This window comes from Dendrobates tinctorius, unplaced genomic scaffold (assembly GCF_039654945.1).
Source record: "Dendrobates tinctorius isolate UK_male_01 unplaced genomic scaffold, ASM3965494v1 ptg000029l, whole genome shotgun sequence".
NCBI classification, from domain to species: Eukaryota; Metazoa; Chordata; class Amphibia; order Anura; family Dendrobatidae; genus Dendrobates; species Dendrobates tinctorius.
The window spans coordinates 25,902,290-26,046,468 of NW_027361697.1; the positions used below are offsets into that span (position 1 = coordinate 25,902,290).

The window sequence follows — 144,179 nt, forward strand, 5'->3', positions numbered from 1 at the left end:
AGGATTATCCGTTGCATCCGTATTTCTGCGGATCCGCCAAAATTTTGGCGTCCGCTGAGATCACCGAACGGACAATGCAACGTTTTTTTGTTGTCCGGATCCGTATTTTCCTCTTTTGCTACATGTTTAACCCTAAATCCAATCTGGCTGCTGGATAAAAAATTCTCTCTCTCTCCTCCACTCACCGCGACATCGCCCGAGATCTTGCCTCATCGCACGAGATCCCGCCTCCACTCACCGCGGCATCGTCCGAGATCTCGCCTCCTCAAACCGCTACATCGCCGGTAGTCATTTTTTCTTTTCAGCCGCGGTTCCTTTAAAATTCCGAAATCGGCGGATCCTGGCGCACCAACTGTCCGGTGGCTCCCGTTGGTGTTTCATCGCCCACGGATCCGTTATCCGCCATTTTAGCGGCTGCCAACGCACAGGAAAAACGTAAGTGTGAAACAGGCCTAACAAAAATACACAAGCCTGGTGTTTGTGCTCCGTAAAGGCTCCATGCACGCTATGAAAGACAAGGCTCCTGGAAACTGTTGAAAAATTATAGAAAACAAGTTCTCAAGATGTCTTACTTGGAGGAGACCCGTGAGTCATATGTATGTATAAAATATACATGTTTTATGTACCTTTTTTAACAAACGAAATGAAAACAATTATAATCAAAATTTAATCGGCATCTGATCTATAAACACGTGGGCATACCAGTCATTTGTAAACAGCCATATCGGAATATCTTGAAATCACATAAGAAAAACAGAACATTTGTATTCTCTAATATCTGCAAAATGTATAAATTGATAATCATGTTATATACCTGCATTAATTAAGACGGTTAATTGCTTGCCTACTGAACAATGAAATCTCCGTAAGTACACAGACTCTGTCCAAAAAAACACATTGCTTCTTATCAACAAAATACTCCACGAGTTTTGTACGCTGACAAAAACAAAATACCGGTCTTTGTTCTGTAAATAGCCTACATGTCTATATCCCGTTCGCAAAAGGTGTATTTGTATCCAGGTTTAATGCTTCCTTCACCTCTGATGGTAAAGCATCGAAAAGATGGTCTTCAACCACCAGGCCACTTTTCTTGAGAAGACGGCATTGAATGATTTGAGAAGGCAAGCGATCGAGGCAATTTCCCTTTAACTCTAGATGCACAAGTTGTACTAGATGTCCTATCTTCTCTGGTAGCGATGAGATACAGTTCTGACCCAAGCATAAAGTTCTTAGTTTGATGCATTTGAACAGTGTCTTTGGCAAGATGTCCACTTTATTCCCTGTGGCATACAAGTACTGAAGATTCTGCAGTAAGCCTATCTCTAGCGGAATTACCGAAATACAATTATAGCTCACATCCAGGTGCCGTAGTTTTTGCAAGTGAAAGAGAGCTACGGGGAGCGTCTCGAGTTTGTTGTTGGATAGATACAGAGATTCCAGATTTTTGACTTGTGATATAGACTGAGGAATGCTGACTATTTTATTGTGCCACAGCTTCAAGCAAGTCAGTCTTTTTAAGTGCTGAAAGCTTATCACCTCTTCTATGGTACGGATGCTGTTCAGCTTAAGGTCCAGCTCTTGCAGGTTGCTCAGACTGAATATAGCATGTGGGATTCTCTCTAATTCACAATTGTGGAGTTCCAGCTCTGCTACGTTCATCATCTTCTTAAGGCTATTTAGGACAACCAGCCTGGTGCCATCATTGTGAATTACAAGCTTGGTTAGATGAGGAGCCACATCAGTGATGTTTGATGGTATTTTGGTCAAATTGCTCTTCACGTAAAGAACCTTTAGATGTCGTAACTCTCTCAAAGACTCGAGTCCAATCATCTTATTGTTCTCAGAGTTTAAATTACCCATCAAATATAATTCCCGTAGAGTTTTCAGCAAATAGACCCAGGCAGGTATTTCAGCCACATCAGTAAATTTCACATGCAGGCACTTTAAGTTGTCTCTTAGAAAGCTAAAAGCAGTCTGTTCAACCTTGGCAGGACAGTGGTAGAGATGCAGCTCTTGAAGAGCAGTCATTTGAGAAATTTTGGCAGGGATTTTAGCCTCTGGAATAAGTTCAAGTCTTAAAACCTCAAGATCAGTAAGCTCAAACACAGCATCGGGGACTCCGGAAAGCATGAAGAGGTGTAGCTCCAATTTGTCCTGCGCATTTCTAGATATGTGCTGCCTAAGTTTCTCAAAGGTCCATTCATGGTTCAAACTGATCTCCCGCAGTTTATTTTCGCTGACCTCAGATAAGAAGACACCAAAGCGCTTGGAGTATAACTGGTCATATTGGTCTACCATATGTAAAAGAAATGCAAAATCATTTTTAACATCAGGAATGTCACTAAAACTACTCTCCTCTCTCACCTTCTCGAACGAATATTCCTTCAGAGGTCGTCTAAAAAGCCAAAACAAGGTGTAAATACAAACAAGGCCATAAACACAAATCAGGGCTATGTAGCTGATGAGGAGCTTCTTTAGCATAAAAGCCATGTTATGGGTGCACTCGAATGCAGTATATCCTGTAAGGTGCTCCACATTAGGGAAACAGACATGCTTGAAAGTAATGGAAGCTACAAAAGTCAAAGTGTAACAAAGAATGAAAATAAACTTTACCGTCTTGACCACTGTTTGAACAGCATAAAGCTTGTAAATTAAATCACTGTCTTCGACATGAGTACGAAATTTACGAACTTTTTCAAAAAGGGCTTTTGCTTGCTCCCCATCCTTTTTGTCTAAGATGGTCATTCCGGGAACTTCTCCTACTGGCTTGTCTGCTGAAAACTTCAAGCCCGATTTATTGATCATTGGAGTACTGGGGCTTGGACTTCCCTCTTCGCTGCTATTTGAGAAATGTTTTCGGAGGGATTGAGCACCGGTTAGTCTCTGTTTATTTTCTTCCGAGTCTTCACATGCCGTCTCGGACAGAGCTTTTGTTGTCCAAGGAGATTCAAAGCACTTGCCAAGGATGGAAACAAAATGTTCGATTTTTGAGCAGGTCTTTGGATACTTAAACCAGAAGTTGCTACTAACCATTAATATAATTGTATGTATAAGTGCAAGGTATGGAAAATATTTGGAGTACCATGGAAGTGCCACATGGTAGCACATTTGGTTGATGAATATATACTGTTGGTAGTCTAGGTTGGTTTTTCTTCCTCCGGGGTTGCTTGCCTCTTTATTAAGACTCTGAATAGAAGGAGCTGGATTAATTAAAATGTCTTTCTGTGTTCCCAAATGTGTCTCAAGTTTAACTTCAGGGGAGGAAGTCAGCCATTCTTTACTAGTCTCTGTAGTTGTAGTCTCTTCGAATTGAGAGGACCCTCGCGAGTTGCTCTGTCCATCCTTGCTTGCTGGAGCTGTTAAACAGACAGCGGATTCTAACTTTGGTAAGCAAACAACCTGATCTTTGGTTAGCTGCATGGTGCCGGCAAAGATGGCAACCATGAGCATAACCACTGCCAGATAATCCATGAACACGTCCCACCATGGCTTTAGAATTCGGTAAGTGGGCTGAATGTCATTAAGTGATGCAACTTCCGAAAGGGTGAACATTCCTAAAAAAGAAAAAACAAGCAACATTAATAAATTATTTTAACTTACTATTACCTTTCCACAATGGAGACATTGAGTTTGTAATATGAGCAAATAAACACCAAAGAAAATGCAGCGTTTATAGAGTACCAGCAAAGTGAATGAGATTTCTGAAATCTCGCGCACATTTTTATTTTTTGCCATGAAGATTTGAACAATCAAATCATTTTTTTTAAACCTGAACAGTATGTCAATTCTTATAGTGTTTTAGCAGTGTTTTTCATCCAAATGAATAATAAAAAATACAAGCAAAAGTTACAAAAATGGACCTAATTTACACTTTTTTCCCAAAAATTCTACTGCAAATACTAAATGTGTGCACAAACTTAGAGAAAAAATGTCTCATTCCCCACTTAACAATCACTTATTCTGCCCCCCACTAATCATTCACTCTCAAAGACTGCTCAAATCTGTCTACAGATCTGTCTTCAGTGAGGGATCAAATTACATCTGCTGCCTATGGAAGTTTATGGAGACGAGGGAGAATCTGGAAGGAAAAAGAGACAGCACACAAAAAGAGGCCATTACAGCTTGTAGTTACTGGAGACGACAGAGGGGAAAACTGCTAAGCAAAGCAAGATACAAGTCTTATAATGACCAGCAATAGTGTTCAATTCCTCATATTCACACAGGACAGCTTATTCTGAGCAATCTTCAGAAAATGCAGCCACACTTTAACGTTTCACTTATACGTAATGTTTTGCAACTTCAGTAAGTCATGTTCCAGGTCAGTTTTATGTCATGCATTACTGTATCCATCTATTCTGTATGCATAACATCCAGGTGGCAGCAGTGCTGTGTGTGTGCATATACAAACCTTGGTTCACTAGTCATCGGCCTGCCATAAAAGAGCGTAATACTAGCATAATAAACACTCTAACACATTAGAGCATTAATAACTCAGGACTGGGTCTTAAATCCCAGGGACCTTGACTATCGGGTGATATTGTTTGTTATGGAATATCTACAGATGCCTTGTGTGCGGTCCCACGTCCATGGATATGGAAACAAAGGAAAAAATATCCCTGTTCCAAGGTCAGAGCTTAGGGGTCACAGTTTAGTAGTGATTACTGTTACATGTTCTGCATATAATCCCAGTCTAGCTTCCTACTTTTGAGTTTTGTTTGTCCTTCATTATCACTGAGGCCTTATTTAGAGGTCAAGGGTTTATCATCAGAGGTTCATCGGAGAGTCATCATCAGAGTTAGGTTAAAGTTTCATCAGTTTTTTTTCACTGATGAGGTAGAAAAAGTTTCTCATAATTCTCCTATCCATCAGTCAGTGGAAAACGTACAGGAGTCGTACCTGAAAAACTGACATGTGAATGAGGCCTAAGTCTATCATCTCTTTGACCTTGGTAGTATTTGCTAATTTTTGAAACTTTTTTAAAAATTTAGAGCCGTTGGTGAGGGCTATGATAGCGCTTGTTCAGATGTCCGCATTTTTGATCAGTGCGCTGTCCGTGTGCTCTACGGACTGCACAGTGATCCAATAAAATCTTATGTGTCCATGCACACCAGCAAATTTTCCCAAGATACTGATGGTCCATATAACAATCGCAGAATCAACTAATCTGCCTGTTTTATAGACCAGACTAGTGCGGATGAGAACACAGAGACAATTTGTGTACAGGACTAGTCTGAGTTTTGGTATGGCGGTCTCAAGCAAGCTTTAGGGTTTATTCACATGTCAGTTTTTCTCGTAACAGTGTTAACCATGATTTTTCACAGATAGCACTCATCACTATGAAAGTCTATGGGACTGTTCACATGACTTTTCACATGTCTATGATTTTTTGCAGACTGAGTGGTTAACGTAAAATTGTGGAGACATGTCCGATCTTGATTCAAGTGTTGGATCAAAACTCACAATGCAAGTGTATAGGTCTGTGAAAAAAAAATGAACTTCACTTGCACGTCATTTATGTGCTGTCCTTTTTCACAGACTGCTAGATTTGAAAAGATAGAGAAACTTTTTGTTTGAGTTTTTCATCGGACAAAGACTGATGACGCGCCAAACAAACTCTTAGGCTCCGTTCTCACAATGAGCTTTTGGTGCGTTTTTTATGCTGTTTTGAAACCATTTCTGCCCCTATTATTTGAATTAGGTTACTTGCGTTTTTATTGCGTTTTTGACTCAGAAAAAACATGCAGCATCAAAAACACACCAAAAGCTCATCATGGGAACATAGCCGTAGGGTTTTGCCAGTCTTTACTTCTGAGTTTGGTCGGAATTTCATCAGTTGTTCTCCGATAAAAAAAAAACCATAATACTGATGTAGGTTTCTAAAGCTTTTCATTATAAACAGTCTGTGAAAAACAGACAGCACATGGATGGCATCTGAGTGCTGTCCGATTTTTTTCATGGACCCATAGATTTGCATTAGTAAGTCTGATACGTAACTCAGATTAAAATTGCAAATGTAAATAAGCCCAGTCTGCAAAAAAACACGGACAAGTGACCAGCCCCCAGACTACAATAGGTACGAGTTCCATCCATATCAGCTCTATAGACTGCATGAATTAAAGAGGTTTTCCAGGCTTGGGGCTCAAGTCTGCAGTCAACTTATCTCACTCACCCACAAAACTCTCCGCAATATTCCAACTTCGGATAACTCCTCTCTCTTTGGTCTACCACTCTACCAGTGTTCTGTGGTCGGACAATGACCTAAGATTGATATTCCCCATAATCCAAGCTATAAACTCCCATTCTGAAGACTATTCTGCAAAAGGTTCCAGGAATTCAATGCCATGGATAATTGGATAAAGTCGTTCACACCTGTTTTCGCCATCCATGTGCTGTTTTTTAAATGCCAGAGTTTATTGAAACCATTCACACATCCTTTATTTTTAATGGGCCTGTGTGTAAGTTCTGTGCGTCCAACTCTTGTAGGAGAAGGAGTCCCTGCTGTGTATCCGGGCCGGAACCAAGGGGGCCGTCACCAAGGTTCCTAGGAAGACACAATTGGGGGACGGACCGCAGAGACTTCTAGAAAGATTGGGGGAGGAGCTACTATAAAAGGGCCTGAGGACGCCAGCAGGAGTGAGTCGACGCAGCAGGAGAGAAGAGAGGAAGCTAGAGGGCGCCAGAGAGCAAGAGCCAGAACCAGAGTAAGGAGAGCAGAGCAGCGACGGGAGACTGAAGGGAGAATCACCGCTAACAGAAGGATGATGGCACCGAGCTGTCCAACGGAGTCACCGCCCAGCTCCGCCCTGCGGGTGTAGCCTGTCCGCTGCCACCAGCGGCCGCCACCGCCCGACTCCATCCCGCGGGCGCGTCCCGGACGCTCCCGTCCGCGGCAGCCAACGCCCGACTCCACCCCGCGTGTGCGGCCCGACCGATCCAGCCTGCGGCAGCCGATGCCTAACTCCACCCCATGGGTGCGGCCAGTCTGCTCCCACCCACGGCAGCTGCCACCCTACTCCAGCCCGTGGGTGCTGCCCGACCGATCCCACCAACGGCAGCCGCCGCCCGACTCAAGCCCGCTGGTGCGGCCCGACTGCTCCCGCCCGCGGCAGCCGCCGCCCAACTCCAGCCCGCGGGAGTATACTCATTGCTCGGGTTTTCCGGAGCATGCTTGGGTGTCCTCCGAGTATTTTGGTGTGCTCGGAGATTTAGATTTCGTCATCTGCATGATTTGCGACTTGCAGACAGACTGAATACATGTGAGGAATGCCGATTTGTTAGGGAATTCCCACATGTATTCAGCCTGTCTACAAGTCGCAAATCATGCAGCTGAGACAACAAAAACTAAATCTCAGATCACGCCAAAATACTCGGAGGACACCCGAGCAGGCTCGGCAAAACCCGAGCAACGAGTATACTAGCTCATCACTAATGCCAAACACAAGTCACAGGGGAGAGAAACAATCCATTATGGACAAGTCCTGCCCCTCTCCTTGTTCTCAGTTTTTGTTTCTTAATTCTGATCCTGAAATCGTAAAATTATTTGTATTATTTGTACTTTAGAGGAAATCTGTCACCATGTTGATGCTTACCAATCTGTGGCCAGCATAAAATAAAGACAGAACCCTGATTCCTATAGTGTGTCACTTACTGGGCTTCCTGCTGTAGTTTTGATAATATCTCTGCTCTGCTAGACTTCTCAGTGATGAGCTCTGTATAACGCTTCTGCACCATTTAATGACAGCTTTCTGTGTACGCTGTGCATAGGTAAAAAGCTGATAACTGATATTGTGGCTAGACAAAGCTCATGAATATCAGGCAGTATAATGCAAGAGCTTATCAAAGAAAGGACTTATGATTTATCAAAAGTTCAGCAAGAAGCCTAATACGTGACACCAGGGATGGACTGGAAGTGACATTCAGCCCAGGTATTTGAAAGCTCATAGGCTCATGTTGTTCCTCCTCCCTGATGCTTTGTCTCACCTGCTCCCTGAGGATGCTGATAGTGTTAACAGCGTAGCAGAAAATGCGGCCCACGACTGGACCAGCCCATCAGGCATTTGCCAGAATTGCCAGATGGCCAGTCCGGCCCTACGTGATACACCACTACAATCAACGGTCTCTTCCCCTACTTTATGCCGTTCTCAGATGGGACAGGAAATTCCTGGTGACAGATGCGCTTTGATTTGAAGAGTTGGGTCTATAATCATGTGTCTCGAAATGTATCTAATTTATCAAAACGTTTATATAATGCACATACACTATTATATCTGTGTCCATAGGCGTTTGGAAACACAAACTCCCATCCGAGGCCTTGTTTCTAGGCAAGGTGCTGTATGCAGTGTCCATGTTCAAATGGTGACCGATACTGATGTTATTATGAGCAGTGGACCTGAATGTTAGTGACAGCTGAGAGTTCCAGGAGGAAAGCAGATGCAAGAATTTCTCACACCACTTAACCAGATCTGTCCAGAAAACAGATGCGGTGCACCACGTATTAAATCTGGGTGATTATGTAACTTAACACATGATCTGTGGATGCAGAACCCAGAGCAGCTCAAATCGGCACAGATTTTTAGCTTCAAATATGGAAAAATTAGTGAAGTTGCAACAAAAATGCTGGATACTTTTGCTTATACAAATAAATACATTTCAAGTACCATCCTGTAGCTTCAAGTCGTTAAGTTCGTAATGTGCTTTTATTCCACGTAAAGAGAGATTTAACAGGTGGAACAGAAACCAGATACCCAAAAGAAACAGGAATCGTCTTCTGGAGGGTGGGAGCCTTGTAGTAGGGGCTTCCGCTGCCCGGTGAATGTTGGCAGAACCCTTCATTAGGCGTATGTTAAGTATCCATTCCCTTTAGTATGAGTCAGTATGGCAGCTAACGTTGGGGACAGTTGCATTAGGCTCCAGGGATTTTTTTTTTCAACGAGTAATTCAATCTTTCGCCTATTTTGTGACAACAAACAACGTGCAGATATGAAGTTGTGTTCTGTTGGGAAAAAGCATCATAAACGGTTGTTACAAGGAGCTCCTAAAATGAAACCAGAATTAATTAATAATAGTGTATTTATATGTAGACTTAGAAACTTCAGTCTCCATCAGAGTACTATTGATTCGCAGCCAGGTGATCATCTCTCCGGTCAGTGGTGAGAAGACGAGGCACAAATTTTGCTGAAACTCGTTTCATGCTCAATTCCTCCATTACAATTCGCTAATTGGAACTCCATGATATCACAGTCAACTCCACGAGTTCATTAATGGTCCATTGAGGATCTTCTAGTATGGCTTGACAAATTTTCTTCACATTTACATCAGTTTGAGTGGTCAGTTGTAATAACAATAAAAAAAATTACAAAATAGGCAAAATATTGACTAATTTCTTGAAAATAAAAAATCACTTGAACCAAACTCAAATTGTCCAACAATATTGGCTGGCAACATGAAGGGTTTCTATGTTTCTACGTTCACTAAGTAGCAGAAGCCCATACAAGTGCCCTAACCCAGAAGACAATTCTTATTTCTGTTGGGTACCCCATCATATGGTGGCAGGTACTGACCCAGCCATCCAGCCTTCTAGCTTTAACATCTTTCTGTTGCTTACATCGCAGCAGCAACATGTTCTGTAGCTCTGACAGCGATTGTCATCAAACATATTCGTTCTTGTATCAAATGGGGCTCACAATGCAATCTCCCTTTATCAAACACACACGAAGATCAATTTCACCAGAACCCAATTCCCAGTATCTTTCAACACGAGCACAAGAAAAGAACATGCACACTTTTGTCCTTTGTTGGATTTGGACCCAAGATCCTATGGCTGCAGGGCAAGAGTGCTAACCACTAAGCCACTGTGCTGAGGTAGTCTATATCTAAGACAAGAAAATCAGATTGTAAGCCACACCGGAGACAACGACTGATAATTACGGTAGTTGGTTGAAAAAAGATATAGGTCCATCAAATTCAACCTTTCTCCTTCAATCCTTTGTATAAATTGTGTAATATGTTGTTCTATAGAAGCAAAAAGGTGCATGTACTCAGAAGAGCAACCATGGAGAAAGGATTTCCCAGTGGCTGCCCAGATCGATGGTGTCTCCAGGGTATAAGGTAGGTGGAATAATTAAAATACTACAACAATATATTCGAACTGCAGAAGCAATTTACTAATAAGATTTAAAAGGTGTTGTCATCCTAAAGGGGGTGTTACACATAGCGATATCGCTAGCGATATCGCTATAACGTCACCGATTTTGTGACGTTATAGCGATATCGCTATGTGTGACACTTACCTCCGACCGGCTCCCCCGCTGTCCATCGCTGACCGCGCGAGAATGTCCAGCTCCATTTCTCGTCGGGCGCTTCCTGCTGGGCTTCCTGCTGGCGCCGACGAGTGACGTGTGGAGGCGGGCGGGAGGACGTCAGGATCGCTGTGTGTGAAAGGTGAGTATCGTGCACTGCGTCGCTGCTGCATCGCTGTGAGGTCTGCCTGTGTGACAGCTCACTAGCGATCATTTAGCGATGCACCAGCGATCCTGACCGGGTCGGATCGCTGGTCGGATCGCTGGTGCATCGCTAAATGTAAAGGGGCCTTTAGAAAAGCATGGTTCCTCAGCCTCCCGGCTTCTTGCTTTTACTCCTGAAGATTGACAAATCAGACTAGCAACTGTGAGAATCATGTGGGAATAGTGGATGAGGGCAGGTATATCTCGCCCAGATTCCTTTCCTATGTGGCCTAGTCTGGTCAGTATCGCACCTGCTTACTAATGGATAATGGGAGGTGGATATAAAAGGATGCCAGGTGGTTGTGTGAGTGTCTCAGCCTGGGAACACAGAGAGCCTGTCTGTGTGAGAGACACACACGTGAGTGGAAGCAGTGCCCACTGCAACTGTGGTTTGGCTGGACGGGAGAAGCCCGCCAGTTGGCAGTTAGGTTGTACTTTGTTTAGTTAGTGCCGGACAGGCAAGGATTTGTTTTATGTTTTATTTCCTTTTGCATTGCTTTCACCTTGAATAAACCTGACCCAGTGTCAGTTATACCCGAATCCAGCTCTGCGCCTGAGTTTCATACTGAACGCACGTGACCTTTGACCCCAGCAAAGGAGATCCCGGAGTGTTTTATCACATTGTGGTGGAGAACGCAGGCATCACGTTGCAAGCATGAGCATGGAGGACGTGGTGAAAGCGCTGGTACAGTCCACCGCCGTCCAGCAAGAAGCTAATCGGGTGATGATGGCCCAGCTGAAGGAGTTGGTGGACATGACAGCTACCGATCGTTCGCTTCTCCAGCAGGTGGCGCAGCGCCTGGCAAGCCTACATGAGGTTAACCTGGAAGCCGAGTCGAGAGTGATTCACGTGAGTCGGTACTGGCAGAAGATGACGACCGAAGATGACGTCGAGGCATACCTGACCACGTTTGAACGGACGGAGGTACGAGAAAAATGGCCGAAGGCACGATGGGCCGGCCTGATTGCCCCGTTTCTTTCCGGTGAGGCCCAAAAGGCTTATTATGACTTAGAGCCTGAAGCTGCGCAGGACTTTGACAAACTGAAAGCCGAGATCTTGGCCCGGCTGGGAGTGACGACCGCTGTCCGTGCACAGAGAGTGCATCAATGGACTTATCAGCCGGATAAACCACCGCGGTCACAGATGTTCGACCTGATCCACATGACGAAGAAGTGGCTACAACCCGAGGTGCTGACAGCGCCAGAGATAATCCAGAGAGTCGTCATGGACAAGTACCTGAGAGCTCTACCGCCAGCCCTGAGGAAGTGGGTAAGCCATGGAAATCCTACGACGGCAGATCAACTGGTGGATCTGGTTGAACGTTACTCCGTGGCGGAAGGACTCCGAGACGACGTTACCCCACCTCGTTCTTCATCATCTCCACGTGGAACCGGTAAGACTGTTCCAGGGAGTAGGGGAGATGGAAAAATCCCTAAGACAGTGGGGGAGGAAAACGGGACTGCCCGCACTGCGAGGCCGAGAGTAACGAACTATGGTCTAAGCAAGGGGCCCATTAGGTGTTTCCGCTGCCAAGAGATGGGACATATTGCTGCGAACTGTCCGGTCACTACTGAGCCCATGCAGTGCGACATCACAGACTCTAAAAACCGCATGTCTATGGTTGCACGGGTAGTGAGTGTGAATGCCGGTCAAAAGGATGTGGAAAAACACCTGTGTGATTTAACTGTTGATGGCAAAAATGTGGTGGCATTGTTAGACTCGGGAAGTGTGGTGACTCTGGTGAAGGCCAGTCTGGTGTCAGCCCCGACTGGACCATCAGACAAATTTTCTGTAACGTGTGTGCATGGAGGCACCTGTTCGTACCTCACCACGGTCATATGCATTACTACTTCCTATGGGTCTGTGCAACATAAAGTGGGACTCGTCCCGGCGTTATTGCATGATGTTATCCTGGGCCGGGATTTTCCCCACTTCTGGCAATTGTGGGAGAATCAGTTGATGCCCTCGGGTAATCGGGTACATGATTCTTCTCCCAGGGCGCGTGTGGGTCCAGAACCCCTGGAAGAGGTCTCCCCGAAAGACTCGGGGGAAGAGTCTGCGGGAGATGACCTGCAGTTCCCGTTTTCAGTCATGGCGGGTGATAATGAGGAGACCTGGGAAGAGGAGGAGGCTGACAGCCGTCCACCTCCCCGTTTGCCGGATTTAGAAGTTCAGAAAGATGACTTCCAAAGCGAGCAAATAAAGGATCCTACCCTTTCTCAGGCTAGGACAAATGTAAAAGTGATAAATGGGGTACCCGTAGAACCTGGCTCTAGGCTGGCATATCCTTACATGGTTCTGGAGAATGATTTACTCTATCAGATAGAGAAAAAGGGGGAAGATACGGTGCAACTATTAGTCGTGCCAAAACCCTACCGGCGGCAGGTGCTGGACCTGGCCCACGGACATGTGATGGGAGGTCACCTGGGAGTCCAGAAAACCACCGAAAGGATATTACACTGTTTTGTTTGGCCAGGCATGCATCATGATATTCGTGTATATTGCGAGTCTTGTCCTGACTGCCAAGCCTCTGCACCTAAGCCCCGGTTCTGTAGCCCTTTGGTACCCCTACCTATTATTGAAGTCCCGTTTGAGAGGATTGGGATGGATTTAGTTGGGCCCCTTCCACGGTCTGCACGTGGACACCAACATATCCTGGTCATCTTGGATTATGCCACTCGTTACCCGGAGGCCATCCCTTTGCGTAACACGGCCACCAAGACGATTGCCAAGGAACTGGTGCATGTGTTTAGTCGGGTCGGTATACCAAAACAGATACTCACCGACCAGGGGACCCCCTTTATGTCCAGGGTAATGAAGGAGCTCTGCCGATTGTTACAAATCGAACCGTTACGCACATCCGTGTATCACCTTCAAACAGACGGGTTGGTCGAACGGTTCAATAAAACTCTGAAGCAGATGCTGAGAAAGGTGATAGACAAGGATGGGAAGAACTGGGACTATTTACTTCCGTATTTGCTTTTTGCCATCAGGGAAGTACCCCAGTCTTCCACGGGATTCTCGCCTTTCGAGTTATTGTACGCCCGACGTCCTCGCGGACTGTTAGACGTTGCAAAAGAAACCTGGGAGGGTCAGGTCACTCCACTTAAAACAGTGATAGATCACGTCACACAAATGCAGGGCCGTATTGCGGCTGTTATGCCTATCGTCAAAGAACACATGATGCAGGCTCAAGGAGCCCAAAAAAGAATCTATGATAGGGGCGCCAAGATCCGTACGTTTGCACCCGGAGATAGGGTGTTGATCCTGGTCCCCACGGTGGACAGTAAGTTCCTGGCAAAGTGGCAGGGCCCCTTTGAGATCAAGGAAAGAGTTGGTGAAGTAAACTACAAAGTGTACCAGGCAGGTAAACGGAAACCTGAACAGATTTATCATGTAAATCTGATAAAGCCCTGGAAGGATCGGTCTGCCTTGTCAGCGGAGCTGGCCCGTCCTGTCTGCTCGCATACCGTATCGGAGGTACGGGTTGCAGAGACTCTCTCGGAGCGGCAAAAGACTGAGGTCAGGCAGTTTCTACTTCACAACCAAAAGTTTTTCTCAGAAAAACCCGGGCAGACTATGCTAATGAAACATGACATCTTAACGGAACCTGGGGTCACAGTTCACGTAAAGCCCTACCGAATCCCGGAAGCGCGCTGTGAAGCCGTTTCCCGAGAAGTGAAGGCAATGTTAGAGTTAGGAGTCATTGAGGAATCGCACAGTGCTTGGTCCAGCCCGATTGTGCTAATTCCTAAACCGGACGGCACCATCCGGTTCTGCAATGACTTCAGGAAACTGAATGCGGTCTCAAAATTTGATGCCTACCCCATGCCCCGGGTCGACGAGTTGATAGATCGGTTAGGAAAAGCCCGGTATATTATGACCCTAGACCTAACAAAGGGGTATTGGCAGATCCCTCTGGCGGAGGCTGCCAGAGAAAAGACGGCATTTGCTACGCCGGAAGGTTTATTTCAGTATGTGTATATGCCGTTTGGACTGCACGGAGCACCGGCGACCTTCCAGAGACTGATGGATCGAGTCCTGAGGCCACATAGGCAGTACGCTTCGGCCTATTTGGACGACATTGTCATTTACAGCTTGGACTGGGAGACTCATCTCCAAAAAGTACAAGCTGTGATTGACGACCTGTGGGAGACAGGTCTAACCGCGAACCCCAAGAAATGTCACATCGGGCTAGAAGAAGCCCGGTATTTGGGGTATGTAATTGGGAGGGGTGTTGTTAAACCCCAGGTTGATAAGATTCAGGCGGTTCAGGACTGGCCACAACCTGTCAACAAGAAGCAGGTGCAAGCCTTCCTGGGGATCGCCGGCTATTATCGCCGGTTCATACCCAATTTTGCAGCCATCGCTACCCCCCTGACGGATCTTACAAAAGGGAAAGACTCCGTCATGATTAAATGGAGTTTAGCGGCTGAAGAAGCCTTCCATAGCCTAAAACGGGCACTTTGCTCTCAGCCCGTACTGGTGACTCCGGACTTCCGCAGCGAGTTTGTGGTACAAACGGATGCCTCTGATACCGTTATCGGGGCCGTACTCTCACAAGTGAGGGACGGAGTGGAACACCCAGTCCTCTATCTCAGCAGGAAGCTGAATAAACACGAGCAAAGGTATGCAGTCGTAGAAAAAGAGTGCCTCGCCATTAAGTGGGCTCTAGAGGCCCTCAAATATTACCTGGTGGGCCGAAAGTTCAGGCTGATCACTGACCATGCCCCTCTCAAGTGGATGCACTTGAACAAGGAACGGAATAGTCGGGTGACCCGGTGGTTCCTTGCCCTGCAGGCCTACACTTTTACGGTGGAGCACCGCCCAGGAGTACAGATGGGAAACGCAGATGCCCTGTCCCGAGTGCACTGTTTGGCGGGTGTCATTGCTCGACCGGAGTGGTCTGAGCAGAGGGGGGGGATATGTGAGAATCATGTGGGAATAGTGGATGAGGGCAGGTATATCTCGCCCAGATTCCTTTCCTATGTGGCCTAGTCTGGTCAGTATCGCACCTGCTTACTAATGGATAATGGGAGGTGGATATAAAAGGATGCCAGGTGGTTGTGTGAGTGTCTCAGCCTGGGAACACAGAGAGCCTGTCTGTGTGAGAGACACACACATGAGTGGAAGCAGTGCCCACTGCAACTGTGGTTTGGCTGGATGGGAGAAGCCCGCCAGTTGGTAGTTAGGTTGTACTTTGTTTAGTTAGTGCCGGACAGGCAAGGATTTGTTTTATGTTTTATTTCCTTTTGCATTGCTTTCACCTTGAATAAACCTGACCCAGTGTCAGTTATACCCGAATCCAGCTCTGCGCCTGAGTTTCATACTGAACGCACGTGACCTTTGACCCCAGCAAAGGAGATCCCGGAGTGTTTTATCACACAACATAGTAGCACCACTGGGCCAAATTGTGCGCTTTCCCAAGCTACTAGCAGAAGCAGCTTTATCTCCACTGCATGGGACTGGGGTTACCCAATCTGTTGATCTGGTCAACTTCAGAATAGTACTAGCATGCTGTATAGCATAGTGCCTGCTCGAATAGGTCCCTCCTTGACTATGTAACCGGCCAGGCTGGAGCTGCAAAGTGATCGTTTACGAGCAAAGAGCTGTACATCATAACTGTCATGATCCAGTGTTGGATCTGGCGGTATTAAAAGCAAAGTGAACTTTTTTTACTTTGGTTAAGTTCTAAGGTGTTTTGACTGTCCCCAGTGGTGGTTGTGGTATTGCACTTTGGGTTTTTGTGCACTTAATTAGGTATCAGGTGTGACACCCTATAAAGGTGTGCTAGAGGTGTGCAATCACTGCCTGTGATATTGTGAGTTTGTGTTCACTCTGTTTTTGGAGAGCCTGGAGGAAGGATGGAGCTGGTGAGGAGTCCTGCGCAGCTTAGCCAGGGGGGACGTGTTGCAGCTATGGTGTCTGGACGAAGGGCTGGCATGGCGTGGTGGGGTCGCAGTGATGGAGTCAGCGGGAAGTGTCTGCATGGTTTGGTGGAGTGGCTACTATGGAGAGTGGCACTCACCATGTGGGACTTGGCCGCTGAGCTGGACTCAAGCATGCTTGACTTCGTGGCAGAAGCTGAACACTTCCTTGGGACTCTGGTACTAAGCAGCTGCAACTGGTGTTGGACTCTGCTCCAAGGCTGCACTAAGGTGAAGGGTCCTGTTATGGTGATGGATCCGGGTGGAGGAGAAGACGCACGCAGGTGGTGGGCTCTGTTGCTAGGAGCGCACGCAACAGAGCAAAGCTAAGTGGTGTCTCCCCTGTATTGTCTCTTTCCTCATGTGTGTTATTAGTGCAGTGGTGGGATTAGTCTCCGCACCGACCCATTCCCTAGTGAGGGTTTAGGGTCAGGGTGAGCAAGGGCGTTAAGGTACACGTGCGGCGACAGGTGCGGAGCCTGTTTAGGGAATGTAAGGAGTGCAGGGACACTGGCTCAGGGGAGCTTAGGAGGTCTCCATTTCCCCATTCCCTATCGCAGGGCCCACCATTGTTATAGTTTCCCAGGTTCCCCCTTTATTATTTGATTATTGTATGTATAACGTGTAATACCTAAATTCGCCAGGTGGAGGCGGCGTATCCACCTGCACGTTCTATTATTTAAATTCGCCCCACTGGAGGCGGTGTATCCAGGGTCACGTGTGTTATGGGTTCACCTTGCGACATCATCTGCGTCCTGACACACGTGACCATGACATTATCACAGGCCATTCAGTTTTTTTTCTGGTGAGCTTTGGCCATGTGGAGACCGCTGAGTAATTGCTGCCGGGCCTCACTGATGTGAGTGGGGAGCGGCATGGTGTGTTAGAGCCGCTGCAGCAGCAGTTATCAGGGTCTGGGGCCTCTGCTCAGATAACCAGAGAAACAAAAATGGCGCCTGCGGTCTGGCAAAAGCACCTAGAGTCGCTGCTGGGGAGCGGGACTTGCTCTCGCACGGGGAGGTACCCAGGCAGGTGGGAGGAATGGTGCCCCACGGAGCTGCCTGGTATTCCCCGAGGTGAAGGGGTACATCCCTGTGGTGAGCAGACTAGGTGTGTAGTCGCTGCTGGGGAGCGGGACTTGCTCTCGCACGGGGAGGTACCCAGGCAGGTGGGAGGAATGGTGCCCCACGGAGCTGCCTGGTATTCCCCGAGGTGAAGGGGTACGTCCCTGTAGTGAGCAGATTGGTGAATAGTCCGCGGGGCTCATGCCAAGTCTTCGATGCCGCCCCTCCTGGTCGTGTGGAGACGACCAGCGAGTATATATATTTTCCTCCATATTCCTGCGGCTATGGTACTAAAACCCCCTAGAGTCGCTGCTGGGGAGCAGGACTGGTTCATGCAGGCGGGCGCACCCAGGCAGGTGGGAGGAATGGTGCCCCACGGAGCTGCCTGGTATTCCCCGAGGTGAAGGGGTACGCCCCTGTGGTGAACTGACTGGTGTGAGAGTCCGCGGGGTTTTTACGCCAAATCTTCATACCATTGAAGAAGCCGCCCTCCTGGTCATGTGGAGGTGACCAGCGAGAGTATATTTCCTCCATTTCCCCGTCCCCTTTTCCTCCTGGTGTGTGCAGCAGGTGTGCTGCGGGGGAGTAGGGATAAATCTCTACCCTCGCCATTAACCAACCCTAGGAGGCTCAGTCCTCATGGTGAAAGGGTTGGAGGGTGGTGTCCCTTGGTGAATAGTGGGGGTGTGAGTGTGGTGACACAGGGGGACGCCTCTGTTGAGTCCAGAGTGAGTTCACCAAGTTATGACAAATGTATGTGTGCAATAAACGTTCAGGTCCGGACCTGTGTGTGAACGAGCATGTATGGGTGCCCACTAAAAAACATCTTGTGGAAATGTATTGTGGAGTCTGATCAGCTCTGAGCAAACATATACATACATAAACTCGTTCCCCAGGCCGGCGCTGTGGAGATGAGTGGTTCCTCCAAAAGGAACTTTATTGCCAATACCAGCGGTGTTTGTCATGAACCTGAAGTGTCAGGTAATGGTGGGGTGAACTCAGGATCTGGGCGTCCCCGCTGTAGGTGTTTCCCTAATGAGGGGTGGTCTTGAGGGTCCAGAGGCCCCTCATTAAGGAGGGGGTACTGTCATGATCCAGTGTTGGATCTGGCGGTATTAAAAGCACAAAGTGAACTTTTTTTACTTTGGTTAAGTTCAAAGGTGTTTTGACTGTCCCCGGTGGTGGTTGTGGTATTGCACTTTGGGTTTTTGTGCACTTAATTAGGTATCAGGTGTGACACCCTATAAAGGTGTGCTAGAGGTGTGCAATCACTGCCTGTGATATTGTGAGTTTGTGTTCACTCTGTTTTTGGAGAGCCTGGAGGAAGGATGGAGCTGGTGAGGAGTCCTGCGCAGCTTAGCCAGGGGGGACGTGTTGCAGCTATGGTGTCTGGACGAAGGGCTGGCATGGCGTGGTGGGGTCGCAGTGATGGAGTCAGCGGGAAGTGTCTGCATGGTCTGGTGGAGTGGCTACTATGGAGAGTGGCACTCACCATGTGGGACTTGGCCGCTGAGCTGGACTCAAGCATGCTTGACTTCGTGGCAGAAGCTGAACACTTCCTTGGGACTCTGGTACTAAGCAGCTGCAACTGGTGTTGGACTCTGCTCCAAGGCTGCACTAAGGTGAAGGGTCCTGTTATGGTGATGGATCCGGGTGGAGGAGAAGACGCACGCAGGTGGTGGGCTCTGTTGCTAGGAGCGCACGCAACAGAGCAAAGCTAAGTGGTGTTTCCCCTTTATTGTCTCTTTCCTCATGTGTGTTATTAGTGCGGTGGTGGGATTAGACTCCGCACCGACCCATTCCCTAGTGAGGGTTTAGGGTCAGGGTGAGCAAGGGCGTTAAGGTACGCGTGCGGCGACAGGTGCGGAGCCTGTTTAGGGAATGTAAGGAGTGCAGGGACACTGGCTCAGGGGAGCTTAGGAGGTCTCCATGTCCCCATTCCCTATCGCAGGGCCCACCATTGTTATAGTTTCCCAGGTTCCCCCTTTATTATTTGATTATTGTATGTATAACGTGTAATACCTAAATTCGCCAGGTGGAGGCGGCGTATCCACCTGCACGTTCTATTATTTAAATTCGCCCCACTGGAGGCGGTGTATCCAGGGTCACGTGTGTTATGGGTTCGCCTTGCGACATCATCTGCGTCCTGACACACGTGACCATGACATTAACATTTTAAATGAATCAGTTCTTGAGAATGGAGACGAATAAGTTGCTTAGTTTTACAAGTACTTTGCAATTTTTGCCCATTTAGAAACTCGAGACAACCCATTTAAAGTTAATCTGAAATGAAACTTCACTTCTAAAGTCCTAGAATTGGTAAATACCTACCATTTGCTATTCCTTCCTTCCCCATCTATCTTCCTAACAACCACTTTACGTGTAAATTTGCTATTTTCCCTTTCCTGCTATCTCTTAGTTCTCGATGATATGAAGTAGGCATCAATTTCTTTTTTTTTACTGAGATAAAGGTAAATTCTGCACCAAAGTTTTTTGTTTTTTTTATAATACTGCATCAGTTGAAATGCATTCCTCTTTAGATACTACCTAATGTGTTTCTCAATTTCTATACATGTGCCTTAAAGAGGTATTCCCATAAGCATTCATCACCCATTCTGAGAATAGGGCCCGTTGAAGGGTCCGTTGAAGCGCTCAGTTAGCGCGAAATGGCCGTTGTCAGCTTTTTCTGCATCTCCTTGTCACTCCCCCAGCCCGACATGTGAAATATAAGTCAATATACCAGTGATATTTCTTCAACTCGATGAGTGCGACCTTTCTTCTACGTTGAAATACATTGAAGAGCTTTACTAGACACATGACAGCAAATCTGTTTAATTCAATAAAAAAAATATGGAAGCGCTTGAACGTATCACTACCAAGATATTGTCTGTTACATAGGCAGACTCGCCATTTAAGGGAAACTGGGGGACAATATTTGTGGGATCTGTATAGTCAGACATTGCAATTTTGCAATTTTTTTTCTCTATTTGAAATAAATGTAATTAAGAAGTTACTCATTATTCTTAGTTGCTTGGGATTTGCTTTATTGTAGAGTTTAATCACGCTGTTCAATATATTTTCAACAGTTGTCAGGTTCAATTATGAAATAAACCTTTTCTTGATGATTTTGACCTCCTAAATTCAAATCTGACAATGACAATTTTTAGTTGGCTCTCGTTTGTATGATATCAAAGAGTTTTCCTTTTACTGCTACATATAATTAATGCATAAAAGTTTCAATACTTTGAAACATTATTACATTTGCAAATATAAAAATGCAAAATATTTTCTTATGCCAGTTTACTGATATTTACCGTACTTAGAGGAAACTTAGAAACAATAACTAAAGCATGTTTAAACACTTTTGCGAATTATAAACAGTTACAGAAATCTCACTACAATATTTGGTCCTCATTCAGTGACAGCTCCTTTTGCTTGTCTCTTGTACTCCTGCATCAGATCATATCTTACAATTGTCTAACAGTAATCTGCAAGCATTGAAGGATTCCATTTTCCTTAATATATTTTTTCCACAGGAGCAATATCTTGGTGAAATCTCTCACCATGCTCGTCGCTCACTGCCGGCAGTTTGGTGGAAAAGAGTCTAGATGTGAATGTAAGCAATGAATCTTTAAAGACATGTAACAGCCATGTTTTGGGAAGCTCTTCCCACCAACTCTTCATAGTTGTCTGCTCTTGACTTTCCCAAAAAACTAGTTACCACTAATGCGAATGCTCCCCATCCTTCCCCTGCAATAAATCGAGAAACTCATCTTGAAGAAGCTTACAAATCTGAGGTCCAAAAAAGAATCTGAAGACAAATACAGAGTCCTTCCTTTATCTTTTGCTTCACTCAACCTTGGGCATTTATCAATGAGATACTTGAATGTTTTCGCATTTTCATCTATTGCCTTTACAAAAATCTTCATTACGTCCAACTTGATATGCAATGGTAGTAACAAAATCATATGTGGGTCGAGTGCTGGATGCAGGACATTTTTACTCCCTGGCTGAAATGAATGTCGGAGAGGCCAGTCTATTTTATTGTAATGATTTTCTCTTGCATGACTATCCCGACACAGAAAGCAGTGGTACTTTCTGAATCCACCATGGAGACTAAGTAATAGGGCAACCCCCTTTAAGTCACCATAGAAGGGCCACGTATGTTGGTCATAGTTCAGGCACATCAACAGCTGTTTCATGTTGTCATGTTTTTTTCATGTGGACTGCAAAACCAACTTTAATTGAAGGTAGCACATTGCCATTAAGCAGTAAGATGAATTTTAGGCTTGTTTTGGATGAATCGATGAAGAGCCTTTATTACTCTGGATTATGACTTATCCTCAAAGCTTCTATTAAACTATTGATGTTGTTGCATGCCACAAGATCGCCCTCCATGAAGAAGTATTGTATAAGATCTTTATCACGGTTATGTAAGAAAGAAATCCTAACATCACCCGCTCGGAGATTCCACTGCTGTAGCCTGGAAACTAAGAGCTGAGCCTTAAGCCCCCCTTACATTTAGCGATGCACCAGCGATCCCGACAACGATACGACCCGGTCAGGATCGCTGGTGCATCGCTAAAGGGTCGCTAGTGAGCTGCCAAACAGGCAGATCTCACAGCGATGTAGCGACGCAGCAGCGGTCGTTACTTACTTTTCAGACGGCGATGAAGACGTCCTCCCGCCTGCGTCCACACATCGCTCGTCGGCGCCAGCAGGAACCACAGCAGGAAGCAGCCGACGGAAAAATGGACCTGGACAATCTCGCGCGATCAGCGATAGCCAGTGGGGGAGCAGGCCGGAGGTAAGTATCACACATAGCGATATCGCTAGCAATATCGCTGCTGCGTCACAAAATCGGTGACGCTTTAGCGATATTGCTAGCGATATCGCTATGTGTAAAGCCCCCTTTACTCTTGGGCAGATCCAAATCTCTAACAAAATCGTTTGGTTATCTTTATGCTATAAGGTGTGGTTCAGTCGAGGTTGCTGACAGTCACTTGACTCGACTGTAAAAGTTTCTGGTGCTTTTGAAACTGGCAGTTCTTCTTTATGTGGTAATGTGCATAATGCAGATGGTACAGTATGTTTGGATACTGTAAAGTCCACTTCTTCCTTGAAACGACTTTCCTAAATGGAGGCATCATGCAGAAAATAGCAATTGGTAGTGTGTTGGGCTGGCTCTCTCCAGATTATTAAGACTGCAGAAAGCATAGATTTACTCCTCCCATGCGACCACTGGGTAAGATGTGATGCACATCTATTGCAGCATATGTGAGGAGCCCAACTATTGTCCTGATTTCCTATTCTGCAGCTAAAATACAGGTTCTAGGCTTTCCTTAACATGATTGTCAAGTTTTGCCCTTGTGACGCAAAAGTGACTTATCTGCAGATGGAGCAAAAACTTCTGCTTTGTTATCTGAAAACAACATATAGAAACATCTCAATATGCTAATAAACTAAGCTAAGAAATCCTAAAACTGTATACCTTACACAGAGAGCATTTATAAAAGTAGGAGATACAGTTGTAACAAGATTTCATCATCGGAGCTGAACTGACTTTTTTGATTGATCACTCTAAGATGATAGAATACTGAAGGCTCATTAGACTAAATAGATGATGTAATGGACCAGCTACTAACAATGCAATAATGATAATGAAATAATAAAGATGCCTTTTTTTCGATCAGTGTCATAAGTAATTAGAACCTCCTCTGGATCTTAAAAATTAGAGCCAATCAGCAAATTTAAGCAGCATATTTGTTTTCAGCACCACAAAATTAGTTAAATTCAACTGTTTTCATCTCTGAACCAATTTGGCGGTAGAACAGTGTATCCACTACTTTGCTATTCCCTCAGTATGGCTTACGCACATCATAAATGGCAGTGCCACATTTGGGATCTGTTAGCCTACCTCTATATAAGCTCCTGTTATAGCGTTACGGTAGACTCAAAATTATACTTTTTTTTACATGGTGGCCATTCATCTGAATGGTTTTAATGTAATATTACATTTTGTCCTGTGGCTGCTGCAGGGGAAAGCCTGGCTGGTGAGCTGAGTTTCCTCTGTTGACCTTGTGGCGGCATCTTGGAAGGTGAAACATCTTTCCATACAAGGGTGAAACCAAATGTGACAGATCTGTTGCAGAATTTTCCAATACTGTTTCATTAGCATGGGGCAAATTACCTTGTCTAAATCAATGTTTAGTTGCTATGCAACTTCGATTTGTCTTTTCCTCGTCCGATGCAGTCCACTTTACATACAATTAATGACAATCAAATTGTACCCGAACCCTGAGCGGCTTCTCAATGTACAAAGTCCCAATTCATAGCAATGTGCAGTGCCGCTGTCATTTCTTATAACACATATTAATCCCTGCTTGTAATGGACTTAAATTAGCGGACCACCACAGGTCAAATATAAAATGCAAGAGATCTTGACGCTCTAATCTTCTTCTGCTAAGCTGAGATTAGCGTAAGGCAATAAAACTGGAGAACAGAAAAAGAAACCGTTAATAGTTTTCGATGTTCCTACAGGCAAAATAACATATGGATACCAACCAATTACTCAAGAGTTGATGAAAAGACCATTAAACATTAACATTTCTGTTCAATTTGTACAAATGAATCATGAGAAAGACCAAGAAAAGTTGTAGGTGAAGCCCTGCGCCCCAGCAGTCTTGTTCTACTGAACCAAACAATCTCTATATCATTTTATTGTGATGTAAGATCAGTTCTGGAGAACTGCACAGACCTTGGTTTTGCAACCTAAAAATGGATGTTAAAATTTGTCTGCATTACAGCCGAATTAAATGTGCCCAATTAAGGAGCTTCATCTTTCAGGGCTGTCACCCGGCTTTCCCAGAAGTAGCGCTAATTAGAAATGACTGAACAGATTCTTTCATCCCAGGACAACCCAGCAGATGCTGAGTCTAGGAGGACAATAAATCAAGATAAGCATGGACTCCAAGAATCAGACATTCCTGGCACATCCTGCAAATTTGTCTATTTGTCTGTGGTGAGATACAATGGGGCAGAGTTGATCATTTTGTCCGACATTTAGACGGTGCAAACTTAAGGGGACTTTACACATAGCGATATCACTAGCAATATCGCTAAAGCGTCACCGATTTTGTGACGCAGAAGCGATATTGCTAGCGTTATCGCTACATGTGATACTTACCTCCGACTGGCTCCCCCGCTGGTTATCGCTGATCGCGCGAGATCGGCCTGGTCCATTTCTCACCGTCGGCTTCCTGCTGGCGCCAACGAGCGAGCCATAAACGCAGGTGGAAGACGTCACCCTCGCCGCGTCTGAAAGATAAGAGCGACCGCCGAGCATCGCTGCGTTGCTAGTGAGATCTGCCTGTTTGGTAGCTCACTAGCGACCATTTAGCGATGCACCAGCGATCCCGACCGGGTTATATCGTGGTCGGGATCGCTGGTGCATCGCTAAATGCAAAGGGGCCTTTAGGCTGCATTTACATTACCCGATTGCGGTCATTAAATGAACGCGGATCGGCTACATTTATTTAAGCTGATTGGCAGTCGTTTATTAGCCTGTTGCACGATTGCATTTCGCAGGGATATGACTGTTCTGTGTGTAGAGACTGTCATTGTTCTTGGCTCACATGTCCTATCTCCACAAGATGAGCTGCTAAGAAAGATAATTTATAAGCAAATTCAAAAATCATTTCACCAGATGAGTGTTTTTGTAACCAGCTTACACTGCCCGATTATTGGGAAAGGAGCTAGGAATATTTGTTCCCAGTAATCGGTCATGGTACTATGGTATTAGCACCCTAGGACTAGAAAATCTTAAACGTGCCAACCTGATCACAGTAGCTCTTGCTGGTTGAAAAATCTGGCTCAAATTTTGGCAACATTTTCACCGCTAATTGGTCGGTATTGTTTACTCCACTATTATCCACTGTGAAATTTTAAGCAGTCGTTCATTCCACTGAATCTTGCCCCCTTGTCTACACACTGTGATAAAGTGTCAAGCATGTCGTAAATATACATTTTTCTTGGTACAAATGCTTGTAAAACGTGTCTGAAAAGACTTGCAACTTAAATTTTGGCACAATTACACCATACATCTGATAGTACATCTGCCCCTATGTTTCCATTAAACTTCAGTATAAAATTGTGTTAAAGTAAATGTTGAGACTTAAATATTTCATAGGCTTTTCAGACATCTTAGGCAGGCCTGTTTATTCCGAGGCATATCCAGGCTAATTAATCCCAAAGAGAAGAGCGGCTGTTGATGTATACCGACACATGCCACCTGCACCCATATTACTAACACATTAAGATGAATTCACACCATGTACTCCTCAGTACGTCAGGGGTCCATCTAAATACCTAAAATGTTAGGAACGGCGGAACGCACTAAAAAATAAATAAAGTGCGTTCACCGCTCTGGGTCCATCCTGCAGTAGGTGTTTACACCGCTGCTAGGTAATGACAGAGGAGCAATATGGCGGTATAATGCGCACGGGTTCAACTTCACCCGAAGTGCGCAGAGCGGGCTCTGTTCACACACAGAGGCGCCGCAACATAAACATACAAAAACACTGAGCCTGTTAGTGTCACAGGCCTCAGGTAAATGCACACACAGTATCTGGTCACAGGAGAAGGACCTAAGACAGAGGAGCTGCGTCCGTCTAGACCTACCGTGTGTGCGGCATCGCTACTGCAAGCGCCAAGAAGGGCTGCAGCGCGGCGTAGGACACTGCCGCTCGACGATAAAGCCAGAAAACAGCAGTGTGCACAGTGGCCTAAAGCTTGCCACTGACTGGCGCTGACTGCTGAACTAATTCCCTATCCACATATGTAATATCAGGGAAGGGGTTTTATAATGAGTCAGTCACCAGAGTCATACATCCATCACCATTCACACATAGCAAGTATAGTCTATACTAGCGCATGGCGGAATGGCCATGCGCGCTTTTTATAGCCGTGCGGGACCTTCCAGATCTCCGAATTGGACCAATGAGATCTGGAACAGGACCTGGGCACATGACTCCCGATCTCCAATGGGAGATCGTCTCGTGAGCATGCCCAGTAAGAGCATAGAGGGACTGCCGCAAAGTAATCTTCTCTGCAGTAGAAAGACAGCAGGAGACCACAGAATGTGAGGCTCTGGATTCCTGCAGAGCAGACGCAGAAACCTGACGCCTAACATAAAAGATGATAATCAGACGTTCTCCAGATATAGCTGTTGACATCAATGAGGCATACTAAATTTAAAGTATGAAACTTTGAACTCCATTCGACCATCTTTCCGTCGATGGTGCTACTAATCGGCAGTAAGTTGATAGCTTGTTTAGACATGCTAACTGCACTTCACAGCTGCGCAGTATGCACGGTCATTAATTGTTCTGTGTGCACAGCCTTTCACTATTCTAGACAGCACATGCCCTGTTTACGCGGGATAATGTGCTGTTTAGAATTATTTTTAAAAAAGATTAAAAATCATTTAACCCGCCAAATAAAGGTTTTGCTCATTCATATGGTGATTGGAGGCCTATTATTAAACAATGAGTGTTCCTGGGAGAGCTCATTCTTCCAGTGTAACTGCACCCTTTGATTCATCAAATCGATTACACCAGAATTTTGGCGTAAATTGCTTTGAAAAGTTGTAACATTTTTGTGAAAAGTGGAGTTGTGCAAACATTTTGCAATACTGGGGATATTCAGGCCAGTTTCGCCAAGCTCCACCAAAATGGGTGAAGTTGCTGGAGGAGGACATGGCGTGACACCACAACTCGTCTAATTCACGATGAGCTATGGTATTCCTTACATGTGAAATCTATTCCAGTTCCTGATTTGGGTAAAATATGTGGCAAGGCGCATGGAGGCGCATACCACTTGTCAGACACCTCTTAATGAATCAGGCGTCCAGTCTCTGACATGAGTAAGGTTTAAGGCCAGGCGCACGGAGGCACACGTCACTAGTCAGACATCTCTCAGGAGCATTTGACTCTAGTTCACCTCTTCATTAAGACCTTCATGGACATTGCCATTCTTGATGAATCATGGCCTAAATCTCGGATTTCAATTAGATAATGAAGCAATGGTTATGTCTGGAGAATACCATTTTTCGATTCACCCATCAGACAGTTGAACAAGAACATAATCCTTAAATACTTCCAGGTTACCAGGTCACTGGAAACTTCTCTGCTATCTAATGAAAAAGCATTTAGAACCAATACATATAAACTACAGTACATGAGATATTACCATGTCCTACAGCAGTTCCTCATCATCCTGCGATACACGAGATGATTTCTCATTGCTGAACATTTATTTTTCAAGCTTTCCCTGTGCCAAGCGCAAGAATCACATAGACTGATGTAATGCTATATCTTGCCTTTCACTACATAAATTGATGGATTCAGATATATATTGCTATATGATATCACTAAATGAGGTGCAGAGTTATGTTTGAATTAATCTAATCTTCAAGAAACAATTTTGGCAAAATTGAAATAATTAAATAGACAAACCACAAGACCCTTAAAGGGTTATTCTCGTATCTATCAACAAGTGAGATGCTTGTGATAAATGAGGGTGCAAATTGTGGGACTCTCAGTCCTGTGAATGAAAGGATGGCGCAATAATTGAACAACGTATCCTCTTCAGAATTTTTCCCTGCACCGCAGCACTTCCATCTACAATCTGTGCAGGTAACCACAGCATGTCCCTTTTCATTTGAACGCAACTTTGTAGAGTTAGAGGCCAAGGTCATCAAACTGAAGAGTTTTCACAGCTAGCTTTGTGGGCCCTCTAATGCAAGGAATTGTGGGGATCCAAAGATTGCACCCCCAGTATGACAAAGTGGTGGCATATCCCTGCATTATACTACCACTTACTAATCATTACCATCATTATCATCACTACCAGCTTACTAATTCTCCAACGCATGAAGACGGAAACTCCCTCGACTTGGTCTTCTCTCGGCTTTGTGCAGTGGATGATTTTGCAAACTCCCCTCTCCCGCTCTCTGACCACAATCTTCTTTCATTCTCTATAAAGAACTGCCAGGCTGCTCAGGTCACCCCCACTGTCCAGACTTATAGAAACATACAGGCCATTAACACCCAGAAACTTATGAAGAACTTGCAGTCTTCATTGGCCCCTATCTCCTCCCTCTCATGTCCTGATTCTGCATTGAAGCATTACAATGAAACACTTCAAAGTGCCCTGGATGAATTTGCACCCCCTATAAATAGAACACCACAACGCAGATGGCGACAACCCTGGCACACGGTGCAAACTCGTTTCCTGCAGCGGTGCTCCAGGTGCTCCGAACGTCTGTGGAGAAAATCCAATCTACACGAAGATTTCATCCATTTTAAGTTTATGCTTAGAACATACAACACTGCCCTTCACCTCTCCAAACAAACCTATTTCAACACCCTCATCACCTCACTGTCCAATAACCCAAAATGTCTCTTTGACACTTTTTATTCTCTACTCAATCCAAGAGTACAGGACCCAACCATGGAGCTCCGAGCTGACGATCTGGCCAATTACTTCAAAGAAAAAATTGACCAGATTCGACAGGAAATTATCGCCCAATCACCTCATACCATGCACTGTCCTCCCTCCCCCACTGCATCTAGCTCACTCTCTGATTTTGAACCAGTCACAGAAGAAGTAAGCAGGCTCCTTGCATCTTCTCGCCCAACTACTTGCACCAGTGACCCATTTCCGTCACATCTCCTCCAGTCCCTTTCCCCTGCTGTCACCCCTCACCTAACTAAAATATTTAACCTCTCTCTCTCTTCTGGTATTTTTCCCTCCTCATTTAAGCATGCCATCATACATCCACTACTTAAAAAACCATCCCTCGACCAAAACTGTGCCGCTAACTATAGACCTGTCTCTAATCTTCCCTTCATCTCTAAACTCCTGGAACGCCTGGTCCACTCCCGTCTTATCCGTTATCTCTCAGAAAACTCTGTTCTCGACCCTCTCCAATCCGGTTTCCGCTCTTTACACTCCACTGAAACTGCCCTCACTAAAGTCTCTAATGATCTGCTAACAGCTAAATCAAATGGTCATTACTCCATGCTAATTCTATTGGATCTCTCTGCAGCATTCGACACTGTGGATCATCAGCTCCTCCTCACTATGCTCCGTTCCATTGGCCTCAAGGACACCGTTCTCTCCTGGTTCTCCTCCTATCTCTCCGACCGCTCCTTTACTGTATCTTTTGCCGGTTCCTCCTCCTCTCACCTTTCCCTTACTGTTGGGGTTCCTCAAGGATCGGTTCTAGGCCCCCTCCTCTTCTCCTTGTACACTGCCCCTATTGGTCAATCAGTAGATTTGGTTTCCAGTACCATCTCTATGCTGATGACACCCAATTATACACTTCTTCTCCTGACATCACGCCAGCCTTTCTAGAAAACACCGGCGATTGTCTAAACGCTGTGTCTAACATCATGTCCTCACTATATCTGAAACTGAACCTGTCAAAGACTGAACTCCTGGTGTTTCCTCCCTCTACTAATGTACCTATACCCGACATTGCTATTTCTATGTGTGGCTCCACTATTACTCCCCAGCAACAGGCCCGCTGTCTTGGGGTCATTCCGAGCTTTCCTTTGCCCCCCACATTCGATCACTGGCTCGCTCTTGTAATCTGCACCTCAAAAACATTTCTAGAATTCGACCTTTTCTTACTTTTGACTCTGCAAAAACTCTTACTGTTTCTCTTATTCATTCTCGTCTCGACTATTGTAACTCTCTTCTAATCGGTCTCCCTCTTACCAAACTCTCCCCTCTCCAATCTGTCTTGAATGCTGCAGCCAGGATCATATTCCTCACCAATCGTTACACCGATGCCTCTACCTTGTGCCAGTCATTACACTGGCTACCCATCCACTCCAGAATTCAGTATAAACTTATTACCCTCACCCACAAAGCCCTCCATGGCTCAGCACCACCCTACATCTCCTCCCTTGTTTCAGTATACCACCCTACCCGCGCCCTCCGTTCTGCTGATGACCTGAGGTTAGTATCCTCAATAGTCAGAACCTCCCACTCCCGTCTCCAAGACTTTACACATGCCTCGCCAATTCTTTGGAATGCACTTCCCAAGTCAATACGATTAGTCCCCAATCCCCACAATTTTAAGCGTGCCCTGAAAACACATTTATTCAGACTGGCCTATCGCCTCAACACATTAACCTAATCTATCCCTGTGTGGCACAGCCAAAAGTTTTACCATAACCAGATTTCCCGCATCATGTTCCCACATGCTTTATGCATCCATTAGCCCTCTGTGTCTGTACTGTCACACACTTAACATTATGGCTGGTCCATACAATCAGGGCAACTGTTACCACCCACCTTTCGTGTCTACCTCTTTCCTCATAGACTGTAAGCTTGCGAGCAGGGCCCTCATTCCTCTTGGTATTTGTTATAATCTACTGTATGTGATTATTGTTATGCTGTAATGTCTATTGTCTGTACAAATCCCCTCTGAAATGTAAAGTGCTGCGGAATATGTCGGCGCTATAGAAATAAAATTTATTATTATTATTACCAGGATATGACATGAGAATGTCTATTTGTAAAGACTCAGTCAATCTAAAAGGACAACTAAGGACAGTCTTGGAGCCACAGGCTCTTTTTATCCGTAACAGGTCCCTGGTGATCACCACTTCACCCATACATGGGGCCCCTGGGATGTGTCCACAAAGTAGTGCCTTGACCATGGAGCAAGTTGAAGGAAAAAGTGTTGACGAGTTGGGTCACGTCAGAGAGATGATGCCAATGACAGAATTGTATCCAAAAGTGTAGTCAGAGAAAAGCCAGGTTCCAGTCCAGGGAATTAGGTATTAAGTGAGGCAGAAAGAGTAATCAGACAGCCAAAAGGGATTAGTTTGCTACCCAGACCTCTACAATTGGCTGCTGTAATTAACTTTTTTGTTATTGTCCTGTAGAAACATACAGTGCCCTTCTGGAGATAGGTAAGGGAGCAAGGACAGATGAGTCCAGGCTAACATTTTTTTCGGCAAATGTAGGGGCTTAATTGAGTAAGTGGCAAAGAAAAAAGCAACATTCACATACAAGCAATATCTGGATGTGGTTATAAAATTGCCAAACAAATTGCGAAATACACTTTGGACCTAATGGAAGTCAAGGGTTGTCGAACTGATGTACTGGATGCAGACGTCAGTATAAAGAGTACAGGCTGATCTATATGGCATCTCGCAAAGCTGAGGGGGGAATTCTCTAAGGACTTTATACTATAAGGATCACTGCAAGAAGAATCAATAGCATTTTAGAGGTTGTATAAATGTGTATACTACTTGTATATATACAAACACCGAGGACAGATAAGAAGATAAATAACCTTGCAGCTAGAGACAAGGCACTGCTGGCCAATTTAGCATTATTTATCTCATCCGTAAACCATAGCTAAAAATGTACCGCCATCGACACTTCTCTCCGAGATGATTTCTCAAGGTGATCCTGTTTAGATTTACAGTTCTGTTGGAAGATAAAACCTTGAAAAATAAACCATTACTACCAAGAAACAACAGAAATAATCAAATCCTACAATTAATGTTTTCAATAATTCTGCATGCAATGTCCGCACAGAACGTACAAGCACATCAACAATCAACAGTAAAACATTGGCGGTGCAGATGACATGGGAAAAAAATAATCATAGGGCTGACAAATCTAAGTAGGTCACTCACAGCCACTATCTCTCCTATGACTCTGACGTGGCCCTTACCCTACTGTGACGAGGTCGTTCCTCTTATTCATGAGGCACAGCAGATGTGACAGTTCTGCTTTTCATGTTTATGCATTGCGTGGTTTTCAAAATTCTGTAAAATTCACATAAGAACTTACCCAGTTTAGGCCAGTTTGGCAAAATCAAATATTAAGAAAGATCTGATTAAACGTCTACTTTTTTTTTTTTTTTTGAAGATTCAACAAGTGCATTTCTACAATATATAATGATAATAAATGTATTATTGCTGGGGGTCTGACTGTTGGGAACTGCACAGCAATAAGGGTCTCAGTCCCTGTGCTATAGAAGAAACCGTTAATGGAGCAGGACTTACACGTTATCGCTAGCACTTAGCTCACACAGTGGAACTTAGGCCCCCTGTTCGGATTATTATCATCTATACTGAGAATAGGTGAAAAGTGCTGCCACTCCTGCCAGTGCCTTTAAAAAAGCTGTCAAGTGTTAAAAAGACATATATTTTATTCTTCTGTTGTTCTCACTTCTTTAGTCCAGGGAACCACCATCTCTCGGGTTGGTTTAGTTACAATCTTTGGGTCCCCTTTACAGCTTTTTAGTGCATTCATGTAAATAAAGATTTAGATATGCATCTGTACAATGCTGAATACTTTCTTTCTTTGCGTCTATAGGTCTCACTTGTTGGTCATGCAACTATGTAGAGACATCCCCTGATGCAGAGATTGAATCTACGGGTGGCCATGCATATGATTGTGATCTGTGTGATGGCACTGATCTTGTTGCCGGTCACCAGCCTTCTCTCTACTCTCTCTCAACTCTTCCAAACACATTGTATTTTTCAAATAATCTGGTTCCTTCCATAATACGAGGGGCGCCAGAAAATTTCGAGGCCCACCCATGAAATCTTTTTTGCATGGTCTTGTTTTGCAATGCAATATGTTATTTAGTTAGTTGAATGGTCTCAAGAGCAATCTGGATTTATTGATTTTTTTTGTTTCCGTTACAGCTTTTTAAAGTTGGGTCGCAAGGCTGAAATATGGAAATGGAGAAGTTGGCAAAGTTCCCACATCGGCTGTTGCAATGGCTGCAATTCCACCTTCCACCAAGGTGCTTTTTCATCTGTGGGAATAGGTGATAGTCCGAGGGAGCCAAATCAGGGAAATAGGGTGGGTGCTGAAGCAGTTGGAAACCACAGGAGTGAATTGCAGCCATTGCAACAGCCGATGTGTGAACTTTACCATCTTCTCCATTTCCATATTTCAGCCTTGCGACCCAACTTAAAAATGCTGTAACGGAAACAAAAAAAATCAAAATAAATCCAGATTGCTCATGAAACCATTCAACTAACTAAATAACATATTGCATTGCAAAACAAGACCATGCAAAAAAGATTTCATGGGTGGGCCTCGAACTTTTCAGGCGCCCCTCGTATCTAATCTAAGACTACTTCTATAGTTTAGTTGTAAATTGTGATTTAGTGGAGGAACAGTCTTTATAAGGTCAAGAATTTACTTTTTTAGACGGCCATGCTGTCCACGGTTTCTACAAACATTTCCCCTGGTGCATTTTCCTTGAATCACAACTCTTCAGTCTTAATTATTATTTATTAGGCTACATTCCCATTACAAGTATTTTGTGAGTTTTTGATGATGCAGAATTTATATAGCTGTCCAGCACCTATTCTGTAAACGAGGCTACTTGCGTTTTTATCATTTCATTTTTGAGTGCGTTTTTTACATCCATTTTTATTGTGTTTTTGACACACTGCAGATTTTCTCTCTTTTTGGTGTCATGTTTAAATAAACCCGCTTTTATTTTTTATACTTTCTAGTATTTGGCTTTGACAAAACCTTATTGATACAGTGGATTAGATGTGTTTTTAGCCTGCAAATTTTCGGCATCTAATTCAATACTATGTGGAAAACCTGCACATAAAACTCAGTGTACGTGCAAAAGAAATTGACATGCTGCAGATTTGAAACATTCACCTCAGGTCAGTTTATGCTGAGCAACAAAAAAATACAGTGAGCGTGAGATTTCTCTAAATCTCATCCACTTTGATGAAAATTGTAAGACGCGCTGCATTTTGACGCGGCGAGAATATGCAGCCTCAAAAACTCACCAAAAACTCACTGTGAGATTTAGGATTATACCCCAAATTGTCTTTTCATATAATACAATATTAGAATTAATTCTGCAGTTATTTTCTTAAAGCACCACTGCACCTTTTTTAAACTTTATTTCAGTGCTGGAGTGGTGCCACTAACATAACCTTTCTCCCCTAGTTATTGTGAGGCCAGTCACTTCTCAAGGCCAAGCTGTGAGTCAGGATAGACAAGAAGTCCAAGATCAGAAGCCAGGAGGGTACGTCATAAACAGAAGGAAGAAACAGAAGGAAGAAACAAAAGTGTAGTCAGGTAACGTTCCGAGGTCAGAATAACAGGAGAATAGTGGATCAGAGCAGAAGGGGTAAAACAGACAGATGGTCAGAACAAAGTTCAAGGTCAGGCTACAAAAGATCAACATACAGAGCTTGGGATAGGAGATAATTTCTCAAATCTTGCGCTGCTGACTACTGTGACACCCACCGATCCTGAATGCCAGGGCTCTGCAGAGCCCAGTATGAATAGAACGATGGTCAATCATTCACACCTCCACTCCATTCATTCTTAATGGGAATACCAAAGACCAGCCAAATGCTGCACGCAGCTACCTCCAGCGATCTCATACAGAATGAATGGAGCGAAAGTATGTATGATCAACCATCGCTTCCCCAGTGATTGGGAAGATATACCTTCAAAACGTAGTAAACTCCTTTAAGTAGTTTTTATCCTACTTGTTAAAAAAAAAAAAAAAAACACTTTCAAATACAGACTCTGGGTCAGTCCTTTATCCTGGACTGATGTCACGGAGTGATGCCATATTACATAATAATGCATTCATTAAGACATGTAGTAACTGCCTTTTTTAAAGTGATGTGTCATACATGCTACATCACTCTGGCATACTGACCAGAGAGGACTAGTGGTGGGCAGTCATATATGGAGCCATTGGTATTACACAAAGTTTTCTTTTTTACTACAGCCTCAAACTCACGAGTATGATATCATAATTTTAAGTTAGTCCTTTCTTACATTAAAAAAGTTAAACAAAACTGAGCAGTGCAAACTTGTAAACTTTTTACTTGATCAATACCATTTAGCTTTTTCTGCCGCTGCATATTGTAACATCAAAGGAAGTGCATCAATAAAATGAGAACTTCATTATTACACGTAGGTCTGCAGAAAATGTTGTAAAATTGATGCTTTACAGAAGAGAATAAAACCTCGAGAAATATCAAAGGGTAATATGAAATGAAGTGCGTTATATTATGGAGTCTTGCTTTAAAAAGAGGAGGAAGAGTAGGAAGAAGTCTAAAGTAAATCCGAGCCCTGTGTTAAAGACAACAGAATGACTTCTGTAGAGACAGTCTGACTGACAAATCTCACAGGGTATACATGGGGAAAGGGAACTCTACAACTTTTTGGATCCTCTTAACTCTGCCAGCAATTATTATTCTTGGATGAAGCCCAAATTAGAATACAGAACTGTAACAGAACAAAAACTACATGCAGTTACAGACCCTATCATTTACATCTTGGACATTTAAAGAAAATGCTAAATAAAAGATTGGCCATTAATTGAAATCTGCAAAATTTGAAAACAAAAGAAAAAAATGAATATGAAAACTAGATTAAAAAACCCTTATGAAACACACAGTACTGATTTAGTAATAAATAATCTGTTTACGTAAAGGCGTTGATCCCTTTATTTCCGCTCAGAACACATGAACATGAAACACAACTGCTTAAGTTGATTTTATGGGGTCATTTCCCTTTGCACATAGTGTTATTGCTGCTGGAAATCTGTGTTAAGGTACATTTATACTAACTGACTTTACAGCGTTAAATGACAGTCAAAATATTTATTGATTGGCGGCTGTATAATATAATATGAGAGTTTAGTGCAGATAGGCTGACTTTGTTCTTGTAATTAGCAAATAGAATATGTCATAAACAAGAGAGACTCACTAGTCATTTATAGTAGTATTAGCAATAGAGTAGGTTTAAAATATAAACTTTAATTCACTAAATAAAATCACCCTGGTTAGGGACACCAGATATGAACACAAACAGACAAATAGAATCATAGAATCGTAGAGTTGGAAGGGACCTCCTGGGCCATCTGGTCCAACCTCCTGCTCAAAGCAAGATTCGCTAAATCATCCCAGTCAGATGTCTGTCCAGCCTCTGTTTGAAGACTTCCATTGAAGGAGAACTCACCACTTCTCGTGGTAGCTTGTTCCACTCATTGATCACTCTGTCAAAAAGTTTTTTCTAATATCTAATCTGTGTCTCCTCCCATTCAGTTTCATCCCATTGCTTCTAGTCTTTCCTTGTGCAAATGAGAATAAAGTTGATCCTTCTACAATGTGACCGCCCTTTAGATATTTGTAGACAGCTATTAAGTCTCCTCTCAGCCTTCTCTTTTGCAAACTAAACATTCCCAAATCCTGCAACCTTTCCTCATAAGATAGTGTTTGCAGACCGGTCACCATTCTGGTCGCTCTTTTCTGAACTTGCTCCAGTTTGTTGATGTCTTTTTTAAAATGTGGTGCCCAAAACTGGACACAATATTCCAGATGAGGTCTGACCAAAGAGGAGTAGAGGGAAATAATGACTTCACGTGATCTAGACTGTATGCTTCTGTTAATACATCCTAGAATTGCATTTGCCTTTTTTGCAGCTGCATCACACTGTTGACTCATATTCAGTCTGTGATCTATTAGTATACCCAAGTCTTTTTCACATGTGTTGTTGCTTATCCCTATCCCTCCCATTCTGTATATGTTTTAATATATATCTATATAACAATCTCATTAATTTCAGAAGAAGGGTATTCACCAGGGGATCCTCATGCAGAGAAGGTGAAGATAGGAGCCCCAAAATAAATTCCCCAAACGAGAGGATCCGTTTACAGTCTACCGATGCGTTTCCTAATTCCTTGATTCCTCAGGGGAGAAAAGGAGGAAGGGCTAAGGGCAAATGATAGCCTAGTCCTTGGATCTTATAGTTCCGGACACTCACAGTGGTGAGTATAGCCTTCAGGTAGGACTCCACTGTGAGGGTCTAGCACTGTAAAAGTCGAGGACTAGACTATTAAGTGCCTTTAGCTCTTTATCCCCTGAGGAATCAAGAAATTAGGAAACACGTCGGGAGATTGTATACCGGATCCTCTGATGTTGGGATTTTATTTTGGGGCTCCTATCTTCTTCTCTACATGATGATTTCCTCGTTAATAACCTTCTTCTGGACATCGGTGAGATTGTTCCTATATATAATATATTATTACCACCCTACCTATGTTTGTGTTATATATGGTGTCCCTAACTAAGGTGATCTTATAAAGTAAATTAAAAGTTATATTTGAAACCTACTCTATTGCTAATACTACTGACATTGTTCTTGGCAGCACAGGTCCTGTTTACACAGGACAATTTGCTGCAGAGAATGATGATCATTTGTGCAAACCAAATGATCATTTCACCCGACAGACCAGCGTATTGTGAAACGAGCGTTTTTAGGGTCTCCTGTTCACGATAATAATACAGAATAAATAGACATTTACTTTAAAAAAGTAGAGTAATAGGCGACATACAGTGGGGAAAAAAAGTATTTAGTCAGTCAGCAATAGTGCAAGTTCCACCACTTAAAAAGATGAGAGGCGTCTGTAATTTACATCATAGGTAGACCTCAACTATGGGAGACAAACTGAGAAAAAAAAATCCAGAAAATCACATTGTCTGTTTTTTTTTTCATTTTATTTGCATATTATGGTGGAAAATAAGTATTTGGTCAGAAACAAGCAATCAAGATTTCTGGCTCTCACAGACCTGTAACTTCTTCTTTAAGAGTCTCCTCTTTCCTCCACTCATTACCTGTAGTAATGGCACCTGTTTAAACTTGTTATCAGTATAAAAAGACACCTGTGCACACCCTCAAACAGTCTGACTCCAAACTCCACTATGGTGAAGACCAAAGAGCTGTCAAAGGACACCAGAAACAAAATTGTAGCCCTGCACAAGGCTGGGAAGACTGAATCTGCAATAGCCAACCAGCTTGGAGTGAAGAAATCAACTGTGGGAGCAATAATTAGAAAATGGAAGACATACAAGACCACTGATAATCTCCCTCGATCTGGTGCTCCACGCAAAATCCCACCCCGTGGGGTCAGAATGATCACAAGAACGGTGAGCAAAAATCCCAGAACCACACGGGGGGACCTAGTGAATGAACTGCAGAGAGCTGGGACCAATGTAACAAGGCCTACCATAAGTAACACACTACGCCACCATGGACTCCGATCCTGCAGTGCCAGACGTGTCCCACTGCTTAAGCCTGTACATGTCCGGGCCCGTCTGAAGTTTGCTAGAGAGCATTTGGATGATCCAGAGGAGTTTTGGGAGAATGTCCTATGGTCTGATGAAACCAAACTGGAACTGTTTGGTAGAAACACAACTTGTCGTGTTTGGAGGAAAAAGAATACTGAGTTGCATCCATCAAACACCATACCTACTGTAAAGCATGGTGGTGGAAACATCATGCTTTGGGGCTGTTTCTCTGCAAAGGGGCCAGGACGACTGATACGGGTACATGAAAGAATGAATGGGGCCATGTATTGTGAGATTTTGAGTGCAAACCTCCTTCCATCAGCAAGGGCATTGAAGATGAAACGTGCCTGGGTCTTTCAACATGACAATGATCCAAAGCACACCACCAGGGCAACGAAGGAGTGGCTTCGTAAGAAGCATTTCAAGGTCCTGGAGTGGCCTAGCCAGTCTCCAGATCTCAACCCTATAGAAAACCTTTGGAGGGAGTTGAAAGTCCGTGTTGCCAAGCGAAAAGCCAAAAACATCACTGCTCTAGAGGAGATCTGCATGGAGGAATGGGCCAACATACCAACAACAGTGTGTGGCAACCTTGTGAAGACTTACAGAAAACGTTTGACCTCTGTCATTGCCAACAAAGGATATATCACAAAGTATTGAGATGAAATTTTGTTTCTGACCAAATACTTATTTTCCACCATAATATGCAAATAAAATGAAAAAAAAAACAGACAATGTGATTTTCTGGATTTTTTTTTCTCAGTTTGTCTCCCATAGTTGAGGTCTACCTATGATGTAAATTACAGACGCCTCTCATCTTTTTAAGTGGTGGAACTTGCACTATTGCTGACTGACTAAATACTTTTTTTCCCCACTGTATGTTGTACGGTCCCTCTTATTTTACACTACTTTTTACTAAGGGATGAGTGTTATGACTGCAAGCACACTAAGGATGTGTGCACACGGAGAAACTCCCACTTAGTAAACACTGTAAAAAATAGCGCTCACTAAATACGTCCACATCTCTTAAACCATATGGTGTGTTTTATAATAAAAAAATGAAATCATCAAGGAGGCAGCGGGAATAAAATAGGAGCAAAAACTGGACAGCAATATTAGAGGAAAGTGGTAGGAATTCACCACATCCAAACGGGAAATGTAAAAGAATTAGACTTTATTAGAAATCTATTGAAACACGAACCATTTCTGGTGAGAAACTACGACTAAGGGCGGTTGTCAGAAACGCGTCAGATTTTAATGTCTCACCAGATCGGATTTATGCTTTAATGGATTTCTAATGAAGACTGATTCTTTAACATTTCGCTTTTAGATGTGGTGAGTTCCTACCACTTTCCTCTGATATTGCGGGGCGGCACCAGCGGGATTCCAGGCACTCACGGTTTCTTATCGTTCATCCTCAATCCAGACATTGCATCTGCAAAGTTGTTGATCTCTATTTTTTCTTTTTGCACAAAAACTGGGCACTTGATTTGATGACAGGCCCTATTAAAGGTGACATACAAGCTGCAGAGCGAGGTGTCAATCACAATCGCCGCTCACGTTATAGAATGTAGTGATTGTAACTGCACGCCCCTATTACTTAAAGCGAGAATAAAACTTAATTTCCTCCTGGTAGTCGTGCTTTATGTAAAACAGCCAGGAAGTATTTTAACCCTATTTAACTGCAGATTAACTCCATATATGCAGGTAAATAGCATTTTTTTCACATGACAGGTTCCCTTTAAGGAAAAGAAATATATCCTATTATTGAAAAATGTCTTTAACTGGGATTAATACATTTTATTCTTTTCTTAGACAATCGTTTTAAAAAATTATACATGTATAGGTCAACATTATCTGACCGACTACGGTTGTAGCCAAAAGTTCAGAGACTGACACAAATTTTGTTTTTCTTAAAGTTACTGCTCTACTATTTTTAAAAACATCTGACTAATAGATCTAACATTAATGAAGTATAATTAAGCATCTCATAAGTTTTAAACTTTTCTTGACAAATCATGTTTATGCAAACACTCATTTACAGAGTTGATCTCTGTATCTTAAGACTTCTGCCCATTGCCGTGGCAGCTATAGATGACCTTCCGAGTCAAATCATGACTGATAACCCATTCTTGTTTAATCAGTGGTTGGAATTTATCATGGTTTCTGAGATTTTGTTTTTGAGGATTGACCACATGTTCTCAATGGGATTGAAATCTGGGGCGTTTCCTGGCCATAGATCCAAAATGTCAATGTTTTGTTCACCGAGCCACTAAGTTATCAATTTTTCCTTTTGACATGATGCTCCAGCATGCTGTAAAAAGCATTGTTCATTACCAAATTGCTCTAGGATCATTGAGAAAAGTTGCTCTTGGATTATGTTTAGATTCCAGTCTTTATTTATGGCAGTGTTCTTAGGCAAAATTATGAGTGAGCCAACACCCTTGGATAAAAAGCGACCACATACATGAATGGTCTCAGGATACCTTATTGTTAGCATGACACAGGACTCATGGTAGTTGTGGAAACACAGCATTGTATCTTAATTAACCAGATGACTATTTTTAGCAAACCAAGAAGAATAGACTGTTATCTCTATGTTGGCTTTTGAATTTATGTGTGGGTCAAGAAAACAGACTTTTGCTTGCGTTAGCATGTAACATTGACATTTCATATAACATATTGTGCTCTTATCCTTGATGAGTAGCGATGTTTACTGATATAATAACTATGCATTGTGTAGGCCAGATAGTTTGGTGATTTCAAACACAGAGGAGGAAAAACTATGCAAATAGATTAAATAATCAAGAAATGCTACATGAGCTCATCTACATTCTTACCCTTTATGTCAACGTTGAATGATGCCATGTCCGTGGTTATGGCATACATCATGAAGATGGTATATTTTAAATGATGGAATAAAGAAGAATTTTACACGCAGCTGGAACTACTTGCTTTCTCTAAATGTTGAATGATGGACACTAGTTAAGTATAAAAAGAGGTTACATGCCTCTAAAGAGAGATAGAGACACAGAGAGACAACCAGAGATTCTGTCAAGACAGTCACACATCCACGGAAACCCTACAGGTCTGCTGCCAATACATCATGAACCCATCACGAGGGACACCGATCCATCATTCTACAGGAAACAACCTAGGGGACCTGGGCCTCAGTTAGAATACAGATCTGCTCCATTGACTATCACTGAACCATGGATACGATTGGAGAAAGCCAGGATTGGGACTGCCAGTTGCCTGGCTCCATGGAGATGTTTGGAGAAGCCAGGTTGCGACCCTCAGGTCAACTGGCCTTGTACCTGAATGGACTGTCATCTTCCTACGCTTGTCGCTACCGCCTCTGTGTGCATGCCACAGGTGGGGTAGTCGATCCTTGAGCTCTGAAGTAACAGCTGCCATTATCCCGACGAGAAAGCGAAAGGGTGAGACTCTGTAATGTGCACCATCTTGGGGTATTATGCTGGGACTGTTCTATGTGTTATCTACCTGTTATGTGGTTCAATAAAACATTGCCACACTGTTTTATCTTCACCCTATGTTATCTAAGTAGTGATATGCCCACTTTAAAGGTAGAGCAGGTGTTCACCGGGACGATCCCTGGTCCATGTGGGTTTGACTAGCGGACTAGGGCACCTGCAGACCCCCCATGTCGCCACAGTAGTGCTTTTCGTCTCCAGATCATTGTTCTTCCAGATGTCTCAAACAGTCTGAAGGGGGCTTCATCAGAGAAAATAATTTTGCAGGAAGTTCCTTGATTGGATTGAAGAGGACTTGGGTAAAATTATTTTTTCTGATGATATAAAAACACTGAAGCAGCAAAAGCAAAATTAGCATCAGTCTCAAAACTTTTGGGCACGACTGAACACACTTTATTCAAAGCGTTAGGCTTGGTTTCCAAAAAAAAAATTGAATTGAATTCTTGTGGCATAGTCAGGCAGGAAAACCGGTAAAGCCCATGGACAAGACAAACATTGTTTCTAGAAAAAAGAAGCCATACCTTTCTAATCCCAAAAAACTCTATTAACCCCTCAGTACATATGTTCATTTATAGTGCTGGAAACCTAAATTAAGGATCAGCATCATAAATGCACTGCTAAGTTATGAAAAAACAAAAGTTGTGCCAGCAAGAGGGCGGCTTGGATTAGATTTCCCAAATTCAGAAATAATTCCCTGACAATAAATAATGCTTTGGAATCAGAGGTGTTCCAATGTATTATTTAAAAAAAAACTTATATGCTACTTAACACAAACAACACAAATAAGGCAAAGATATTGACTACTGACATGAACGACAAATGGAACACATTTAAAATGGATGCTGATGAACTGGAAGTCGTAAAGGGCATCAAAATACTTGGATCGATGAAAACTCAAGATGCAAAGACTACACCGGAAGTCAACAGAATAGCTATGGGCAAATCAACAATAAAGTCACTGGACAAGGTGTTCAAATCAAGGAACATTTTACTGGCGAAGAAGACACGGCTCATACACAGTTTGGCATTTTCTGTGGTAACATATGGATGCAAAACCTGGACGATAAAGAAACAAGACAGAATAAGAACAATATCTTCAAAATGTGGTGCTGTAGAAGGATGTTATCAACACCATGGATGATAAGAACAAACAAATCAATTTTGAAACAAATCAAGCCAGACATGTCACTAGAAGCAAGTATCATGAATCTACAACTTGCCTAGAGAAGGACATCGTGGTTGGAAGAATAGAAGGAACAAAGCGAATAGGAAGACCAGCAACCCAACTGATACAATCCAAGTAATGGCAGAGAAGACCCTGGTGGACCTATCTAGGTTTTACAAAAGATCGATCTTCCTACAGATCGTTCATGCATCAAACCCATTAACCCCTTACTGCCATGTGATGTACTATCCCGTCCATGTGCCCTGGGACTTAATTCCCAGGGACGGGATAGTACGTCACAGCGATCAGCGGCGCCCACTTGGTGAGCGCCGCTGATCGCGGCCAGCTGATTATCACAGCTGACACCCGGCACAATGTGTCATGTTAACATGTTAACATGTGTCATGTGACATGTTAAACCCTTGCACACCGCGATCAAACACGATCGCGGTGTACCGGAGGTTAAAGGGAAGCATCGGCAGGGAGGGGGCTCCCTCCGTGCTTCCCTGAGCCCCCCACAGCAGCGCAATGTGCAGCGCTGCTGCGGGGGGCTCTTTCCCTGCAGGTCCCCGGATCCAAGATGGCGACGGGGACCTTCGGGGGCCTGCAGGGAGCTGGCTTCCTCAGTGCCTGCAAAGCGCAGGCAAGAGGAAGTCTTCTTCAATGCCCGTGACAGATCGCTGATCTGTCACAGTGATCTGTGATGTGACAGATCAGCGATCTGTCACAGGACAGTGATGTCCCACCTGGGACAACCTAATAAAGTTTAAAAAAAAAAAGTGTAAAAATAATTTTAAAAAAAATCGTTAAATAAATTAAAAAAAAATATTCCCTAATAAATTCATTTTTTGGAAATAATAAAAAAATAAAATAAAAGTACACATATTTGGTATCGCCGCGACCATAACGACCTGCCCTATAAAACTGTCCCATTAGTTAACCCCTTTAGTGAACCCCTTCATAAAAAACGAAGCAAAAAATAATGTTTTATTATCATAACGAACAAAAAGTGCAATAACGCGCGATCAATAAGACGCATATAAATATCCATGGTACCGCTGAAAACGTCATCTTGTCCCGCAAAAAACGAGCCACCACGCAGCATCATCAGAGAAAAAATAATAAAGTTATAGCTCGCAGAATAAAGCGATGCAAAAATAATTATTTTTTATATAAAATTGCTTTTATTGCATAAAAGCGCCAAAACATAAAAAAATAACATAAACGAGGTATTGCTGTAACCGTACTGACCCGAAGAATAAAACCGCTTTATCAACTTTACCGCACGCGGAATGGTGTAAACGCACCCCCCAAAAGAAATTCATGAAACGCTGGTTTTTGTTCATTCTGCGTCCCAAAAATCGGAATAAAAAGCAATCAAAAAATGTCACATGCCCGAACATGATACCAATAAAAGCGTCAACTCGTCCCGCAAAAAATAAGACCTCACATGACTCGGTGGGTCAAAATATGGAAAAATTATAGCTCTCAATATGTGGTGATGCAAAAACTATTTTTACAATAAAAAGCAGGGCTGTGGAGTCGGTAAGCCACAGTTGCGACTCCGACTCCGACTCTGACTCCTTCATAAATGGCCAATTCATAACAACAAATTTACTGTTGTAAAATATTAAACATCGTGCTTATTCAGTTTCTCACCATCATATAAGTAATCAGACCACTTAGAGCAAAAACTACATTTATTAGAATACAATTAGAATATAGCAAATAACTTTTATAAACTTTTCTAAACTGTAAGTAAATATGCAATAAACACTTTTATGCAGTTAATAAGAAGAAATCTATAAATTTGTCATCAGAAAAAGTATTGCCTCTGTCAGATCCTCCTTCATGGATGCCCTCAAATCTGATCTAATTATTTTGAGAGCAGAGAACAACCTCTCTACACTAACTTGTGTTGGTGGCAAAGCAGTAACCACTCGGGCAACATCTCTGACAATGTCAGGATACAGAGGAATCGCTTGTTGCACTGTTATTTTTGATGAACGGTCAAATTTCTCAATTTCTTTTAGTGCACATGAAAAATTCTGCTGAAATGTACTGGCTGTGTTCCTTGATTGGGATGACTCTTCTTCTATGCGGGAACGCTTTGCACGGTCCTTGTGATCCAAATATTTTTCGAAATTAAATTCTTCATCAGTTGATGATGAGGGTGAAGATGTGGCAGGACGACCAAATTCTTCTTGTTCCTCCTGACTGTTCTGCAACCCTTTCATCCTTACTGCTATTTCAAACAGAGCTTCTTTTCCTTTACTTAGCTGTTGATCATCTAGAAGAATCCGATGCATTGGGTCTACATAAACAGCTGCCAAACGAATGTTATTTTGTAATAGTAGCTCCTCTCTCCGTTTCATTGATGTAGCAATGCCACTTGCAATTAACCCTCCTCTTTGGGACAGGCGAAACATCAGGTTCTTCCACTCCTTTAAGAAAATACCTGGAGTTAAGTCCTCTGGTTGTAATTTTTTAGTCACTGTAAATGGGTGCTCTAGCAATTTTTCCAGCTCAGTCACCTGATTCCACTGACTTTCATTTAGCGTCAGTTGAGGGTTAGCCATGTCTACAAGAAAGGTTTTCAGTTCAACCAAGCGCTGAATCATTAAGTAAGTACTGCCCCATCGTGTGGCTTGATCAATAATTGCCCCTTTTCCAGCACGTCTCTTCAAAATTGAGTCAACTTTAGGGGTTCTGGCAACAGTAGCCAATTTTCTCACCTTGCCAATCAGTGCAGCAGCATGTCCTTCTTGCAGACTGTCTCTTATAGCCAGCTGTAGCGTATGCACAACACAGCGCATGTGATGAATGAAAGAACATATTGACACAGTTTCAACAAGATCATCTAAACTATCATGTTGCTGTTCATCTGAAGCAACTTCAGTTTGCTCCTCAGTTACAATACTGTGTTCCTCTATTTCAAACATTTCTGTGTCTGTGGACCCAGAATGTTCTTCTAGCTGCTGGTCACCATCATTACTCTCATTCATTAGCTTAACAGTACTTATCATATTTGAAGCATTGTCAGTTACGACAGAAAGAACTTGCTCTTTTTTATGTTCATAGTCTTGCAGAACCTTTTCCACCAAGACCTGGAGAAACTCACTGGTGTGATGAGCTTTGGTGTCTTTTACTGCCAATGTCTTGGTAACTATTTCATTTTTGTCACAAACAAATCGGACATTGATGGCAAAATAGTTCACTCTGTGACGTGTCCAGGCATCCATTTTAAGAAACAGAAAGAGTCCCTTGAGAGTTTTTTTAAGTTCTTCCTTTTGTTTAAAAGCTTCTTCGATTACTAATTTTATAATACTCTCTCCAGAGAAACACCAAGCTTGTGGGCCATTTCCCCATTCAGACACATAAAAGCTGGTCGTGAAAATAATGAAATAGGCACACTATCCTTTACAACAAGCTCTATGATCTGTTTTTTAAATGTATCTACTGTCATTGTCACAGTAACTTTGTCACTGACAAAATATCTTGCAACTGATGGCTGCAAAGTTCTCTGCTCCTTTGTTTGGCTGGAAGAGCTGGGCACTGGTTCATTGGTTTGGATGCAGTCTTTCTCATCCACTGCTTTCAGTACTTCTGGATGAAAGCACTGTAAATGTCTCTTTAGATTAGAAGCTCTGGTAGGAGCATTTTTATCTTTGCCTGAATATGCACTCATCTTGGCTTCACAGCATTTGTTTTCGTCTGGATAATTTGTCATACACTGACAGACCTAATGTTTTCTATCTTGAGTGATGGTGAAATGTTCAAATACAGCTGATTTAATGTGATGCTTCTTTGACATTCTCAGGTTTTTAATTCTGCATTCACAATCCAAATTACAATTGTTTTTCCTAAAAACAATTGTACAAAATTATTGCCAGGTCGTACAACTGATATAGTGGTCAGTAATACTGTTATTATTCCTCATGTACTCACAGTTAACTGATGCAAAGTTTGTTGAAAGGATAATACTTCTTAGTCTTCCTCTTCTGAGTAGCAGGCAGCTGTGAGATGCTTGGAAGACGCACACCTAGTATGATCTAGTCTAGAGGAGGAGCTTTACTACTAAGAATTTGCAACACATTTTCACTTTCAGTTTCATACATTGTAAGTAGGGGGGTTGGGGCAGCATGAGGTTAACCAAGTATAAGATTAGATAAGGGCAGTGGAGAACAGTGACACACAAGAAGTAAGAAATGTCTCTATCTCCAGCAGAACTGCTTATCACTGTTGTTCATAGTTTGATAGAACATATATATTTGAGTAACATTTATAAAATTCATATGAAAGTTCAATTATGAAATATTAATACATTTTTTTAAAGCTGGAGTCGGAGTCGGTACATTTCTACCGACTCTGACTCCAACCAAAACTAACTCCGACTCCGACTCCACGACTCCGACTCCACAGCCCTGATAAAAAGCATCTTTTAGCGCGTGACAGCTGCCAAACATAAAAACCAACATAAATAGTAAACCAAACCCCCCGTTATCACCCCCTTAGTTAGGGAAAAATAATAAAATTAAAAGAAAATGTATTTATTTCCATTTTCCCATTAGGGTTAGGGCTAGGGTTAGGGCTAGGGGTGTGTTGGGGTTAGGGTTGGAGTTAGAATTGGGGGGTTTCCACTGTTTGGGCACATCAGGTGCTCTCCAAACGCAACATGGCGTCTGATCTCAATTCCAGCCAATTCTGCGTTGAATAAGTCAAATGGTGCTCCTTCTCTTCCAAGCTCTGCCATGCGCCCAAACAGTGTTTTACCCCCACATATGGGGTATCAGCCTTCTCAGGACAAATTGCAAAACAACTTTTGGGGTCCTATTTCTCCTGTTGCCCTTAGGAAAATAAAAAATTGGGGGCAAAAATATCATTTTTGTGGGAAAAAAAAAAGATTTTTTTATTTTCACGCCCGGGCGTTATAAACTTCTGTGAAGCCCTTGGGGGTTCAAAGTGCTCACCACACATCTAGATAAGTTCCGTGGGGGGTCTAGTTTCCAAAATGGGGTCACTTGTGGGGAGTTTCAATAGTTTAGGTACATCAGAGACTCTCCAAACGCACATGACACCCGCAGACCATTCCATCAAAGTCTGCATTCCAAAACATCACTACTTCCCTTCCGAGCCCCGACGTGTGCCCATACAGTAGTTTTCTCCCACATATGGGGTATCAGCATACTCAGGACAAATTGGACAACAACTTTTGGGGTCCAATTTCTCCTGGTACCCTTGGAAAAATAAAAAAAATTGGGGACTAAAAGATCATGTTTGTGGAAAATATACGATTTTTTTATTTTCACGCCCAGGCATTATAAACTTCTGTGAAGCACTGAGGGGTTCAAAGTGCTCACCACACACCCTTGGGGGGTCTAGTTTCCAAAATGGTGTCATTTGTGGGGGGTTTCCACTGTTTTGGTACATCAGGGGCTTTCCAAACGCGACATGGTGTCCGATCTCAATTCCAGCCAAAAAAGTCAAATGGCGCCGCTTCCCTTCCGAGCTCTGCCATGCGCCCAAATTGTCGTTTACACCCACATATGGGGTATCAGCGTACTTGGGACAAATTGCACAATAACTTTCAGGGTCCTGTTATCCTTGGAAAAGTAAGAATTGAGGGTGAAAAGATCATTTTTGTGGAAAAAATATGAATTTTTTAATTGTACGGCTGTACGTTATAAACTTCTGTGAAGCCCTTGGGGGTTCAAAGTTCTCACCACACATCTAGATAAGTTCCTTGGGGGGGTCTAGTTTCCAAAATGGTGTCATTTGTGGGGGTTTCCACTGTTTGGGCACATCAGGGGCTTTCCAAACGCGACATGGTGTCCGATCTCAGTTCCAGCCAAAAAAGTCAAATGGCGCTGCTTCCCTTCTGAGCTCTGCCATGCGCCCAAATAGCTGTTTACACCCACATATGGGATATCAGCGTACTCAAGACAAATTGCACAATAACTTTTGGGGTCCTGTTACCCTTGGGAAAATAAAAATTGGGGGGTGAAAAGATCATTTTTGTGGAAAAAATATGATTTTTTAATTGTACCGCTGTACATTATATACTTCTGTGAAGCTCTTGTGGGTTCAAAGTTCTCACCACATATCTAGATAAGCTCCTTGGGGGGTCTAGTTTCCAAAATGGGGTCACTTGTGGGGGGTTTCCACTGCTTAGGTACATCAGGGGCTTTCCAAATGTGACATGGCATCCGATCTGAATTCTAGCCAATTTTGCATTGAAAAAGTCAAATGGCGCTCCTTCCCTTCTGAGCTCTGCCATGCACCGAAACAGTGGTTCCCCCCCCACATATTAGGTATCAGCGTACTCAGGACAAACTGCACAATAACTCTTGCAGTCCAACTTCTCCTGTTACCCTTGGTAAAATAAAAAAAATTGAACCTGAAGTATTTTTTTGGTGAAAAAAGTTAAATGTTTAATTTTTTTTAAATATTCAAAAAATTGCTGCGAAGCACCTGAAGGGTTAATAAACTTCTTGAATGTGGTTTTGAGCACCTTGAGGGGTCCAGTTTTTAGAATGGTGTCACTTTTGGGTATTTTCCATCATATAGACCCCTCAAAGTGGCTTCAAATGTGATGTGGTCCATAAAAATAAAATGGTGTTGCAAAAATGAGAAATCGCAGGTCAACTTTTAACCCTTATAACTTCCTTCCAAAATTGTGCTGATGTAAAGTAAACATGTGGGAAATGTTACTTATTAGTTTTTTAATAAACGGGTAATGAACATATTATATGTGGAGGCCAAATATCAACGATATATAGTGGCCATAAAAAAGGATCAATAATATAAATCATATATCATGATCCACATAATTGAGGCAGGACAAATGCAGGACAACTGCACATTTATTAGAAATTACCAAAAGGAAGAAGCAGTCAAAAATCCATAAAACTATAATGTTTATTGAAAACAATAATAAAACATCAATAAATATGGACACACAGTATTTGGAAAGGGAAAAGGAACAGCATATAGATGAACACAATGGTCATAGGGGCCAACGAAGCTGCAGACACCCCGTCAGGAAAATAGAATGCAGAGCTAGATAATATAGCTAATAATCAGGGGGCGTGGAAGGAGCCCTCCAGCTCCGAAACGCGCGTCGGGGACAGGACCGACTTTGCTGCCTCCCCCCGTATTTCAGGTATAGCAATGCAGTTTTTTATGCCATCGCCATGATGCTTATTATGCACCAATTCTATATTTGTGCGTTTTGCACTTTGTCAGGGAATATTTCCTATGAAGGATAGCAGCACTTGCTATATGACTTGTTATACTACTTTATTATTATATATCCTTGACCCTTATTAGCTATATTATCTAGCTCTGCATTCTATTTTCCTGCAGCTTCGTTGGCCCCTATGACCATTGTGTTCATCTATATGCTGTTCCTTTTCCCTTTCCAAATACTGTGTGTCCATATTTATTGATATTTTATTATTGTTTTCAATAAACATTATAGTTTTATGGATTTTTGACTGCTTCTTCCTTTTGGTAATTTTTATTAGTTTTTTGTGTGCCGTATCTCTGTGATTTAAGGGCATAAAAATTCAAAGTTGGAAAATTGCGAAATTTTCAAATTTTTTGCCAAATTTCCGTTTTTTTCACAAATAAACGCAAGTTATATGAATGAAATTTTACCACTAGCATGAAGTACAAAATGTTACAAGAAAACATTGTCAGAATCACCGGGATCCATGGAAGCGTTCCAGAGTTATGACCTCATAAAGGGACAGTGGTCAGAATTGTAAAAATTGGCCCGGTCATTAACGTGCAAACCACCCTTTGGGTTTAAGGGGTTAAAAAGCCACCCTGGTGTAAAACAAAAAAAATTAAAATGGCTGGTTGGATTGAGATTATAAAGCAGTGCTCAGTAATTATGTGGAAGAGGATATATGAAAAGAACAACTTATAGGAAGCAGAGCAGGACGTGAAAACAAACAGTGACTGCCGGGAAGGGTCAATCGTGAGAAGTTACTGTCTCTTGAAATATTTGACCACTGACATTGTAATACCTAGAGTATTTAAAACTGCAATTAGATAAGTAATTTAATTTAGTCCTTGTGCTCAATGATGTTTACGGGGCCCCATGGATCAAAGCAAAAACATCTTTTGCTGGAGGGCAAAACATTTAATATTCCGAAGATGCTTCTCAAATCTTCACAAATACAACAAGTCTTTGAATAACTAATTGCATTATTGTGTTGGCAGATTCTACAAATAGTTTGAGATGGGAAAGGGCTGATTTATGTATTCACACAGCTGCAAAACGAGAAAAAAACTAAAAAGTTCAATCTATACCGTAAGCCTCCGCCACTGTAGTTTTGAAATGAAATAAAGATTGGAATAAAATTGGAAGCAATCAGTCATGACAGAACTGATTCAATGATTGCTGAGCAATTGTATATTAAACATGTAAAATCTATAGTATCCTCAGACGACTGAAGTACTGAGCCAGGGGCTGGTATGAAGAAGGTACCGTGCCACCATATTTGGCACAGGGACTCTTTTTGCTTCTAGTATGAATTATGTAAAGAAAGCTGCTACAGTAGGATTATGCACTGCTCAAAAAAATAAAGGGAACACTAAAATATCACATCCTAGATATCACAATGAAATATTCCAGTATTCATTACATAGTGGAATGCATAGAGAAGAATAAAACATGAAAATGATCAATGTAAATCAAAATGAATATCCCATGGAGGTCTGGATTTGGAATGATACTCAAAATCAAGGTGGAAAATCAACAACTGGGCATGGCCCTGATGAAGCGGCAGATATTCTCCTGAAGGATTTCCTCCCAGACCTGGATTGAAGCATCAGTCAACTCCTGGACAGTCTGTGGTGCAATGTGGCATTGGTGGATGGACCAATACATGATGTCCCAGATGTGCTCGATTGGATTCAGACCTGGGGAACGGGCGGGCCAGTCCATAGCATCAATGCCTTCATCATGAAGGAACTGCTGACACACTTTAGCCCCATGAGGCATAGCATTGTCATGCATCAGAAGGAATCCAGGGCCCACTGCACCTGTATATGGTCTCACAATGGGTCTGAGGATCTCATCCATGTATATGGCTACACCTAAATAAAATGGGAATGGTTGGTGATATCAACTTCCTGTTTGTGGCACATTAGTATATGAGAGGGGGGAAACTTTTTAAGATGAGTGGTGACCATTTCAGCCGTTTAGAAGTCGGCCATTTTGGATCTAACTTTATTTTTTCCAATGGGAAGAGGGTCATGTGACACACCAAACTTATTGAGAATTTCATAAGAAAAACAATGGTGTGCTTGGTTTTAACGTAACTTTATTCTTTCATGAGTTATTTACAAGTTTTATGATCACTTATAAAATGTGTTCAAAGTGCTGCCCATTGTGATGGATTGTCAATGCAACCTTTTTCTTCCACTCTTGACACCTACAGCAACACCACAGAAGAAATGCTAGGATGACAACAGAGAAATGGTCTGTGGTCACCCCCTGCAGGACCACTCCTTTGTAGGTGTTGTCTTGCTAATTGCCTATCATTTCTACCTGTTGTCTGTTCCATTTGCACAACAGCATGAGAAATTGATTCACAATCAATGTTTCTTCTTTACTGGACAGGTTAATTTCACAGAAGTGTGATTGACTTGGAGTTACACAGTGTTGTTTATCTTCTCTTTATTTTTTTGAGACGTGTATATTTTGTTTTTCAATAATTTTTAGTGACATTTTTAGAATATATTGGGAGGGGGAAAAAGGGAGGGATCAAGTAGGTATGAGGAGAAAAGGAAGGAAATGGTAATTAGAATGAGAGGGGATAGAAAAGAAGGGAAAACTGGGTAGGAAGGAATAGGGAGAACTTTAAATTATAATGTTGAGAAGAAGTGTGTAATTTAACAGTACAAAACAAACTGCAATAACAAGCAACAAATGAAACAGCAATGTCACATCATAATTAAGGTACCAAGATATAGTAGAGTAAGCCAGGAAATTAAGAGGATATTAAAGAAAAGCAGAATCTCATCCTTTTGATTTTCGGGAGCACTTATTGTTATAAAGTTTATTAACATATACATATATACTGCTCTGACAAAAATTAAGAGACCACTTTCAAAATGTTCAGTTTGTCTGATTATTCTCTTTATAGGTATATTTTTGAGTAAAATGTAAATTGCTCTTTTAGTCTATAAACTTCTGAAATCATGTCTCCGAATTTCCAATCAATACATTTTGTATTTTCTTCTGACAAAGAAAAATGGTCCAAAACAAAACAAAACAAAACAGTGCTTTCAGGCCTCAAATAATGCAAAGAAAACAAGTTCATAATCATTTAGAAACAACAATACTAATGTTTTAACTCAGGAAGAGTTCAGAAATCAATATTTTGTGGAATAACCATGATTTTTAGTCACAGCTTTCATGCGTCTTGGCATGCTTGCCACCAGTCTTTCACACTGCTTTTCGGTGACCATATGCCACTCCTGGTACAAAAATGTATGCAGTTCTTTGTTTGATGGCTTGTGACTATCCATCTTCCTCTTGATTACATTCCAGAGGTTTTCAGTGAGGTTCAGTTCTGGAGAATCGGCTGCCCTTGACAGGGATTTGATGTGGTGGTCTCTTAATTTTTGCCAGTGTTGTGTATGTATATATATATTGAGAATCATGTGGGAATAGTGGATGAGGGCAGGTATATCTCGCCCAGATACCTTTCCTATGTGGCCTAGTCTGGTCAGTATATCACCTGGTTACTAATGAATAATGGGAGGCGGATATAAAAGGATGCCAGGTGGTTGTGTGTCTCAGCCTGGGAACACAGAGAGCCTGTCTGTGTGAGAGACACACGTGAGTGAAAGCAGTGCCCACTGCAACTGTGGTTTGGCTGGACGGGAGAAGCCCGCCAGTTGGTAGTTAGGTTGTACCTTGTTTAGTTAGTGCCGAACAGGCAAGGATTTGTTTTATGTTTTTTTCTTTATGCATTGCTTTCACCATTAATAAACCTGACCCAGTGTCAGTTATACCCGGACCCCGGCTGTGCGCCTGAGTTTCATGCTGAACGCACGTGACCTTTGACCCCAGCAAAGGCGATCCCGGAGTGTTTTATCACATTGTGGTGGAGAACGCGGGCATCACGTGGGAAGCATGAGGATGGAGGACGTGGTGAAAGTGCTGGTACAGTCCACCGCCGTCCAGCAAGAAGCTAATCGGGTGATGATGGCCCAGCTGAAGGAGTTGGTGGACATGGCAGTTACCGATCGTTCGCTTCTCCAGTGGCGCAGCGCTTGGCAAGCTTACCTGAGGTTAACCTGGAAGCCGAGTCGAGAGTGACTCACGTGAGTCGGTACTGGCAGAAGATGACGACCGGAGATGACGTCGAGGCGTACCTGACCACGTTTGAACGGACGGCGGTGCGAGAAAAATGTCCGAAGGCACGATGGGCCGGCCTGCTTGCCCTGTTTCTTTCCGGTGAAGCCCAAAAGGCTTATTATGACTTAGAACCTGAAGCCGCGCAGGACTTTGACAAACTGAAAGCCGAGATCTTGGCCCCGGCTGGGAGTGACGACCGCTGTCCGTGCACAGAGAGTGCATCAATGGACTTATCAGCTGGATAAACCACTGCGGTCACAGATGTTCAACCTGATCCACGTGACGAAGAAGTGGCTACAACCCGAGGTGTTGACAGCGCCAGAGATAATCCAGAGAGTCGTCATGGACAAATACCTGAGGAAGTGGGTAAGCCATGGAAATCCTACGACGGCAGATCAACTGGTGGATCTGGTTGAACGTTACTCCGTGGCGGAAGGACTCAGAGACGACGCTACCCCACCTCGTTCTTCATCATCTCCACGTGGAACCGGTAAGACTGTTCCAGGGAGTAGGGGAGAAGGAAAAATCCCTAAGACAGTGGGGGAGGAAAACGGGACTGCCCGCACTGCGAGGCCGAGAGTAACGAACTATGGTCTAAGCAAGGGGCCCGTTAGGTGTTTCCGCTGCCAAGAGATGGGACACATTGTTGCGAACTGTCCGCTCACGACTGAACCCATGCAGTGCGACGTCACAGACTCTAAAAACCTTATGTCTATGGTTGCACGGGTAGTGAGTGTGAATGCTGGTCAAAAGGATGTGGAGAAACACTTGTGTGATTTAACTGTTGATGGAAAAAATGTGGTGGCATTGTTAGACTCGGGAAGTGTGGTGACTCTGGTGAAGGCCAGTCTGGTGTCAGCCCCGACTGGACCATCAGACAAATTTTCTGTAACGTGTGTGCATGGAGACACCTGTTCGTACCTCACCACGGTCATATGTATTACTACTTCCTATGGGTCTGTGCAACATAAAATGGGACTCGTCCCGGCGTTGTTGCATGATGTTATCCTGGGCCGGGATTTTCCCCACTTCTGGCAATTGTGGGAGAATCAGTTGATACTCAGGGTAATAGGGTACATGATTCTTCTCCCAGGGCGCGTGTGGGTCCCGAACCCCTGGAAGAGGTCTCCCCGGAAGTCTCGGGGGAAGAGTCTGCTGGAAATGACCTGCAGTTCCCGTTTTCAGTCATGGCGGGTGATACGGAGGAGCCTGGGGAAGAGGAGGAGGCCGACAGCCGTCCACCTCCCCGTTTGCCGGATTTAGAAGTTCAAAAAGATGACTTCCAAAGCAAGCAAATGAAGGATCCTACCCTTTCTCAGGCTAGGACAAATGTAAAAGTGATAAATGGGGTACCCGTAGAACCTGGCTCTAGGCTGGCATATCCTTACATGGTTCTGGAGAATGATTTACTCTATCAGATAGAGAAAAAGGGGGAAGACACGGTGCAACTATTAGTCGTGCCAAAACCCTACCGGCGGCAGGTGCTCGACCTGGCCCACGGACATGTGATGGGAGGTCACCTGGGAGTCCAGAAAACCACCGAAAAGATATTACACTGTTTTGTTTGGCCAGGCATGCATCACGATATTCGTGTATATTGTGAGTCTTGTCCTGACTGCCAAGCCTCTGCACCTAAGCCCCGGGTTCTGTAGCTCTTTGGTACCCCTACCTATTATTGAAGTCCCGTTTGAGAGGATTGGGATGGATTTAGTTGGGCCCCTTCCACGGTCTGCACGTGGACACCAACATATCCTGGTCATCTTGGATTATGCCACTCGTTACCCGGAGGCCATCCCTTTGCGTAACACGGCCACCAAAACGATTGCCAAGGAACTGGTGCATGTGTTTAGTCGGGTCAGTATACCAAAACAGATACTCACCGACCAGGGGACCCCCTTTATGTCCAGGGTAATGAAGGAGCTTGGCCGATTGTTACAAATCGAACCGTTACGCACATCCGTGTATCACCCTCAAACAGACGGGTTGGTCGAACGGTTCAATAAAACTCTGAAGCAGATGCTGAGAAAGGTGATAGACAAGGATGGGAAGAACTGGGACTATTTACTTCCGTATTTGCTTTTTGCCATCAGGGAAGTACCCCAGTCTTCCACGGGATTCTCGCCTTTCGAGTTATTGTACGCCCGACGTCCTCGCGGACTGTTAGACATTGCAAAAGAAACCTGGGAGGGTCCGGTCACTCCGTTTAAAACGGTGATAGATCACGTCACACAAATGCAGGACCGTATTGCGGCTGTTATGCCTATCGTCAAAGAACACATGATGCAGGCTCAAGGAGCCCAAAAAAGAATCTATGATAGGGGCGCCAAGATCCGTACGTTTGCACCCGGAGATAGGGTGTTGATCCTGGTCCCCACGGTGGACAGTAAGTTCCTGGCAAAGTGGCAGGGCCCCTTTGAGATCAAGGAAAGAGTTGGTAAAGTAAACTACAAAGTATACCAGGCAGGTAAACGGAAACCTGAACAGATTTATCATGTAAATCTGATAAAACCCTGGAAAGATCGGTCTGCCTTGTCAGCGGAGCTGGCCCGTCCCGTCTGCTCGCATACCGTACCGGAGGCACGGGTTGCAGAGACTTTTTCGGAGCGGCAAAAGACTGAGGTCAGGCAGTTTCTACTTCACAACCAAAAGTTTTTCTCAGAAAAACCCGGGCAGACTACGCTAATAAAACATGACATCGTAACGGAACCTGGTGTCACAGTTCACGTAAAACCCTACCGAATCCCGGAAGCACGCCGTGAAGCCGTTTCCCGAGAAGTGAAGGCAATGTTAGAGTTAGGAGTCATTGAGGAGTCGCACAGTGCTTGGTCCAGCCCGATTATGCTAATTCCTAAACCGGACGGCACCATCCGGTTCTGCAATGACTTCAGGAAACTGAATGCGGTCTCAAAATTTGATGCCTACCCTTTGCCCCGGGTCGACGAGTTAATAGATCGGTTAGGAAAAGCCCGGTATATTACGACCCTAGACCTAACAAAGGGGTATTGGCAGATCCCTCTGGCGGAGGCTGCCAGAGAAAAGACGGCATTTGCTACGCCGGAAGGTTTATTTCAGTATGTGTATATGCCGTTTGGACTGCACGGGGCACCGGCGACCTTCCAGAGACTGATGGATCGAGTCCTGAGGCCACATAGGCAGTACGCTTCGGCCTATTTGGATGACATTGTCATTTACAGCTTGGACTGGGAGACTCATCTCCAGAAAGTACAAGCTGTGATTAACGACCTGTGGGAGGCAGGTCTAACCACGAACCCCAAGAAATGTCACATCGGGCTAGAAGAAGCCCGGTATTTGGGGTATGTAATTGGGAGGGGTATTGTTAAACCCCAGCTCGATAAGATTCAGGCGGTTCAGGACTGGCCGCAACCTGTCAACAAGAAGCAGTCACAAGCCTTTCTGGGGATCGCCGGCTATTATCGCCGATTCATACCCAATTTTGCAGCCATCGCTACCCCCCTGACGGATCTTACAAAAGGGAAAGACTCCATCATGATTAAATGGAGTTTAGCGGCTGAAGAAGCCTTCCATAGCCTAAAACGGGCTCTTTGCTCTCAACCAGTACTGGTGACTCCGGACTTCTGCAGCGAGTTTGTGGTACAAACGGATGCCTCTGATACCGGTATCGGGGCCGTACTGTCACAAGTGAGGGACGGAGTGGAACACCCAGTCCTCTATCTCAGCAGGAAGCTGAACAAACATGAGCAAAAGTATGCAGTCATAGAAAAAGAGTGCCTAGCCATTAAGTGGGCTCTAGAGGCCCTCAAATATTACCTGGTGGGCCGAAAGTTCAGGCTGATCACTGACCATGCCCCTCTCAAGTGGATGCACTTGAACAAGGAACGGAATAGCCGGGTGACCCGGTGGTTCCTTGCCCTGCAGGCCTACACTTTTACGGTGGAGCACCGCCCAGGGGTACAGATGGGGAATGCAGATGCCCTGTCCCGAGTGCACTGTTTGGCGGGTGTCATTGCTCGAGCGGAGTGGTCTGAGCAGAGGGGGGGGATATGTGAGAATCATGTGGGAACAGTGGATGAGGGCAGGTATATCTCGCCCAGATACCTTTCCTATGTGGCCTAGTCTGGTCAGTATATCACCTGGTTACTAATGAATAATGGGAGGCGGATATAAAAGGATGCCAGGTGGTTGTGTGAGTGTCTCAGCCTGGGAACACAGAGAGCCTGTCTGTGTGAGAGACACACGTGAGTGAAAGCAGTGCCCACTGCAACTGTGGTTTGGCTGGACGGGAGAAGCCCGCCAGTTGGTAGTTAGGTTGTACCTTGTTTAGTTAGTGCCGGACAGGCAAGGATTTGTTTTATGTTTTTTTTCCTTTATGCATTGCTTTCACCGTTAATAAACCTGACCCAGTGTCAGTTATACCGGACCCCGGCTGTGCGCCTGAGTTTCATGCTGAACGCACGTGACCTTTGACCCCAGCAAAGGCGATCCCTGAGTGTTTTATCACTATATATATATATATATATATATATATATAATCTATGGCATATATATATACACATTTCTATATAAATATACAGTGTATATACTGTGTGTGTGTGTGTATATATATATATATATATATATACATATATATATATAATTATATGTGTATACATACACACAATAGTTATATACAGTATATAAGTATATACACACACACTTATTTTGCATATATAATGTATATATATGAATATACAGATGTGCTGTATATACAGTATCTATTGTATATATATATATATATATATATATATATATACATACACACACACATATACACACACACTGTCATCTTTAACTTTAGGATTTTTAGAGATCATTTCAACTTGTTTAACTGTTCACAATAACAGTCATTCTGACCAGGGGTGTCCAAATTTACCACCCTATATTATAGGACATTTTGCCTTCAATTTCTCATTTTGATGCCGTTTAACCATTATGTCAATTTTCAAAGGCTTGCAAACTTGGGAGCATCTATATTCTACCAGGAAAAGGGTTTTTCAGAGTAAGATTTATCATGGACGTCTCTCAAGGGTACGAGTTTAAATGAAAGCAGTAAGCTTTTCTTTTGATTAAAAATGCAACAATCAGCCTTACACGAGCCAGCACTTCCTGCAGAGGTTAAAAATAATGTAAAGGAAATTGAAGCCGCTTTGTGCAGTTCATCTAAACTGTGGTGTTTGAGCAGTTCTAATGAATACCTCCCATATACTGGTATAAAACTAGGCTTTTTGTGTTCTTGAATGTTTATTATCTTATGTAATAAAATACAATAACAATGGGTTTCACTGCATCATCTCACACTACTACACCATCAGTATATGCCAGAATATAGAAGTCATGGACATCACTTAGATCTTAGTTACATCGTAGAAATGAGCAACCTATTGCACTATGTATATGTCAAGTCACTGAGTTACAGGTTGGATCGTTTTCTAGCAGAATCTAAAGTGATGGACTTGCTGCCTCTGGCAGATGCCAGTGGTGCACAGTGGACCCATTAATCCACAAATGAGTTGTGCAAAACTATTCTTCCCATCAACTCTCAAGGGACTGCAGAATCAGACTGGTCACAACCTAAATGAAAGACACCATCACATAACAGTCCCGTGCATTCTTCGAGGAAATTGGATCTACACAATGATATATTTGGAGGGTCAAAGGGGCAAGACATTAGGCCACTTTTTCTAAGGAGAAACATGAAGAAGATGAAGATGCTCTGTGACTTCTTGAACTAATTGTTTAGTTGAACATCTATACTTAATATCTAATCTGTATCATCTCCCTTTCAGTTTCATTCCATTGCGTCTCATTTTTCCATGTGCAAATGAGAATAAGGATGATCCCTCTACACTGTGACAGCCCTTCAGATAATTGTAGACAGCTATTACGTCTCCTCTTTGCCTTATTTTTTGAAAGCTAAACATTCCCAGATCCTTTAACAGCTCCTTGTAGAAGATACTTTGCAGTTCGCTCACCATCCTGGTAGCTCTTCTCTGAACTTGCTCCAGTTTTTACATTTCTTTTTTAGAATGTGGTGCCCAGAACTGGACACAGTATTCCAGATGAGGCCTGGCCAAGGAGGAGTAGATGGAGATAATTACTTCACATGATCTAGTCTGTATGCTTCTGTTAGATCCTAGAACTGTGTTTGCCTTTTATACTGCTGCATCACAGTGTTGACTCATGTGCAGTCTGTGATCTATTAGTATACCCAAGACTTTTTCACATGTGCTGTTGCTTAGTTCTATTACTCGTATTCTATTCCTCCCAATTGTAAAATAAGACAATGGATATCTCTTAAATTTGGCTTTTGGTATGGGAGACATGGAAATTACTGACAGCCACCTTGCTACTGAATGAATGTAGACCCTTTCCAGCATTTCCCCTTAACAATTGTAATATGAAGTGTCCCCAATAGAGATGAACCGATCTTTTGAAACTTAAAATTGCCAGCTACAATGATCTATTCTCAAATAATCAATTTTCAGCAATGTCAATGATGGAAAGCTTGTAATTGCTCGAAAAATACATATGGGGCTGAGGAGTAAGAGAGAACCCCACTGACCATAAGATCTTACACTCTACAAGAGAAAGAGGAACCCCTGATCATAAGTGATTTCACACTACAGGAGAGAGAGTACTTCTCTGATCATAAGACCTTACAGTCTACAGGAGAGAGTGTGAAGATGGAAAATGACTCTACGGTTCAAACTGTGTTCCACTGGGAGCCACTGATCTGTGATGGCCGCGGTACTGACCCCCACTGTACAAAGTATGATAATTCGTAAGAAGTCATAGCTGTAGGGAATTAGGAGGAAGCCCGTGTGGCCAAACACAAAAACACTAGCTCACTTTCTGATGCTTCAGCAGTGCGAGAAATGGTGCCCAGGAAAGTTTACTTTTTTGCAAACCGCGAATCGAATGTCAAAGTGTTCAAATTTGAATAAATCTGCAAGTTTCAGGAAATTCAAATTTCCGCAGATCAGTCCACTCATCTCTTGTCCTCAATGGTAAAATATGGCAATAAATGTGTGGCAGACTCTAGTATATAGTTCAGGATATATTCACATGCTCAAATGTTTCTGTTTTTTGTTGGCGGAACTTATTTTGTCTCGCTTGGCACGTGTTTTATATCTTTTTAAGATCAGTGTTTTTCTTACCCATTTAAAAAAAACACTGAAGGAGGTAAAATGCGTGAACTTTTTTTCACTGTTACTTAGCAAAGGGTAGAAAATGGATCCCCGTAAACTTAAACAGATAATTTTGATCCTCAAAAATAGAACACTGCATGCAATGAGCTTTCCGGAGAGGACACATGGATCCATTAAAAATGTGGACGTGTGAATAGCTCCATTAAACCTTGTGGATATGTGTGCTGCCCAAAGGGATGAAAAAAACTGATGTGTAAATATGCCCTTAGTATGACATGAAAAAAAGGTTTCAACACATCTATTTACATTAATGTTGGCTGCCATTGAATATCAATCATAGAAAAAGTGTTCGGAGCAGGTGATTTATACATATGTGCCAGAGCTTGCAGAAAAGTTTTTAGATGATCGTTGTACTTTTAGACATCTTGATCTCAATTAATAAATGTGATAAATAAACAATCTGCAAATCACTTTACTTAAAAATAGTTGTCTCACTCTTGAAAAATTGCTCCAAAATTCCAAACAATAGGTGTGTCTCTTCTAATTTATCGTAAACTGCCTGTTGTCAAGTGTAATCTGTCTCCAGCAGCAAACACTGAGGACTTCAGGAAGTGAAGCAGATTTTTGTCTCTTTGCTCCAGCTCAATCTATATACAAGTAATGATAATGGAAAATGACAGGAGCAACGCAATCCGCAACACGGTGGAGCTCCTGCCCATATAATACCGGCAGAAAGCTGCTTGAAGCGGAACCGCTCACTGATAAAGCAGGCGTAGAATGTTACAGAGAATAAAAATTGGGATAGTTCCAAGACATGTATGTGCACCAAAAGCAGTTTACAATTTTGATGAGGGATGAGAGCCGCAAGACCATGTTTTTGTCCAGTTTTCGTATAAAAGGACAGGTGTGCTTTAAGTTGAGAGATAAGGGTATTCGGACTGGCGTGCCAAAGGCCCACCAGAAACATCAACTTCCGGGCCCCACTTTTTAGCTACTTGCAAATATCACTTTATCCTCATTCATAAATTTCTATAGTAATAAACCGGTTAACTGTTAAATAAATAAGATGCTGCCATTGTCTGTACATAGTGACTCCAAGTGTATTGTGCCATGTACTGCTCATATAAGAGGGTGGTTCCCACTCCTGTACAGCGGCCCACCGGAGGATTCTCCTGCTCTCCTGTGGGCCAGTCTGACCCTGGATAAGGGCGGTTGATATTTAGTATCCTGAGGTCACAGGAGGTAAAATTGGAGCAACATTAAGAAAACAATAGAAAATCAACAGGTCTTTGTTGGTGAAGGGCCAAGAAAAGTTAGGAAATATCTATTTTTATCTGTGTGCTACTATTACAAGAAGTAGATGAGTAAGTTTAGCACAGTTACATCAGCAGAAGATTTCAGATTGTAAGTGTGAAAATCTATTTGTGCCTCTCATAAAGCTCAGTACCTGCGAGACTCAGCTATAAGGCACAGACTGGATGTTCTACACTAGAAAGGTTATGAGTATCGGGGTGTAAAAAAAAACACAGAAGAGAAGGAAAAGGGAAAACATTCACTACATATTAAAAGGGGTCTCCTTTGAGTAAAAAGAAAGATATTTAGTAATGAAACAGAAAAATATTAACATTTTTACTGTCATATGTAAAACAAAAAAAAATCATAATTATTGTAATTAAAATAGAAATTTGACAGGACAGAGGTTAGTGCACAATATATACAACTGTACAAGACTTAAAGGGATTGCTTGGGTCTAATATTGATGACCTGACCATAGAAAATTAGTGGGGGTCCGACACCTGGCACCCCCACTGCTCATCTGAAATCTGCTCCGGCATTGGCAAGACTTAAGGTACTGTCACACTTAGCGATGCACAAGCGATCCCGACAATGATATGGATCACTGGTGCATCGCTAAGTGGTCGCTAGTGAGCTGCCACACAGGCAGATCTCACCAGCGACATAGCAGGGGTCGGGGGTCACTACTTACCTGTCAGACGAGGCGATCCTGCATCCTCCCGCCCGCGTCCACGCGTCGCTCGTCGGCGCCACAGGAAGCCCAGCAGGAAGCTGACGACGAGAAACGGCCCAGGCCGTTCTCGCACGATCAGCGATAACCAGCGGGGGAGCGGTCGGATGTAAGTATCACACATAGCGATATCGCTGCTGCGTCACAAAACCAGTGACGTTATAGCAATATTGCTAGCGGGGGGGGCCGGTCGCTGATAGGTGTCACACACAGCGAGATCGCTGCTGAGTCACAAGTTTTGTGACGCAACAGCGACCTCAGCAGCAATCTCGCTGAGTGTGACACCTATCAGCGACCGGCCCCCCCCGCCGGGTATCGCTGATCATTCAGGAATGTCCTGGGCCTTTTTTTGATCGCTGGTCTCCTGCTGGCCACCACGCATCACTGCGTGTGGCAGCGAGAGACCATCGATCAGCGAGCTCCCAGCGCTGTAAGCAGACGCTGGGAGCTGGTATCCACGGTAAACAGCAGGTAACTAAGCGTGCGCATGGCTTAGTTACCCGCTGTTTATCTTGGATACCAGCTCCTAGCGCGAGCACGCTGGTATCCAGGGTACACAGGGAGTAACTAAGCCACGCTCGCACTTGTTACCCGCGTCGTTGCTGGTGCTGATCGCTGGTGAGTCTGCCTGTTTGACAGCTCACCAGCGATCATGTAGCGACACACCAGCGATCCTGACCAGGTCATATTGTTGTCGGGATCGCTGGTGCGTCGCTTAGTGTGATGGGGGCTTAATAAGTATACAGTTGGTGTTTTTTTCTTGTATTTGTTCTTTTGATTTCTTTTAGAGAACAACTGACGTGAGTCTAAGAGGAAACTTTGAACCAAAGGTTCTATGAATCACATGATATGTAGTATAAAAAATACATTAAAAAGGCTACCAAAAATGCAGGAATTAGCTAGTTAAAAAAAGACAAAAATGTCAGAAGAAAACACGTCTTTAAAAAAAACAGGGGGCAGGTGTTAAAAATGCTGCAAAAAATTCTACTCCCCAATATTTTGATACAGGAAAGATGTATATCTTTGTACCGTGTTAGCCAGTAGATAGAAAAATATTCAGGATTGAGAGTCCTCAGTGGTTGATACCTTTTAATGGCTAACTGAAAAGATGGTAATACATTGCAAGCTTTCGAGACTACTCAGGTCTCTTCATCAGGCTTCAGATTTTGTATTAGTCTAGCCTGATGAAGAGACCTGAGTAGTCTCGAAAGCTTGCAATGTGTTACCATCTTTTCAGTTAGCCATTAAAAGGTATCAACCACTGAGGACTCTCAATCCTGAATATTTTTCTACTCCCCAATAAGAATTGTAAGACATGAGAATAATCTGACAATGAATGACAACAATTTATTCAAGGCCCATATAGAGGATGTAGGCTTTATAATAACATTGTAGTATTCTTATCTCAGACGTATCCACAAGTTATGCCATAAATGTCTGATAAATATGGGTCCCATCTCTGTGACCATCTCAATGGGGTCCAATCACAAGAACATGGGCCCCTGTTCCTAGACTCATGGCTGCTGCCAATAGTTAGATGGTCGCAGATGGGCGTCTCTCTCCATTGACTTCTATGAAATTTTCCAATGTAGCCACTTGCAGGTTTGGGGTCAATCTTTGTGACAGGTTTCTTTTATCAAAAACTTGTATTGAATTGAAATGCTGGATCCACTTCGGGTTTTGGCTTTAAAAACTGCATCTAAAACTGCAGGTGTGTATACAGCCTTAATCTGGGCATACATAGTATTTAGATTTTATAGGAATAACCAAAAATCTTTAGCCACATGGGGCAGCCAGACAATACCCCAATAGATAGGCCTCAATGAGACGCGAGCATATTAGCATGAGTATTATGGCCACAAATCCTGGCCTTGAGTGGGGGGTTTTATCATCTGCACTAACAGCATCTAGGCATCTATAAATGCTAAAAGGATGTGGTCTAAATGAGGCCTTAAAAGGGAAAGTGTCACTAGGTCAAAAGCGTCCAGCTCTTGCTCTTAATTTTATTCCCGATGGTTCCCTGATTATTCTTCTTTTTGGTTTTCTAAAATCCACCATACGGTTATGCTATAGTATGGCGCAACCTCCACCAGGGGGTGTTGGTGAGGGAAGAGAGGTTGCACTCACAGAGTAGCAACACTGAGCAGCAGCACAAGCGCCATCGGGTGGCGAAAGAGTGGTCAGACAAGCTGAGTCAGAAACAGTCAGGAGCAGAAGTACCAGAGGTCACAGCAGTAAACGTAGTCAGAAACAAGCCAGGGGATCATCAACGGTTGGAAGCGGATGAGAGAAAGACAAAAGACAGAAGCAGGTCCAAATGCAAGCCAAGTCAAAACCAGGGAGTCAACAAATTTACAGGGAAACACTGAGTCAGGACAGACAGAGGGAATAAACAGACACGGGACAAGTCAAGGATCACAGCAGTACTAATCAGGATATACCAGAGTCAGATACACACGCCGAAGGCAGAACTATAGCCGACGCCGCCTGCAGGATGCAGCGGAGCTAAATAGCAAACCTGAAACCAGAGGCTGAGAAAAGTTAACGCCTAAAATGATCAGACCGAAAACAAGGAAAGACAGGACTCAAAACCCGGTCTGGATCATGACATACGGTTCCAGCGATATGGGCCTTTTTATTTTGCACTATTTTCTATGGTCTTTATAAAGAGGGAGTGGCCACCAGGGTAATAATGCAGAGCAGCATAAAGACACGCCCCTAGAGAATGCAGTAAGTCACGCCCCCTTAGTAAAGAAAAAAAAAAATAGAACTAAATACAAAGGCTCATATCACTGAAACTGTACGGCGGATTTTAGAAAAACAAAATAACCATAATGAGGGAAACAGTGGAAATAGAATGAGATAAGAAAAATGGCCACTTCTGACCTGGAGGCAAGTCCTCTAAATTTAAAGGGGATATGTCATCCGTTTTTACCTGGTGTAAGCGCCGCTGTTTTTCTTTTGCTCCCATGCCTGTCCTTCATTCCTGAGATTTCACCCCCTTTTCTCCTCTATATAAATCTAGTCTTGTTAGCAAAGTGGGCGTGACCATTCATTAGACATCCACAGGGAAGTCAACGACCACACCCACTTGGTTGATAAAACTAGTTTTGCTATTTAGAATAGAGGGCCATATCTCAGGAACAGAGAGGAATGGGAACAAACAAAAAACATCACTAGATTCAGGAGAACAGTGGCATTTACACTAGATAAAAAAACATACCTATTTATGGTGAGTGAAGTCCTCTAAAAAATAAGGATATGTAAAAATCCAGGATTTCGACTTATCTGATATATTGGACACTCGAAAGATTCGACCCTGTCCGGAGAGACAGGTATCACTCGCCAGCTATGAAATACTGGTGAGCTTTACCCTTGGGTAGGAATGGCAATAAGACAGTGCGCCCGCATGCATAAATCAGATTACATCAACCTGCTGAAAAAAAAAAGGGACATGCAAATGTAATCAGCTAAATATAAATTACGGTGCCCTGGAGGACATTATTGCAGGAAACGCTGCCGCGTGATACAGAGGCGGATTATTGCAGGAAACAGGATGCTGTACGTTCATTCTGCGTTCAAGAAGTTTAAAATAAAGCAAAAAAACACCCTTAAAATACTTGTGTCAGTTCTGCGCTGCCGATGTGAGCGCCAGCTGTGCAGATCATACCGATGTGACAGCACCCAAGGAAGCCGGCGCCATCTGGGCTCGGAGGCAGCAGAAATTTACTTTGGTCACAGAAGATTTTACACAGAATTCTGTATGTGAGGACCGTGCTTCTAGAAAGAAGTGTCAGACATATTTTAGATCCACTGGCAAGCTGGCGTTGTACAAAACCTATGTGTGACTACGGGAACCACCCACACAGCAGATGGAACAGAGCAGGAATCATTCTCACATGTCAGCATTCGTTTTTCCCTGTGTAATGGAATATTAATGCTTAGGTCTATTTTCTTAAAGGGGTTTTCTGGTTACAGAAAACCGCTCTCCTCTGGCTGCAGAAAAAAAAAATTGTGCCTTACTCACCCTCCCCCGGTATAACAGTGAGTTTTACAGATTAGGAGAATCCATCATCCACAGTAGCAGTTTACTTTAAAAAAAAAAAAATGTCCCTTTCTCACCCTTCTTGGGTCCACCGCTGAGTCTCTTTTGCTGCTCCTGGTGTCTGTTATTGTCTGTAGCGCTGATCTCACATCCACAGCACTGCAGCCAATCAGTGAATTCAGTGGCCCTCAGCGGCTTACGCCATCAATTTGGGCAGAGCTAAGTTACTGGCAGCAGCGCCATCGACGTGACATCAGAACTGCAGACAATAACAGACACCAGAAGCTGCAAAAGGGACTCAAAGACAATCCATGTTACGGCATAAGGAAATCATAGTGGAGGGTCCTATAGCGTATGGACATCATAGAGCTCTGGAGGACGCCATGTGTTACTATATAGCTTTCATATCTAAATGTCTCATTTCCAGCAGCACTCTTCCATGCCAGGTCCCACTGGGAAGGTGATAAAACCCTTTAATTTAATATGGAATGGCAGTGAACATTTCCAGATACACTAATCACCTGGCTCCTGGGAACCTGGCATTGGGGCTCACTCACACTGGTGTGTAACATGGCCAAGTGCTATGTTTCATCAGATATCACTTGGCCCAATGTTATACTATGGGGCAGTGCAGATCAGCAATCACTTTCTCACAAGAAAATAATTGCGGCATGCTGCGAGTGGCTCCGACATGGAGCGCGTAAAACATCGGACTGCACTCAGATGTCATCCAAGCGCAGCCCGATGTATGCTCACAGAAAAAAAAATGGAGAGGATGGAGATATTAAGCTCATGCGAGAAAATCGGATCACAATCACATGACACTTGGATCAAACTCTGACAGATTTTGGGCCGAGTGTCATTAGTGTAATCGGCCCCATTCTCTGGCATGAGGGAAAAGACGTCAGTGTGAGCGAACTCTGAGGATCTCACTATCACTGTTTTTGTTGTCAAAAGTCAGATAAAGGTTAAAAAAAATATATTCGGTATATATCACACCCAGATGGAGAAAAACTGAAGCCTCAAGATTCCTAAATCTACTTCAGTTCTTGTAGACAGCAAAGCTGCGTGTATGCTTCAGCTCATAAAGCAGAAGAGTGGCATAAAGAACTACTGTACCAGACCTCACTAGTTACGAGAAAGGGAGATAATGCACCACAATAACGAAAAGGAAAACTGCTGCCACACTCCACTTGTGTTGGTATATGTTATATACTTACGTAATGATCTGCTTATCAGGTGGACTAGCCTTCTGTAAATTGTAATGTGAATATGATGGTGGCAATACATGTTCTGCACGGACTAAATACTTGTGCTCTATTCAGCCCGCCATTCACAGCTCAGCTGTTTCCACCAATCCCACACACAATTAATGAATCTGTGGAACGCATGTCACATTTTATAGGGGCATTTTACAGTCCTGGTCTCAGGATTGTCGACACCCATCAAACACCAAGTTATCATCTATCCTGTGGATAAGTGATAATTTGCCAAGTTGAAATAACCCCCTTTAATCAATTTTATTGCCTCTCTGCGCCATCCATAGGCTATCATTTACATCAATTTTCTGGTGTAAAATTATGGAAAAGTTATCAGGCCACCACTCCCACCAAGCCCATCCACTTGTAAAAAATTGTTAAGACTGGCGTAAAATAGGAAATCGTGAAAAATGAGGATGAATGAACTCATGGAGATCAACATCCAACACTGCGGAGACACCATCAACGCAGTAATTCTAGGGCAATGCCCCCATCCCTTATGGGAAATATGTAAATATATGCAAAACCCAAGCCGCGGAGACACCATCACATGTTTCTCAACGCAAGCAATGACTAGCCAGGTCTTTCCCCGGGAGGGAACAACCACGGGAAGGGCAGTCTCCAATGAAGGAAACCACCTATGCCATGTTTTTACATATTTCCCATAAGGGTGGGGGCAGTGCTCTAGAATCACTGTGTTGATGGTGTCTCCGCAGTGTTGGATGTTGATCTCCATGAGGTCAATCATCCTCATTTTTCACAGTCGTCTACTAGGCATTGCTCCTACTGGCCAGTTTCCTGCTCCACACTGATGAGGGGCAATACCCCGAAACAGCTGTCTGTGGATGGATGCCATGTTTTGGCATAGGTGGTTTCCTTCATTGGAGACTGCCCTTCCCGTGGTTGTTCCTTCCCGGGGAAAGACCTGGCTGGTCATTGCTTGCGTTGAGAAACATGTGATGGTGTCTCCGCGGCTTGTGTTTTGCATGTAAAATAGGAAATGACACAAATATGGCTTGAGATTTTTCTACTGGGGGGAATGAGAAAACAATTCTACAATTTTTTATTTTTTGTCTTTTAAGGGGTTTTGTCTCTTTTTTACAGCTTTCACAGCGTGCTACTGTATGGCCATGTGCACACGATGCAGATTTCCAGCGGATCCGCAGCGGATTTTACCACGCAGAAACGCTGCATATCCGCATTGTGATGTACAGTAGCATGGTAATCAATAGAAGAAAAAAAAAAACGCTGCGCAGACGCTGCGGATTTTTCCGCGCGGTTTTCTTGTGGTTCAAAATATGCAGCATGTCACTTCTTTTGTGTGGTTTTCCACCTGCTCCATTCTCCAAATCCGCAGGGGAAAACCGCACAAAAACCGCAAGAAAACCGCAAAAAAACAGGAAGAAATCCGCAGGAAAAATGCAGGTCATTTGACCTGTGGATTTCCTCAATTCTGCGCGGAAAAATCCGCAGGGCAAAAAAGTCCGTCTGCACTCAGGCTATAAGTGGCATGCTAATTTTCTTAGAGGATTGGTACAATTAGGCTGAGTTCACACGTGGCGTTTTTTTCGCGTTTCCGCGGCGGTTTTAATTGCGCGATTTTGCCGCGAAAACGCGAAAAATAAGCATCCCATGCATTCCTATGGGATTCCGCAATACTGTGCTAATGCTGCGGCTTTTACCGCGGCAGAATCGCTTTGCGGTAAAAACCGCAGCATGCTCATTAATTTGCGGAATCGCGGCGATCCCGCACCCATAGGAATGCATTGTTCCGCTTACTTCCCGCATGTGGCTGTGCACACCATGCGGAAAGTAAGCAGAACAATTGCGGATGGTACCCACGGTCCGGAGGAGAGGAGACTGTCCTCCAGGCTTTGGGTACCATAGCCCTGTAAAAAAAAGAATTTAAAAATAAAAAATATTGTTATTCTCACCCTCCGGCGTCCCGCGCAGTCTTCCCGCTTCTCTTCACACTCTCGTTCCCAGTAATCCTTTGCGAAAATGCCCGCGATGGCGTCTGTTCTCGCGGGATCGCGAAGTCTCGTGGTCATTCGCGCGACGTCATCGCGAATTACCGCGAGACATCGCGATCCCGCGAGGACGGACGTCATCGCGGGCATTTTCGCAAAGGATTACTGGGAACGGATGTGCGGGACGTCGGAGGGTAAGAATAACACCATTTCTTATTTTTTTTACATTCTATCTTTTACTACTGATGTGGCATAGGCGGCCTCAGTAGTAAAAAGTTGGTCACACTCGTCAAACACTATGTTTGACGAGTGTGACCAACCTGTCAATCAGTTCTCCAAGCGATGCTACAGATCGCTTGGAAAACGCTAGCATTCTGCAAGCTAAATACGCTTGCAAAATGCTAGTTTTTCCACGGGAAAATCGCGGGAATTTAAAATGCGATTTTCCCGCGGACTGGAATTCCGGAATTCTCGCGGTAATTTCCGCGAGAGTTCCGGTACGTGTGCACTTAGCCTTATGGTGATACTATTTTAATTCCTTTTTTTCCAGCTGTTTTGCAATAAAATTAATTAAAAAAAAAGGAACATTTGTTTTCGTGTCGCCAGATCTGAACCATAACTGTTTTACTTTTCAGCATTTCAACATTCAAATTAATTTCATTGTTAATGAACGTAATGAAATGTCCCCTTTGTTCTTGTACAGAAATAATATATATAACTAATGGGGTTGTCCATGCTTGGGGCTCAAGTCTGCAGTCACTCTATGTGACTGCAGATTTGTGAATCCTCACAGCACGCACCGTGCACACTGTCAAGATTTTCCCGGCAACCACAGCGTTCGGTCACGTCATCACAATTATGTCACTTGCATACCTTCGTCCACATACTAACTAGATGTGCCCTGCCTCGCTCAATTCACTTGACAACATGCATGCAAATCACATACTTGCAGCCAAGTACGCGCTGCCGGCTCCTGGTGCCGTCACCAGAGAATCCTGACAGAGCACAGTGCACACACTATGAGGATTCTCAAGTGTGCATTTACATAGAGTGACTGCAGATTTGAACCCTAAACCTGGACAGTCCCTTTAGGTTGGGTGGTGTAGATGATGCAGGATAATTTGCAGTATCAAGCTGCAGAAAAGCGCCACACTACAGTACAAAACTCTCCTCTACACATTCAGATGGGGAAGAGAAGCGAAAAGGCAACTGTGCACCGGGGCGCCGCACAGCAAACAGTGAAGTCTGCTTACCAAGAACTGAACTCAAGGTCATTTGTGAAGAATAACAATGACCGAGGCCAATAATTATAAAAAAAATACATCTCCATTATGACAAGAGTATTATTACATTGTACAATACAATTAGGTCCCACAAACGTTTATGAATGGGAGCAACTAAAACGCAATGTCTCTAATACAGGGGTGGGCGTCTAATTTTTCCGAGGGGCCACATGAGAGACCGTGACTGTTGTGAAGGGCCGAACCAATAGACTGAAATGAATTCATTTCAATATTAATATATAATTATTAATATAATAATTATAGTTAATATTAATTATATCACTTAATATTGAGCAGAATTAAGTATGCTGACATCCCCCTATATACCGATTGAACCTGACTGCAGCCTGCATATGAGCCCCACACAGCCTCCCCATGACCAGCATATTAGCCCCACAGCCTCCCCATATCCAGCATATTAGCCCCACAGCCTCCCCATATCCAGCATATTAGCCCCTCACAGCCTCCCCATGACCAGCATATTAGCCCCACAGCCTCCCCATATCCAGCATATGAGCCCCACAGTCTCCCCATGTCCAGCATATTAGCGCCACAGCCTCCCCATGTCCAGCATATTAGCCCCACACAGCCTCCCCATATCCAGCATATGAGCCCCACAGTCTCCCCATATCCAGCATATTAGCCCCACACAGCCTCCCCAAAGCGAGCATGAGACCCCCATAGCCTCACCATGCCCATGATGAGACTTTCCGATGCCCCATGTCCACAATAAGACCCCCATAGCCTCAACATGTCGACAGTAAGATCCCCATATCCTCCTCATGCCCACAATAAAGCCCCCATAGCCTCTCCATGTCCACAGTAAGACCCACATAGCCACCTCATGTCCACAGTAAAGCCCCCATAGCCTCCCCATGTCCACAGTAAGACCCACATAGCTTCCCCACGTCCCTGATAAGACCCCCATAGCCTCCCCATGTCCACAGTAAGACCCACATAGCCACCTCATGTCCACAGTAAAGCCCCCATAGCCTCCCCATGTCCACAGTAAGACCCACATAGCTTCCCCATGTCTACAGTAAGACCCCCATAGCCTCAACATGTCGACAGTAAGATCCCCATATCCTCCTCGTGCCCACAGTAAAGACCCCATAGCCTCCCCATGTCCACAGTAAGACCCCCATAGCCTCACCATGTCCCTGATAAGACCCCCATAGCCTCCCCATGTCCATGATAAGACAACATAGCCTCCCCATATCCATAAGACCTCATAGCCTCCCCCCATGTCCAAGATGAGACCCCATTGTCTCCCCATGTGCAGCAAAACATCCCATATACATAAATAACTAAAAAAAAAAGCACCACATACTCACCTCGGTCCTGTTCTCCAGGCACTGTTTCTGTTCCTGTCTCCGCTTCTGCGATGCGCTGACTCGCCGCAGTACACAGCTGACGCGATGACATGATGTCATCGCGTCAGCTGTTTCACACGCTGATTGGCGGAGGAAGTGGACGGAGGCCCCTCCTCCCCCAATGAAGTCAGCGTGGCTATAGACAGCAGTGACAGTGAGTGTGCGGGCACCGGACTGTGGGCCACTGTTTTCAGCCCATCGGCTGTCTTGGACAGCAGGCCGGACTGGAACAGCCAGAGGGCCGGATGTGGCCGCACTTTGCCCAGGGCTGTTCCAATGTATTTTAAGGCTATTTGACAAAGTGTCGCTAGGTTTAAAAAAGTGGCAAACTGCCTGTTTGGTTCTTAAAGAAGCACTCCTTCTCCGCCCATCAAAGTTTTTATCCTCTTAATATATTGCAATCATCATATTATATAACACTGCGTACTTACAATTGCTCATTTTGCCTTTCTACTAAGTTAATTCTTCTTTTTTTCTGCTCTAGAAACATGAAGTGTCTTGTCCATGCATGAGTCATCCTACTCTTCAACTCCTGACCCAGCTGCTCCACTTCTCCCTTATGCCAGGGAATTTGCAATAAGTAGAATTGTAGTTCTAATAATGACTCATGCAGGGAAAAGAAGCTTCCTGTTTCTACATAGAGCTTAGCAGAATCCAACTAGTCGTGTTTAATCATGTGTTGTCATAAACCTAAAGGAAAAGAGAAGATTTAACTGGGTAGAAAATGAGCAATTGTAAGTACACAGTGCTATATAGTATAATGGCTGCAATATATTAAGAGGATAAAAATGTTAATGGGAGCACTACTTTAAGTAACTACTAAGGTTCCACTTACATGGACCGACCAGTGGCATGATACACTCCCCAATCGGTAAACTTTTGCAGATCGGCAGTCATTTAATGGCCTGTTTACACAGGCAGACAAAGTAAACGATGCACACTGAGTGATTTATGCTAGATGGCTCAGTGCACATAGCCCACCATAGTATTCGTGAGTAAAGTTGAGCGACTTTGGTCAGATCGGGTTTCATGAAACAAAATTTGAGTTGGATAAAACTGGTCTGACTAGGGCAAAAAAAAGTCGGAGTTTCGTCCGAAACCCGACCCCAATGCAAGTAAATGGGAAATAAAAGTCGGCATTGAGCGGATGACATTCATCCACTCAATGCCGACTTTTATTCCCCATTGACTTGCATTGGGGTCGGGTTTCGGATGAAACTCCGACTTTTTTTTGCCCTAGTCGGACCAGTTTCATCCGACTCAAATTTTGTTTCATGAAACCCGATCCGACCAAAGTCGCTCAACTCTATTCAGGAGTGCAAGTCCTGTTTACAAAGGACAATGCACTGCTGAGAACAAAGTTTTTTTGAGCTGCACAAAAGACCATTTCAAAACGCAGCCGGCAGCCTGTTTACACAGCAAGATTATCCAGAAAAGAGTTTTTAACAAAGTCACTCGCGATTATCTTGCTGTGTAAATGCAGCTTAAGTTACTAATCTAGTCACCCTGGAATATATGCGGGTGTACACAAATCTTATGGGGAATATATGAAAGAATGCATAACATTAAGAAAAATATAAAATATTGCTTGGCTATAGAAATATGTATTTTTACACCTCCACAAGGTTACGTGGAAGGAAAAGGCCAAGAGTCATTCCCTTAAAAAAAATGAAAGTGCAATGGGAATATCTTCTACAGTAATCGCAATTGAATAATTAAAGGCACACTCCAGGAAATATGACATAGGCTATCCCCCCCACCCCCACCCCCAAAAAACATAACCATAAGATAGCTGTCAACGGAATGACTGAAAGCTATCACTACGGGGCATGGCTCGGCCGAGTGCTCGTATGTTCTCTATGAGAGAGCAGTGTCCTCTCGATCATCTGTTCAAATTCAAACTTTATGTCTTTCCCAATGTCACCTTTTGGGGGGCAGTCAGGAGGCCCCATACACATTACACAGTCAGCTGATTCCCACGATATGGGGGCTTTTAGACGAACCCGGCACTCCCATTTTACGCTATCACCTTTTCAGAATTTGATTTGTCAGGATTAAATTTTGAGTTGCAAACTATATTTATTTAATAGACACAAGTAAGACCTTATGCACGCAGATATCCCACCAAGGACTACATCTGCAAGGACTCTGTATGTTCTCCCCGTATTTGTGTGGGTTTCCTCCCAGACTCCATAGACCTACAGCACTGATAGGGAATCTAGATTGCGAGCCCCAATGGCCGCATGTTGTACCTTTACCTTTGGAACAATCTATACTGTACCTCCTTCTTGGATCCCCAATTTCACCAAAGCTAGGCCAGCAATGTGTAATTGCGTCAGGGTTAATAAATAGGTTGAAAAATATTATTTCAGACAAAACAGTCATATGTAATTTGTATATAATCCCTTAGGTCGGGGTCACACTTGCGAGTGCAATGCGAGAAACTCGCGAGAGTCTCTCGCCTCAATACCCGGCACTGCCGCCGGCGGTTCGGAGCGGAGCGTTCAGCTGCCTTTGCCAAAAACTGCGCAGTGGGAGGTACAGGGTTTCACGATCTGCAGCTGAATCATCCCGGGCAGTTATTTTTCAGTCTTTCTTCACTATTTGTCAAATGTGAATGAGATGGAAGTGTTCTAGCGGTTCAGCAATACACAGATAAGTAAGAAAAAAAAACATCCTGATTTATCTTGCCACAAATACCATAAATTATATATGTTATAAGACAAGGCCAATATACAACACCCTATACAAAAGTTAGCCATGAAATAGCAGGGTACAAAAAGGAAAATACTATATTTTTACTTTTTTTTCCAATAGATTTTTATTTATTTTTACATATTTAAGCTGTAGAAGATTTACAAAAATTACTTGGATATCAAATGCTAAAAAAAGCCATTGAAAATAACTGCAGTTTTTCTAACAAATAAAAACTTACAGCTAATAATCCCTTTCATGCTAGAAAAAGCCAAACTGTGTGTGGTCACTAATCCCCAAAATACCTCCAAGCCCTGCAAAACACGAGAGCAGAACAAAAGTACATGGGAGAACAGTAAGACAAGAAAGTAATAAAGCGAGGCAAGTAGCGTGTTTATCTCTGTGGTTTAAGGGCATAATAAGTTAATATAGTAATAAAGTAATGAAAGAGTTAACGCAGAACTATGACCACTGCAGATTAATCTCTTGCAGGGTTGCCAACTTTCCCTTTTTTTCTTTTTTCGGAACTTCACTTTTTATCTTTTTTGGACAGCTTATCAAAAAAAAAAATCAGGGAGAGACACATTGGAAAACCATAATAACTCATTATGATTATGCGTTACCCATAATTATCATATGAAATCCTCAGCTGCATTCACCGTAAACTGTAAAATTATGATCATTACAGTCAACATTATGTGTATAAGTTTCTTCAGTGCCAAAAAAAGTGCCATATTTTTACGGACTGTCCTGGAATTTCTGAACTGTTGGCAACCCTGATCTCGTCTGTCTGACAGCCTGTCTCTATAATGAATGCCCATAGTGGTCACTGCCTGATACATATCTGTTCCCGTAAAAAGGATGCCTGACCTTTACAGATGGTAATCACTTGATGTTGGTGTGCAATCATTAATGTACATACTGTAAATTAAAGGGACTGTCCAGCCTGATCATACTGATGACCTACTGATGAGCTAGGTCATCAATATCAGCCTGATGAGGTTGGACACGCGGCTGCCTCATTGATCAGCCGTTTTCAGACTTTTCAATTAATTAGAAGCCCCAAGCTGCAGTTCTCGTGACGGTCATTACACATTGCGAAAGAGCAATGGCTTTCTGGCTCCATACACTATTTACATATGGCATGAATCGGGAGTTCAAAATGGCCGCCGATGGGTGGATGTGCCAGGTACTGGACCACACCTTGATATTGGTGATCTATTCATAGGACAATCCCCTCAATTTTACACTGGCAGAAAGAAAATCATGCCTAACATGCCTTAAATATTTTCAGAAATTGGCTCAATAGGCAAGAGAGTTAAAAATAATAAAAGAACAGATGTTCACCCTGAGTGATCTGTCGCAGCTCCCATTGTAGCAGTCACCCATTGTGGTAATTCACAATGTCAGTGATAGGATGAGGGGGCATTTCCAAACACTTTCTATATGAAAAGGACCAAGAAGCACAAATCAGTGAGGACCACATGAACACAGAAAACGCACCAGAAATCTAATCCACTCGAAAATCCCTTTAGGGCCAGAAGCAAACATTCATGTTTTCTGGTCCGAGAATGGACACAACACAAGTCTATGAGACTGTTGAGTATGGAACTGGACACCCATGGCTGGTCCATGCGTTGCGGTCCATACCAAAACTGCGAAACATGGATCAATTGGAATCCTAAACAGCCCATAGATATTAGATGATTAACCAAAATGAACCATTCCCACTACATCCACAAACAGTTGTCATATTGATTCTCACAACCATTTATTCCTTATATTGACTGCCAACAATAATTTATGTTATTGCACTTGGGTTTCTGTGTTACGGGGTGGAATTATCACAATTGTTTTCAGTCTTATTCTGAGGACTTTGCATATAATATAAATGTGATATTGCATGTCCTGTGCTTTCTATGGACTTTGGACAGATAAAATTAAGGAAATTCTGTTTCTAAAGAAAATTTGATATCTACTTCATGTCCAGTAATATGAAAGGATGCAAACGGATGCATCGAGGATTAGAAAAGGATCTGGAATACAAAACATAATACATAACAGATCACTAGACAAATATAATGAGAAATTAGCCACGTAAAATGCATTATAATTTATGTGTTCTTATTTAGGTTACGGACAAATCTGACGGTAACTACTCCTACAAGTATTATTGTATCTTTCCTGAATGGTCTAGCAGTTTTAAAGCTTAGGCCACAATAAAAAGCTGTTGCAGCGCAATACAATAGAATGGGGTCGCACTGCAACTCCCCACTGGTGAGGATACTACAACTGTGACAAGCAATATGTCTAACCACTGTTGGCGAATGGCGACTGTCAGGGAAGATGCTGGATGTAGCGTATATCTCTCCCAAAAAGTTAAGCTGGACGAGATATTAAAAGCTGGGTAGTACTGATTGGTGCAGCAGCTTAGGTGCTGAGCTGTTTAATTTTTGATATTTCCTGGCTGGGCTTTATTGGAGTGATGAGGAGGATTTAGTGGTGAGACTCCTCACTCCTACTCTCGGTTCAGTACGGGTAGTACTGGTTGGTGCAGCAGCGTAGGTGCTGAGCTGTTTAATTTATGATAGTTCCTGGATGGGTTTTATTGGAGTGATCAGGCGGATTTAGTGGTGGGAATTATCACTCCTACTCCCACTTCAGTACAGGTAATGCTGCTTGATGCAGTGCTGTTTTATTTATGATAATTCTGGGCCCGGTTTTATTGGAGTGATGAGGAGGATTTAGTGGTGGACTCATCACTCCCACTCTCGTTCCAGTACAAGTAGTACTGGAGGCTTAGCCAGCTCAGCTGGTACAGGTCGTCTCATTACAGATACAGAAAAGACTGAAGGAAAGCTTCACAGAGGGGGACAGACTGATAAAAAGTGTTCCCGAGGAGGATATTTACAGTGGTCAAGTGTGCTAAATGATGAGTGGCTGAAGAGCCAAGCCCCGCGTACATCCCTGGTAGCGCAAGTCAGAGGTATGGTATGTTAGTTAGCGCATAGCCAGGCAAGTCTTTGTTGTTTTGGTTTCTTTATTGTTTGTTAGATTTTAGGTGAAAATAAAGTCCAAGATTTTCTGTATATGGAGTGTGTCAGCCGATGTCACTGCCATGATGCCCTACAACGCCCTAGCGCATTGCACCAAGTCTAATTTTTTGCAACTTGCTTGTTGTGGTCACAGTATCTTCAGGGTCGCAATGTGACCTCATTCATTTGTACTGCGCTACGATGTAACAGCAGCACAGAGCAAACTTTGGCAGTGTCACCAGTGTCACATGCAAAATCACTGTGCAGCCCCAGCCTAAAAAGTTGATAAAAATAAACAATCATCACCAAAACGATCCAAAGGCAAAAATTAAGAACAAATGATTGTTTTAGCCGTCAGATTACAGAATGTCGTCATTTGAAATTAAATTGGATGTTTTTGATTTTTTTCATCCAAAAGTCAGATGAAAGATTTTTTCATTCAAAGAAACTTTATTTATCCATGAACCATTTTTCAATGCAAGAATATTCCAGGAAATGTGGAAATGTATTTGTTGCCTTGTGTCACTGGATGTGTATCACTAGGTGGAACGACTATAACTAGCAAGATGGACTAAAATGAAATGTGAATGGCTGTGTTGGCATTGTGATTGTTCAATCAGCAACATACTTGAATCTAATTTGTATGTGGGGCCTCACACACTACATTCATCAGATGCAGTTGTGCAATTTCATTGCCATGGAATTGCAGAGTCTGACGGGAAGTTGGGTCAAATTATCATCTGGAAGCATTCACTACTCCTAAGACCACCATACACATTAGATATCTATTGCCTGAATGATCGTTCAGCCAACAACTATCTCCCCAGACTCCTCCATACACAGGAGCAATCGGATCAGCTTGTGTTCACTAAGAGAGCCGCTGCCAGACATCTCTGGCAGCGGCTTAACTTCCAGAGAACAAAAGGAGCGACTGACCATCGAACATTCAACAGGACAGAACCTTCTACCCTCCCTGTCATCACATGTTGGAGAAAGGTCGAGAGACCCCCATACACATTACACTGTTGGCTGATCCAGCAGATATCCACAGGTTTGGGCGTCTTTAATGTTTAGGGACCATCTACCGTACTTATACGCTATCATTGGCTGTTGGCTGAACGGGGGAAAGTGGGTAGGCTCCATTACACATGGTTAACGCAATACGTTTGTGAAACCACTTGAATTAAAGCTGAAGGTCTGCACTTCAATCACATCTTCACGGCAAAGTTTCATATCCATTGTATAGTGTACAGAGATTTAAATTCTAAAAATGATTTCTCTATCCCAAATCTTCTAGACCCAACTGAACGGGGAAAGTCAGCACTGTTTAAACATTTCAGCTTTGAGAGCCAGCATTGCCTCATAGACCAGCAGCGCTGTCACTGTCTGTTAGCAGTAGAAAGGCAAAGGAAAAGAATCTAAGAACAAAACAAGTAAAAGAAAAAAACAGGCAATCGAAAGTAATGGCATAAATAAGAAAATGCACAGAAGTGTACAAGGCGGAGGATCCAGATGAGACGTTACCGTCTACAGGCACGGTGCACCATGGCAGCAGTTACACAGCGCATGTCTGCATGGAGCTGAAGTCACTGTCCTGCCCTTGAACTCAATGTAGATAAACTATATAGCTTCAATATAACTCCAGACAGAAGGATAATTTTTAGGTGAATGATACATTCAATGAATACTGCCCGATTCATTGTCGTCGATGCCATCTCTGCCCAATGTTAAGACCTGAAAACTGAAAAGAATCAGATCCTTTCTTTTCTAACTCCCTTTTCTGGCACTGTAGTTTTTCATTTTGATATTTTCACCTCACTCTTATTTTTACATTTCCAAAAATAAGAAGGAAAACCGATAAGTAAATGTAGCGCAGTGCGACTGGTAAACATCATGAAAACTTGGCAACGAATGCAGGTAACAAAAGATCATACAGTTCATCCACTGCCAATGTCACAGGCTGGCAACACTGGCATTAGTAACTCACAATGACAATAACTGGTAAAGGTCGAAGTCAAAGTACCAGCCACACAACAATTTCTAGCATCAGTCTGCGTATAAAAACCAGGCATACAGAAATAGGAGAGGGAATCAATGAGAAACTGCAGCAGCTGTTCCCTCCTTAAGGCCGGGGTCACACTTGCGAGTGTGATGCGAGAAACTAGCACGAGTCTCGCGTCTCAATACCCGGCACTGCCGCCGACACTCGGACAGGAGCGCTCAGCAGCATAGAAATACATGCAGCCGCACATTCCGGTCTCGAGTACCGGTGGCAGTGTCAGGTATTGAGACACGAGACTCGTGCGAGTGTCTCGCATCACACTCGCAAGTGTGACCCCGGCCTAAAGGGGTTATCCGGGACTCTGCTTATTTTTTGCTAAGGGGCTAAGATCTTACAGACAGGTAGTTGCTAACCACCTACCTGTTCTGCCTGCACTGATCTCTGACAGCTCACAGCGGTCACCGTCTGCTCATGACATTGATTTTACTGCTTCATTTGACCTCACATCAACAGAACATCTCCTCCGGTCTGCTCTGTCGACGTGATGTCACCGGAAGCTGCAGAATCTCCAGCAGGAGCAGACGGTGACCGCTTTGAGTTGTCAGAACAGGCAGGTAGTTAGCAAAATGTGCGATGTTCAGAGACTGTAGCCGTGCCGGCACGCCTTTATGACTAAAATCCAATAAAGTTAATTTTCTCCTAGATGACGCTCTTTCAGTATAGCGCCGGGCCCCTTCCTAACAATATCAACCTACAAATTAACTGTCACAATTCCATCACGCTGTGACAGCTCAGCTGTCCTCTATGGACAGGGGTATGGTGAGCTGTCAGTATTGTGAGTGACCAATCACCCAATCTGAGGCTCCAGGTGTCACCCAATCTGGGTAATTACTTGGCTATTTAGCTGCCTAGCTATTATCAGACCTTGCCAGTTGTAGCTTTAAGTTCAGTGGTGTGTTTGCTGTGTGCTTTGATATTGTGGTCTGTGTTGCTGGACCTTGGATTTGCCTTTTTGCCTACCAGTTTGTATTACCCCTTTTTGCGTATACCGACCTTGGTTTTTTGACCCAGGACTGTTCATTTGACTATCCACTTGTCTTTTCCCTTTGTCTATGACATACCCTCCTGGCATTTAACCTCTGACTCCTTGATTTTCCCGCCTAGCGGCTTGTACGTGAAGAAATGACACAATGTCACATTAACCCTATATTTGTAGGTTAATAGCATTATCTGATGTGACAGGCTCCCTTTAAGAGTGTACTGCTTCAGCCTCTAAAATCTAAATTCATTTGCAGTACTCAAGTGTTTAACGTGAAGGCAACCTATGTACTGTATCATTGCACACAACACTGAAGAACACCTTTAAAGGAACTCTCCCTCCCCCCACAAACTGCATATTTGGGTATGGAGTTCTGTAAAATGTAAATCCATTGACACCTTTATACCTTTTATCTGTTCCTGCATTCCTGTGTAATTAGCGTTTTCATTCATGTGCGAATGAGGCATTGAGTGCTTTGAGCCTGAGAGTGCACTTGCCCAGCCTCTGCCTTCAGAGGTACTTTCATAGCCCAATACCAGCCTCTTTAGCTTGATTGATGACTCACTATCTGTGTGATGTCAGGCCAAGAAACCAAACACTGAGCTATCAATCAAGAAAGAGAAGCTGGTGCAACAACCTCTGGAGACAGAAGCTCCTTATGTGCTTACCTGGAATCAGAGCACTTAACTCGCCATTTGCATATGAGTGAAAGTACTAATGACTCAGTAATGCAGCAACACATAGAAGATATAAAGGTGTCGATGGATTTACATTTCAAAGACCTGCATGACCTTATGTGCAGTTTGGAGGGGGAATAGATCTTACTGACATATTTTCTTTAAACTGGCAGATTTCTGTTTAAAATATTATCAGTCTGGGTAAAAGGCCCTTAAAGGGGTTGTTTAGTAACAATTTATGAGCTTTCTATGGAATAGGTAATCAATAAGGGATTGGTGGGTGTCTGACAAAGGACCATAACTGATATCTGTTCCAATGTACAGGGCAGAACACTGGAGCCCACTGCAATGTCTAGTGGTAGCCCCTGGGTATGGCACGTTATTTCATTCACATTCATCTGAAGTATGTGCATCTGAAAAGAAGCATGGCCAGACAATACTCAGTAAGCAGTACACCTATATGAAAAGTTAAAGCCAAAAAAAGGTCATTTAAACATTAACTTCCTACTGCAAAAAGAAAAAAAGGCTTAGCCCGTGTACAGAATGAGCACATAATCATTAGCCCTCTGCAGAAGCCCACACCGTTGTAAAAAAAGAAAAAGCGATAAAAATGCTGACTACAACTTAATCGGTGAGCCGGTATACGGGAAAGGCGACGGCAGATAAAACATTTAGCTCTTAACCATGCGGAAAGGTCACATCTTTTAGTGGAACATAATTCAAGGTTTCATCCCAGATTTTTCGCTTTGGTGCTTTTACAAATCAGCTGAACACAGACATTACAGACATTTTGTCAGGCTGCTGTTCTTGTACGGAATCGCAGGTTTTTGTGTTACAAGTATCACTTATATATTCACTGAGTTATATTTTATATGATGTAGAAAGTGGAATAATGTGGTAGATTTATTCATGCTGTCATTAAGGGAAAAGTTGGTGTTAAAGTTTACATTTTATATTTTTTGATCTTTTTTTTTTTTTTTTTTTTTAAGAAGATATAGAAACAGAAAATGACCTACGGTTTGGAAGTTTTTGTGTTAAATGTTTTTTTTTTGTACTTTCACATATTGTTGGTAATATTTTTTTTTTCCTTATCACAATTATTATTAAAAAATAAAAAATAGAAACTTTTTTTTTTTCCAGGAAATGCACATGTACATTAGCCACAATGAACAGACTCTGACGCTATATTTTGTATTGACCAATGAACAGACTCTAACCCTATCTTTTGTATCGAAGCATCTAATGAGCGAAGCGTCTAATGAGCGTGTGCAAAGATCATTGTGAAGTACGGGTGAGCAGGGTCAAGAGTGACATTACGTATTGTGATTGGTGGATTCTTTGTTATCAGCTTCTATAGCGGTGTTATCTGTCATTGCAATCCTGCCTCTGATGATAAGAAAACTGCTGTAAACTCTAAACAGCAAATTGTAAAAATTGCAAATTTAGTATTTCAAAATAAAAATAGTGAAAATAAATTCCAAAAAAGGTTAAAAATATATGAAAAATATATCTTTGTACCGTGTTAGCAAGTAGACAGAAAAATAAGCTTGCTGTTTGTTATCTTTTCAGCTATCCATCAAGGTATTAACCACTGAGGACTCTCAATTTTGACTATCGTTCTAAAAATTCTTGTAACATAAAAACCTGATTTAAATGATAGGTATCTGATCACATCTGATCACACAATCCCCTAAGTGTCTTATAGTTCGTGGTAAATGTCTGTTATACCTAAGAAATATATTGATGGACATTTGACACAGCAGTAGCAATGCCGATTCCCTGTAGTAGCCATTTTGAAAGTCAAAACTTTCATTATCGGCCCAATAATATGACATAGATCGACTGCACCTGTTTTAGGATCTTCATTAGTGCTGAGCAGACGTGCTTGGATAAGGTGTTATCTGAGCATGCTCAGGTGATAACCAAGTGTCTTTGGCATGCTCGAATATTATGATCGAGTCCTCGCGGCTGCATGCCTCCCGGCTGTTTGGCAGCTGCAGCACATGCAGCCGCAGGAACTCGAACATAATATTCGAGCACACCGAAGTCACTCAGTCAGCACACGAGCATGCATGGATAACACCTTATCCGAGCATGTTCGCTTAGCGCTAATCGTCATACACCATGATTTTTATTTACAACACAGAGATAAATTTGACGCATTGATGCAGATTTATCCACACACAAAAAAAAATATAGCTCCTGATTCATCAAGCGGTTTAAAACAGTTTTCTGGAATAAAACTCCTGGAAAGGGTGCAAAAAAATTTTTGCACACCTCGTAATTGCACAAAAATGCACTACTTTTGCCATTTTTGTGCCAGCCCAGGCCATCTTTTTGAAAAATAAGCGAAGCTCAGCCAAGAAGAGGCATGGTGGAGTGCGGCCGACAAATTCATCATAATGTGCACCAACAAACTCTAACTGGTGAACATTTCTTGAGGTGGTGCAGAAAGGTGAGCCAGATTCATTGCTCTTTCAGGGATCTTTGGTCCAGTGGGCGGTCCTACCAGTGACTGACAGCTTTCTGTGTACAAGTGTGTGCACAGAGTGAGCTGTCAGTCACTGACAGGTCCGCCCGCTGGACTGAAAATCACAGAAAGACCAGAGGATTCAATTAATAAAACAGTTTATACTGAATCTTTTCTCACAAAGCTAAATATCACTCGGCTCAGCTCCTTCTGCTCTATAACAAGGTGTCTGCAGACTGGGCTGCTGTCATGATCCAGGCTGGATCTGACAGTTTAAATGCACAAATTGAATTTTTTTTCCTTTGGCTAGGTGCCAAAATGGGTTGATTGCCCCCGGTGGCCATTAGAATTATTACACGTGGTGTCGTTCATTCTAAGTTGCCCCGGTGGTGGTTGTAACAGGTGTGAATGCTCTATAAATGAGTGTCAGGTGTATCATTCACTGTTGGTGATATTGATTGTGTGTTAGTCTTTCACAAGGAAGCCTAGGTGAAAGAAGGAGCTGAACATGAGTCCTGCGCAGCCCAGCCAGAGGGGACAAGTGGCAACTAGGTGGTCTGCAAGAAGGGCTGGCATGGCGTGGTGGAGTCACAGTTTATAGTGTTGGCAGGAAGTGCTTGCATGGCTTGGTGGAGTGACGACTATGGAGAGAGTTGCACTCAGCATGCGGGACTTGGTTGCCGAGAGCTGGACTCAAGCATGCTTGACTTTTTGGGCAGGAGCTGAACTCATCTTTGGGACTCTGTTACTGGACTTCTGCAACTGGTGGTGGACTCTGCTCCAAGGCTGCACTATGGTGAAGGATCCAGTTATGGTGATGGATCCGGGTGGAGGAGAAGATGCACACAGGTGGTTTGCTCTGTTGCTAGGAGCGTATGCAACAGAGAAAAGCTAAGTGGTGTTTCCCCTGTATTGTCATTTTCCCTCATGTGTATTTAGTGCAGTGGTGGGTTTAGTTTCCGCACCAACCAATTCCCTAGTGAGGGTTTAGGTTCAGGGCGAGCTAGGGTTTTTAGGTTCCTGTGCGTTGCCCGGTGTGGAACCGGCATAGGGAACGCTAGGAGTGCAGGGACACTGGCTCAGGGGAGTACAGGAGGTCTCCACTTCCCTATTCCCTATTGCAGGGCCCACCATTGTCAATGTTACCCAGGTTCCCCCTTTATTATTTAAATTCTCCTTACTGGAGGCGGGGTTTCCAGACTACTGTATATATAACGTGTAATACCTAAATTCGCCAGTTGGAGGCGGTGTATCCAGCTGCACGTCGTATTATTTAAATTCGCCCAACTGGAGGTGGTGTATCCAGGGTCACGTGTGTCATATGGGTTCGCCTTGCGGTACTCACTGCGTCCAGACACACGTGACCGTGACAGCTGCATTTTCATGGTGACAGGTTCCCTTTAAAGTCCTTAAATATCCTTTCTCTAGCTGCTGAAATGAACATAGATTTATGCAGCAAATGTTTGTCTGTCAAACTGACCTTAGAAAACCCACTGAAGAGACAATTAAATAAAGATTAGTAAAGTATATTTTATGAGGCCGGGATTTGACTTAGCAAGTTTTATTCATCGGCCATATGACAATATAATTCCTACCATATGCCTACGCACATGTGAGATCTAAGATTAATCATTTGATATAATTAATGAGCTACATCAACAAAAAACTGAAAAATATCTACAACCTAAAAAATCTACAACCACAAATCCTGATTCCCATTTTCAATGGAGAAAGGAGTAAAACCGCCGGGATGTCCCGATATCCGTGGCTCTACTTTCACCTTGATCAACTTTTTTCTGCGCTCCCATAAAAGTGAATGGCGGGAGCGGGGCATGCGCAGACACCTGCTCATTCATAGTCGCATAAGAAGGGGTCATGATCGATATGTCCTACGGTTCGCACAGATATTTTGTAAAATTCTAAGGATATATTATAAATGTCAGATATTGAAATATCTCTTTATTAAATTATGCCGACATTGAAGCCAATGATGAGGAGGTACCAAATTCAGAGCAGTCTACTAAAAGATCCTGCATGTAGAAACACCAACAATAAAAACTTTCCATAGTTGAGAAATAACCCTTTATTTCTTTTTCTTTAGTAGAGAAACTAAGGGTACCGTTACACTACGAAATGGATCGCTGGTGCATCGCTAAGTGGTCGCTAGTGAGCTGCCACACAGGCAGATCTCACCAGCAACATAGCAGCGGTCGGGGGTCGCTACTTACCTGTCAGACGAGGCGATCCTGACGTCCTCCCGCCCGCGTCCACGCGTCGCTCGTCGGCGCCACAGGAAGCCCAGCAGGAAGCGCCCGACGAGAAATGGTCCAGGACGTTCTCGCGCGATCAGTGATAACCAGCGGGGGAGCCGGTCGCAGGTAAGTATCAGACATAGCGATATCGCTGCTGCGTCACAAAACCAGTGACGTTTCAGCGATATTGCTAGCGATCTCGCTGTGTGTAACGGGGGCTTTAGACATGTAAAGTTATATATAGCACAAACAAACACAGTAATCAGTTCCAAGATTTAAAGCCTAATCTCGTTTTGGTATTCATACCACTGTTGCCAGCTTTCTCGAAGTTTTTCTTGATTGGGATGACTCAGTCAAATTTTTTCAAATGAATAAAGGGTTATTTCTCAACAGGACTATACTCCTACCCTCACCTCTCACCCCTCTTGCATTTGTTTCCCCGTTTCCCCTTTCCCCTCCCCTTCCTATTTTTCCTACCCCCAGTTTCCTAAAAATTTGTACCCCTTATAGAAAACAAATGTTGAATGTTATAATGCTTGTACCAACATTCTTAAATAAAGAATTTATTAAAACAAAAAAACTTTCCACAGTATTCAATACAAGTTAACGCAACATCTTAGGCAAAAGTGCCTACTGGTCATCTGAGATTTTCCCGGGTCTGATAGATATATAATATTAATAGGAACTGTCTCAATCTCGCCATCTCTACTGCTGTTAGTGTGACCCTGGAAGAGAATGATATTATTATAGTTTCCAGTGTGACAGCAAACTTTACAATGGACGTACACATGAACAGAACAATGCTGCATTGTCCTTTCATTCACACCACTTAGGTCGCTTTTTGGCCTTTTCTGGCCTGCTGACATTAGCTATGTGTTGCTGTGTACCAACTTCAGAATATCTAAAGCATGAGACAAAATTTCACATTTGAGTTATAAAATAAAAATGTGCAAGGAGTGGATTATATAAATAAACAATAGATGAAACAATATTTTAATGGAAATTTAAAAAAAAAAAAAAAACTTACTTAAAAGAAATAACATAGGAAATAGTGTTACTCTGTCTAATTAGTAACATGCAAAAAGGAGACTGCACAGCACTTTTGTGACCGTTCTAGAAAAATCCAGCTGCAGTTAATGCGGTTACTGCGGGCGGACATCGGCAGAAAAGGTCGCACAGCAGCTGCTTCCAGATGGAAGTGAAAACCTTACGATCTTACATCATCATGTTATCGCTGTATATAATGCTCTCGGTTCCTTTAATCAGATAGTTTTACCGAGTTTCCTTAAAACAAAGTTCTTTGATTTTTGGAATCTGATATTCAAATATTGACAACAAACAGGAGGTGATAAAATGTAACAAGTAAACATAATAATAATATCCGAACGGATGTAACAAAAAGCAACTACACTCCCTGACAGAAGTTCTGTCGCTTATCCATGTTACTTAAATAAAAGCTTATAACCTGACGTTAAATTCATCCATTGGTTGTATAAATTATTCTTTTGAAAGCTGAAACCCTCCGAAATGTGGTTTAGGTTAAAGAAAATAAATTGGCATCAATGCAGAAATATTGATCATTTAATGGACACAGAATGGTCAGATTTTGGCAAGACAAAAGTTTTGTCGCCTGGTCATATAATGCACCCAATCCTAGTTTACATCCTCACCTGTGCTCAGTAAATGATTGGTTAATTAGTGGGTGTGTATAAAAAGAAACCCAGCACACCAGACCTTCACTTGAGCTGCAATTTGAGCTCTGACAACATGCCAAAAATCCACCCTGCGACCAAAGCCTTGATTATCAAGAGGCTGAAGACCAGATCCACTGCAGAGGTGGCTGGCACCTTTAATGTGTCTCAGCGTCAAGTACAAAGAATTAAAAAAAGATTCAAAGAGACTGGAGATGTGACTGACAAGGCCAGGTCCGGCAGACCCCGCAAAACAACTGCTCAGGAGGAATGTTTGTTGGTTAGAAAAACCAAAGCAAGCCCCTCTTCCACTGCAGCAGAGCTCCAACAGGCCTGGTCACCTCAAGTCCCTATGTCAACTAGAACAGTTTGTAGGATTCTGTCTCGAAATGGCCTCCATGGTCAAATCAGTGCCCAGAAGCCAGCACTAAACAAAAAGCAAATAAAAAAACATGTGGCATTTGGAAAGTCCCACAGCCTGCTAAACAGATGGACGCAGGAAAAGTGGCAGAAGATGGATTTCTCTGATGAATCTTCAATAGAATTACACCTCAGCCGCCGCAAATACTGCAGGAGACCTACTGGAGCCCGTATGGATCCAAAATACACCCAGAAAACAGTTACATTTGGTGGTGGAAAGATTATGGTCTTGGGTTACATTCAGTATGGGGGTGTGTGAAACATTTGCAAGGTGGAAGGCAATATCAATAGCCTAAAATATCAAGACGTAATAGCTACCTCTTATATTCCAAATCATAAAAGGGGTCAAATTCTGCAGCAAGATGGTGCGCCATCTCATACATCCATCTCTCTACAACAAAGTTCCTCCAGGCAAAAAAAAGATCAAGGTGCTCAAGGACTGGCCAGCCCCAGTCACCAGACATGAACATCATTGAGCATTTTTGGGGTAGGATGAAATAGGAAGACAAAACCAAAGAATGTAGATGAACTCTGGGAGGCATGTAAGATTGCATTCTTTGCTATTCCTGATGACTTCATTAATAAATTCTATGAATCATTGTTGAACCGCATGGATGCAGTCCTTCAAGCTCATGGAAGTCACACAAAATATTCAATATGACTCTAATAGCACAACAACTTCATTCACCAATGTTATGCAACATATATTTGTATTTTAAGTTAATTATTTGTTTGAATATCACATTATTTTCTGTGGGCGACAAAACTTTTGTCTTGCCAAAATCTGATCATTCTGTGTCCATTAAATGATCAATATTTCTGCATCGATGCCAATTTTCTTAACCTAAATCACATTTCGGAGGGTTTCAGCTTTCAAAAGAATAATTTATACAACCAATGGATGAATTTAACGTCAGGTTATAAGCTTTTATTTAAGTAACATGGATAAGCGACAGAACTTCTGTTAGGGAGTGAATATAATTGACTATCCCACACCCACAAGGTGACCAACCGAATATTATAATTCTAGCATTAACCAACAATCCACAGGCATTTCCCACATGGGGCAATCGTTATTATGATACTAATCAAGGCATGACCATGTGTATTCTGTTATCCTGCAAACATCTCATTACATAAAGGTATCTGCTGTCACTTCAATGCCTTCTTTGCATCCTAATTAGTCATTTGTCCTATTAATGGAATTTTCTGGACTCTGGACACATTTTTGCCGTCACTCTATGTGACTGCAGATTACTATATTGTGACAATATCCAATGCGCACACTGAGGATTCCCCTCTATTTCCAGTGAGAATATGCAAGTTTGCTATTCGCACGTTTCGGTCATGTGCCAACTTGATTCTCATCTGCTTCTCTCAATAGAACAGCGAGAGAAGCAGATGAAAGTCTAGTCGTCATGTGACAGAAACGTGCAAATCGCATACCTGCGGTCATGTGACCGCCCACTTCCGCTGGGAATATAGAGCAATTGTGACAGTAAGCGCATAGAACACTGTCACAATTTGACAATCTGCATGGATGCAGAAATCTGTCCTAGAAAATCCTTTTAAGGCTATGTGCCCACGTAGCGATTTTTAAGCGTTTTTGCGGCGATTTTCGGCGCGCAAACGCAGCGAAAACATTTAAAAATCATGTACAGAATGCCCCCCATGCATTCCTATGGCATTCCGCACATGCTGTGCTAATGCTGCGGTTTTTTCCGCGGCGGAATCGCATCGTGGATAAAATCGCAGCATGCTCATTCTTTTGTGCGGAATCGCAAAGAATTGCCACGATTCCGCACCCATAGGAATGCATGAGAATCGCTTACTTCCCGCATGTGGCTATGCCCACCATGCGGGAAGTTAAGCGTCTCATGTGCGGTTGGTACCCACGGTGTGGAGGAGAGGAGACTGTCCTCCAGGCCCTGGGCACCATCCTCCTGTAAAAAAAAGAATAAAAAATACAAAAATCGGGGTATATTTACCTTCCGACGTCCCGCGCTGCATTCCCGGCCTAAGCGTTCCCAGTAATGCCTTGCGGCATGGTCCAGTGATGACGTAGTCTTGCGAGATCGCTATAGCAACGCGAGACTACGTCATCACAAGTCTCGCAAGGCATTACTGGGAACGCTTAGGCCGGGAATGCAGCGCGGGACGCCGGAAGGTAAATATACACCGATTTTTTTTATTTTTTTTAGCATTTTAACATTCTATCTTTTACTATTGATGCCGCATAGGCGGCCTCAATAGTAAAAACCTGGTCACACTTGTCAAACACTATGTTTGACGAGTGTGACCAACCTGTCAATCACTTTCCAAGCGATGCTTCAAATCGCTTGGAAAGTGCTTGAATATCGCACGCGAAAATCGCGGCAAAATCGTGATCATAATCGCGGTGAAATCGCACGGAAAAAAACGCGCGATTTCTGGGAAGGAGTCCGGTTTTTGGTGTGCGTTTTAACACGCACCGTGGGCACATAGCCTAAAACTTATAAAAGTAATAGAAGGGGTCCCTCAGAGAGTTCTTGTTTTAGAGGACTGCTGGTGCCGGTGAATTACAAGGATTAATATAAAAAAAATATATATACATTTATTTAAAATGAACTTCATTAACATACCTAGACCTTAAAATCAAAGTAATATAAAAAAAAAATACCAAAATTAACTTGCTGGCTTCTATATCCAAAGCTGGCTGACTTCAGTGATGTCGATGGACTTTATCTGAAGAAGCTACTTAAATCAACTTGCTATAAAAAATCCTCACCTCTCAGATTTGTTGCAGAATATTCTATAAAAGCTATTCAACTCCATGAACTTAAAGTGCACCTATCAGCAGTTTTGGCCGCTATAAGATGCGGCCACTGCCTTTCAGGGCTTATCTACAGCATTCTATAATGATGTAGATAAGCCCCTGGTCCGATCTGCAAGATAAGAAAAATAAATTTTATTGTACTCACCTGTAGGGTGGTCCGGTCTGATGGGTGTCGCAGGTCCGAGTCCTCCCATCTTCTTATGATCGCCACCCTCCTGCTTGCTTCATGTCTCCCCGGCATCACACTCCTGTGCAGGTGCACTTATCTGCCCTGTTGAAGGCAGAGCAAAGTACTGCAGTGCGCAGGTGCTGGGCCTCTCTGACCTTTCCTGGCACCTGCGCACTGCAGTACTTTGCTATGCCCTCAACAGGGAAGATAAGCCTGCGCAGGAGCGTGAAGCCGGGGAGACATGAAGAGGCAGGAGGGCGTCGTCGAAAGAAGATGGGTAGGCGCTGGACCCGGATCTGCGACACCAATCGGACCGGACCGCCCCCCCGGGTGAGTATAATAAAAGTTATTTTTCTTATCTTTTAGGTTAGATCGAGGGCTTATCTACAGCATTATAGAATGCTGTAGATAAGCCCTGAAAGGCAGTGGCCACATCTTATAGAAACCGCAATGCAAGTAGAATTGGTGCAAACTGATTGGCCAGTGGACAAGAGGCACGAGAGCCATCCCTTACCTGACAACATCTGCGGCTCATCTTTTAATTAGACGGCCTGTGCATGTGCATCCCACCCCAATGATGACATTGCGCCAGACTAGCTAATCAAAAGAAGAGCCACAGATACCGGCAGGCAAGATGTGGTTCTCATGGCTTCCATCCTTGGACCACGGATTACTGTCATTACTGATGAACAGGGTCGGCGAATAAATTCATACCAACTCTAAAAACTAGTCAATTTCAGCTCACATTCTGCACAACAAAATGAGATTAAGTTAAAACTCATCCACTTTGCTTGGACAGTCAAATGCTGTGGATTTTACATGAAGAAAATCTGCATCCAAGTATGCAGCATGTGAACCAATAAGTGGATGTACAGTCAGAGGATAGCTCAGCAATATAAGATCAGTAGAGGTCCGACACCATGCACGCTCACCGATCAGCTGTTATTGGTTCCAGCAAAACAAAGACCAGCGCATTTGGAGTCATGTAAAGGATAGGGCATCAATATTCTCTGAGTGGACAACCTCTTTAAAAAAAATCCAAATCTGACTGCATTCGAACCACAATCACAAATAACCAGAACTTGGGTTCTTTTTGAGACCAAAAATCCAAATAGGTTGGATTTTGTGATAGTCAAGCTGCAGTCGCAGCTGGTTGCAGGCTGCAATGCTGACAAATTTGCAATTAGTGATGTGATGTTTCAACGCAATACTACAATCCTCACGTAGCCCTCGCCTTATAGTTGGAGGTACAGAGTGACATGAGGTGCTGGTAGTCTTTCATTTTTCAAGAACAAGCAATTATGCACTGAATGATTTTAACAGATCTCTCTGCACCTGCACAACGTTTAACCTCAAAAATGTCAGAGCTGCTAAAGAAAGAGGAAACGAGGTAAACTCGTTCTATGCCAGATCAGACACTACAAATTCTACACCTAAAAGAAAAACACTAACTATGTCACAGTACAAAAAATGAGACCGGCGTGTTGTCTCTCAGTCTACTATAGAAAGTCTTGATAGTAAGTATCCTCCAAAAGGAACTCAATGAAGGTCGCCCCTGCAAACAAATTGAAGGACTTGAAGCCCCATAGCAGCCCTCCCGCATTTATACGACTATGTACATGTGGTTATAAGAAAAGGTCGTGTCCACAGACTTAAGGGCTACACAATGCAACAGCAATTCTCCGACAAGAATTGGCAGTCAAAAAACAGCCCACAGACAGTAGACATGCAAGTTGCACGTGACTCACGGTGCATGTAGAAGAACCAATTTCGGCCCATCAACGCACTATGTATGAGTGGAAATCGTCTATGCACAAGTCGTTGGGCACTTGTTTACCACCGGACAATGACGTGGACAGAGCTATCACTAATACAATCTTCCTTATACCCCTGCATAACATATACCTGCAGGACAGCCCGTTTACATAAGCCGATGTGCTGCCGATAGCAGTCTTTTTTTGCTGGCATAAACAATTCATTCATCTGCTCTTTCAATGGTTGATCACCATAAAAATTTACATGGGCCGATAATAGCGAACATTGTTCTTACAAATGCTCGTTCGCCGATTATGGAATCTACTGATGTAAATGCACCAAAAAAGTGACGTTTGTAGGAGCAAAGCTGCATGCGACTTGCTCCAAAAATATCCTGCAGGATTCTATGTGACAGTTGTGTATCAGTATGTCACAACACCGCAATACTCATGACATATGACAAGTGGTCATGTAGCCCTAGACTAATACACACAGCTCATTGATGTAGTTGCCAATAAAGAGTAAAGTCCACCATACACTTTAGACTAACATCGTCTGGATCCGCCACTATCGATGGGTTTGGTTGACAGTCTAATATGTATGGAGGCCTTAAAGAGATGATTCAAGGGGAAATTATGAATCTGACATGTCCAATTTCGGACTGCCAATCCTTTTGTTCTCCCTAAAGTTACCCACCGTAAAGTTGCCTGGCAGCAGTTCTATCGTAGAGAACACAGGAGCGCTCGGAAAAGCGAGCGCTCCTGTATGTGGGAGAGATGGCCGAGACAGCTGCTGGAGAAATGATTGACCAAACGATGGTCTATGGGGGTTTTTAGACACATAGGCATAGTGTACTACCACCAGCTTTATAGTCAAAATCATATCTATGGTGGACCATGTATGCAGCTAGTGGCCACACAATTTCAAACAAAAGTATGTAGCCCTTGCGGGTGAGCTGAATTTCAACCATATGAGGCCGCTCCCCCCCCATCGTCTCCATCTATGGCAGGCGTATCCCAACCTGTGGCTCCGAAGCCACATGTGACTCACAGGCCCCTTATGTGTGGCTCGGAGCTTTCTGCGGAAGTGAGAGCCACTCTCAACTGTATTGGCATACACTATTACATGCTGAGGGGGCACTGAAGGGATATTACTACTTTAGAAGGGTCACTCAGTTCATTATTACTTAAAAATGGGATTATTACTTTAAAAAGGGGCATTCAGGGCATTGTTAATTTCAAAGAACATATTCATCACATAGAATAACTACTTTATAATGGGGCACTTGGGCGATTATTACTTTATATGGGGACACTTGGCATAATTTTATAAAAGGGTATAAATGGCACAAGCATAAAGGAGGCTTAGGCCATTATTACTTTATGAGATGGCACTGGGGGCATTATTACTTTATGAAGGGGTATTAGAAATGCTATTACCTTACAATGGGGAACTCAGGGGGGGATTATATCTTTCAAAGAGGCACACAGGAGACTTCCACAATTTTTTTACTGTGGCTCACAACCATGTCTCAGATTTGAACGTGACTCTCAGGGTGTCAAAGGTTGGGGACCACGGATCTAAGGGATGAAAATGTAAAATTTGCAAGAACTTGCATTTCAGTATGACTTTTATTACCCTCTTGTTCACACCCTGGCTGATAGCACATATGTATACAGAGAATTAGCTGCCTGGCATCATATACACGGTAACTACTAATTGCTATTAATTATCACATTACAGGCAGAAGCTTCCTATATACCTATGGGATGAAGGGAGCCATATGTCTTCTCTCCCTGGAGACTAAACCAGTATACAGCAAATCACATCCGGTGATGGATTCCCCGTTATCACCTGAGGGAAGGAATAACGGATGATAAGAACGTGCCGTAGTGGTACACCTGATGGAGGATGCTTCAGGGATGACATGGGCCTTAACCACTTTAACAAGTCTTTTTACATATTGGCAAGGACCCTAGTGAAGATTCAGCGCTCGCGGCTGATGCAACATATCTATCAATGTCACAAGCCGATGCTTTGTCTCCCCTGAAGCTTGTTCCACAGCGTGAGACATTTATCTTCAGGTCTGAGACATTTTACAATAATCTGGGGTCTCATGGCGGGCTGGCACCTCACACCATTATGAAGTGCCTCGTGTAAGATATCAGGGGAAATATGAGGAATTTGGATACATTTCATGGTTCATCTATAGGTATGACGCCAACTGTGTGTATGGGGACAGAAATCACCATGGACCGAGGATACTCACTTTTATGGACTGGGGATTCTGACTTTTTAGGCACAGCTATGGGGTCCAGTGCAGCATAGTAACATGCCGGTAAACCATGCCAGCCTTTTTGTGCCATACAGTCCTGCAGATACCAACTCCAGTAATATAAGTGCATACATGGCAGTAGTCCTGATTTATAATGTATGGAGTCCCAGTGACACTGATAGAAAACCAGTCTGTACCAGCACACGCCACCATTGCCTCTACTGCACGCCTGCTGGGTTGAAGTCCAACCATAATAAACGTTCTATGTAGGATTATAGGGAGCCATAAGGCTGCAGCTGGCAACCAGCAGTGTGTACAGTGCCCTGTCACCCTCCGCCGGCAGCACCGGTGACAATGCGGCCCCCGAGGCCAGGAAGGGGTTAAGGTGACAGTGCGCAGCGCGTCCCTCTCACCTGAGCTGCGGGCGCTCCCCTTCCTCCTCCGCCGCCTCAGTCACAGACACGCGCTCCGGGCACAGGGCGGCATGAGGCGCAGACGCCAGCCGCCGACACATAGACACGGCCGGCCGTGTGCTCAGCTGCTTCCTGCTGGAGGTTGTGAGTGCGAGGAGCCCGGCCAGGCTGCCCGGGAGAGGAGGCGGGGAGACATTGCATAACAGCCTCCTCGCCATTTGTCATCAGCATCTTGGGGGCCATTCTCCTCGTGTCACCCTCCAGCCCCGGCAGGTGGACGTCAGACAGCAGCCTGCACATTGCACGACAGCCCTGACACTGCTGTCACAGCAGGACAAAAATCAGAAAAATATTAAAAAAAACCAGGGACTTCTATAATGCGTCCTATAGTAGATATAAAGCCAAAATAGTGGCAGGGAGTGTGCCAGCACCGGGGCATCATGCGGGTCATAGGGTGCAAAATTAGGGGCGAGTCACACGTCGCTGCGTAATCCAAGGCAGAACGTCTGAGCCCAAGTCATTATGGCATTTACGCCTTTTTTTGTCTAGGTTTTCGTGTTGTCTGTTTTTTTGGCTCCTTATTATTCTATCTTGTCTGTTTATCTATTCTTTTCCACGGTGGGGTGTTGTCTGGGGTTTCCAGATGTTTTAGGCCAGGGTCACACGATTGTTTTTCTCCCATCCGAGAAAATTGGCATGATTATGTGATCCAATTTTCTGAGATGTGGAGAATAAAAAAAAAAAATTCTCCATCTTCTCCATTCAGTCTGTCCGTCATCCGAGTGATGTCCCATTTTTGTTCAACGGACCCATAGACTTGAATGGGTGACTGCCATCCGATTATTGGAGGCAAGTCGTGCATGCTGCGATTTTTGTTCTTGAACCCCTTCGGTCAGAGAAAAAAGTCAGACATGTGCACGACCTCATTGAATAACCTGGGGTCAAGTGCTTTCCATCAAAATGACAGCACTCATATGAATTATTCCAGTCACTCTCTCACCCATCACTCTGGGTCGCCCTCACACCCAGGGCTGTGGGGTACTCGGTACCGTGCCGGTGTCAGGGGGAAAGTATCACGGCAGCTGTGACGCAGTCCGTGGCCCTGGGCGCCCAATATCAATGGTGGTGTGCGGTTAATGGAATTGATTAGTTCGTGACGCCACCTGTGGTGTTCGGCAAGGGAGGTGTTAAGCCGACGCTGCAGACAGATCCTCTGGGACAGATGGTGGGATGCAGCAATGGTGGTATAGCCCTCCACAGGCAGGGCTGTTGTCCCAGGGCAGTGTAGATGTGGGGACACTTTGATGGTGTAGTGTCCGGCGCAGGGAATGTAGCAGTGCTGGCGGACGCAAGAAGGAATGGAGGACTCCAGGGCTTGCAGTTTCAACGCTTTACTCACAGTTCTTGGTAACCACTGGTGCCCGCTTCCATGCCGTGTCCTCCGGGGCAGAGACTCAATCAACCTCCCGGGCAAGTTAGGCTTCTCCTCCCCAACACTCCGCCAACATGTACCTTTCCTGAACGACTCCTCTATTGCGCCTTTAGTGTGAAGAGCTCCAGTACCGTGGTTACTCTGAAGTTCCTCCTGTCAGATGTTCCTAACAACTCTACTTGTATGGCAGACAGCTGTAGCCTGATCAGAGACCTCCTGGATCCCGGCTCTCTATCTGTGCTGCTGTTGTGTCCCAAGTCTTGGATGGAAGTAGTGCATTTACAGCCAACTACTCCACCGGTGTCTGCTGCAGAACCATAAGTGTCCATACAACCTCGGGGATCGGGTCCCGGCCTTGCGCTGAGAACCTATAGGTAGGGTTCCTCTTCCAACCCACAACTCCTCTCTGTTCTCCTACTCCTTCGTTCCGTGCTGTTCCTTCTCTCTCTTATGGAAGCTTAGGTTGCAGTTCTACGTCTTTTTCCTTCTGTTCCTTTCCCATGCCAGCTGACTCAGATCACTGAGGCAGCTGCAGCACTCCTTCCTGTCTCTTGGACCCGTCCTCAGTCTCTCCTGACTGACTGTCCTTCTCCCGCCTGAACTCCCGTCAGACTGACCTGAACTGAACAATAATTCTAAACTTTCCCACTCTTTTATACCTAACTCCACCCACCTCCCAGCACATCTCGTGTTACGAAGCAAGGACCCACGAAAGGTGCTCTGCTATCCTCTAAGCATGGAGCCGCAATCTGGTCCATTGCTGAACTATCCTGTGTGTGGGTGCAGGTGTTGGAGTGTGGGGTCCTGCAAACGAAGAAAATGCCCCCTTGTTCTTGTCACAGTCCTTGGTATAAACAGTTCATTGGAGAGATCTCTGTATTGCCCTCTGATATACTTGTACATATATATTAAGTCTCCCCTAAGTCTTCTCTTTTCTAGAGTAAATAGACCTAATTTTGATAACCTTTCTGGGTACTGTAGTGAACCAACTCCATTTATCATTTTAGTAGCCCGCCTTTGAACCCTTTCAAGTTCAGTAATGTCTCTCTTGAGCATCGGTGTCCAAAATTGCACACAATACTCCAAGTGTGGTCTGACGAGTGATTTGTACAGAGGGAGAATTATGTTTTCATCTCGTGTCCCCAGACCTCTTCTAATGCATCCCATGTCCCTATTTGCTTTGGTGGCAGATGCCTGACATTGGACACTCCAATTTAGCTTCTTATTGACTAAGATGCCTAAGTCTTTTTCCATGTCTGATTTCCCCAGCAGTTTCCCATTTAGTAAGTAATTGTAGCATCTGTTTCTCCTTCCCATGTGCATAACCTTACACTTATCTGTGTTAAACCTCATTTGCCATTTTTCAGCCCAATTCTCCAATTTACTCAAATCTGTCTGTAGTTGCAAACTGTCCTCCTTTGTGTTAACTACCTTACATAGTTTGTATCATCTGCAAATACTGATATTTTACTGTGAAAGCCATCCACTAGATCATTAATAAATATATTAAATAGTAGGGGGCCCAATATAGAATCCTGTGGTACCCCACTAGTAACCCTGGCCCAATCTGAGTATGCACCATTAATAACCACTCTTTGTTTTCTATCACTGAGCCAGCTACCTACCCATCTACACACATTTTCCCCTAGCCCAAGCTTTCTCATCTTACTTACCTATCTTTTATGTGGGACAGTGTTAAATGCTTTAGAGAAGTCGAGATAAATGACATCCAATGATTCTCCTTGGTTCATTTGAGAGCTTACATCCTCATAGAAGCTGATCAGGTTAGTTTGACAGGAGCGATCCTTCATAAATCCATGTTGATATGGAGTTAAACATTTATTAACATTGAGATATTCCATAATGGTATCCCTTAGAAACCCTTCAAAAATTTTACCCACAACAGATGTTAAGCTTACCGGCCTATAGTTTCCAGGTTCCCTTTTACACCCCTTTTTGAATATTGGTACCACATTTGCTTGCCGCCAATCAAAAGGAACAGACCTTGTTTCTATAGAGTCTTTAAATATAAGGAATAGAGGCCTGTCTATCACATTACTTAACTCCCTTAATACCCGAGGGTGAATGCCTTCAGGGCCTGGTGATTTGTCAATTTTAATCTTACTAAGGCGGTTCTGCACTTCTTCCTGGGGTAGGTAGGTAATACTTAAAGGGAATCTGACACCCCTTTTTTGAGATATCATATAATGATATCATTCAATTGTGTGTCACATAAGGATTCTCTTAGTACTTTTGCTTCCCCCTGACCCCGCACCTTTCATGCATAAATACCTTTTTATATCGGTTCAGATGTATGTAAACTGCCGCTGTCCGGTCCGCTGGGCGGGGCTTATTCAACTGCTCCCCCCTCCCTGTCTTGACCTGCACATTTCTTCTTAAAGTGGACTTTATATATAGACAGACTCCACCCCCTTTCCTTTTTTTACGATCCCTCCTAAACAAATCATATCCTTGCAAGTTAGCCGCCCAGTCATAGCTGTCGTCTAACCATGTCTCAGTTATTCCTACTACGTCGTATTTTTCCTCATACATTAGCAACTCCAGATCTTCAATCTTATTGGTCAGGCTTCTTGCATTGGTCAGCATGCAGGAAAGAAGTTTTGCTTCCTTTTTCTTAGCTTCCTTCTGAGTACCCTGTCTTGGGTCCTCTTTACCACATCTAGTATCCTTGATTAGTTCGTCCTTCTGCTGCATGTTCTTGTCTGCTGTTTTTCCTCCCATCCCCTCCCATCCACCTGGACACCACTTCAGTTAAACGGTTTATCCAGGAGTATTTCTTTTTTACTATGGATCTAAAAACTAGCCGGCATGCATGTGGTTTTTATCTACCTGCCTGTTCTTTCCAATGCTGGCTTAGTGACCACGCACTGCTCCTACCAGTGATTCTGCTGTTTCACACCAACAAAGCAGCTTTAACATCTTCTGGGCTGCTCTATCAATGGGGCAGGACTTCAGATGTAATGGTGATTGACTGCTGGCTCCCTGCAGTTAGGCCGTAGAGAGTTGGATGTCAATCAGCATGATGTTGACAGTGATGCTTCATCAACAGAGCATGGCGGAAAAGAAACAGCTGGTATGCCAACGTAACGTCAGTGGAAGCCGCTGGGTCACCGGAATGAGCTGTCTGACTGCTCTGTGTCTGCAGAGATGGGCACTGTGAAGAATATTGGAGGTATAGTTTCATGTCAATCATTTACATTAGTGCAGGATGGGGCCCGATGAGCAGTAGCACAAGAGGCAGGGTCCTGCGGGCCTCCCTGTATGCCGCTGGTCATCAGGCCCCATACAGCAGTAAGGGCAGTAATGCCTTGATGGCGGCCCTGATTTGTATCCAATTATGGTATTAAACAACTTTAGCGTGCAGCTGTATGAGAACCCCTAACTCAGCAGGGGAGGAGGGGGGTTCAAGCCTCAAAAGGCTTTGGACTTTTTAGATGCTAGAGGCAAGGGGAGTTAGGTTCAGCCCAGAGGGCAGGAGAGTAGTGAACCAAAGGGGATAAAGGCTAATGTAAGGTCACGTGGTCTCTCTCTATTATACATGCAATCCACTTTGAATGGGGAATCACGTCCACTAACGTGCTGTGAAGGACCTATGAGCCAGCTAGCAGCCCATGGCCCAGCGCACACATGGTCGAACATCAACCTGTTAATTAACGTGCTCCATCTGCTTATATCTTTTGTCCTACTACTATTGTATATGCATATCTGACCATTGTATATGTATAACCATCGTGTATGTAGTGCATTGTCTAGTGCAGGGGTCCCCAACCACCGGTCCGCGGCCCAGCACCGGGCTGTTGCAGTGCTCTTGCCGGTCCGTGGACACAAGGGGAGCCGGCGGCTGTGTAGCAGTTGATACCCTGAATAGCGGTCCCTGACGGCGCGGCGGCTTCATCCAGCGCTGAGCGGTCAAGTGTACCGCTTATTTAAGGTCATGAATATGGACGCCACTCCTCTCCCATAGGCGTGGCGTCCATATTCATGGACCTTAATGAGCAGTAGCACGTGACCGCTCCGCACAGGAAGAAGCTGAAGCGCCGCGAAATGCAGGAAGGGAAGTTCAGCGACGTGAGGGTGAGTATGATGGGGGAGGATGGGGGAGCCGAGCGGAGCCATATATACAAGGGAGGGAGAGTGGGAGCGGAGCCATATATACAAGGGAGGGAGAGTGGGAGCGGAGCCATAAATACAAGGGAGGGAGAGTGGGAGCGGAGCCATATATACAAGGGAGGGGGAGTGGGAGCGGAGCCATATATACAAGGGAGGGAGAGTGGGAGCGGAGCCATATATACAAGGGAGGGAGAGTGGGAGCGGAGCCATAAATACAAGGGAGGGAGAGTGGGAGCGGAGCCATATATACAAGGGAGGGAGAGTGGGAGCGGAGCCATATATACGAGGGAGAGTGGCAGCAGAGACATATATACAAGGGTGAGAGGGTGGGACTGGAGCCATATATACAAGGGTGAGAGGGTGGGAGCGGAGCCATATATACAGGGGAGGGAGAGTGGGAGCGGAGCCATATATACAAGAGAGGGAGAGTGGCAGCGGAGCCATATATACAAGGGAGGGAGAGTGGGAGCGGAGCCATATATACAAGGGTGAGAGGGTGGGACCGGAGCCATATATACAAGGAAGGGAGAGTAGGAGCGGAGCCATAAATACAGGATGGGACAGGGGAGCCATGTATACAGAATGGGAGAGTGGGAGCGAAGCCATGTATACAGGATGGAAGAGTGGGAGCGGAGCCATGTATACAGAATGGGAGAGTGGGAGCGGAGCCATGTATACAGGATGGGAGAGTGGGAGCAGAGCCATGTATACAGGATGGGAGCAGAGCCATGTATACAGGATTGGAGAGTGGGAGCAGAGCCATGTATACTGGATGGGAGAGTGGGAGCGGAGCCATGTTTACAGGATGGGAGAGTGGGAGTGGAGCCATGTATACAGGATGGGAGAGTGGGAGCAGAGCCATGTATACAGGATGGGAGAGTGGGAGCAGAGCCATGTATACAGGATGGGAGAGTGGGAGCGGAGCCATGTATACAGGATGGGACAGGGGAGAACTGGATACAGGATGGGAGAGTGGGAGCAGAGCCATGTATACAGGATGGGAGGGTGGGAAAAGAGCCATGTATACAGGATGGGAGGGTGGGAGCGGAGCCATGTATACAGGATGGGACAGGGGAGCCATGTATACAGGATGGGAGAGTGGGAGCAGAGCCATGTATACAGGATGGGAGAGTGGGAGCAGAGCCATGTATACAGGATGGGAGAGTGGGAGCGGAGCCATGTATACAGGATGGGACAGGGGAGCCATGTATACAGGATGGGAGAGTGGGAGCAGAGCCATGTATACAGGATGGGAGAGTGGGAGCAGAGCCATGTATACAGGATGGGAGAGTGGGAGCGGAGCCATGTATACAGGATGGGACAGGGGAGCCATGTATACAGGATGGGAGAGTGGGAAAAGAGCCATGTACAGTGGGGAAAAAAAGTATTTAGTCAGTCAGCAATAGTGCAAGTTCCACCACTTAAAAAGATGAGAGGCATCTGTAATTTACATCATAGGTAGACCTCAACTATGGGAGACAAACTGAGAAAAAAAAATCCAGAAAATCACATTGTCTGTTTTTTTTTTCATTTTATTTGCATATTATGGTGGAAAATAAGTATTTGGTCAGAAACAAAATTTCATCTCAATACTTTGTGATATATCCTTTGTTGGCAATGACAGAGGTTAAACGTTTTCTGTAAGTCTTCACAAGGTTGCCACACACTGTTGTTGGTATGTTGGCCCATTCCTCCATGCAGATCTCCTCTAGAGCAGTGATGTTTTTGGCTTTTCGCTTGGCAACACGGACTTTCAACTCCCTCCAAAGGTTTTCTATAGGGTTGAGATCTGGAGACTGGCTAGGCCACTCCAGGACCTTGAAATGCTTCTTACGAAGCCACTCCTTCGTTGCCCTGGCGGTGTGCTTTGGATCATTGTCATGTTGAAAGACCCAGCCACGTTTCATCTTCAATGCCCTTGCTGATGGAAGGAGGTTTGCACTCAAAATCTCACGATACATGGCCCCATTCATTCTTTCATGTACCCGGATCAGTCGTCCTGGCCCCTTTGCAGAGAAACAGCCCCAAAGCATGATGTTTCCACCACCATGCTTTACAGTAGGTATGGTGTTTGATGGATGCAACTCAGTATTCTTTTTCCTCCAAACACGACAAGTTGTGTTTCCACCAAACAGTTCCAGTTTGGTTTCATCAGACCATAGGACATTCTCCCAAAACTCCTCTGGATCATCCAAATGCTCTCTAGCAAACTTCAGACGGGCCCGGACATGTACAGGCTTAAGCAGTGGGTCACGTCTGGCACTGCAGGATCTGAGTCCATGGTGGCGTAGTGTGTTACTTATGGTAGGCCTTGTTACATTGGTCCCAGCTCTCTGCAGTTCATTCACTAGGTCCCCCCGCGTGGTTCTGGGATTTTTGCTCACCGTTCTTGTGATCATTCTGACCCCACGGGGTGGGATTTTGCGTGGAGCACCAGATCGAGGGAGATTATCAGTGGTCTGTATGTCTTCCATTTTCTAATTATTGCTCCCACAGTTGATTTCTTCACTCCAAGCTGGTTGGCTATTGCAGATTCAGTCTTCCCAGCCTGGTGCAGGGCTACAATTTTGTTTCTGGTGTCCTTTGACAGCTCTTTGGTCTTCACCATAGTGGAGTTTGGAGTCAGACTGTTTGAGGGTGTGCACAGGTGTCTTTTTATACTGATAACAAGTTTAAACAGGTGCCATTACTACAGGTAATGAGTGGAGGAAAGAGGAGACTCTTAAAGAAGAAGTTACAGGTCTGTGAGAGCCAGAAATCTTGATTGCTTGTTTCTGACCAAATACTTATTTTCCACCATAATATGCAAATAAAATGAAAAAAAAACAGACAATGTGATTTTCTGGATTTTTTTTTCTCAGTTTGTCTCCCATAGTTGAGGTCTACCTATGATGTAAATTACAGACGCCTCTCATCTTTTTAAGTGGTGGAACTTGCACTATTGCTGACTGACTAAATACTTTTTTTCCCCACTGTATACAGGATGGGAGGGTGGGAGCGGAGCCATGTATACAGGATGGGACAGGGGAGCCATGTATACAGGATGGGAGAGTGGGAGCAGAGCCATGTATACAGGATGGGAGAGTGGGAGCAGAGCCATGTATACAGGATGGGAGAGTGGGAGCGGAGCCATGTATACAGGATGGGACAGGGGAGCCATGTATACAGGATGGGAGAGTGGGAGCAGAGCCATGTATACAGGATGGGAGAGTGGGAGCGGAGCCATGTATACAGGATGGGAGAGTGGGAGCAGAGCCATGTATACAGGATGGGAGAGTGGGAGCGGAGCCATGCATACAGGATGGGAGAGTGGGAGCGGAGCCATGTATACAGGATGGGAGAGTGGGAGCGGAGCCATGTATACAGGATGGGAGAGTGGGAGCGGAGCCATGTATACAGGATGGGACAGGGGAGCCATGTATGCAGGATGGGAGGGTGGGAGCAGAGCCATGTATACAGGATGGGAGAGTGGGAGCGGAGCCATGTATACAGGATGGGAGAGTGGGAGCAGAGCCATGTATGCAGGATGGGAGGGTGGGAGCAGAGCCATGCATACAGGATGGGAGAGTGGGAGCGGAGCCATGTATACAGGATGGGAGAGTGGGAGCGGAGCCATGTATACAGGATGGGACAGGGGAGCCATGTATGCAGGATGGGAGGGTGGGAGCAGAGCCATGTATACAGGATGGGAGAGTGGGAGCGGAGCCATGTATACAGGATGGGACAGGGGAGCCATGTATACAGGATGGGAGAGTGGGAGCAGAGCCATGTATACAGGATGGGAGAGTGGGAAAAGAGCCATGTATACAGGATGGGAGGGTGGGAGCGGAGCCATGTATACAAGGATGGGAGAGTGGGAGCGGAACCATGTATACAAGGATGGGAGCATGTGAGCAGAGCCATGTATACAAGGATGGGACAGGGGAGCCATGCATTCAACAGGGGGAGCCACACAGAGCTGGACGGGGGGAACCACACATACATTTTCTGATGATTAGAAAATAATCAGCATGTACAGTACTCCAGTACATTTTTCTAAGTGCTCAATGCTCCATTTCCTTGTAGGTTCCAATCATCATTAGCAGTGACGGTCATCAGTAGAAGTAGCCCAGTGCTCCCACTGAAACAGAGAAACAAGCCAGGTACTCCCACTCATTCAAAACCTATGGTGAGTTGAGTCACATTATAAATGTTATAATTAAATGATAAGTATGCACTTCTAAACTACAACTGCGTCCATAGCCACACCCCCTTTTGACCAAAGCCCCGCCCCTGCCACACCTCCATCCCCGCCATGGAAATATGGTCTTGCTTGAAACCGGTCCCTGGTGCAAAAAAGGTTCGGGACCACTGGTCTAGTATGACTTTAAGGCAATTAAACATATTATTTAACCTTGGACTGCTCTTTTATCTCGATCCACACGTCCGATTCTCGGTTTAACTTTCCATGCTACCGATGCTGGTGAAATGGGCCTCTCAGGGGAGTGAGTGTGGTGCCACATCAGTGACTGTGTGGGCCACATCCTCTCACTCCCCGTGCCTCCGTGGGCCCGTGTGAACAGGGGGCGTCTATTTGAAACTGTACCAAGCTCACCTTATATGTCCTTAGGGGGTATCGAACCACACAAAGCAGAAATAATGGAGCCAAACAGTGCGGAAATAACATGACTATGCAGAGCAGAAATAATAGAGCCATACAGGGCAGAAATAACATGACTATGCAGTGCGGAAATAACATGACTATGCAGAGTAGAAATAATAGCGCCATACAGTGGAGTACGCCTATAACTGGTTTGCAGTCTGGTTCTTAACGACCAGGGGTATTTCAGTTCTTGAATTTCTGTTTTTTGCTCCTTTCTTCCCATAACTTCTTTATTTTTTGGTCACTGTGGACATGTTAGGGCTTGTTTTTTGTAAGAAAAGTTTTACCTTTGAACAACACTATTGGTTTTAACATATTGTGTACTGGAAAATGGGGAGAAAAAATTCCAAAGTGTGCTGAAACTGCAAAAAAATGTGCAATTCCGCTGTTGTTTTTTGTTTTTTACCATGTTCACTAAATGCTAAAACTCACCTGCCATTATGATTCTCCAGGTCATTACGAGTTCCTAGACACCAAACATGATTCTTTTTCATGTATGTGGTGAAAAAAAATTCCAAACTTTGTGTAACAACCCTGCTGGCATCACTGCATGGCCTCCCATCCCCCACACACCAACTTACTCGTTGCTCCAGGCCATGTTGTGACCTCTGTCTGCTGCCAGCTCAATGCTGTGTACCTCTTGCTTCTTGCCTGCTTTCTGCATGCTTCCTGGCTGTGTGCATAGGGGGGCGGCGCCAGAACTTTCTGGTTCTTATGGAATCAGGGTGCACCCGTCTAATGTGTCCCTGACCAATTACCAAGAGCCCTCTAGTGTTTATGGCAGCTCCACCCAGTGGAACTTGCCTGTGCAAATGTCTAAACTCAGTTAGTGTCTTGCTGCTGAGTCACCAGGTCTTCTTCTGTGTTTCACCTTCTCTGGAGGCTTCACTCCTAGCTTTGCCTTGTAACTGTCTGTCCGCCCTCCAGGAGGCAGAATATCCTAGTCTCTGTGCTATTGTTCCTGACCTTGTCTTGTACTTGTCCTTGCCGCCCTCCAGGAGGCAGAATATCCTGGTCCCTGTGTTTGCTCCTGTACCTTGTCTCATACCATTACCTTGTCTGAACTCAGTCCTACTTCTGTCAGTCTCCTTGTCTGTGACTCCTTTCTCTGCTGTGTCTTTCCTTGTGTCTTCTCTGTCTGCTTTTGCTCCGCACTCTTGCTCTGCCTGTGCTCCATACTCTTGCGGCTCTACCTGTGCTCCATACTCTTGCGACGCTGCCTGTGCTCTGCACTCTTGCAGCTCTGCACTCCTGCGGCTCTGCCTGTGCTCCACATTCTTGCGGTTTTGCTGCTGCAGAACCTCGTGCTGCTCTGCAGCTCTTCTCCGCAGCCTTGCGGTTCTCCTCTTGTGTGAACAGGTCCAAACCTGTTCCACCATACACCATTCCTTCCTGTCAGTACCAGTACCTGCATCCACTGTATGAACAGGACCCTACCTGTTCCCCCATACACCATTCCTTCCTGTCAGTACTAGTACCTGCACCCGCTGTGTGAACAGGACCCTACCTATTCCATACACCACTCCTTCCAGCCTGTGTCCCTGTGCCTTTCCAGTTGGTCCCTGTCTCTGTGTCTCAGCCGTGCCCGCCTGCCAGTGTCTCAGCCGTGCCCACCTGCCAGTGTCTCAGCCGTGCCCACCTGCCAGTGTCTCAGCCGTGCCCGCCATGCTCACCTGCCTGTCTGCTACTCGTCCCTGTCGCCCGTACCGTCTCCCCAAGTGGGATCAGCAGCCACAGCCAGACACCACCCTGGAGTGGCACCTGGCAGCTGCCTGCCGCACAAGCCTGACCTTGCCATCAGAGGCTCCAGTGAAAATCAAGGCAGCTGTCTTAGTCACATCCCTTCCAGGGTAGTCTGGTTTGTGGCACAGTGGGGCCACAACCCCCCCCCGGCTCACGTCCACCAGTCAGGGCGTGAGCGTGACACTTTGTTAAAAAAAAAAAGTCATCATTTTCTGAGCCCTGTAGAGACTTAATTTTTTGTGATCTGGGGCTAGGTGAGGGCTTGTTTTTTGCGTGCCGAGCTGACGTTTTTATTGATGCCATTTTGGTGCAGATACGATCTTTTGATCGCCTGTTATTGCAATGTAGCGGCAAGCAAAAAACTTAATTCTGGTGTTTTGAATTTTTTTCTCGTTACGCCGTTTAGCAATCAGATTAATTATTTTTTTTATATTGATAGAATTAGCAATTCTGAACGTGGCAATACCAAATGTGTATGTTTGATTTTTTTTTTTAATTGTTTTATTTTGAATGGGGTGAAAGGGGGGTGATTTGAACTTTTATATTTTTTTTATATTTTTAAAAACTTTTTTTTTTACTTTTTGCATGCTCCAGTAGTCTCCATGGGAGACTGGAAGTTGCAGTACTTCGATCGCTTCTGCTATACACAGGCGATGATCAAATCACCTGTGTGTAGCAGAAATGCTCACTTGCTATGAGAGCTGACCATGGGGTCGTGCTCATAGCAGTCCAGCAATGACAACCATAGAGGTCTGCTTCAGATCTACGGTTGTCATGCAGATCCATCGGTGACCTGCAATCATGTGACGGGGTCACCGATGGGCGGGATTAACAACGCACTTCTGGTAAGCGCGAGTTAAATTGCTAGTGTCAGAGATTATTTTATTTATTTTACTCACTTCTATAGCGCCATTAATTCCACAGCGATTTACAGACATTATTGGCACTGTCCCCATTGGGGCTCACAATCTAGATTCCCCATCAGTATGTCTTTGGAATGTGGGAGGAAACCGGAGAACCCGGAGGAAACCCACGCAAACACGGGGAGAACATACAAACCCTTTGCAGATGTTGTCCTTGGTAGGATTTGAGCCCAGGACCTCAGCGCTCCAAGACTGCAGTGATAACCACTGAGCCACCGTGCAGAGATTAACAGCGGCATTTAACTAATTAAAAGTCACGAGTGGATCGCGATTCCACCCACGGCTGTTGAGAACATGTCAGCTGTACAGATCAGCTGTCATGTGCCCAGAAAGGTGCAGGCTCAGCGCCAGAGCCCGCACCAAACAGGGGGAGTCCGACGTGGGCATACAATTACTCCCAATGTCGGAAAGGGGTTAAAAAGAGTTACTTGAGATCTCTTCTAATACTTTTCCTTCAAACAAAAACTTATCAACTACAGTAGTGGCCAAACCTTTTGAGACTGACTCAGATTCGTTTTAACAAAGTTTGCTGCTTCAGTTTTATAGCGGCTATTTGCATTATTTCTGCATTATTATGAATAATGATGAGATGAATTGCAAAAAAATGCTAAGTAGTTACTTCTCATGAAACTTAATTTCATCACAAAAACTCAATATCCACTCAATTTTAACCCTGCCGCAAAACGACCTCCTTACATCAATTCACTGTTCTTCACATTAGCTCAGGAAAAAGTGTCAAAGGGGTGATCCAAAACTGACACTGATTTAACCCTAAATTTATATTTAATGTAATAATCTAATTACTTTAATATACTTTAACTAAAAGTTCCTTACTTTTACCTCTCTAAGGCTAGTTTCACACTTGCTTTTTTTTGCAGCGCGTTTTTCCCGCAAAAAAACGCATTGAAAAAACGCATACAAAAGCATACAACTGCTGCGTTTTTTTCAAGCATTTTTATGAGCATGCATGAAAAAAACGCAGCGTTTTTATGCGTTTGTATGCGTTTTTAGTGCGTTTTTACCGCGTTTGCGTTTTTTTCCAACATTTTTAGGTGGCCCCTCACACTACCCAAACCATGACTTTACTAACCCTAACCCTGACCCTAACCCTAACCCTAACCCTGACCCTTAACCAAATCATACTTAACCCTAACCCAAACCCTAAACCCTAACTAACCCTAACCCTAACCCTAACCCTGACCCTAACCCTAACCCTAACCCTAACCCTAACCCTGACCCTAACCCTTAACAAAACCATACTTAACCCTAATCCTGACCCTAACCCTAACCCTAACCCTGACCCTAACCCTTAACCAAACCATACTTAACCCTAATCCTGACCCTAACCCTGACCCTAACCCTAACCCTAACCCTGACCCTAACCCTTAACAAAACCATACTTAACCCTAATCCTGACCCTAACCCTGACCCTAACCCTTAACAAAACCATACTTAACCCTAACCCTGACCCTAACCCTAACCCTGACCCTAACCCTAACCCTAACCCTGACCCTAACCCTAACCCTAACCCTTAACCAAACCATACTTAACCCTAATCCTGACCCTAACCCTGACCCTAATCCTTAACAAAACCATACTTAACCCTAACCCTGACCCTAACCCTAACCCTGACCCTAACCCTAACCCTGACCCTAACCCTAACCCTAACCCTAACCCTGACCCTAACCCTTAACAAAACCATACTTAACCCTAATCCTGACCCTAACCCTGACCCTAACCCTTAACCAAACCATACTTAACCCTAACCCTGACCCAAACCCCAACCCTAACCCTGACCCTGACCCTAACCCTAACCCTAAACCCCCTTAACTAACCCTAACTCTAACCCAAACCCCTAAATTCCATGGTTAAAAAAAAAAACGCATATGCAAAAAAACGCATACATGAGCATGCCAGTGCGCACATATGCGCAGCCATAGGCTATAATGGCCATTTTTAGCGCAAAACGTGCGCATATGTGCGCATGCGCTTTTTTGCAGGGCCAAAAAATGCAACATGCTGCGTCTGGAAAATACAAACGCACACCCCAAAAAAACGCAGCGCATGAAAATCGCATACGTGCGCTTACAAGCGCGCAGGTATGCGCACCCATGTTAAATATAGGGGAAAAAACGCATGCGCACATGTGCGTTTTTTTCCAGCGCTAAAAAACGCAAATGTGAAACCAGCCTTACTGATTTTTTACCAACTTCCTGTTTGATGATGACATTTTGCTTGAGAATTTTCAGTGCATGTGTAAGAGTGATGAACTGTTCTACTGCGTTCTTGCCCCTGAAGACAACAATCACGTAATGTGAATAATGTCTGTTTATATGTATATATTGTGTCATACAATGTAAAGTGTTAATATACAATGTGAGTAATACATAGTTCAGGGTAAGCATGGAGATAGGCTTGGGATAGTATAAGTATGGATCATATACTAAGTGGTTTAGCAATGGTATAGGATATAAGATTAGCATGAGAGTTTTTCTCATGGTGCTAGCGGGGATCTCACCGAGGTCACCACAGTTCAGCCTCAGGGAATGGAGCCTCAGTGACCGGACGTAACAACAATGACGTCACCACTGGTCACTGAGGCTGCGCTCGGAGCAGCTCATTCATCAGTGGTTCTCAGCCTGGATGGTCGCATCTTGGCACCGTCCTGATTGAAAACTTTAATCACCAGACATGGGTTATGGCGTGGGACAAAACGACAGACAGGTATGGTATATTTTTTTTTTATTTTAGTCTTATTACAGAAGATTGAGGGTTTAAGGCGAGGTCGTAATTATGGTTTAATTGAGATTATTAACCCCTTAACGACCGCCGATACGCCTTTTAATTAATTAAGGGTACTAAAACCACAGCGCCGTTAATTCACGGCGCTGTGATTTAAGTGAATAGCGCCCCCCAGTGTCGGATTTTCTCCGGGGTCTCGGCTGCCAGGGGTAGCCGAGACCCCAGAGAACATGAATCGGTCGGTTTTTACCGACCCCCGCTTTTGCGATCGCCGTTATTAACCCTATAACGGCGACCGCAAAAAAAAAAAAGCCGCGATTTTACATTTAATTTCTCTCTCCTCTGATGTGATCGTACATCAGAGGAGAGAGAAATAGGGTCCCCGATCCCCCCCCGGTACCTCTCCGTGGCCCTCCGTCCCCTCCCGGTGGTCCCACGTCCCGCCGGCATCCTCCGATGGGCGCCGCCATCTTGAAAATGGCGGGCGCATGCGTAGTGCGCCCGCCGGGAATCTGCCGGCTCCGGCTGGCAGATTCCATTCATTATTTTGATCACTATGATAAACGATCATAGTGATCAAAATAAAAAAAATAGTACATAACCCCCCCGTTTATCACTCCCTTATATAAGCCAATATAATGAAATAAAGAAAATATTTTTTTTTTCAGTTTTCCATTAGGGTTAGGGTAGGGCTAGGGCTAGGGTTAGGGCTAGGGTTAGGGCTAGGGCCACGACTAGGGTTAGAATTAGGGTTAGGGCGAACTAGAATTAGGGTTAGAATTAGGATTAGGGATTAGGGTTGGGATTAGGGTTAGGGGTGTGTTGGGGTTAGGGTTGGAGCAAGAATTGAGGGGTTTGCACTATTTGCCAACTTTGGGGGTCTAAAAATTGGGGTCTAAAAAAATCACTTTTGTGGAAATAAAAAAAGACTTTTTATTTTCACAGCTCTGCGTTTATAAACTTTTGTGAAGCGCTTGGGGGTTCAAAGTGCTCACCACACATCTAGATAAGTTCATTAGGGGGTCTAATTTCCAAAATGGGGTCACTTGTGGGGAGTTTCCACTGTTTAGGCCCATCAGGGGCTCTGCAAGCGCAACATGATGCCCGCAGACCATTCCATCAAAGTCTGCATTCCAAAATGGCACTCCTTCCCTTCCGAGCTCTCCCATGCGCCCAAACAGTGGTTCCCCCCCACATATGGGGTATCGGCGTACTCAGGACAAATCGCATAACAACTGTGCGGGTATGATTTCTCCTGTTACCCTTGTAAAAATAAAAATTTTGGGGCGAAAAGATCATTTTTGTGGAAAAAAATGGATTTTTTATTTTCACGGCTCTACGTTATAAACTTCTGTGAAGCACTTGAAGGTTCAAAGTGCTCACCACACATCTAGATAAGTTCCTTAATGGGTCTAGTTTCCAAAATGGGGGTCACTTGTGGGGGGTTTCCACTGTTTATGCCCATCAGGGGCTCTGCAAGCGCAACATGATGTCCGCAGACCATTCCATCAAAGTCTGCATTCCAAAATGGCACTCCTTCCCTTCCGAGCTCTCCCATGAGCCCAAACAGTGGTTCCCCCCCACATATGGGGTATCGGCGTACTCAGGACAAATCGCATAACAACTGTGCGGGTATGATTTCTCCTGTTACCCTTGTAAAAAATAAAAATTTGGGGGCGAAAAGATCATCTTTGTGGAAAAAAATAGATTTCTTATTTTCACGGCTCTACGTTATAAACGTCTGTGAAGCCCTTGGGGGTTCAAAGTGCTCACCACACATCTAGATAAGTTCCTTAATGGGTCTAGTTTCCAAAATGGGGTCACTTGTTGGAGGTTTCCACTGTTTAGGCACATTAAGGGCTCTCCGAACGCAACATGGCATCCGATCTCAATTCCAGCCAATTCTGCGTTGAAAAAGTCAAACGGCGCTCCATCCCTTGCAAGCTCTGCCGTGTGCTGAAATAGTGGTTTACCCCCACATATAGGGTATCGGTGTATTCAGGAGAAATTGTACAACAAATTTTGTGGTTGATTTTCTCTTTTAACACTTGTGAAAATAAAAAAAATTGGTTCTGAAGTAAATTTTTTGCAAAAAAAGTTAAATATTATTTTTTTCCTTCCACATTGCTTTAGTTCCTGTGAAGCACTTAAAGGGTTAATAAACTTCTTGAATGTGGTTTTGATCACCTTGAGGGGTCTAGTGTTTAGAATGGTGCCACTTTTGGGTATTTTCTGTCATGTACACCCCTCAAAATGACTTTAAATATGATGTGGTCCCTAAAAAAAATGGTTTTGTAAATTTTGTTGTAAAAATGAGAAATCGCTGGTCAACTTTTAACCCTTATAGCTTCCTAACAAAAAAAAATTTTGCTTCCAAAATTGTGCTGATGTAAAGTAGACATGTGGGAAATGTTGTTTATTAAGAAATTTGTGTGACACATCTCTCTGATTTGAGGGCATAAAAATTAAAATTTTTAAAATTGCAAAATTTTCAAAATTTTCATCATATTTCCATTTTTTTCATAAATAAACACAAGACTTATCGAAGAAATTTTACCACTAATATGAAGTACAATATGTCACGAAAAAACAGTCTTAGAATCAGCGGGATCCATTAAAGCGTTCCAGAGTTATAACCTCATAAAGGGACAGTGGTCAGAATTGTAAAAATTGGCCTGGTCATTAAGCTGCAAACTGGCTCTGTCGCTAAGGGGTTAAAGGAGTCTGTGTCATTCTTTCAATTAAAGGACTTTTTTATTGGTGTGTGTTTTCTTACAATGTGACTATAGTAATGGATAGGTGTCTTATAGATGTCACCTGACAATACAAATGTGACATAAACCCCACAAATATGAACCCCACTTGCCACCACTACAGGGCAAGTGGGAAGAGCCGGGCAAGTGGGAAGAGCCAGGCAATGTGCCAGAATTGGTGCATCTAATAGATTTGCCTTTTCTGGACAGCTGCAGACTGCTCTTTTTAGGCTGGGGGGGCAATATCCATGGCTCCTTACCAGCCTGAGAATACCAGCGCTCAGCTGTCTGCTTTAGCAAGGCTGGTTGCCAAAAATGGGGGGACCCCACACTTTTTTTTTAAATTATTTAAATTAAAAATACAGCGTGGGGATGCCTCTATTCTTGATAACTAGTCTTGCTGAAGCTCACAGCTGAGGGTTGCAGCCCCCAGCTGTGAGCTTTACCTGGCTGGTTAGCAAAAATACAGGGGAACTCACGCTGTTTTTTTTAAATTATTTATTTACAGCGCAGGAGAGGCTGATGAATACTCCCATCTGCAGCTCCTGCTCTCACTGTAATTAGCGGCAGCAGGTTTGGATGATAGGAGCAGTTGTCCCATCAGCAGACACCAGTGACCGGAGGTAAGCTTTATACCTCCGATCACAGCAGAGCACTTACGCTATCTTTTGACAGCGTGGAAAATGCAGCTCTTTGATCCGCGGGGATGACTTCACTGCCAATCAGCAGCAGTGTTTGCCGCGCTGTCATGCACATCACAGCGTGGCAAACACTGGATATTCGGGCCCCCCCATTCAAGTCTATGAGGGCTGGGTACTTGTTCTGGTACCCGAACCCAAACTTTTTGTAACTGTTTGGCCGAACATGCCAGACCAGAAGACCCAGGTGTCTGCCTATCCCTAATGTCAACCAGATAAATATTGTTATTTTGAGTATTGTATACAGTGTTCAGATATACATTGTATACAGCACAAAAATAAATACTGTTTATAGCAACCAGATAAATAATGTCAAAAATTTTCCAAAATACAGGTAAACAGTTAATGCAATTTACTGACAAAGGTTACATGCATCAAACAGGTAAAGAGTGTCCTGCAACAAGCTCAATTAAATGGTTTCATACAACTTCCTGACAGTATCATAGAGCGCATGGTAAATAGTCCATACAATGATCTGGTACATCACCCTTACCATGCATCCTGATAAATAGGACAACTAGGCCTCTATTCATCAAACCTATTTTGCCAGAATTCTGGCTTAAATCGCTTTGAAAAGTTGCAAAAGTTTTGCGAAGCTCAGAGTTGCTGAAATTTTTTTGCAAATTGCCTCTTCAGAGAAAAAGAGGACTTGAACTCTATTGGTAGTAGCGATCCTACAAGTCACAATCAACCCTTTAACAAGTCTTGTAATATGACTTAGGATAAAAGCCAAATCAGAATCTCAATTTGCAGACACGGTGTTTTGGACTATTGGCTCTCGTCAGTGCAAAGTAAGAGAACTGATTTGGCTAGGTGAGAGGCTCTGGACTGAGGTCTAAGGGGTAAGGTTTCTCCTTGTGGAGAGTGACATGCCAGCTCTGGCTTGTCAAGGTAAGGAGGCTTATTCGCCATGCAATCCTCCTTTGGGAAAATAATATGCAAATTGCCTCTTCAGAGAAAAAGAGGACTTGAACTCTATAGCGCCAGCTGTTGGTAGTAGTGATCCTACAAATCACAATCAACCCTTTAACGAGTCTTGTAATATGACTTAGGATAAAAGCCAAATCAGAATCTCAATTTGTAGGCACAGCGAATAAGCCTACTTACCTTGACAAGCCAGAGCTGGCATGTCACTCTCCACAAGGAGAGACCTTACCCCTTAGACCTGAATTTTTTTTGGCATTTTCACAAAGGTTTTTCCCAGCTCTGCCAAAATGGGCAGAGCTGGAGCGTAACTCTACAGCTCTTCTAATAACTATCATGACAAGCTGTGGCATTTTTTACATCAGATTTCTCACTCCAGTCAGGGACTGAAGTGATATTTCTGGTAAAGAGGTGCAAGACAATCGTCAGAGGCATGCACCTCTTAATGCATTAGGAACCTTTTATTCCAACATGCCCCCTCATCAGGATTGTCAGGAAAATCACTGGTCTTGATTAACTGGGGACATAGTGACTACATCATGCAGGCCATTAGTATATACAGAGAGTTCATGATTTTATGAGTATTCAATTATATAGTAAATACATCACCTAGCTAAGTAGTACAATCAGTACAAGGATGATAGTGCATACAGAGACTGGATAAATTATGCATACTGCAACCTGATAGTGTCAAAATGCTCTAATAAATAGTTTATGTAGCCCCTGGATAAGGTCTGCAAAATAGTGGTAGACTGAGTTGAGATAGTGATGCATCAGCCAGATACAGAATGAATACAGAGCCTAGGTAACCAGTGCATACAGCACATCAGATGGTATAAAATATACAGTATCACTAGCACTGAAGGTGGCATAACAATGAATATCCCACCAGTGTGTCACATTTTACCAACCATTCCTAGGATGCACAAGGTAGAGAGGACCCTACATCACACATCCATGCCTTTCTTTTTCTTCTTTTTTCCTGAAATCTTGAAGAAGGGATGTTATGGTTTCATAAAATAAAGCTAATCTTTTCCATATATTTTTTATTAATCCCTCGGAGTCATTAAGATTTCTGCTTTCAGTCATTTAATAGATATCTTCATTGCCTACTTCCCATGCCACAAACTAGTAGTGCGGCTACCAGAAGGGCAGAGGAGGGGAGGTCACTCCGGTCCCGTGCTATGAGAGGCCCACCCAGAGCTACACTACCGTTATCTGTATCAACTTGTACAGCACACCCATACGGTTAAACTCTGTGACAGAGCAGGGAGACTCGATCTCCCTGCACTGCTACCTGGCTGCTATGGGGACAGTGATCACGGGATGATGCCAATACAGTTAAAAGCAATGAAGAAAGAAGGAGTGTCATGCTCCCTCTCTCATCATTCCCCCTCTGTGTCTGACGTCACTGACGCTGACACTGACAGCAGGCGTGATGGCTTCACTACATGGTGCCTGTTGTGCTGAGATGTACATGTGCTGAGAGCAGTGGGGGGGAACAAGGAGGAGAGGTGAGTATTGTATTTTTTTATGGGGAGTGCATTATACTTTATGGTGGCCTATGGGGAGTGCATTATACTATATAGAGGCCTATTAGAAGTGCATTATACTGTATGGAGGAAGATTGGGCGTGCATTATACTTTATAGAGGCCTATGGGAGTGAATTATACTATATAGAGGCCTATGGGGAATGCATTATACTATATATAGGCCTACAAGGAGTGTATTATACTGTATAGAGACCTATGGGGAATGCATTATACTTTATAGCATCCTACGGGGAGTGCATTATACTATATTGAATCCTATGTGGAGTAAAGTATACTGTATAGAGGCCTATGGGAGTGAATTATGCTATATAGAAGCCTATGGGAGTGAATTATACTATAGAGAGGCTTATGGGGACTGTATTATACTATATAGGTGCCTATAGGGGTGCATTATACTATACGAAGGCCTATAGAGAGTGAATTATACTATATAGAGGCCTATTGGGAGTTCATTATACTATATAGAGGCTTATGAGGAGTGCATTAAGCTATATGAAGGACTATGGGCTAGCATTATACTATATAAAGACCTATGAGGAGTGCAGTATACTATATGGAGGACTATGGTGTGGATTAAACTATATGGAGGCTGTAACGATAATGTAAAATATCATGTTGGATTTTCCCTATTGTCGCACCTTCTGGAACATTCTGGAGTCTTCTAGTCACCTACTGATTTCTACTATGCTAGTGGTGAGGGTTTGACCCCCCCCTTTCCTTTTCCCCTTGCCTGTCATGCCTGTAAATTTCTGCCTACTCACAGCCTGTGACACTGTCCACCCCCTTCCCCCCTCAGCCTCCACACACTCCTTGTAACCTGAGGTACCAGTGAGTGATTTCCCTCCTCCCAGCAGGGAGCCCCTTTGTCTTCCCATGTGCTCTGACTTCTCATTGACTACAATTGGAATCTAATCATTTGGTCATAAAGCGACACAAATTTATGCTAGAAATACGAGAACTACATATCCGGGACGTACTTCGACGGGACTATTTAGCCTGTGTTTTTCCAAATTCTAGCTTCAGCGGAATCCAAGAAGTGGATCCCTGCGCAGTCGGGGCAGCCCAATGCTTCTTGTTTGGTTTTGAATGAACGCCAGCGACATGCTGAATAAGAGGATACTATGTGCGTTTCTATACAAGGTACCCCCTGCGAGATATGATTATTATAGTTTTCTTGGCCAGATTGTAACTCTGAAAGCAGGGGGTGGACTGCCACAAACCAGCCCCTTTAGTGATGTCACAAGCCCAGAGGTATAAGGTTCTTTCCCTCTATCTGCAGACACTTCGTGCCTGGGAAACTGCTGCAACCAGACCCCTCAATGCATTGTGATGTCTGGCTCCTCCTACCAGCATGGTTTTGCCTGAGATGATCTGAGCAATACGTGAGTTTATTTCTTCTACTCATTCCCTTCTGTAAAACACTGCCTGCCTTTTGGAGTAAAATATAAAACTACTAGTCTGTCTCCATGCTCTATATTGAACTTTTATGTGCCTGAAGTGATTATGCTACTAATTTGGGTTGGTTTCGTACCCCTTTATTAATTTAAATATTGATAGAGAAATCAGAAGCTGGTGGCAGCAAAGTGTGCTCTGGGCTAGGTGGGCTAGCTGGCAGTGACAGAAGGGGTTTTATAAGCTGATTGTCTGGCTGCGGCCAGTGCCTTTATAATTCCCTCGCTGCGGCGTGCCTAATAGCCAGTGCACAACAAGTGGCCCGTCCGGCGACTAATTATCCTAGGTGCAGTTCCCTGACTGACCTGAGGGCAAAGGGGTCACCGGAGAGCTGCAAGTTCCAAAGCAGAACCAAAGGTGGGATATACATAAATCCCAGCAGTTCGTAACACATTGTTGGCAGCGATGGGATAATTAAAATAAGCCCCCCTGCAGTAAATTGATAGGTCAAGACTAGCTTGCTGTTTTTCATCACATTGTGGCAGTGGTGGGATAACTAAGGTAAGCCCCCCTGCACATGTGATAGCTGGGTACCGGCCAAAGGTCAACAACCCCTTTTCCTGACATTTGGGGGCAGATCGGTGGGATCATAGAACATTATTGATCTAGTTTGAGCAATCATTCCTCTAACTAAAGAGTTGCACGGTTCTTCCGAGGACCCTGCAGCAAAACTTTTGGAGAACGGACTCAGTGTTTATTAATGCTGAGACAATTGTGTGTACTTGGGATTACCCCCTCCCTTCTCTTTGTTTTTCTATCCTATCTTTTATTTGGCAACCATGGCTGCGATGGGAGAAGAGTGGTATAAGCAGCAGACCAGGGACATTCTTATTGCCCTCTGTGGGTGGAGGCAGATTGCCACCACGGGCCAAAAGAAAGGCCAACTGGTTGCGGCTCTGGTGCAACTGGAAAACGCCCAGAGCCCAGCGGGCGAAAAAGCCGGCCCCAGCGACAGTGGTGCTGCAGCAGAGTCTCCACCCCTGAACGCTGACCCCACTTGCACCCAGGGCATATTGGACCCCAACCTGCAGGCGGCCTTGGAACATCTCTCCGCCGAAGATGCAGATAGACGTCTGCAGCTGATCATGCAAGCTCAAGAGAGCTGAGCGCCAAGCAGAGGCTGAGAGAGCCGAGCGGGAGACTGAAAGAGCCGAGTGCCAAGCCCAGAAAGACCACAAACTGGAGGTGCACTGGCAGGGGGGAATACTCTCCACAGCCCGGAGCCATGAGCCCAACAGCGCTCAGAGTCCGAAGCCCCGGCCAGAGCATTTTCCCATGATGGAAAAGGACGGGGACTTGGACACTTTTCTGCAGGCTTTTGAGAAAGCCTGCAGACAGTACCAGCTGCCTATTGAGCAATGGGCCAGGTACTTGACCCTGGGGCTAAAAGGCAAAGCTCTGGAGGCGTTTGCTTCTCTCCCGCCAGAACGAGATAAGAACTATGACGCCATTAAGCAGGCCCTGATCGCCAAATACCGGCTGACCCCTGAAGTATACCGAAAGTAGTTACGGAACCTCCAACATGGCCCACACATTTATAGTGATGTGGTGCAAGGACTCAGAATCCACTTTGACCAGTGGATCTACAGACTGTCAGTGAACACCTTTGAACTGCTGAGAGACCTGATGATCAAAGACCATTTCTTACATCTTTGCCCAGCTGAGGTCTGACAGTTCATACTGGACCGAGAGCCAACGTGTAACGAATGGAAGCGGAGCAGAGATGGTGAAGTTCACGTTCGTTTTTATTTTTAAAGTGGAACCTCGGGACCACGGTCTGGGGGGCTCCCAAGGGGCGTGACTAGTGAGCTCTGGGTACCCGTAGTAAAGCCCCTCAGACAGGGCCAGAATAGAATACCCAGAGGACACAGGTGCTACCTCCAGTTAGACCCCGGACATGTGGCAGCTGTCCCAGCGGGACCAAAAGGGATAATAGTAGTTACAGCAGAGTCCGTAATGAGACCGGTCCTGGATCCGGGTAGTTGGTTCCAGTGACCTTCACACAGTCCTGGGACTCGGATGGCTGTTGGCGGAACGGGATGACTTTCGCCCAGATAATTGCAGATATAACCAGGAAGCACAGGATACTGATACTCTGTGAAGACAGATAGCATTAGAGAATGTACAGCGACTGCAGACGCAGCGCAGACAGGTTAGCAAGAGAACCGGATGTAGCAATGATTGATACTCGTTGCTCCGGCGCTCTCCATATGGAGGAGAGGCCAGAAATAGCAGCCAGTGCGCTGCTATTGGTTAATTGCACTTTTTGAAAAAAGCACGCTGTCCCATTAAGAAGGCAGGAGAGCGGGCGGGCGTGCCCTAATAGCTTTAGTTACAGATCTGCCGACAGGACGCCAGTAGGTGGAGGCAGGAGAGAGACCTGAATGCTGAGCAGCAGCATGAGACACAAAGGAGGCCAGCTGCTGCCTAAGGACAAAGTGCGAGGCTCGAGGTGAGGGCCCAGAACGGGGGGCAGTGGGAGACCTGGATGCAGTGCCAGGACAGGGACCGGGTGTAACAGTATCCCCCACTTTACACCCCCTCTCCTTCAAGCCTGCGTAGAATCTTCTAAGAGGAGGAGCCTGGATGTTCTCTCTAGGCTCCCAAGATCTCTCCTCGGGACCAAAACCCTTCCAGTCCACCAGGTAGTAGGTCTTACCCCTTACTTTACGGCCAGGATAAGTTTTAACTCAATAACATCATCCTCCGAGACAGGGTCAGGAGTGGTACCCGGATCCTTAAAGAAGGGGCTCAAAACTACTGGTTTGAGGAGAGAAATCATGAAAGGATTTAGGCACACGTAGGGAAGTAGGCAACTTCAGCTTGTAAGAGACTGGATTGATTTGTCTCAAGATCTCAAATGGTCCGATGAACCGGGGACCCAATTTGTAGGATGGCATCTTTAAATGTATATACTTTGAAGAGAGCCATACCTTGTCTCCGGTGTGAAAGATAGGCGCATCCAAACGTCTCTTGTCCGCATGCCTTTTCATATGCTGGGAGGCTTTCTCCAGAGCAGTTTTGGTGTCCCTCCAGACCATAGAAAAATCTTCGGAGAGAGTATCGGCAGCCGGATCGCCAGATGATCCGGAGATGGGAAGAGGTATTCCGGGTCGCAGTCCGAAGACAATATGAAAGGGAGACTTTCCAGAAGATTCACTTACTTGGCTGTTGTAGGAAAATTCGGCCCAGGACAGTAAGTCTACCCAGTCGTCATGATGCGCGTTGACAAAGTGACGCAGGAATCCAGCCAGGATTTGATTTGTCCTCTCCACTTGTCCATTGGACTGGGGATGGTATGATGAGGAAAAATCCAGTTCAATTCTTACCAGTTTACAAACTGCTCTCCAGAATCTTGAGGTGAACTGGACTCCTCTGTCGGACACGATGTGGAGAGGGAAACCATGGAGAGGGAAGATGTGCCGGATGAAAAGATCCGCCAACTCAGGAGCAGTTGGAAGACCGGGTAGCGAAATGAAGTGAGCCATTTTAGAGAAGTGGTCCACCACTACCCACACCACAGAACAGCCAGATGAGATCGGAAGATCTGTGATGAAGTCCATCGCGATGTGCTGCCAGGGAGCGGACGGAATTGGAAGAGGCTGAAGCTTACCTGCGGGTAGGTGCTTGGCTGTCTTGTTACGGGCACAGGAAGGACAGGCTGTGACGTACTCCTGAATGTCCTTAGCCATAGCAGGCCACCAGTAGTACCAGGAGATGAGTTGCAGAGTCTCTCTGACCGGTGTGACCAGCCAACTTGGAAGTGTGACCCCACCAAAGGACATGAGTATGTTCAGAAGCTGACACAAAAGTTTTCCCAGGCGGAAGCCGGGTAAGATCAGCAGAAGCAACTAACCTTGAGGGTTCAATGATGTGCTGCGGTTCTTATTCTTGAACAGGAGGTAGAAAGGCTCTGGAAAGTGCATCTGCTTTGACATTTTTGTCAGCTGGGCGAAAATGAAGAACAAAATTAAAGCGAGCAAAAAACAAAGCCCAGCGGGCTTGACGAGGATTCGGCCTGTGCGTAGTTTGGAGGTAAAAAGAGAGAAGAGCCAGCACTGCCAGTGGTCAGAACGCATAACATGAGGTGCATATGCACATATCTTACTGCATTCAAAATGAGACATTTAGCAAAATATTGATCAATATATTGAGCCACCCCGCCACGCCAAGGCAATCTCATATGGGGGGTCCTACTCTACATTTTTATTATTCACTGTGCCATTGCGGCCTCCTAAATATTTTAAAAGCAAGACCATATCAAATGCAATCCATACCTGAAGCATATCTGCATCACTCCCGTGCAGCCAGATGGAGCAGGTGCAGATGAAGGCCAACCAGGTCTGAACACAGACATCTCAGGTTTGACCTCCACACACTGCCCAACCAGCAAACACAGATGAAGGGCAATGCAGGCCCAGACATGGATGCAAAAATAAATAAAGCCTGGGGCAGGGCGGGGCTGCCGTGAGTGTGCACAGCAGCCTAGATCAATCACAATAAACACAGAAAAGATGGCGAACATGACCCAGCGTGCACGGCAACAGTGGTGGTCAGCCACAAAACCAATTTGCAATAAAAAGAGAGAAGAGCCAGCACTGCCAGTGGTCAGAACGCATAACATGAGGTGCATATGCACATATCTTACTGCATTCAAAATGAGACATTTAGCAAAATATTGATCAATATATTGAGCCACCCCGCCACGCCAAGGCAATCTCATATGGGGGGTCCTACTCTACATTTTTATTATTCACTGTGCCATTGCGGCCTCCTAAATATTTTAAAAGCAAGACCATATCAAATGCAATCCATACCTGAAGCATATCTGCATCACTCCCGTGCAGCCAGATGGAGCAGGTGCAGATGAAGGCCAACCAGGTCTGAACACAGACATCTCAGGTTAGACCTCCACACACTGCCCAACCAGCAAACACAGATGAAGGGCAATGCAGGCCCAGACATGGATGCAAAAATAAATAAAGCCTGGGGCAGGGCGGGGCTGCCGTGAGTGTGCACAGCAGCCTAGATCAATCACAATAAACACAGAAAAGATGGCGAACATGACCCAGCGTGCACGGCAACAGTGGTGGTCAGCCACAAAACCAATTTGCAATTTGGTTTTTATTGCAAATTGGTTTTGTGGCTGACCACCACTGTTGCCGTGCACGCTGGGTCATGTTCGCCATCTTTTCTGTGTTTATTGTGATTGATCTAGGCTGCTGTGCACACTCACGGCAGCCCCGCCCTGCCCCAGGCTTTATTTATTTTTGCATCCATGTCTGAGCCTGCATTGCCCTTCATCTGTGTTTGCTGGTCAGGCAGTGTGTGGAGGTCAAGCCTGAGATGACTGTGTTCAGACCTGGTTGGCCTTCATCTGCACCTGCTCCATCTGGCTGCACGGGAGTGATGCAGATATGCTTCAGGTATGGATTGCATTTGATATGGTCTTGCTTTTAAAACATTTAGGAGGCCGCAATGGCACAGTGAATAAATAAAAATGTAGAGTAGGACCCCCCATATGAGATTGCCTTGGCATGGCGGGGTGGCTCAATATATTGATCAATATTTTGCTAAATGTCTCATTTTGAATGCAGTAAGATATGTGCATATGCACCTCATGTTATGCGTTCTGACCACTGGCAGTGCTGGCTCTTCTCTCTTTTTTTATTGCAGTTTGGAGGTAAGCAAGGTTTTTGTGATCGGTGTATATGACTACCTGATGAAGAGCTCCTTCTACAAGATGCCTCCACTCCTGCAGAACCAATTTGATAGCCAACAATTCCCGATCTCCAACGGAATAATTCCTCTCTGCGGGAGAAAAAGCCTTGGAAAAAAAACCACAGGAGTGCTTTTGCCCGGTGGGCGATTTCTGGTTTAGTACGGCTCCCACACCTACGGAGGAAGCATCGACCTCAAGAAAAAATTGCTCATTAGAGTTAGGATGATGAAGAACAGGTGCGACAGTAAAGGCCTTTTTGAGAGAAACAAAAGCCTCCACAGCATCAGGAGGCCAATCCTTGGGATTTGTACCTTTCCGGGTCAGAGCAGAGATGGGCGCCACTCGGGTGGAGAAGTTAGGAATGAATTGTCTGTAGTAGTTGGCGAAGCCCAGAAATCGCTGTATGGCCTTCAGCCCAGACGGATGAGGCCACTTGAGTACAGCCGATAACTTCTCTGGATCCATTTTTAATCCTGTGGAGGAAACAATGTAACCAAGGAAAGGCAAAGAGGATTGTTCAAAGAGGCACTTTTCAAACTTGGCATACAGTCTGTTCTCCTTGAGCCTCTGTAAGACTAGGTGTACTTGCCTCCGGTGCGAGACCAAGTCAGTGGAAAAAAATCAGAATTTCGTCCAGATAGACAACACAGGTGTAAAGCAGATCCCTGAAAATGTCATTGACGAACTCTTGGAAAACAGCGGGTGCATTGCTTAGACCAAATGGCATTACCAGGTACTCGTAGTGACCATCACGGGTGTTGAAGGCTGTTTTCCATTAGTCTCCATCCCTGATTCGGATCAAGTTGTAGGCACCTCTGAGATCCAGCTTGGTGAAGATCTTGGCCCCTCGGAGACGGTCAAACAGTTCTGAAATTAGAGGCAAAGGGTACCTGTTTTTTACCGTGACCTGGTTCAGTCCCCGGTAGTCGATACAGGGCCGCAAGGATCCGTCCTTTTTCTTCACGAAGAAGCAGCCTGCTCCTGCCGGTGTTGATGATTTTCAGATAAAGCCTCTGGCCAAATTCTCCTGGATGTAGTCCGACATAGCCTGAGTCTCTGCCTGGAAAAGAGGGTAAACTCTCCCACGGGGAGGAGATGTTCCAGGAAGATCTATTGGACAGTCATACGACCTGTGGGGGGGAAGTTTTCAGCTTTCTTTTTCCCGAAGACATCCAAGAAGGACCAGTAAGCGGATGGTAATCCAGGCAGGGTAGCAGGTTGGACCAGGGGTGAAACTGCTTCAATCCGGGTTAAGCAACGGTCCGAGCAGGAATCTCCCAAACACAGAATTTCGCCTGTTCTCCAATTAAGGACTGGTTCGTGTTTCTGAAACCAAGGCAAACCTAAAAGCAAGGGGTGAGACAAACCAGGGTGCACATAAAAACGGATTCTTTCAGAATGCATAAGACCTACCCGGAGTTCCACTGGCTCAGTCTGGAACTGGACGGGTTCGGTCAGTGGCTGGCCATCGACAGCGGTCACCCGCAACGGATTGGAAAGAGCCTGAACTGGTAAGTGGTAACGATCCACAAGTGTCTGCTGTATAAAACTCCCGGCGGCTCTGGAATCCAACAGACAGAGTCCAGAAAATGTTATTGCTCCGCAGGTCACGGAGACTGAGATCTGCAGCGAAGGAGAGGAATGGTCTCTTCCTAGGGTGGCCTTTCCTACCGAGCCTAGGCATAGTAGTTTCCCGACTTCTTTGGACAGGAGCGGATCAGATGTTCGGAACTACCACAATATAGACAGTTTCCGTTTTTGCGACGCGCCTCCTGGTGGGGGCTGGCCAGACTTACTCGATCTACCTCCATAGCTTCGGGAGAAGAAGATGAGGTAGCCATCTTGGAAGAACTAGAGTCCAGGTGGTAGGACCTCTTGTCTTGCTTAATCTCCATGGAACGCTCCTGAAAATGCAGATCAATCCGGGTCGCCAAGGAAATCAGGTCATCCAAGATGGTAGGCATGTCCCGTCCCACCAGCTCATCCTTAATTTTTCCAGATAGGCCCTCCCAGAAGGTAGCCAGCAAGACCTCATTGTTCCAGGATAACTCAGACGAGAGGGTGCGGAACTGAACAGCATACTGAGCCACCGTGAGGGTTCACTGGCGTAAGCAAAGCAGGGCAGAAGCGGTCGACGTGACCTGGCCAGGTTCATTGAAGGTCCTGCGAAAAGTCTCTAGGAAAGATTGAAGATCATTAACCAGCAGGTCTCCTCTCACCCATAACTGGTTTAGCCAGGCGAGAGCCTCTCCTGCTAGATGTGACATAATGAAGCCCACTTTGACACGGTCAGAAGCAAACATGTGCCCCAAGATTTTGAAGTGTAGGGTACACTGATTGAGAAAACCCTGACATTGAGTGGGATCACCATGGAAGCGGGGAGGAGCCGCCAGGCGAGGACACTTGCTTGCCATGACAGCAGGTACCTGGGTCCTGCTAGGTGAATCAGGAGCAGCCGGGTTCAGCAGAGAATCCATGCGGGTGGACAGGTTACGTAGATAAGAAGTGATCTTGTCCTGTTGATCTTTTAAGCGGGTCACCTCTTGGCACAGTTCCATAGTCGGAGGCCTCTGGGGTCCTGCGGATTCCATGGCCGGAGGAATCTGTAAGGAATGGAAGCGGAGGCAGAGATGGTGAAGTTCACATTCGTTTTTATTTTTAAAGTGGAACCTCGGGACCACGGTCCGGGGGCTCCGAAGGGGCGTGACTAGTGAGCTCTGGGTACCCGTAGTAAAGTCCCTCAGACAGGGCCAGAAACGAATACCCGGAGGACACAGGTGCTACCTCCAGTTAGACCCCGGACACGTGGCAGCTGTCCCAGCGGGACCAAAAGGGATAATAGCAGTTACAGCAGAGTCCGTAATGAGACGGGTCCTGGATCCGGGTAGTTGGTTCCAGTGACCTTCACACAGTCCTCGGACTCGGATGGCTGTTGGCGGAATGGGATGGCTTTCGCCCAGATAGTTGCAGATATAACCAGGAAGCACAGGATGCTGATACTCTGTGGAGACAGATAGCATTAGAGAATGCACAGCGACTGCAGACGCAGCGCAGACAGGTTAGCAAGAGAACCGGATGTAGCAATGATTGATACTCATTGCTCCGGCGCTCTCCCTATGGAGGAGAGGCCACAAATAGCAGCCAGTGTGCTGCCATTGGTTAATTGCACTTTTTGAAAGATGCACGCTGTCCCATTAAGAAGGCAGGAGAGCGGGCGGGCGTGCCCTAATAGCTTTAGTTACAGATCTGCCGACAGGACGCCAGTAGGTGGAGGCAGGAGAGAGACCTGAATGCTGAGCAGCAGCATGAGACACAGAGGAGGCCGGCTGCTGCCTAAGGACAGCGTGCGAGGCTCGAGGTGAGTGCCTAGAACGGGGGGCAGCGGCAGACCTGGACGCAGCGCCAGGACAGGGACCTGGTGTAACAGTGGCAGACCTGGGCGCTGCGCCAGGACAAGGACCGGGTGTAACACAACGGATGCGAACAAAGCAGCGCAGATCGCCGACACCTATGAGGCCAACCGGAGACACGGAAGCCAGTCACCGCCAGCTGCAACCAACCCCAGTGCACCTGCCAGCCGACACCGGAGGTCCTATCCCATTTGCCAACGCCAGGCCTACATCAGACTCTCGCCAGTGTTATCTCTGCAAACGGACTGGACATATCAGTGCCACCTGTCCGGAGAGGCAGAAGAACCCTTCAGCCAAGGCCTCTGGGTCCAACGCCTCTGTTCTTTTGGTGGGTGGGGTGGTTGGGAGGATTGATGACAAAGTGCAGCACGTCCGTGTGGGGACTAGTCTCGCTAGAGGCCTCAAGGACACCGGGGCCGAATGAACCCTCATCCGACCAGGACTGGTGGCCCCTGAAGAGATGATTGATGGGAAGACCCTGTCACCGGGATTAGGGGCATCCGCTGTCCCTTGCTGATGGCCCGGGTTTTTCTTGATTGGAGTGCCAGGAGCGGGGTGAGGGAAGTGGGGGTGTCCGAAAACCTGCCCACTGATGTTTTATTGGGGAGGGACTGATTTGGGTAGTTGCATACTACGTCCCTGACACCCCTCCCCAACCTGATAAGAGTAACGTTAACCCAGATGATAGGAAACTGAATGTGTTACTTGACAATGCTTTATCGAGTAATGATGCATCTGCTAACCATTTTTTCCCTAGGAAGGATGCTGATGTAAATATGCCAACGGAACCTGACAACCATTTTTCTGCAAAGGTTGACATGTCCACAGGTACAGGAGTGCTCAGCCCCGTCGCTCTGCGGAGTGAGATGGCTGAGGAACCCCTAGCAGAAGCAAGCTTCGGTGCTACAGGAAGTAGGGAGATGCATGGGAACCGTGAGGAAGGTGATGCCATGCCACTGACCAGTGCCACCGAGGAAGGTAACTGGCCCATAAGTAGCCCTGCTCCTGAAGTGTTGCTGGTGGATGGGGAGGTAACACCCATAGCAGCGCCAGCTGATGGGTCTGTAGAAATCCCCGGGGAGACAGCCTACGTAGCTGCTGTCACCCGCAGTCAGAATGCCTGGAACACAGGTAGCGCCCTGCCTTCTGGACACTTCTCCGATACAGGAGTGACTGAACCAGAGGTGGACCCAGAGCAGGTCCCAGGGGGTCCCAGTGAGGAGGTGACCTTGACATCACTTCTGGCTGCCTCCTGCCAGGAGTTCCAGGCTGCTCAGCGCTCAGATGCGAGCCTAGACAAATTGAGACATCTCGCCGAGACGCCCACCTCCGCGACTGATAAGGAGAGGGTGTTCTGGGAACGAGGAAGGTTGTACCGGGAGACAGTACCCGGAAAATCCCAAAAGGAGTGGTTGAGGGAAAGACAGCTGGTCGTCCCCTATCAGTTTAGGGCTGAGTTGTTACGGATTGCCCATGAGATTCCACTCGCTGGACACTTGGGGATCAGCAAAACTAAGGCCCGGCTGTCTCAACACTTCTATTGGCCCAAGATGGGGACAGACGTTACCCAATACTGCCGCCTCTGTGTCACCTGTCAAAGAGTGGGGAAGGCGGGGCCTGCTCTTAAGGCTCCCCTGATCCCTTTGCTAGTGATAGAGGAGCCTCTCCAGAGAATCGCAGTGGAAATTGTGGGCCCGCTCGCCATCTCCAGCAGCTCTGGAAAGTGATACATTCTCACCGTGGTAGACTACGCTACCCGGTACCCAGAGACAGTAGCTCTGTCCTCAACCAGAGCGGATAAGGTGGCGGATGCACTGGTGACCATCTTTTCAAGGGTAGGAGTTCACAGGGAGATGCTTACCGATCAAGGGATCCAATTCATGTCTCGCCTAATGGAGGCTCGCTGTAAGAAAATGCAGGTGACGCAGCTGGTATCGAGTGCGTATCACCAACAGACCAATGGTTTGTGTGAACGCTTCAATGGTACCCTCAAACAGATGCTCCGCATGCTGGTTGAGACCCAAGGGCTCTACTGGGGGCGGTACCTCCCACACCTGCTATTCGCTTACAGAGAAGTTCCGCAGGCCTCGACGGGATTCTCCCCCTTCGAGCTCCTGTATGGCCGGCAAGTCCGGGGACCCCTTGGGTTGGTAAGAGAATCCTGGGAAGATGAGCCAAACCTTCCATGACAAGATGCAGACCTTGATGCAGTTGGTGCATGACAACATGGTGCAGGCTCAGGCTGACCAGAAGCACTGGTATGACCAGAACGCCCAGAGGCGGACCTACCAGGTGGGTCAAAAGGTGTGGGTGCTGGTCCCCGTACCAAAGGATAAGCTTCAGGCCGCCTGGGAAGGCCCGTACGTCGTCCACCAACAGTTCAACCCGGTCACCTACGTGGTCACACTTGACCACGCTCGTGGTAGGCGCAAGGCCTTTCACGTCAACATGATGACATGATTGAACGTGAAGCCTGCATCCTACCGGTCTCCAACCTGCCCGAGGACGGGGAGGAAGACCTCCTCCTGACCATGCTGGCCCAAGCCAAGGCCAGTGGATCCATCGAGGACAATTGTTGGCCACACTTGAACTTTTCTTGGCCGTGTTCTCCAACCGACCCGGACGGACTGAGTGAGTGGTCCACGAGGTGAATACCGGGAATCATGCCCCATTACGGTGAACAACTTATCGGATTTCTGAGGAGGTGCAGCAGGTTATGGTCCAAGAGATCGAAGAGATGTTACAGCTGGGGGTGATTCAACAGTCCAAGAGCGCGTGTGCCTCACCTGTAGTGCCCAAAAAGGATTGGACCACCCGGTTCTGCGTGGACTACAGGGGGCTCAACGCCATCACAACCTCTGATGCACACCCAATGCCGCGCATTGAGGATCTGCTTGATCGCTTGGCGAATACAAAATACATATCCATCATGGATTTGAGTCGGGGATACTGGTAGAATCCCCTGAGCCCTGCAGCGTAGGAGAGATCCACCTTTATAACCCCCTTTGGACTGTACAAATCCACGGTCATGCCCTTCGGCATAAAAAATGCCCCTGCCGCTTTCCAGTGGATGGTCAGCCTCCTGCTTCGGAGACTGGAGAAGTACGCTGTGGCGTACCTGGACGACATTGCCGTCTTCAGTTCCACCTGGGAGGAACACCTTCAGCATCTCCAGGAGGTGCTCAAGCATATTCACCAGGCAGGTCTGACCATCAAGCCAGGAAAGTGCCAAATTGGGCATGAGCAAGGTCCACTACCTGGGACACCGGGTATGCGGGGGTTCCATGAGTCCAGAGAAAGTGGATGCAATCATGTCCTGGCCCACCCCCAGGACCAAGAAACAGGTGATGTCCTTCTTGGGCACTGCAGGGTACTATAGGTCGTTCATATAGGACTATAGCGCCCTTGCAAGACCCTTGACGGACCTCACCAAGCGGAAGCTACCCCAGACAGTCGAATAGACAGATGGCTGTGAGGCAGCCTTCCGAGCTTTGAAAACAGCCCTCTGCAACTCTCTAGTGTTGAAAGCAGTTGACAGCAGTCGCCCATTCCTGGTACAGACCGACGCCAGCAAGTTTGGCCTCGGTGCTGTGCTCAGCCAGGTCGACTAGGGGAACCAAGAGCACCCTGTGTTGTACCTGAGCTGGAAACTTCTGCCGAGGGAAGTGACATACTCCACCATCGAGAAGGAGTGCCTGATTCAATATGGATATTCAAAAACATTTAACCTACTGATGTCTCAATTTTACTTTTATTGGCATCTATTTTTATTTTTTGAAATTTACCAGTAGCTGCTGAGTTTCCCACCCTATGCTTATACTCGAGTCTATAAGCTTTCCCAGTTTTGTGGCAAAATTAGGGGGGGGTCGGCTTATACTCGAGTATATAGGGTAATTGCCTGGCAGTTTTTGGAACTCTACAGTGTGGGCTCCCTGGGAGTCGGTGTTATGGAAAAGGTTTTCCGGCAACAAAGGTGCCTCCGAGCCTGTGGTCACAGCTGGGGGTAATGCTGGATTTACTGGTTTCTGACAGGCTTTGGAGCTCCACGAACCTCCTAACAAAAAGTAATTTATTGTAATGTTTGTTAATAAAAGGTCGAATTGGCCAACTTATCCAAAGAAAAAGGTCTTACTAGTGTTCATTTGGGGGAAGGGGTGTTCCGTGGGAGCAGGCCAGGGTTGTAAATGGGGGGGGAGGATTTGAAATAGAAGGGGCTCAGTTGGAAAGAAGCCTCTACAGTACTGCAGTCATGACATCATCTGTAAGTTACTATACTGTAATCTCCCATATGTTCTGCAGCACTGGTACCTACCACTGTATGGTCACCATTTGGCAGGAATATCAGTGTTGGTCTTTGTATAGAGATTATTTTCAGAAAAAGTGCAGTCATCTGCTGAGGTTCTCCTACATCCACTATTAGGGTGCGCCACCATAGTTTTAATCAGAGTTACCTGGTCAGGGCCCCACTCAGAAGCTTTACCCCCAGAAAACAATAGCTACTTAGGCCTGTGCTGCAAACCTAATCTTTGAAATAGCTTCTGTAACTGTAAGGCCAGTTTCACACATCTCTGAAATAGAGACTGTGCTTGGTCCCAGCCTCACCGCCGCAAACCTACCTTTGATGCAGTTGTGGATAAAATACGGTAAAGTCTCATCTACTTTTCTGCCAATGTGATACGTTGCAGATTATCTGGCCAATTTGTAGCTTATCCAGCACTTTCCATGCTTTTCAGGTTTTTTAAAAATATTTATTATATCTAAAACAACTAGATCGCAAAGTCAGCAGAAAAAACATCACTTATTGGTGCAAAATACATCCATATTGTCAGATTAGGTGGTCAACAATCTCTATATATAAATCTGAATGTGTGTGTATCACCAACCAATCACGAAGCAGCAGAATGGGACACCAACCAATCACGAAGCAGCAGAGTGGGACGCGGTTGGAGAGCAGGGCTGAAGACGGATACAGTAGGACAGTGCATGGAGAGCGGGGCTGTGAGGAAGACAGTCTTTAGGACAGGGGCCGAATAGTGTGGGCACCCTCCCAGCCCTGTCCCGGCTCAGTCGGCGCTCCCTGTTGCCAACTGCGCTATCCCCCTCTCACCTGCAACTTCCCAGCCTAAATTTAGTCCCCGGCTTCTACTGCGGCCTACTACAGCGCTAGGCCACGCCCCCGCAGGCCACCCAATCACACGCACTGCAGCTCTGCTCTGGTTCTGCCCACTCCTGCAAGCTCCGCCCACTCCAGCCGCCCACACTAGGCCACGCCCCACAGACCATCCAATCACATGCGCTGCAGCTCCGCTCTAGCTCCGCCCACTCTGCCCACTCCGGCCGAACGAACAACTGCGCACCTCTCTCCTGGTCCCGGCGTCACCGCGTGTGGTGCATGGAGAGCGGGAATGTGGAGGAAGGAAGACATCGGGGCTGTAGAGGGAGAGAGCGGGAGAGCAGGGCTGTGAAGGAAGAGAACAGGGCTGTGGATGGAGAAAGCGGGAGAGCAGGGCTGTGAAGGAAGAGAACGGGGCTGTGGACGGGGAGAGCAGGGCTGTGGACGGGGAGAGCAGGGCTGTGAAGGAAGAGAACGGGGCTGTGGATGAAGAAAGCGGGAGAGCAGGGCTGTGAAGGAAGAGAACGGGGCTGTGGACAGGGAGAGCGGGGCTGTGGAGGAAGAGAACGGGGCTGTGGAGGAAGAGAACGGGGCTGTGGAGTGAGAGAGCGGGAGAGCAGGGCTGTGAAGGAAGAGAACGGGGCTGTGGACAGGGAGAGCAGGGCTGTGGACGGGGAGAGCAGGGCTGTGAAGGAAGAGAACGGGGCTGTGGAGTGAGAGAGCTGGAGAGCAGGGCTGTGGAAGAAGAGAGCAGGGCTGTGAAGGGACACTGGGACATGGATGTAGAGCGCGGCTGCGGAGGAATAGAACGGGACGGCTGGTGGAGAGCGGGGATGTTAAGGAAGACAGCGGGACCCACAGTTAGGTACTATGCCCGGGCAACGCCGGGCTCTTCAGCTAGTCTATAAACAGGGGCCGGTTTTAGTGATTAAAGTCAGTAGAGAGCAGTAAGATTGTGCTTCATAAGCAAAAAGAAATTGCTGCACAGCTGTTTGACAAGATTTGCATGTATTAAAAATGCACAAGATCATATTTGGTGAATATAAATGAATAAATAAAAAATGATATTGACACACAGAAAACAGCTGACCGCCAGATTTTTTACTCCCCCCACCACCACGCCAAAGCTCTTTTCATTATATAATTTATTGATATTTAATCTTGTTTTCCTTGTGCTGCAGCTGCACAGGCAGCAGAGAAATGGAGGAGACATAATACCTAAGGCCTCCGTAATCAGTACTGTTCAATAATGCTATATGCATTGTAATAGAAGCTGAATTACATAAGGGCTCTGATTTAATGTGCTTACATAATACTGTATCTGATGGTTCAAGTTCTGCGCTTACATGTATGGATATTTGCCATCAAGTGAAAAGAGTACTATAATATCTCATTAATACTGTACATACTATCAATTTTACATTTGCTCAAAGATCAAATCAGTAAAAATCGCCATATCATAAAAGGTATCAATATCGCAAAGTGGAAAACATTGACTTAACACTAAAGTTTCATTTTGTCGCTTATTATATCCTAGAGAAATGAAGCTGCCTCTGTGTCCAAAGATCAAAGTGAAAACATCATAAACTAATTATTATATTGTAAATCCATAGTGTATTCGAATGTTTCCTGACCTAAGTGCTCAAGATAAATCCAGATTAAGAATATCCCACAATAAGGATATCCTATTAGTAAACATTGAAAAGCTTTACGGAATCCATTACCAAATATTTAAAGGGAAATTCTTCATCTATACGGTACATTTTATTTACTAATTAAAACCAGAAGCTCAAAAAAAAGTTTCTCACCTGCTGGTTGATTTTTTTTAATGTTGTCTGTACATGATTATAGGGGCTGCTATTTTGCTTTAACAGCTGTGAATAACATTTAAGCCAGGGTCCCATTACCCAATTTTCTCTCTTCCAAGAAAATCGATCCGATTACGCAAATAACTCTCTGATCAAACTCTGATCACAGCGTGATCATAGTGTGATCCAATTTTCTCGGATGAGGACAAGATGGAAAATAAATTTCTCCTTTCTGTCAGTCCGTGAAAATGTAATCCGAGTGCAGACCGATTTTTTTTTTTCACAGAAAAAAAAATTGGACCTGTGCACAGTCCCATAGAATAACATTAGTCCGAGTGTGATCCGCTGTTTTGTCGAGTCTCACGCAGGCCGAAAATACGGTCATCTGCATGAGCCCTTAGAGATATGTTTTACAGTAGTCATACGGATTGTATATATTTATTGACTTTTATGAGAGAATTTTGCAGATACATGCTGTGATTTGTGCAAAGGTTAGGGTTATTATGAGATGACTGCTGAAAAGTGATCTCTACTAGTGATAGGTGAACCCGAACATTAAAATTCGGGGTCTGTACCAAACACCTAGTGTCCGTGCATGGACCCTGAACATGGATGTCTCCAGGAAGTCTGTGTTACTGTTCAGGTCTGAACATCAGATGTTTCCCACGCTGTCATCAGTGTGACAGGGCGAGAAACACCAGAGGCTCTGATTGGTGTTAAGTTCGCTACCGCCGTAACCTCAATGATGTCACCGTCGGTCATAGGTAAGCAGCGCTTCTCAGGCTCTTCTCAGTGTGTTCCGGCTGTCATGGAGAACAGTTGCATCACTAACGCGACTGCTCTCCAAATCATACAGATAGTCGTGGGATGGATATGGATTAACTTCTCATTGGACAGGTGAGTATTACTTTGCTTTTTTAATTTTAATTTTTTTAAATAAATGGGTAGTAGAGGATGGGGAGTTTTATTTCAAATAAATTATTCTTGCTGTGTCTTTATTACAATAAGACTGAGGTTAGTGATGGGCATTTCTAATAGACACCTCTCCATTACTAACCTGTGGGTTTGATGTCAGAGGCCATAAAACAGCTGATATCAATTCCACAATTATTACCTCACTTGCCACCACACCAGGGCAAGTGGGGAAAGACATGTAAAGTACCAGAGTTGGTGCATCTAATAGATAACCAGCCTTGATTTTGATAACCAGCCAATATAAAGTTGACAGCTGGGGGTTGCAGCCTGAAGCTGTCAACTTTAGCTGTGCTGGTTCTCAAAAATAGAGAGGAATACTCTCATCAGCCTCTCCTGCTCTCTATTCTATTAGCGAGAACAAGTGTAAGATGATGGGAGTAGAACTCTCATCAGCTGGTGCTTGTGACCGGCTGTAACCTTGTTATCGTTAGTCAGAGCTACTGGCTCACACGCTGTCATCTGACAGCATAGGAACTGCATCGCTCTGACAGGCAGTAAGGATCTTTCCACCAATCAGAGCTGGTGTTTTCTCTAATGTTACGCAGATGACAGCATGGGAAACAACGGATGTTCGAGCACCCCATTCATCTGAATGGGGTCCGGGTTTGAATTCAAGTACCATTCTGGTACTCAAACGGCACTTTTAAAAAAAATAAAAGTCCAGCATTTGGTCTCCAATGAAAAATTAAAACAATTTTTATCAGCACTTCCAGAAAAAAAGTGAAACTGTTTTTATTCTCTTTTGGAGACAAAGGGCTGTTTTTTTTGTTCTTTTTGTGCCTGCATTTTCTGAGTATACAGCTCTCGACTGTTTCTGCCAATCCCCTAGACCAGGGTTCTTCAACTCCAATCCTCAAGGCCCACCAACAGATCATGTTTTCAGGATTTCTTTAGTATTGCCCAGGTGATAATTGCATCACCTGTACAATACAAAGGAAATTCTGAAAACATGATCTGTTGGTGGGCCTTGAGGACTGGAGTTGGGGAACCCTGCCCTAGATAATGAATGGAGTGGAAACAGAGCATGCAAACCTCTACTCCATTCAAGACAAGGCTCTGTTCCAGGGATCTAGAACCTTCTGCCTTGGATTTCTGGGGGGGATGGGGCAGTAGTCAGATCACCTATGTTCAGTAAATCATCCCTTATCCAATGGATCAATGATATCTTACAATTTTGGAAATAACCCTTAAACAGTGTTGATAGCATAGACCTGTGCACTCGCCATCTGGCCTCCAACTTTAGCTGCAGACTTGCATTTCCATACATCAGCTCTTCTGTTTAAGCTGTCTATCCGAATATCCACCACCCTCAGTAGATTGCTCTGCAGTTGAATTTTCTTATCCCATCAATTGAAAGGATGTTGGGGGATGATGAAATCATTTTTCAAGATGATAATGCATTCTGCCACAGAGCAAAAACTGTGAAAACATTCTTTGAAAAAAGACACCTAAGGTCAATGTCATGGCCTGCAAATAGCCCGTATCTCAATCCAATTGAAAATCTTTGGTGGAAGTTGAAGAAAATGGTCCATGACAAGGCTCCATCCTGCAAAGCTGATCTGGCAACAGCAATCAGAGAAAGTTGGAGCCAGATTGATGAAGATGAGTACTGTTTGACACTCATTAAGTCCAGGCCTCAGAGACTGCAAGCTGTTATAAAAGCCAGAGGTGGTGCAACAAAATACTAGTGATGTGTTGGAGTGTTTTTTTTTGTTGGTTTGTTTTTCATGATTCCATAATTTTTTCCCTCAGAATTGAGTGATTCCATAATTTTCTCCTATGCTTGGTTTAATAATGTAACAATTACTGACTACCACATTATTTGTTCTTGATTTCTTTTAGTGTTTCTTAAAGCCAGAAAGTTGCCATTTGAAATGACTTTAGTTTTGGGCCATGTCTGTGACCTGCTTTTTTTCTACAAAATTACACATCTGAATGAACATCCTCCAAGGCCGGTGATTCCATACTTTTTGCCAGGGGTTGTACTTCAAGAGTCGAAGTCAGGAAGCTGAACACGTGGGCCTCGGATTTATCAAAGTGTTTACGCCAGACATCTATTATGCTTTGCTTATATGCGTTACTTGCATAGCACCTTTGGAAGATGCCCAAGTGAGGTATTCATGGGTGAGTTTCTGCTACTACTCAGTGCAGCATCGTAAAGACAGCACGTGTCCCTGTCCTGGTGTACTGCTATGTGTGAAGTGCATACACTACTTCAGGCTGCAGGCTTCCATTGACACCAGGCTTTCCTCTTCTTTAACCTCAGCAGTAATAGCTCCAAGGGACACGGATACCATAATAACAATTGAACATTTACTTGACAAATGGCAGTCTTTACAAACAGGCTTACAGGATTAGGCCCAGTGGGTTGTCATCTTTCCCACAGATATTGGACACAACTTCAGCCCTGGTTCTCAGTATCAGTAGAGTATCCCTCTTGCTATCTTCCCTAGAACTAGGAATTCATCTCTACTTGTAGCAGTTTATTCAGATTCCATCTTACTCTGCCTCTCAGAGCTTGAGTCCAATATTTCAGAGGTTTGCAAGAGGAGTGTGTCCCCGAGCCCCGATGTCTATCTTGAGTTTCCCGGGCCAGCAAGGGGACTTGTGCGGAGGGGGATCTCTGTCAATCCACTGCCCCAAGTATTAGGTCCACATTGTCCCTAGCAGCTCAAAGCTTGAGACTGCAGCTGACACTTCACACTACTGTCCTGCACTGAATACTACTTCCTGTACTTGATACTAACTGTCAGTTCCCACCTCCCAAACTGGGTTGGCCATTACAGTTAACCCTACCTAAGCTAAACTGCAGCCCCAGTAAGTGTTACCGTTTTAAACATTCATGAATATCACATACATTTAACCCTTTACAGGTTTAGGGAGAAGTGCATCAGCTCCACCACTCCTACCCCATCATATTCTGCAGCACTTTACAGACATTAACATCACTGTCCCCGATGGGGCTTCCAATCTAGATTTCCTATCAGTATGTTTTTGGAGTGTGGGAGGAAACCAGATAACCTGGAGGAAACACACACAAACACGTGGAGAACATACAAATTCCAAAGTTTGTTAAAAAAAATTGCACCATTTTCCGATACCCATAGCGTCTCCATTTTTCGTGGTGTCGGGTTGGGTGAGGGCTTATTTTTTGCGTGCCAAGCTGACATTTTTAATGATACTATTTCAGTGCAGATATGATCTTTTGATCCACCGTTATTGCATTTTAATGCAATGTTGCAGTGACCGAAAAAACGTAATTCTGACTGACTTTTTCTCATTACGCTGTTTAACCCCTTCATGACCCAGCCTATTTTGACCTTAATGACCTGGCCATTTTTTGCAATTCTGACCAGTGTCCCTTTATGAGGTAATAACTCAGGAACGCTTCAACGGATCCTAGCGATTCTGAGATTGTTTTTTCGTGACATATTGGGCTTCATGTTAGTGGTAAATTTAGGTCGATAATTTTTCCGTTTATTTGTGAAAAAAATCAGAAATTTGGCAAAAATTTAGAAAATTTCGCAATTTTCAAATTTTGAATTTTAATTCTGTTAAACCAGAGAGTTATGTGACACAAAGTGGTTACTAAATAACATTTCCCACATGTCCACTTTACATCAGCACAATTTTGGAAACAAATTTTTTTTGTTAGGAAGTTATAAGGGTTAAAAGTTGACCAGCAATTTCTCATTTTTACAACAAAATTTACAAAACCATTTTTTTTGGGACCACCTCACATTTGAAGTCACTTTGAGGGGTCTATATGGCAGAAAATACCCAAAAGTGACACCATTCTAAAAACTGCACCGCTCAAGCTACTCAAAGCTACATTCAAGAAGATTATTAACCCTTCAGGTGTTTCACAGGAACTAAAGCAACGTGGAAAGAAAAAATGGACATTTTAATTTTTACAGCAAAAATTTTCTTTTAGCATCAATTTTTTCATTTTCACATGGGCAACAGGATAATATGGATCCTAAAATTTGTTGGGCAAATTCTCCTGAGTACACCGATACCTCATATGTCGTCATAAACCACTGTTTAGGTACATGGCAGGGCTCAGAAGGGAAGGAGTGTCATTTGACTTTTTGAATGGAAAATATGCTGGAATATTAAGCGGTTGCCATGTCACGTTTGGAGAGGCCCTGTGTGCCTAAACATTGGAGCTCCCCCACAAGTGACCCCATTTTGGAAACTAGACCCCCCCAAGGAACTTAACTACATGCATAATGATCACTTTGCACCCCCCAGGTGCTTCACAAATTGATCGGTAAAAAAAAAAAGTACTTTTTTTCACAAAAATTTTCTTTTAGCCTCAGTTTTTTCATTTTCACATGGGCAACAGGAAAAAATAGATTATAAAATTTGTTGGGCAATTTCTCCTGAGTACACCGATACCTCATATGTGGTCATAAACCACTGTTTGGGCACACGGCAGGGTCCGGAAGGGAAGGAGCGCTATTTGACTTTTTGAATGGAAAATTAGCTCCAATCGTTATTGGACACCATGTCGCGTTTGGAGAGCCCCTGTGTGCCTAAACAGTGAAATCCCCCCACAAGTAACACCATTTTGGAAACTAGACCCCTTATGGAACTTATCTAGATGTGTAGTGAGCACTTTGAACCCCCAGGTGCTTCACAGACGTTTATAATGCAGAGCAGTGAAAATAAAAAATCATTTTTTTTCCTCAAAACTGATTTTTAGCACGCTATTTTTTATTTTCACAAGGGTAGCAGGAGAAACTGGACAACAAAAGTTGTTGTGCAATTTGTTCTGAGTTCACCGATACCCCATATGTGGGGGGGAACCAATGTTTGGGCGCACGGCAGGGCTCAGAAGGGAAGGAGCGCCATTTGACTTTTGAAATGAAAATTACCTCTAATCGTTAGCGGACACCATGTCGCGTTTGGAGAGCCCCTGTGTGCCTAAACATTGGAGCTCCCCCACAAGTGACCCCATTTTGGAAACTAGACCCCCTAAGGAACTTATCTAGATGCATAGTGAACACTTTGAGCCCCCAAGTGCTTCACAAAAGATTATAACGCAGTGCCATGAAAATAAAAAATATTTTTTCTTCCTCAAAAATTTTAGTGCGCAATTTTTTATTTTCACAAGGGTACCAGGAGAAACTGGACCCCAAAAGTTGTTGTCCAGTTTGTCCTGAGTACGCTGGTACCCCATATGTGGTGGAGACCACTGTTTAGGCACACGTCGCGGCTCGGAAGGGAAGTAGTGACATTATGAAATGCTGACTTTGATGGAATGGTCTGCAGGCATCATGTTACGTTTGCAGAGCCCCTGATGTACCTAAACTGTGGAACCCCCCACAAATGACCCCATTTTGGAAACTAGACCCCCTAAGGAACTTATCTAGATGTGTGGTGAGCACTTTGAACCCCCAAGTGCTTCACAGAAGTTTATAACGCAAAGCTGTGAAAATAAAAAATCTTTTTTTCCTCAAAAAATGATTTTTTAGCTCGCAAATTTTTTTTTCACAAGGATAACAGGAGAAATTGGACCCCAAAAGTTGTTGTCCAGTTTGTCCTGAGTACGCTGATACACCATATGTGGGGGGAACCATTGTTTGGGCACACGTAAGGGCTGAGAATGGAAGTAGTGACGTTTTGAAATGTAGACTGTGATGGAAAGGTCTGCGGTCGTCGTTACGTTTGCAGATCCCCTGATGTACCTAAACAGTAGAAACACCCCACAAGTGACCCCATTTTGGAAACTAGACCTTCCCAGGAACTTATCTAGGTGTCTGGTGAGCACTTTGAACCCCCAAGTGCTTCACAGAAGTTTATAACGCAGAGACGTGAAAGTAAAAAAATCTTTTTTTCACAAAAATAATTTTTTAGCCCCCAATTTTTTATTTTCCCAAGGGTAACAGGATAAGTTAGACCACCAAAGTTGTTGTGCAATTTTTCTGAGTACGTTGATACCCCATATGTTGGGGTAAACCACTGTTTGGGCACACGTCGGGGCTTGGAAGGGAGGGAGCACCGTTTGACTTTTTGAACGCAAAATTGGCTGAAATCAATGGTTGCACCATGTCGCGTTTGGAGACCCCCTGATGTGCCTAAAAATTGGAAACCCCTCAATTCTAACTCCAACCCTAACCCCAACACACCCCTAACCACAGCCCTAACCCCAACACATCCCTAACCCTAATCCCAACCCTAACCATTACCCAAACCCCAACACACCCCTAACCCTAATTCCAACCCTAACCCTAACAGAAAAATAAAAATAATTTCTTTATTTTATTAGTTGTTCCTGCCTATGGGGGTGATAAACGGGGGAACGGGGGGTTTATTTACTTTTCATTCTGTTTTGATCACTGTGAAACTCTCACAGTGATCAAAATAGAATGAATAAATCTGCCGCCGGCGGACGCACTGCGCATGCGCCCGCCATTTTCCAAGATGGCGGCGCCCATGAAGCAGGACCGCGGGACACCGGGAGCAGGAGAGGGACATCGGAGGTACCGGGGGGGTGAGGGGGGGGGTCGGAAGGTGGGGGGAGCCTAGAGAAGGGGGAGGGGAGCAGATGATGACGGCGGCGGCACATTGCCGCTGTCAGTTGGTATCGGGGGCCGATCGGCCCCGTGAGTCATGGGGGGGTCAG

General features: G+C 44.5%; 1 protein-coding gene across 2 annotated transcripts; it reads right to left on the reverse strand.

The window, feature by feature from the left end:
• Positions 1-653: 653 nt before the first annotated feature.
• Positions 654-97,939, reverse strand: LRRC8D (leucine rich repeat containing 8 VRAC subunit D). Of its 2 annotated transcripts, XM_073571486.1 has the most exons (3): positions 97,527-97,939; positions 96,601-96,692; positions 654-3,554 (listed from the first exon to the last, which is right to left on the reverse strand). In XM_073571486.1, the coding sequence occupies exon 3, from the start codon at positions 3,550-3,552 to the stop codon at positions 985-987; it is 2,568 nt and encodes an 855-aa protein (XP_073427587.1). In that variant the 5' UTR covers positions 3,553-3,554; positions 96,601-96,692; positions 97,527-97,939; the 3' UTR covers positions 654-984. The 2 variants fall into 2 exon arrangements, with proteins under 2 accessions (XP_073427587.1, XP_073427586.1); XM_073571485.1 differs by lacking the exon at positions 96,601-96,692 and having other exon boundaries at positions 97,527-97,938.
• Positions 97,940-144,179: the final 46,240 nt, after the last annotated feature.

What these genes read in the sequence shown, in the direction of transcription:
- LRRC8D (XM_073571486.1), bottom strand. Translation starts at nt 3,552, where the DNA reads ATGTTCACCCTTTCGGAAGTTGCATCACTTAATGACATTCAGCCCACT.